At 46.9% G+C, this 143,662-nt stretch overlaps 2 protein-coding genes and 1 long non-coding RNA gene across 4 annotated transcripts; all 3 read right to left on the bottom strand.

The window, feature by feature from the left end:
- Positions 1-34,508: 34,508 nt before the first annotated feature.
- LOC116422139 lies at positions 34,509-41,023 on the bottom strand. Its single transcript, XR_004232705.1, has 4 exons — positions 40,870-41,023; positions 40,485-40,613; positions 40,255-40,383; positions 34,509-34,769 (listed from the first exon to the last, which is right to left on the bottom strand). It is a non-coding gene; the product is annotated as an uncharacterized LOC116422139 (long non-coding RNA).
- A 43,479-nt stretch (positions 41,024-84,502) lies between these two features.
- Positions 84,503-90,383, bottom strand: C1QTNF12 (C1q and TNF related 12). The gene is made up of 7 exons (XM_031963070.1): positions 89,732-90,383; positions 89,494-89,605; positions 89,211-89,380; positions 87,663-87,771; positions 86,525-86,615; positions 85,204-85,282; positions 84,503-85,014 (listed from the first exon to the last, which is right to left on the bottom strand). Exons 1-7 carry the CDS (start codon positions 90,062-90,064, stop codon positions 84,916-84,918), a joined length of 993 nt encoding a protein of 330 aa, XP_031818930.1. The 5' UTR covers positions 90,065-90,383; the 3' UTR covers positions 84,503-84,915.
- A 17,374-nt stretch (positions 90,384-107,757) lies between these two features.
- UBE2J2 (ubiquitin conjugating enzyme E2 J2) lies at positions 107,758-123,947 on the bottom strand. 2 transcript variants are annotated; one of them, XM_031963068.1, is made up of 7 exons: positions 123,879-123,947; positions 116,568-116,698; positions 114,907-114,947; positions 113,186-113,288; positions 112,934-113,072; positions 111,571-111,651; positions 107,758-110,911 (listed from the first exon to the last, which is right to left on the bottom strand). In XM_031963068.1, the coding sequence occupies exons 2-7, from the start codon at positions 116,696-116,698 to the stop codon at positions 110,627-110,629; spliced, it is 780 nt and encodes a 259-aa protein (XP_031818928.1). In that variant the 5' UTR covers positions 123,879-123,947; the 3' UTR covers positions 107,758-110,626. The 2 variants fall into 2 exon arrangements, with proteins under 2 accessions (XP_031818928.1, XP_031818929.1); XM_031963069.1 differs by lacking the exon at positions 123,879-123,947 and adding an exon at positions 123,686-123,851.
- Between the last annotated feature and the right edge of the window lie 19,715 nt (positions 123,948-143,662).

Raw genomic sequence — 143,662 nt, 5'->3', positions numbered from 1 at the left:
AGAATTATTCAGTTGCAGACTGTCTAGAAGCACTAATTTAGCTTTAGGTACTCTGAGTGTAAGATCTTGGTCCAGTGTAATTTTGGAAAGATTCAGACGCACAAATATTTATATTCTTGTGATAAATGAAAGCAGAAGACGAAAGAGATTTGCAGCCTCAAAGCAGGCTAGCTCCCAGGTTCTCCTTGGAGAGTCAGATCAGCATTTGGCAGAATTGGTTTCAACACACTGTCATTTCATGGGACCTTAATCATCTCACGTTGCACGGTTCGTGATGATCACAATAACAAGAACAAAAAGCGACCACCCTGAAGGTAATTGCCACGTAAGCGCCGATATCTGTTGCAGGTGATGAAGAGATGGAGAAATTCTCTCATCTTGGGTGCACAGTGCAAAGGTGATTAAAGGGATGTGGAGAAAACAGGACCAAGTGGTTCAAGTGCTGGGCTTGGAAGCAGGAAGCCCCTGACACTTACTGTGTGATCCTAGGCAAGTCCCTTGGCCTTCTGGGCCTCGCTTTCCCAATCTAGCTGCTTTTTAGCTCTCAGTCCTCAAAGGCTTGTAGACTCCTTAGCAGTCCCACAAATCCAAACCACATACACTTTCTTCAAAACTGAGTTGGAAGGCCGTAGACACAGCAGATACCTCAAACTGACTGGACAAATTGATTACATACATGAGAGCTGCAGTCTCTTACAGGTAGGACATCTGAACTGGAAGGGACTTGAGAAGTCAGCTAGTCCCACAAATGAGGAAACTGAAGAACCCAGGCAAAAAACCAGAAGACCCAGATTCAAACCCAGGTTAGCATGAGTTGTTTGAGTAACCATACCATTAACCAGATCAGAAAATGTAGAAAAGATGAAAGGAAAAGGACAACAAAACCTAATTGCATCAGCTTCAGTCTTCCCTGGCTGTTCGAATGCCATGGATAGTCTCTGGTCCCGTACATCAACCTCTGGACTCTCTTAGAGCCATTAGACGAGGCGCCGTCTTCTGCCTCTTTTGTACCCCCAGAGCTTAGCACAGTACCTGGCACATAGTAGGTGCTAAATAATGTTACAATTAACAATTAAGTTATAATTGATTGATTTCTTTGCTCAAAAATTCTCTTCTTGATAGATCCCTCAACTCTCAGACTTGGGGTTGCCTATCAGGCAACTCTAGTCCTGCCAAAGAAACTAGATTCTGGAGTTCATTGCTCACAAAACTCCCCTTCTCTGGCTACGAGATTGGATTCTGACACCCTCAAACTAGGGGCTGCTAAAGAGGAAACTCTGAAACCACAACATCACTCTCATGAAATCTCCTCTCCCTGCCCTACCAACCTGTGATGTGGATCCCATGATTCAGGGTTCTGCTAATTACTTAGAAAAGGGCAAAAAAAAAAGTTAGAGTTAAGCTGTAGAACTGAAGTACTCTGTGTTTGGGGCAGAGACAAATTGTATTAATCAATATGACTGTAATTCCAAGTATTTTTGCTTAGAAACAAAATCTGAAATCCAAAGGAACAGAAATTCATCTGCCTTCGAAAATCTCTCTGGCAAGAGCCATTTTTAAGTTATAATTTATAATATTCTCAAGCAAATATAAATAAATAAAATAATTACAGAGCTCAGATGAATATTTTGAATTCATAATTTTTATTCATCAATAGAACAGTAACTTTTTTAAAATGGCAAGGATGGATCCCAAAGAATAACTTTCCTAAACCATTCAGTTGGGAGAAGTTGTTGCCGAGTTATGTCTGACTCTTTGTGACCCCATTTGGGGTTTTTATAGCAGAGATGCTGGGATGGTTCACCACTTCCTTCTGCTCATTTTACAGATGAGGAAAACTGAGGTCAACAGTTTTAAGTGACCTGCCCAGGTCACGTAGCTAGGAAGTGTCTGAGGTAAGATTGAATCCAGGAAGATGAGTCTTCTGACTCCAGGACCAGCACTCTATTTACTAAAGTGCCCCCTAGCTGCTCTGGAGGTGGGTAATAACCTTAATTAGATAAAGATATTCTCTTCTAAAGTCAGATGATCACCTGTAATCCATTTTCTAGGAATTTTATCTCCTACTTAATTTTTTTTCCCAGTTTCCTCACCAAGAGGAGTTAGACCTTTGAAGACGGACAAAAGATTTGGTGAAGGACGTTGTCATCCTAGCAGCTGAGTAAAATGCTGATAGAGTTTTCCTCATTTACTTAAATCTGGAAAGGATTTCAGCCCAGAGAAATATTTATGTCTTAATATTTCTAAAAGAAAGGGCAAGAGGAGAGCTTTTTTGTACTTCCAAGAACTGAGAAATATATACAATGACTACAATAATGTAAATAGAAAGAATAGCAACAATAAAACAATAGACATATAATGTTGTGAATTATAACGATCAAGCTTAACCAGGAGGTGAGAAGAAACAAGCATTTATTGAGTACTGTATTAAGTAGTGCTTCACAAATAGATTCCATTTGATCTTGCAATAACCTTAAAAAGTAGGTACTATTATTCCATTTTATAGTTGAGGAAACTGAGGCTACATATAATGTTGGATTTGATGGATTCATTTGTTGGTTTTGTTTAAAACTTTTTTCTTCTCTCTTTTAAAATACTTTGTTTTAGAGGGAAGTGAGGTGGCGCAGTGGATAGAGCACCAGTCCTGAAGTCAGGAGGACCTGAGTTCAAATCTGGTCTCAGACACTTAATACTTCCCAGCTGTGTGACCCTGGGCAAGTCATTTAACCCCAATTGCCTCAGCTAAAAAAATAAAATAAAAACTTTGTTTTAAAAGATGGCTGGGGAAAGAGGAGAAGGAAATATTGGGATATGGACTTGATATCAAAACAAAAAATATTAGTAAAAGTTTTAAAAAGAAAACAAACCATCCCTTTATTCTAACTTGTATTCACAAAGCGGGGCAGCTTTATGACCCTGGGCTAGGCACTTCATCCTGTTTGCCTGTTTCCTCATCTGCAAAATAAGCTGGAAAAGGAAATAAAAAACTACTCCAGTATCTCTTCCAAGAATACCAAGTGGGGTCATGAAGAGTCTGATAGGACTGAATAAAAACATTCATAAAGATGGTCCTTGATGCAAATAGGGGAAGGTAACATCCAGGTTTGGGAAAACTACCCTCTAGAGCAAATACCTTTTATTTATGCAGTTGACTGACAGGTGGAGAGAAGATAAGATCCTGTTGAATTTATTGACTGAAAAAAAAAACCCCAACAAATTCCATGAAGCAAAAAAAGTTGGGGGACTTTACTTACTTTAAGTAAAGGCTCTTAGCCACCAGGATCATGGGTGATTTCTTGAGAAATACCAGCCACAGAGAAGACTATTCTGCCATCCTCTCATTATTAAGGTCACCTGAGCCATAAACATTGGAAAATTCTACTCCCCAAAAGACTTTGTGTCGGGAAAGATGTGCCATTTGTATATCTGGGTATAAAGAAGGTAGAAAGTTGGCAAGTGCCTCTGGATCCTCTGTGAATAATGGCATTTTACTGAGCCCCAGCTTTCTTGCATGAGATCTATGATCACTTCAAATGAAGGGGAGGAGGGCTGGGGGAAGGATCTTTTTTTTCCTTGTGATCTGGACCCCTTTGATAAAGCCTATAGATCCCATTTCAGAATCAAGAGACTGCAAGATCAGCTTTATATACACTCTACTATTTGGCCCGTCTCATCTTTATAGATCTCTTTCTTCTTGATATCACTTTATTAGTGATCATATAGTTGTTAATTGCTTGCATATCTTTAGAGAATACTTTTAAGAAATATCCTTTAGCTATATAATCATTGGAGATGAAATAGCTTGGATTTGACCACGGGTCTCCTGAAGACAAATTAGTCCTTTCTCCACTATTCCACACTGTAAACATCTCTGTTTCATATGAAGAGATTAAGATAAAGGCAGCAAATAGAGCGATTCCCTATTGACAAACTTCTCTAGTGCCTGGAATTCTCTCTCTCCTCATCCCTCCCCCCTGGCTTTGCTGGCTTCCTTCAAATCCAAGCTAAAATCTCACCTACTCCAGTAAACCTGTCTCAGTCCCCCTTACTGCAAGTATCTTTCCTCTGCTGATTATTTCCAGGTTTTCCTGCCTATAACTTATAACTTACTCATACATAATCGTTTACATGTTGTTTCCCACATTAGGCTGTAAGCTCTTTGAGAGCAGGTACTGTCCTTTACCTTTCTTTGTATCCCCAACACTTAGTACGTGTACCCAGCATGTAGTAGGCACTTAACAAATATTTATTGATTGACTAAAGATTTTACCTTGTCCCCTTGCTGTGTAATTTGGATCCCTAATTTTTTCCTCCCCTTATCCTGGCCTGTGATTTAATTGAACTATCTAGTGGAGAAACCCCTTCCCCCTCTGTAACTTGGGCAGATGTCTAGCTTTTTGTAATCTTGCCCATTAAATAAGCGACAGAGAGCTTGAGGGACTTGCCTGCAGTCACAGGGCCGGGGAGAGTCAGCTCAAACCGCCCTACACCACTTCCCATAATCTAAGGAATTCCATCTCTGAGCCCACAGCAAAAGCACAGTCCCATCATCATCAGTACTGATGGTTCATTTTTTCTTGGCCCCACTTAATTTGAAGAAGCTGGAGAGAACTGCCTGGTGGGTTTCTCAGTTGAGCTTGTCTGTAGGAAAGGGCCCTCCCTGTCTGGTAGTGAAGTCCCTGTCCTCTCCAGCCCTTGCCTGGATCTTACTTCTCCACAGTGGGTGGGAGCTCGAGGCTGCCGTGGAATCCTAGAATAAGTTGGTTTTCTCAGCCCCAGGTAACTGGCTGTTCTAGCAGCGTCCAGTGTTTAAGGGAAATGGAATGTCCCCTGGCTGACTGAATTCCTGACCTCTCATCGAACCCAAGCCCAAGGCCCATCTAGGGAATCTGGGAAAAGAAATCAAATTGCTCAGAAACTATCCATTTAAACAAAGTCAGAAATAACTCCAATATGGAAATAACATTCCCGTTTGATCCAGACTTAGTGAAGAGAAACCCACCCTTGGCATGTGTGGAAGAATACAGTCATCACACGTACAGGGATGACACAGAAAGTCCCATCCAAAGGCTAGTTTTTTCCTACATTTTCCCCCCATACTTAATTCAGCAAACATTTATTAGTATCTACTGTGCAATTAATTATCTCATATCTATGCCCAAGGCTTGTACTATATGAAACGATTCCTGCCCTCAAGAAACATATTCTAAAGGGGATGTACAACATGAACACATGTAAATTATATACAAAAACTTGAATCTGTTGCTTACAGGCTCTGGGTTTACTCTTCAACCCACACTAACAGATCAGATGACTTCTCCAGATTCGAAGGGTATGGAGAGATCTGGAAGATCGACTTCTTTAGTACTATTGCCCATGAGTTCCCATCTGTGCTCTTCTCAATCACGTGGGATTATTGCCGCAGTATAATTTTTGACCCATTGCTGTCCCCTTCATATTGTATGTCAGTTAAGTAGTTAACAAGTTAACTAGTTAAGGTCAATCACTGTTTAGAGTGGGATATGAACTGAAAAGTTAAAGCAAGAACTGAAGTAGAAAAATCTTCCACACTTCCCTCTTTATCCCATTAGTGAGTGGGCTCAAATTTACCCAGTGATAGCTATCATTTTCCTCACCAACTTCAAGTTGGGGTGTGGCCAAGCCAGTAAATGAGGACATTCTTTGCTTGCAGGACACAGTGTTTCAGCCAATGGTTTGATTCATTAGTGAGCTGAATTGATCATCAGAGCTGCCTCCTAGCATTTAGGACAGTGCCTGTCACAGAATAAAACTTAAAAAATATTTGTGCATTGACTGACTGCTGCAGCTACTGAAAGGATCAACCTTTTGAACTTCACAGACTCATAACCTGCTTTGTTCTATCTCCGATACGAATTTACCGAAGTTAGGAAAGAAGAGTGTCAGAGAGACAAAAGGCAATGATCTTTTATGGGCCCATGGTGACCCAAGTGGGGAGAGAGAGAAGGCAGTCACATCAAGCTGCCGTTAAGCGCACTGTTAGCCCACTCTCCTTTTCTCACAGATCTTGTCACTAGTGAAGAGTATTGTTCCATTCCTTTGTAGGTAAAGTCAGTTCTGACTTTTTTGTCGTCATGCAGTAAGCCAACAGGAAACACTCCTGGGTGTGCTCTATATCGGGGAGATTGGGGGCTGTTCTATCCCATCTCACATTTCTGGAAGCAAGATCATCAAACCTTCCTCCGGATATGCAAGGGGCAGAGAATATTGGGGATGCTTGGAGGATTGGGCTCTTGTGGGGCAGTCTCTACTTCCCACCTCCTTGTTGCAAGTCAATTCAACAACAGACATTATTCAGGACATAGCACATGCCAAACAAAAAATTTATTTGGAAATTTATTGGAAACAAAATTTATTGGAAATAGTCCCTGCCTTCAAGGTGCTTACATTTCACTGCGTGTGAGGGGAATATAACATGTGTACCAATAAATAAAATACAACTTCAAAAGGAAGTGAGCAACTTCTGCTATTCAGCAAATGTTTTAAGAACCGGCCTCAGACATGAAACATTTAGTAGGATGCTGTTGACCATTCACCCTAACCTCAGCTCTGTACTGTTGGTTCCCTCAAGATCCATATCTTCTGATAATAGAGGCTCTTCTCCAGGGAGTACTGTGCTAGTGCAGACAGTACTTCCCACAGTGCAGGCAGCCATCACCCAGAAGCTTACTTTGCCTCCCAGGCTGAAAATACCCATCTCAACACCTCTGGCCACCCATGCTCATGGAAAGAAATGCAAAACACAACAGATGGCCCACAGCCTTGAAATCTAGACTCAGGTGCACCTAGGCAGACACGAGCGATTGACATTGCTGCCAGCATGGGGGACGAGGAAGAAGAAATTTTTCCTTTCTCCTGATGGCGAATCCCAGAGAGTTCCAAGTCACATTCAGGAGAGAGAAAGCACAGAGCAAGAACAGAAATTGTCCCAAGCAACTGCTGCATAGGCAGCTCTTCAGTGACCAGACCTATTCTGATGCATCCCCTTCCTTGGCTTCCATCAAGGCATCCCTGTGCCATCCCTCAGTGCCAAGTCCTTTGGAGCTGAAATTGGCTGGTTATCAGCCTTCGTTCTTGAAGAGGACCGAATGACATCACTGCAATGAAGGTACGATGCTGGAAGAGCCTGCTAGGGAGTTCTGCGCCAGCGTCTCCCAGGTCTCACAGCCAATTCCAGAGTTCTTCAGAGAGACCTTGAGAGTGTCCTCATGTCATTTCTTCTCACTCCATGGGAGCTCTTGCCCTGTAAGTTCTCTGCAAAGTAATCATTTGGCATCCTTACAACCCATCAGAGCTGCGTTCTCTGCACTAGACTTGGAACGCTTGACAATTTAGTTCTAGAAAGGAGCTCGGTGTCTGGTACCTGACCCTGCCAGGTGATCTTCAGAATCTTCCCTTATAGAGATGGACCATGAAAGATCCTTGAACTCTTAGGAGATAACATCCACTTGCCAGAAAGTTTCCATCCACTTTTATATGCGGTGGATACTGTCCCTTGTAAATCTCAGGTGGAATAGAATCAGCCCCGGGTGTTTTGCCACATGAGAGGAGCCGAGTAACCTCAAAACCTCTTCAGTTAGAAGTTCATCTGAGAGGTCTATGATCATGGCTTCAGCATTGAGTGATGACAGTCTGTTGAGAACACTATGGAAGTGTCCAGTCCATCTCTCCAGGATCATGTCCTTATGGTTCCATCCATGTGATTCCATCAACATTGAATAATTGAAATGCATCCTAAGTCTTTGGCCCATAAATAGCCTTTAGGGCATCTTAAAAGCTCTTTGGATTGTTACTATCAGTGTAAACCCAAATTTTCTCTGCCTTCTTACTGAACCAAGACTCTTGCATCTCTCTAAACTTCTCGCACTATTCTTTTCATGTAGTTAGATGCTGCTTTCTTAGAGATGGATGAACTAACCTACTGGGAAATCCTATAGAGATCTTATTTTTTTGTTTAGTAGCTTCTCAATTTCCCCACTGCTGCCAGCATGGGGGTGAGGAAGAAAAAAAAATTGTTCCCTTCATCTCATGGGAAGTCCCAGAGAGTTCCAAGACTTACATTCAGAAGGGAGAAAGGAGAGCAAGAACAGAGTTTTGAATGGGCAGCTCTTCAATGACTGAACCTATTCCAATACATCTCCTACTGTTACCATCAAGGGCTCTCTGTGCCATCTCTCAGTGCCAAGTCCTTCAGAGCTGAAGTAGAGCTCTTATTCTGTTTGGCCCAAGAGGGCAAAACCAGGAGCAGTGGGAGGAAGTTACAAAGTCACTTTTTCAGTCATGTCAGACTCTTTGCGACCCCTTTGGGGGTTTTCTTGGCAGAGATACTGGAATGTTTTGCCATTTCCTTCTCCAACTCATTTTACAGATAAGGAAACTGAGGCAAACAGGGTTAAGTGATTTGCCCAGGATTACACAGCTAGTGTCTGAGATAGGATTTGAACTCAGCTCTTCCTGACTCCAGACTCAGCATTCTATCTTCTGTTCCACCTAATTGCCCCAAAGATTTACATGTGATTAAAAGATGAAATTTTTTCATGAAATCATGAAAGATGAAAGGGCAGTCAGCTCTGGAGTTAGGGAGACTCATCTTTCTGAATTCAAATCTGGCCTTAGATACTTATTAGCATTATTAATGTATTGTGCATTAATAATATTATTTTCTGTATGACCCTGGGCAAGTCACCGAATCCTGGTTAACTCAGTTTCCCCCAAATGAGCTGGAAGAGACCTCAGAAGTCACCAAATCCAGCTCATACCTGAGTAGGGAATCCATTCTTCAACACCTGCACAAATTTTCCTCCAACCTCTGTTAAAAGACCAGTGATGAGTGACTCCCTACCTCTGAGTTTCTGAGGTTCTGTGGTTTTTCTATCACAGAAGGAATTAGAATCCAGACATTTTGGTTTCCGATTCCATGCCCTTTCCTCTCACCCCCACCCCATTGGTTCAAATGGGCACTGATTATCTGACAAGAACCAATATTGTATTAAAAACAAATTAATGATTCGCTTTGCTAAGCTAGATTTAATTAATTGTCAAATCTGCTGAAGGTCCTTTACTATTCCACAGCTGAACTCATTCTAGGCACAGACCTTGAAAGGAACTGGTAGATTAGCTTCTACCCAGATCCCCTGACCTGTTTCCCAAGAGCAGAATCTTCCGTGGAGATTCTGATCATTCTCCACAAACTCCTTAGCCGTTCTCATGCTTGAGATTTGCTTCTGGGGCCTCTGTGACTCTCTTAGCCAGCCCCTGGGAGCCCTGGGATTCCCAAAGAATCACCATTGAAGCTTTGCCCCCTATGCAGTCAGTTGGGCATCCTCTGCCAAGGAGCTCTGTCAGAGCTGTGACCTGGGCCTTTTGCCTCAAGGAGCTGATAGCAGTTAGAGTGCCTGCCCATTGCCATGGGCCAGTGTCTCACATCAGCCTCCCTTTGTCCCCTAGTTTGCCGCCTCCTACATGACTTATCTGAAGGTATTTTATGTTTACCCTTTTAGTATTTTGTGAACTTGCCTCAGACTTGGAAAAACCCTGATTGTGGACCTTGGTCCAAGCTCTGAGAGTCAGGAGAAGAGATACATAGGCGGGTGCTATTTTCTAGCCCCCAGGGACAGCCATCCGATTTCCCCAGTACAGACCATCCCCTGGAGAGGACTTGAACTTCCTGCATGGGAGAGAGCCTCATCTTGGGGCCAGCAACCCATCTTCCCTTCTCCCATGGCTTCAGAGCCCTAACCACTGGGCTGGGATGCGAGACTACCCACTCACCCACTAAGAATCCTATTAGGACCAGACGGGCAGAGCCTTGGGCCCCAGTACAGGCGGAAGGGTGAATTCCTTCCAATACCCTGTGCCCCTCAGCCGGGGTCAGAATCTGGAGGAAGCAGCTTGTCTGTTCTCTTCCTTCCCCCTTTTTTCTTCTTCTTTTGGTCAAGTTTGCTGGAAGGCACCATGAATTATGCACAAGCTTGCTCCTCTGGCAGCCTCACATCTGGATTTATTGTCTCCTCAGGAGACGGCCTGTCGTGTTCAACAGCAGACTGCCCCCATTTGAATTGGATGATTGAGTTTAAATTACTGAGAAATGATTCTGGGGCCAGACGATCCAACATAAATAGACAGCTTCGGCCCTAGCCAGGCCTGAGTGATGGAAGTTTCCCCACGACTGAGCTGCATTTGGGGCTGGATGTCTGGCAGACCCCAGGGACTTGATATATTCAATTCAATGAAGGACGGGAAGGAGGAAGAGAAAGAAAGGAAAAATGAACACAGATAGTAAACTATTCAACAACAGAAAAGGGAATAATTCATAACAGGTTAGGCCAATTGTCAACAGTCAGAGTGTATTTCAGGACATTCGTGAAGAAGGAAAAAAGGGGCCCAAGCTCTTTGGAGGAAAAACTTAAAGGGGGTGGTATAGAGATAAAAATCATGATTTCTTTGTGTTGTTCATGTCACGGGAGATAATAAGAATGGAATTTTCTGAGTAAATCTAATTTGCTGTTCAGTATTTATGCTCTGGTTCATGATTTTTTTTTTTTCATTAAAAAAAAAAAAAATGTGTCCCGGAGGCCTGCAAGCTTGTGTTTCACTTGCTTCCGATGACAAGATGAAGCTGAGGAAATTTCTTTTCCCCTTCCTGGCCGGTTCCCTCTGAGGACCACTAAGACCCCCATACCCATTCAGATAATTATAACTGATGACCCCAAACTAAAGTTCTAGGTTTACAAAAACAGTTCAGTCTTGGGGACCCGTCCCAGATGATCTATCTTTTGGGTTTCTTCCACGTGAACATCAGAATTTACCTCCACTTGCACTCTACCCAAGGATTCCTCTGAGGAAATCAAAATCTGACTCATGTATCAAAAATAGAAAAAAGTCCCCCCAGCTTTCATATGAATATTCAGGTTATTAATACATCTAGTAGAGAATGGGCCTTCCTTCTGAATGAAAATACTAAAGTTGTGTGCCTGAGATAGAGTTATGGAACTGCTAACTGTTCCAGGCTGGATTCAAACTTGACTGACAAGGTCCAGGGCTTTATATATCACAGACATTACTCCACAGTATCAGGTCTGATTGCCCCCAACCAGGCTCTCATTTGGCCTTGATCTCAGATATTCCCCACCTCATGCCAGGAAGTGTATGGGGGCCTAGGGTTGGGTGGAATAGAAAGGAACCAAAAGTTGCTTCATTGGATAGTTTTAAATCCAACAATCTTGAGTTGGTTCAGGGCATTTTAACAGGTTATAGATTCCCAGAATCCACCTCGTCCAAACCAGGCTTGACTAAGAATCCTCACTGTAACATCCCTAATAAGTAGCTGCCCCCAGCCTGGCTCCTGAGTACTGGATTTCCTCTAATAATAAAGAATTCACTACTTTGGTTTAGAGTTTGAGAGTTAGATTTCAGCTTAATGGAAGGAAAAGCTTCTGGCAATTAGAGACATTCAAAATTGCATTTATTACAAAGTAAAAAATTTGCCTATTCTTATTCCTTTAATCTCCTTCTCAGCTCTTATTGCCAAAGCTAGCGTTTCTAATACAATATTAAATAGTAACGGTGATAGTGGGCAGCCTTGTTTCACTCCAGATCTTATTGGGAATGGTTGCAGTTTGTCTCCATTACATATGATGCTTACTGCTGGTTTTAAATAGATGCTGCTGATTATTTTAAGGAAAAGTCCATTTATTCCTATACTCTCAAGTGTTTTTAATAGGAATGGATGTTGGATTTTGTCAAATGCTTTTTCTGCATCTATTGAGATGATCATATGGTTTTTGTTAATTTAGTTGTTAATATGGCCAATTATATTGATAGTTTTCCTAATATTGAACCAGCCCTGCATTCCTGGTATAAATCCTACTTGATCATAGTGTATTATCCTGGAGATGATTTTCTGTAGTCTTTTTGCTAATATCTTATTTAAGATTTTAGCATCAATATTCATTAGGGAGATTGGTCTATAATTTTCTTTCTCTGTTTTCAACCTACCTGGTTTAGGTATCAGTACCATGTCTGTGTCATAGAAGGAATTTGGTAGGACTCCATTCCCTATTTTATCAAATAATTTATATAGCATTGGGGCCAATTGTTCTTTAAATGTTTGGTAAAATTCACATGTAAATCCATCTGGTCCTGGGGATTTTTTCTTAGGGAGTTGTTTAATTGCCTGTTCTATTTCTTTTTCTGAAATGGGACTATTGCCGACGACATGATGGTATATTTAGAGAACCCCAGAGATTCTACTAAAAAGTTATTAGAAATAATCCACAACTTTAGCAAAGTTGCTGATTATAAAATAAACCCACATAAGTCATCAGCATTCTTATATATCACTAACAAAATCCAACAGTCAGAGTTACAAAGAGAAATTCCATTTAAAGTAACTACTGATAATATAAAACATTTAGGAATCTATCTGCCAAGGGAAAATCAGAAACTTTATGAGCAAAATTACAGACCACTTTTCACACAAATTAAGTCTGATCTAACCAATTGGAAAAATATTAAATGCTCTTGGATAGGGCGAGCAAATATAATAAAGATGACAATATTACCTAAACTAATCTATTTATTTAGCGCTATACCAATCAGACTCCCAAAAAACTATTTTAATGACCTAGAAAAAATAACAAAATTCATATGGAAAAACAAAAGGTCAAGAATTTCAAGGGAATTAATGAAAAAAAATCAAATGAAGGTGGCTTAGCTGTACCAGATCTAAAACTATATTATAGAGCAGCAGTTACCAAAACCATTTGGTATTGGCTAAGGAATAGATTAGTTGATCAGTGGAATAGGTTAGGTTCAAGAGATAAAACAGTCAACAAATATAGCAACCTAATCTTTGACAAACCCAAAGACCCCAGCTTTTGGGATAAGAACTTACTGTTTGATAAAAATTGCTGGGAAAATTGGAAACTAATATGGCAGAAACTAGGCATTGATCCACACTTAACACCGTACACCAAGATAAGGTCAAAATGGGTTCATGACCTAGGCATAAAGAATAAAATTATTAATAAATTAGAGGAACACAGGATAGTTTACCTCTCAGACCTGTGGAAGGGGAAGGACTTTATGACCAAAGCAGAACTAGAGATCATTACTGATCACAAAATAGAAAATTTCGATTATACCAAACTGAAAAGTTTTTGTACAAACAAAACTAATGCAGACAAGATTAGAAGGGAAGCAATAAACTGGGAAAATATTTTTACAGTCAAAGGTTCTGATAAAGGCCTCATTTCCAAAATATATAGAGAATTAACTCTAATTTATAAAAATCAAGCCATTCTCCAATTGAAAATGGTCAAAGGATATGAACAGACAATTCTCAGATGAAGAAATTGAAACTATTTCTAGTCATATGAAAAGATGCTCCAAGTCATTATTAATCAGAGAAATGCAAATTAAGACAACTCTAAGATACCACTACACACCTGTCAGATTGGCTAAGATGACAGGAAAAATAATGATGATTGTTGGAGGGGATGTGGGAAAACTGGGACATTGATGCATTGTTGGTGGAGTTGTGAACGAATCCAACCATTTTGGAGAGTAGTTTGGAACTGTGCTCAAAAAGTTATCAAACTGTGCATACCCTTTGATCCAGCAGTGTTACTACTGGGATTATATCCCAAAGAGATTATAAAGAAGGGAAAGGGACCTGTATGTGCACGAATGTTTGTGGCAGCCCTTTTTGTAGTGGCCAGAAACTGGAAACTGAATGGATGTCCATCAATTGGAGAATGGCTGAATAAATTGTGGTATATAAATATTATGGAATATTACTGTTCTGTAAGAAATGACCAACAGGATGATTTCAGAAAGGCCTGGAGAGACTTACACGAACTGATGCTGAGTGAAATGAGCAGGACCAGGAGATCATTATATACTTCAACAACAATACTATATGATGACCAGTTCTGATGGACCTGGCCATCTTCAGCAACGAGATCAACCAAATCATTTCCAATGGAGCAGTAATGAACTGAACCAACTATGCCCAGAGAAAGAACTTTGGAGATAACTAAAACCATTACATTGAATTCCCAATCCCTATATTTATGCCCACCTGCATTTTGATTTCCTTCACAAGCTAATTGTACAATATTTCAGAGTCTGATTCTTTTTATACAGCAAAATAATGTTTTGGTCATGTATACTTATTGTGTATCTAATTTATATTTTAAAGTATTTAACATCTACTGGCCATCCTGCCATCTAGCGGAGGGGGTGGGGGGGGTAAGAGGTGAAAAATTGGAACAAGAGGTTTGGCAATTGTTAACGCTGTAAAGTTATCCATGCATATATCCTGTAAATAAAAGGCTATTAAATAAAAAAAAAAAAAGAAGTAAAAAATTTGGTATAAAACTTTCTCCCCAAAATGGGGATGCGCTGTTGACTCTTAGATATACAATGTCCCTGGGAGCATGAGCTCAGACTCACCACAGGTATAGACAACACACATGGCAAAGGGTCATTCCAAACTTAACACTGGAAATCCACTTTTCTTCTTTTGTGGAGACGTCTCCACAGTTACTTCTTTGTCAAGTGGACATCCCCTCTGGGCCTCTGCTGAACCCACAGACAGCCCTTCTCTCTCCTGAGAGGGTTCTATTTCCCTGAAGCCATCACCTCCCTATAAGACCATACCCACACCCATCTCTGGGGTTTTCTCTATCCTTAGCCATGACTGCTCTGGGAGCCCCTGTGACTGCATCTGGTCCCTTCTGAGACCTCAGAATCTGCAGACCTCATCATGTCACATGAAGAATGCTAATTTGTCTAAAAACAGGAAAAAAATTGCATAAAAAAATAAAACAGTGGGATCTCGCGGTCTTAGACAAGCAGGATAATTCAGCCAGCTGCCCTTCCCATACTTGGGAGATCAAAATAGTCTCCTCGTAGCCACAAAGGAAGGATAACTATCATTTATCTAGTGGCTATCATATGCCAGGCAGGGTGCTAGGTACTTTACAAATGGGATCTCATATAATTCTCACAATAATCCTGGGAAGCAGGGAGTATGTCCCTTTCAAAAAAATCCCCATTATACAATTGGGAAAACTGAGGTAAATAGGTTTACTTAATTTGCCCAAAGACACATACTTGTAAATGGCAGAACTGTGATTCCACCTTAGGTCCATTGTCTCCAAGTCTACATTTTTTCCATTGAATGATACCTTTCAATATCATTCAACGTGCTCCAAGCACCTGTGTCAATCCGGTGAGAAGCAGACAAGCATGAAATCATTCCTGCCCTCAAAGCATTTACCATCTCAAACTCAACATATCCAAGATAAAGCCAAAATTAAAAAAAAATCTGTTTTTCCACAACCCATTCCTCTTACAAATGTCTCTCACTTCCATTCTTCCAGGCAGCTAGGTGCCCAAAGGAGCCATCTTCTCCCTCAGCTCACATCATTTAAGTATGGCATCTGAACAGCCCCAGTGGTCCAAAGGAAGCCCTTCCTTATACCTAACTGCATTTTGGTAAGAGTCCATTCCCCTGTAATGGAATATTATTATTCTATAAGAAATGATGAGCAGGATGATGATTTCAGAAAAACCTGGAAAAAGTGAGTGATATGAGCAGAAGCAGGAGAACATTGTATACAGCAACAGCAAGATTATGTGATAATCGACTATCTTAAATCTTCTCAGCAAACCAATAATCCAAGATAATTCTAACAGACTTGGGATAGAAAATGCCATTCATATCCAGAGAAAGAACTATGGAGACAAATAAAGATTGAAGCATGCTATTTTCACCTTGTTTTGTTTTGTTATTTATTTCTTGTAGTTTTTCCTTTTTGTTTTCATTTTCCTCTCACAATATGACTAATATGGAAATAGGTTTAAAATGATTGCATATATATAACCGATATCAGATTGCTTGCTGTTTGAGAGGAGGGGAGGAAAAGGAGGGAGGGAGAAAAATTAGAACTCAAAAATTTTACAAAAATGAATGTTGAAAATTATTGTTACACGTAATTGGAAAAATAAAATTCTCAAGTTGGAGAGGGAGGGATGAAGAAGGGAAATAGGTCAATTGCCTCTGTCCACTCACCCTCTCTCTCTTTTTTGTAAATAGTATTTTATTTACAGATCTGATATAGAGTATACATGTACTCACCCCTTTTCACTTGCTTCTTCCTCAGGTTCCTTCCTTTATCCTCACCTTCTCTCCTGCTGCATCAGAAAGAAACTGAGTGGTTATCTAGTCTGATTTTCCCCCACTGCATCCCCTTAATATGAACATCCACTTGAGGAATCTCTCTATAATAGCTCCTTGATAGATAGGCATCCAGTCAGTCAATAAGTTAAACATTTATTAAATGCCTACCATGTGCCAGGCACTATGCTAAACACTAGTATACAAGGAAAGGCAAAGGATGATCCATGCCCTCAAGAAGCTTACTTCTATACCAAAGTCAACAAATAGAACAGAATCAAGAGAACATTGTACACAGTAACAAGATTATGTGATGATCAACTGTGATGGACTTGGCTCTTCTCATCAATGCAGTGATTCAAGGTAATTCCTTCTTTTTCTTCCTTCCTTCCTTCCTTCCCTCCTTCCTTCCTTCCCTCCTTTCTTCTTTCTTTCTCTCTCTCTCTCTCCCTCCTTCTTTCTTTCTTTCTTTCTTTCTTTCTTTCTTTCTTTCTTTCTTTCTTTCTTTCTTTCTTTCTTTCTTTCTTTCTTTCTTTCTTTCTTTCTTTCTTTCTTTCTACAATTGGCTAAATGATTTGCCTAGAATTACACAACTAGTTAGTGTTAAATGTCTGAGGCTGAATTTAACTCAGGTCCTCCTGACTCCAGGGTCCATCGTTTATTCACTGTGCCATCTAGCTGCCCCTACGAGGCATTTCCAATAGACTTGGGATGGAAAATGCCATCTGCATCCAGAGAGAAAACTATGAGACTGAACATGGATCAAAGCATGGTATTTTCACCCTTTTTTGTTTATTTTTTCTTTCTCGTGTTTTTTTCCCTTTTGGTCTCATTTTTCTTGCACAACATGACAGATATGGAAATATGTTTAAAAGAATTGCACGTGTTTAACCTATATCAGATTGCTTGCTGTCTTGGGGAGGGGGGAAGTAAGGGAAGGGAGAAAAAAATTTGGAGCACAAAGTCGTACAAAGATGAATGTTGAAAACTATCTTTACATGTATTGGGAAATTAAAAATAAAAAATAAAATGAAATAATTAAATTTTAAAAAAGGAATAGCCACAGTAGCACGAACACCATACCCAGCCATTCCCAGACCAATGTCACCAATGCCAAAAGCCAGCACAGCCATCCAGCCCCACAAGGCCACAATCTGACATGCAGAGGTGTGTAAGGGAAGTCACCCTCTCTTGCCCTGGGCTTTCTGAGGCCCCACTTGAGTGAATAGAGTTCAACAGCCCAAGTCCAGTTCTTTGCCCAGTCCGGTAACTGAGCCCTGAATCACAGCAGATTCCTTCCCTTGTAGTTGTCTTCAGAGAAACTCGCTTTGAAGCGAGAGTTGGGGGGATTACAGATTCAATTAAACACCCATCTGTGCTTTATGGCAGAAAGAATGGGAACGGCTTGTCCTGTCCTAATTACCCAAAGATCCGAGAGTGATAAAGGCTGAAACTGGAGCCAGGGAAAAATGAAAGGCCAGCCTCTTCTGTGTGATCCCTACACAGCCTAGATCATCTTGAGTTTATCCCCAGTTCAAGGACCTTAGAGCAAAGGGTTCACTGAAGGATTCACATTCACTTGGAAGCTTCAGGGGCCCCATTGCTCCCCTAGCAGGAAATACCCCTTCAACACCAGTTTGTTTCCCCAAACTGCCCTATTCCCTTCACCCCAAAGTGTGAGTGATTCATTTCAGGAAAGGTGGGATGGCGGAGAGAGCCCCAGATTTAAAGTCAGAATACTCTCCACTTTCAGAGTCTTCCAGATTCTGAAGCTATAATCCTAGACCCTCATACCACATTGTTATTTGTTCTCTTTTTCCTCTGAAAGTTACCCAAATAGCATTATTCCCAGAATTGGTTATAGTCTCTGAGGGCATTTCCCACTCTACTCTCATGAAATCCTATGCAGGCCTGACGGAGGTTTTTCCGAAGACTTGTCATGTGTGACTCTTTTGTCCTAGGCAGGGACCTTGGCAAGCAATGGGATCAGGAGGGGCAGCGGAGCTCTGCTCTTCTTCAGCCTTGTTGGAGTGGATGGGGAGGAAGTTATCTCTTCCTAATGCCCAGAGGACTTAATGAAGAAAAACATAACTTAGAGAATACTTTCTTTTATTTCCCCCCCAAACTTATTTTATTTGAAGAAACAGAATAAGAAAAAAAAAGCAATACAAAACAAAATGAAACAAAAGAAAAGAGAATATTAATATGGGCCCGCAGAACATCAGGGGGGATTCAAAATATATAACAGCAAATACCAATTTAAGAAAAAAATATATATGTATATATATATATATATCAGTAGAAGAAATTATATTTATGAGTGTCCTTTTCTTTACTTCCTAGTAAATTGTTCTTTTGTTCTCTTCTGGACACCTTTTTTACTTTATCCTTTTTTTCCCCTTTCATCCCTCTCCACTACCCCTATGTAGGCCTAAGAAAGGATATATATATATATATATATGTAGATATATACATGCACATACATACACACACATAGACACACACATATCTCCCTTTCATCCCATCCCCACCCCCAAACAAACTACAATTAAGAAATAATATATTTATGTATACATATGTAGATATATATTTATGTACATACACTCACACAGACATACCTCACATACACTTCTTTCCTATCTCTGCGCTTTCATTAAATTCTGCTCCATAACTTAGCTTACTATTACTTAATTTCCCCCCACCCAGTCTCTCCAGGCCTCTTTGAAATCATCCTACTTTTCATTTCCTATACAATAATATTCCATAACATTCATATACCATGACTTATTTAGCCATTCCCCAACTGATGGGCATCCACTCAGTTTCCAGTTTCTTGCCACTATAAAAAGGGCTGCCACAAACATTTTTGCATATGTGGGTCCCTTTCCCTCCTTTAAGATCTCTCTTACACCGTTCCCCCCTCCCCCAGGCAATTGAGGTTAAGTGACTTGTCCAGGATCATAAAGCTAGGAAGTATTAAGTATCTGAGGCCAGATTTGAACTCGGGTCTTCCTGATTTCCGGGCTGGTGCTCTATCCACTGCACTACCTAACTGCCACCTAGCTGCTCCCTCCCCGCCCTTTAAGATCTCTTTGGGATATAAACCCAGTTGGATCAAAAAGCATGCACAGTTTGATAACCTTTTGAGCATAATTCCAAACTGCTCTCCAGAATGGTTGGATCTGTTCACAGTTCCACCAACAATGTATTTGCGTCCCAGTTTTCCCACCTCCCTTCCAACATTCATCATTATCTTTTCCTGTCATCTTAACCAATCTGAGAGTTGTGTAGTGATATCTCAGAGTTGTCTTAATTTGCATTTCTCTGATCAATAGTGATTTAGACACCTTTTTATATGACTAGAGATGGTTTCAATTTCTTCATCTGAAAATTGTCTATTCATATCCTTTGACCATTTATCAATTGGAGAATGGCTTGAATTCTTATAAATTTGAGTCGATTTTCTGTGTATTTTAGAAATGAGGCCTTTACATGATTACTATTTTTACCTTTACTCTGTCAATCTTTCTTTTGAGCTTAACCTATTGTTGATATAAATCTTAAGTTTCTCATGTTAAAAAAACAATTTGTCCATGTTTAAACAGTTTGTCCATATTAAGTTCCTTAAAATTGATCTTTCATATTGGCTATTCTATGTTGAATTTTCTGTAAGAGTTCGTTTGATTGATAGAAAATCCTGAAAATCTTTGAGTTTGCTGAATGTCTGTTTTTCCTCATTGAAAATTATAGATTTATTTTGTTGGACATATTTTTGGCTGCAGGCTTAGTTCTTTTGCTTGTCTGTAGATATGATTCCAAGACCTGTGATCTATTATTGTAACTGCTGATAAGTCTTGTACAATTCTAAGTGTAGCTCCAGAATATTTGAATTGTTTTTTTCTTGTTTCTTGCAAAATTTTCTCTTTGATCTAGGGGTTTCAAAATTTGGTAATAATATTCCTTTGTGTTTTCCACAAAGGATCTTTTGAGGTAGTGATTGGTGGATTTTTCTATTTCTACTTATTTTTCCCTCATGTTCTATCACTCCAGGACAATTTTCTAGAATAATTTTCTGCATTATTGTGTCAGGGTTCTCTCTTTGGTCACAGCTTTCCAGCAGTCCAATCATTCTTACATTTTCTCTTGATCTGTTTTCCAGATCTGTTGTTTTTTTATGAGATGCTTCACATTCTATTTTACTTTCTCATTCTTTATAATCTGTTTTATTATTTCTTGGTCTCTCTCTCTCATAGCTTCACTGGCTTCCCCTTTCCCAATTCTAATTTTCAAAGAGTTATTTTGATCTTTGAGACTCTGTACCTCCTTTTCTAATTAGTTAACTTTGTTTTCAAAATCTTGTTTTTCTTGGATGGTTTTAAATTTTTTCTTTAGTTTTTCCTCAATGTGTCTAATTTGATTTTTGAATTTTTTTTTGAGTTGTTCTATAAATTTTCTCTGAGCGAGGAGCCATTTCGCATCGTTACCCTTTGGGGTGGAAGCTTTAGTGTCCTCCTCTGAAGATGAATCCTGGTCTTCCCTGTTCCCACAATATGTTTCAAGGTGGGGTTCTTTCTTCTTTGCAGTTTCACTTAACTTTTAATAAGAGGTATTAGTACAAGCACCTCTAATCATGTGTATATATGGAGGGGGTACCTCAAGCTTCCCTTTACCTGTCCACTCTGACCAGAAACTCCAAACCAAAAGCTCCCTTCTCCTGCAAGTGTCCACAGGCAGCAGCATCTCTGCCCCACTGCTTCTGCACTCACCGGATGCTGGTTCCTTCTCACCCAGGGCAGTGTCCCTGCACCACAGTTGGGCTAGGGCCAGGGGTTCCCAATCAGCCAAGGTTCACTCAGTCTTCAAGGACACAAACCCCAACTCTACAAACATTCTGGGAGGTGAAAGTCTCTGGTTCCTTCTGAAGCCTCAGCCACACCCTGCTGGCCTGAAGATTTCTGTGGAGCTAGCAGGTGTTCTTCATTTCAGACAGGTTAATCCTGTTCCCCGGGGTCTTTCTTCAGATCTTCTCAGGTTGTATCAGGAGGACCCCTGTTCTGCCCCAAGTCTTCTTGGTTTTTCACCTGTGTTCTTCCTGAGGCACAAATTTGTTTTATTTGTGAGGGAAATTGGGAAAGCTAAAATTTACCAAGCTATTTTGCCATCTTCCTAGAATCCGCATCTGAAAACTTTCAAATAGACTGAATAACAGAATTTCAGAGATGGGAGGGACCTCAATAACCATTTCATCCAACCCTTAGCCAAAAAGAATTCCCTTCTTCAAGGCAACCAACATGTCCCCCTTGAATCTTCTCTAAATTAAACATCCCCACTTTTTTCAATCAATCTTCACTTGACGTTAACTCTAACTCTTTGCCATCCTAGTTATCAATATCTTTATTGATTTATTTTCATTTCTCCAGGTTATCAATATCTTCATTAAACTGATGTACTTTGATGTTGTTGAATACTTAATTAGGGATTTTTTGGGGGCAAAGATACTGGAGTGGTTTGCCATTTCCTTCTCCAGACGATTTTATAGATGATGAACCAAAACAAACAGAGTTAAAGGACTTGCTCAGTGTCACAGAGTAAGTGTCTGAGGCCAAATTTGAACCTAGATATTCCTGACTCCAAGCCAGGCATTTTATCCATCATCTAGGTGCCCAACCAAAGTGTAACAATGATGTTTAAAGGAACAATATCAGGCCCAGATCCCTGGGGCACTCTACTGGAGACTTCTTTCCATATTGATATTAAACCATTAACAATCATGCTCTGAATCTGGTCTTCCATGAAATCTGGAAACCATTATATTATTGCCTAATCTATATCTCTCTCCACAAAGATAGAATGAAACAATTTATCAAAATATTTACAAAAATCTAGATAAATTCTATTTACAACATTACCCTCATCTGCTAATTAGCAATCCTTTCAAAAAAGTTGTTGCATTTAGTCTGGTGTGACTTGGCTGGCTCTTAGCAATTCCTGCTTCCTTTTCTACATGGTCGCCAGTCATCTCTTTTATGTTCTTAATGCGAATTTTTCCAAGAATCCAAGCCAAACTCATTGGCCTATTGTTGCTACTCTATTCTCTTCCCTTTGGGGGGAGAAATTGGGACATATTTTGCCCTTCTCCTTGAGGTACTTCTCTTGTTCTCCATGATCTTTCAAATATCAAATACAAATGAACTGGTTTAATTTCAGAATCAAAGAAGGTTAACATCACTGGCCATGGTGCTGAGAAAGGACCATTACCAAATCCCCTACCAGGGAGACTTAAATTTTGGTAGACCAAAAAGGAAAAGAAACAAACATTTATAAAGTACCTATTACCTGTCAGGCACTGTGCTAAGATGCTTTAAAAAATATTACCTCATTTAATTTTCACAATAACCTTGAAAGGAAAGTGCTATTATCTCCACATTTATATTTGAGGAAACTGAGACAGGCAGAAGTGACTTGCCCAGAATCACACAGGAAAGGTCTAAGGCCAGATTTGAACTTAGCTCTTCCTGAATCCAATCCCAGCACTCTACCTACTGGACAATCTAGTCCACAACATAGTCAATATGAAACAATATGAATCAAATTAACACAAAATAGGCACATTAATAAACACCACTCACATCATTGTAGTCTTTGTGTCTGTTGGCTCTGCTCACTTTTCTCTCCATGATTTCATACAAATCTTCCCAGACTTCTCTGAATCCTCCATGTTTATCGTTTCTAATAAAAAGAGGCTACTATAAATATTCTGAGGTACATGGAACTTTCTTTCTGTCTTTGAGCTCCTTCGGCTATATGTTTGGCAATAGAATTTCTGGATTAAAAGGCATGGACATTCTCGTGACTTTTTTAAAAAACATAATTCCAGAATGACTTTCCAGAATGATTAGACTAATTTTCAGCTCCATTAACCATATATTAGTGTGTCTGTATTTAACCACCCCACTGTTGACTCTGCAACGAGCCAGTCTTAGTTCCTTCCAGCAGTATGTGTGAATCTCTTTTTTTTTATTATAGCTTTTTATTTACAAGTTATATGTATGGGTAATTTTTCAGCATTGACATTTGTAAAACCTTTTGTTCCAATTTTTCCCCTCCTTCCCCCCATCCCCTCCCCTAAATGGCACATAGACCAATACATGTTAAATATATTAAAGTATATGTTAAATACAATATATATGTCCATATATATACATATATATATATATACGTCTAGTATGTGAATTTCTTGAAGGCAAGAACCATTTCATTTAAAAAACAAAAACAATTTCATATCTTTACAACTGCTAGAACTTAATAAGTGCTTGTGGATAGGATTATGCATGCAAATTTTGTTGACTAGTGTGCTTTTCCCCAAAGATTAATTTTTATCTAAGCTGTATATCTCTTATATGCATTTAGTTATTTTTGTAATTGGAATCTGGAACTCTGCAAAGACCCCATCCTCTTCCATGAGTAACGCAATCTCTCCACATGGAGACCTTGAGAAGCTTACTCCTGGGACAATGGTGAGGATGCATAAGAAAGCAGGCTTCAGACTTTCTGAAACGGTGATAAAAGGGAAGTTTGGGGGTATTCAAAAAAGCTTGTCAACTTTTTCCCTTTTCCTTTTTTTTTTTTTTTTTTTTTTTTTTTTGCTCCATGGACACACTAGAGAACTCAGTGATTCTTTTGTGACATCCAGTAAAAGACTACACATGGATCCTAGGAAATAGGATCTCTGGGGGCAGCTAGATAGAGCACCAGCCCTGAAGTCAGGAGGACCTGACTTCAAATCCCATCTCAGACATTTAACACTTCCTAGCTGTGTGATCTTGGGCAAGTAACAACCCCAATTGCCTCAGAAGAAAAAGAAAGAAAGAAAGAAAGAAAGAAAGAAAGAAAGAAAGAAAGAAAGAAAGAAAGAAAGAAAGAAAGAAAGAAAGAAAGAAAGAAAAAGAAAAGAGAGAGAGAGAAAGGAAGGAAGGAAGAAAACAAACAAACAAACAAGGAAAGAAACAAAGAAAGAAACGAACCTCTGGGGAAGCCAGGTGGTACAATGGATAGAACACTGATCCTGGAATCAGGAAGAATTGAGTTCAAATCTGCCCTCAGACACTTGACACTTAATGCTAGTAAGTGACTTAACTCAAAAATTAACTCAAAAATACATGAATAAAAGGAAAAGGGGCCTCTTTGAACTTTTCATTCTTTTTTTTTTTTTTTGCATTCTAAATGAAGGGCATTTTAACCACGAGGAGAGAGCACTCCAGGAATTTAGGAGTTGGAATCCAGGCTGGGCTTTGAAGCGCACACAGCATTGATTCCCCAAGGAGCCAGGATTGACCTTTGGGGATGACCTTCAGGACTGCTGCACGGAGGGAGAATTTATCCAGCGGTCATGCACATCTGGAATGCACGTGAATTTGGTAGGACCATTGGGATGGAGAAACTGAGCGAAGTTTTGAACTGACTCCCCCTGAGCCTGAGGCGGTATAAAGTACAATATGCCCCAGTCATACGGAGAGAAATGTTTGTACAGTACTTTGTTCTTGCTGTCTTTGAAGTAAATATCCCTTTATAAAAGTTACCCAGGGTTAAGTGGACAGTTAATTAGAGCTGGGATTCTAGTCATGGGCCCATCTCAATGGGAAGAAATCGATTCAATCTGACTCACTATATATTGATGAATCAGAGTCTGGAGGCCATCTGGTTGACTCCCTCATTTGGCAGGTGAGGAAACTGAGTGACCCCGTGAGTGCTGAGTCCTAGCTTGACCTTGTCCCATGAGCAAGCTGCTCGTGGTCATGTCGGGACTGAGAAGAGCGGACAGGTCCACGTAAGGTGTGAAACTTGGTGCACAAGGGACAGTTTGGGGACTGTGTGACCCAAGTAAGTCACTTAACTCAAGTACCTGGCAAAAATACTAGAATAAAGTCAAGATCCACATTTAGGTCTTAGGAGGATACAAAGCTTAGACAAAACAGCTCAAGCATCACAAGTCCAGGCTTTCTTCCAGCCCCTTCCAAAAGTGCCTCTTCTGCATTTCCCAGTGCCTAAAGGCACTTGGAGTCGGGAAGACCTGAATTCAAATGCAGCCTCAGATACTTCCTAGCTGGGTTACCCTGGGCAAGTCACTTTACTCTATTTACCTCAGTTTTCTCATCTGTAAAATGAGCTGGAGAAGGAAATGGCCAAGTCTCCAGTATCTCTGTCGAGAACCCACCAAATAGGGTCATGAAGAGACAGAAAGATCGAAATGACTAAACAACAATAAATCAATCGTATATCTCTTTATATATGTTCACGCTGTCTCCTCTATTAGCATTAAAGCTCTTGGGAGACAGGGATGGGGTCTGTTCTGTGTCCCCAGGGCTGAACAGAGGCCGAATCCATGCTTAGACATAGTGCATCAAGTTTAACCCCTCATTTTACAAATAAAGAAACTGAGGCACTGAGACACAGAGAAATGTCTCAGGGTCACTCAGCGAGGCAGTTCCTTTTCCTGACTCTAAGCCTGAGGCTGCTTCTCGACTATCGGCTGATTGATGGTGAAATGAAGGCCAATCCCTGCCCTCATGGAGCTTGCAGTCAGGATGTTGCACACTTATGGGGATCTGCCCGCTCTGGTCAGTCCCGACAGGAGCATCACGTCATGGAGGAGCAGGGCCCCGAGGCTCGGGCCTGCCGATGACACATATGTCCAAACACACTCACGCTCGCACATCAAAGGTCTGGAGAAGGCCCCTGGCCCCCACCCTCCGTGCGTGAGGAGCCCGCTGTCTCATGCAGGCCCTGACAGGCTGTTTATTTTTGTCTCCTTCGGTTCCAGAGACTTGGGAGGGACCGGTGGAGATCAAAGTCAGGCTCTCTGACCGGCTCCCTGCCCCTACCCCATCCCTGACCCTTGGAGCCTCCTGGCCAGACAGATGTGGCCTGGGCAGGCAGAGAAGGGCCGGTCTCACGGCCTGTGTTCTGACCTTCTCTGTCCTGACGGCCCTTCTCAGCTCAGGCTGGGACCCTCTGGGGTCTCCTCCTCCAGGGAATTCAGAACCCCAGGGAGGAGTGAGGGAGAAAGAGGGGGCTGTCTGGTGAGAGCACAGGAGGAGGGAGAGTTGCCTAAATGACCGATCACACATGATCAGGACCTACAGTGTACACGGCAGTCATGGTGCTAAGCTCTGTGGAAATACAGACAGCTCAGCTGTCCTCTGCAGACCTCAGTTTCCTCATTTGTCCAAGGCCAGGGGCCTCTAGGTTCCCTTCTATTGATAAAGGGAAGATACTGGGACCCAGTGAAGACATCGGCCTTGCTCTCAAAGAGATCTTAGTCTAATAATAGGAAAAGAGGAAGATACTTGGGAAGTGAGCTGGATCAAGCAGTGGTGGAGGACTCAGAAATCTGAAGAAGAAAGGACTATGGTCACAGACACTGGGGATGGGATGGAGGCAGGTCAGGGAAGGCTTTCTGGAAGACAGACTTGGGCCTTTAAGAGGGAGACTTCATCAGGGGAATTGACAGCTTAGAAAGGGCTCAGAGCTTTGCCTGAGCAAGGGTGGGGGGCAGCAAAGGCAGGGGCAGAGAGCCCTGTCTTTTAGGAAAGGGGCCATCCTGGAGCTCCCTGATGTCCTCTCCCTCTGACCTCAAGCTGGCTTCTGCCATTGCTGAATTTTAATTCCAGTCCTCTGGATTCCAGATCGGGGCACTCTATCCACCTTCAGGGATAGGAAGGCTAGGGAAGAAATCGTCTGAGGCTACAACAGGAGGTCTCTGGGTGAGACTCCAGGCAGGGTCCCGTTCAGAGGGCAAAGGGAGCAAAAGCAGAGGAGCAGAGAAAAGTACGTGGCATCATCCTGCTCTGATTTTGGGGGGGGTTACTTAAAATAATATCTTTTTATTGACAATTTTCATTGTTGTTGTTTAGTATCCACAACGTTGTGTCCAACTCTTTGTGACCCTATTTGGGGTTTTCTTGGCAGAGACCTTGAAGTGGTTTGCCATTTCCTTCTCCGACTCATTTTACAGATAAGGAAACTGAGGCAAACAGGGTTAAGTGGCTGGCCTAGGGTCACATGGCTGGGAAGTATCTAAGGCCAGATTTGAATACTCCTCCTAACTCTAAGACTGGCACTTTATTCACAGTTCCATCTAGTTTTTCTAACTTTTGCTTTTTCAACTCTTTTAATTTCTAAGTAACTCTCTCTCCTAGTCCCTACCTAATGTTCCTCATAGAAAATGTAAAAAGAGGCAAAAAGGCAGTCTGCCAAATATAAGCACGCCACCGGCTGAGTCTGCCCATGCTATGGCCCCCCGCCATCCTCCCCCCCTCTATAAAAATCACTCAGGAGTTTTTAAGAAAAAAGGGACATTCTTACCTTTCTGAGGGTTGCAGCTGAAGTCTGGTAGGGAAGAAGAGGCAAGGAGACTTTGCTGGCACTGGGATGCTCCAATCCTAGCCTGGTTAATACGGTGTCTCCGAAGACCCAAATCAGGAAGGGAGGGAAAGTGGAGCTGGAGTGCTGCCTCCTGAATTGCCTGCTGTGATACCACCCTAACAATCCCAGAACTAAAGCTGGAAGGGACCTTGGAGACCACCAAAATCTAGTCTCCTCCTTACAAATGAGGAAATTGAGGTATAGAGGAGGTAAGTGACTTACCTACAGTCTCATAGCTATTAAAGGTCTGATGAGGATTTGAACTTGGATCTTCCTGGCTCCAACCTTTATCCCCTCAACTCCTCTTCCTCTCAAAAGCACTAGCAGAGTGGTTTAACTGAATAGAGAACTGGCCTAGAAGCCAAGAAAATGGGAGTTTCAAACCCTATCTCAGATACTTACTAGCTTTATACAAGTCTAGATGAAACATTTAAATTCTCTATAAAACTCCCTATCTATAAAATGAGACTCAATGACCTCTAAGGTCCCCTTCAGATCTGACTGCCATCCTGTGATTTATAGAACTTTAACTCCCCGTCAAGGACCAACAAGAAGCCTCTCTCATGTCTCCAATGTCTTCCCCTACCTCCAGCCAATTACTGTCTATTTCTGCTATTTTGTTTTTAACTGTGGGTAATCCCCATGTGGAAAGGCGTGAAGTATTATTTACTCCCCTATTTAGAGCACAGGCAGAGATGGGCTACCAACTGGCACATAGCCAGAACTGGGGTCTATTCACAAGGCAGAAACCAGAGAAAATAGAGGCTTGCTGTTGTTTTCTTTCTCTACCCAAGGAAAGAGACCCGCTATCAGCCTCCGGATGAAGGGAGACCTCTCCCCAGAGCCAACTTTCCATCATGAATATGGCCCTCCGCTTCTTCCTTTTTGTGTGTTTGCTCTATCCTGCTTTATATGAAGGAGGCCAGAGGTGAAGAGGGAATCACCAGAAGTCTGGAAACTGGATCCATGCTGAGAGTCAGACCGTGAATCTCAGTCAGCCTTCCGGATCCAGACACCCATTGGGAATCCATTAAGTCAAATGCGAAAGAGAAACTGTATTGAGTTTGAGCCCACTCTCCCTGGAAATAAATGTGGCAGAGGGAAGAGTGCTTGTACTTTTGTTCTTGCGGTAATTTCTCAGTAAATATCCTTGTGGAAAATCTAATCGATGAAAATCGGTTAAATGGAACTGGAAGACTAATATACTGATGGCCAGCTGGGAAGAGAACGCCTGGAATGGGGGCTTGAGCTGATAGCCATTGAACAAGTGGTCCAAAGCACTGGGGGATTGCTAGAATTCTGAGGGGTGATGATCGGCTGGCTGTGCTGGAAGAGGGAGTCTAGAATTTTGCTACATTTTTGTGTCTTGTATTTACTCTCACCCCCTAGGCCCAGTAGAATCGAAGTGCCTTGAGGGTAGACTTTTGCACCAGCATCCTCGGACTCTGGGATAGTATCTGAACCATACAGTGGACCTCGTCCAACCCCAAATCTGCTAAGGTCTCCCACCTTCACACTCCCTCTCCAAACCACTTGACAAAGGACATAGGTAGCCCCAGCACCCCAAGCTCAGCTGGACAAGCTCTCCTTCCTCATCCTCCAGAACCGCCCTTTCCCAAGGGAGTCCATTCAGGCCTGGCTCCCTCACACTGTCCGGCCCAAACTCATGACTCATTGCCCTCTGCCCAGAGCACGCAAGGCCGCACCCCTGCTAATCCAGGGCTGGCGGGCAGGCGGCCGCCTCTCTGTGCAACTCCCGACCCATCAAACCCGCTTTGCCTTTTGCCAGGGAAATGAGGCAGAACAGATGCATGTAAACATAAAAATTGGGAACATCCTCCTGCTCCACAGAGTAAGAGAGGGGGACTTTCTGACCCCACCAGAGCTGCTTTTCATCTTGCCTGACTAGGCCAAGTCTCCCAAAGCCCGAGAGGAAAATTCAGAGCTCCTTGGACACCTTGGGGATCCTAGGGAAGAAAGGAAGCCCCGGGTGTCTGCCCTAGATCCAGAAGGGAGAGGCTAACAGCACTACCTGGGCCTGATCCCTGAGAGGGTACCTCCCCTACCCCCCTAGCTTCATCATTCAAGGCTCAGCTTCCATGCTGCCTCCTACACCAGGCTTTTCCTGATCCTCTCTTCCCCAGCAATTCTCTCTAGAGAAGTACCTTCTCTCTAGACCCCCAATTAGTTTATATTTACAGTGTATTTACTTGGTGTTCATTATCTGCAAATATGCCACTTCCTTCCAATAAAATAGAAACTCCTTGAAGGCAGGGACTGATTAATTTTTTTTCATCTTTGTGTCTATAGTGCCTAGCACAATGCATGGCAAGCAGTCAGGGTTTGATAAATGCTTGGAGAATGAATGGTCCAAGGTCTTGATACTGTGGCACTGAATAATTCAGTCAGAGAGAGAAAGAGACAGAGAAACAAAGATAGAGAAAAAGAGAAAGAGATAGAGACAAAGAGACAAAGATAGAGACAGAAACAGAGATATAGACAAAGAGACCGAGAAACAGAGAGATCAAGACAGAGACAGAAAGACAGACAGACAGACAGAGATAGAGACAGAGAGAGACAAAGAGGCAAAGATAGAGAGATCAAGACAGAGACAGAAAGACGGACAGAGATAGAGACAGAGAGAGACAGAGGCAAAGATAGAGAGATAAAGACAGAGACAAAAGACATACAGAGAGACATAAATATAGACAGAGAAACAAAGATAGACAGATAGACAAAGAGACAAAGATAGAGATAAAAACAGAGACAGAAACAGAAATAGAAGGGCAGAGAGACATAGATAGAGACAGAGACAAAAGACATACAGAGAGACATAAATATAGACAGAGAAACAAAGATAGAGACAGAGGCAAAAGACATACAGAGAGACAGAGATAGAGACAGAGAAAGAGATAGAGACAAAGACAGAAACAGAAAGACATACAGACAGACAGAGATAGAAGAGCAGAGAGACATAGATAGAGGCAGAGAAACAGACAGAGGAAGGGAGGGAGGGAGGGGGAGAGACATAGAGAGAGAAAAGGAGAAAGAGAGATGGATCTCTAGGTAGGGCATTTATTAAGTACTTATCTAATTATCTACATGGTGGATTATCTGTGGCACATTCTTAATTCTGGATCTCTTTCCTGACTGTTCAGCACAATGAACTCAAGAAACATAAACTCTTCCTAATTTCAACTCATGGAAACTATAATAATGCCTAATAAGGAAGGAAAAATTTAAACAAAAAGAAAACATATATACATGCGTGTGTGATAATTTCCAAAGCTGAGAACACTGATTGGATTAACTGCTGTTTGGGGTTATCGGTGTCACAGGTCCCTTCCACTGGAGTGAATGACAGGAAATTGGAAAAAGAAGGGGGCCAGTCATGCTTGGAGAGTGAGACGCAGCCTGCTGACAGAAAGCCTTTCACCGAGAGCCACAAAATGCTCGAAGACTCAGACAGGGGCCCTCCAAACGAGGCCTTCCTCCAAGCTCAGCCCCAGCTCTTGACTTACTCAAGCCTCTATCTTTTTTTTTTCTTTCTGCACAGAAGGGACTTGGAAGGCAGCAGGTCTCTCAGATTTTTATCTGAGGTAAAGGATTTTTATTTTACACTCTACTTGGGAATATGAGGTGTCGTGTTTGGCTCCCAAGATGGCCAGAAGGGACTTTCTAGTGTTTCTTCCCTTCGCTTTCCCCCAAGGGAGCTGTTTTTTTCTTCCAGAAGAGGAAGCAAGAGACTGGGAAAGGGTCTGACCACTCTATTCTCTTCAAAGACAAGGGAAACTGGACTACAATAATTTTTAATTATTCTAATTCTAAAAAAAAATAATTTTTTAGGTTCAAGCTATCCTCCTAATCACCAGTCCTTAAAGGGGAAGGAGGGCCCCAAACTATACCCCCAAGATTTAGCTTCCTTCCCAACAAATATTGGTTCCACAATGAACGCATATAGCAAATAGCAAAGAAATCCATTTACCCAAGTTGAGAGTAAAACAGAAATTAAAGAAAGTATTCTTATGGTAATGATGTGCTAGACAATACAGAGTGAAGGAGCTCTCCTCCTGGGAGTGAAGTGATCCATTTCAACCAAGAGGAAGAATCCCAAGTCTCATCCAATTCCCCAAAGTCTCTAGTGTATAATCTGGGAATAGAGACGTAACTGAAATTCTCCATGTTGCTTCTTCCCAGAATCTTCCCTCTTTCAGTGACCTGAAGAGAAGCTTATCTTTTCTCTCAAAACTACTGAAGAGACCAGATCTCTCTTCCCTCTTGCTTTGGCCAACTTCCCCCCATTCTGCATGTGGGTGCTGGGCATTGATCTCCCAGCAATGAGGAAAGTCTTATCACAATGGGCTTTGGGGTTTGGTTGACATAAAAAAGCCAAATAATCTCCACCCTTGAGGAGCTTACATTCTCATAGGGAAGAACAACACATTAAGGGGGACTGGAAAGTTTGGTGGGGAAAAAGAGAGTGTGGGAGAAGGGGAAAAGGCTACTGTTAAAGAGGCAAAGAAGTTGAGAGTTGAGCTTAATGAAGAGACTCCTTATAAAATGGCATTCTTCCCTTCCTAGTTTCATGTACAAACCCAATTTCTATCTTTTTCCTACTCAAATCTTCACACAATCTTTTTAAAATCGTTTTCTTTTTTCTGGTTATTCATGTATATTAACTTTTAAAGATACATTTCTTTGTGAATCATTTTGAGAGAGAAAAGTCAGAACAAAAGGGAAAAACCATGAGAGAGAGAGAAAAAAAAAAACAGGAGGAAAAAAAGGTAAACATAGCATGTGTTGATTTACCTCCAGTCTCTAGTCCTCTTTTCTGCATGCAGATGGTGTTTTCTGTTCAAAGTTTATTGGGATTGCCTTAGATCGTTGAATCTCTGAAAAGAACCAAGCCATTCACAGTTGATCTTCACATAAGCTTATTACTGTATACAATGTATTCCTGGTCTACTTGTTTTGCTCAGCATCAGTTCGGGTAACTCTTTCCGGGTCAAATCTTCAGCAAAATGTTTTATTTTTCTTCTGTAAGCTCAATGCCATAAATGTCAAAGAAAGAGCTCAGTTCTGGAGAACTCTGGGAGGATTTTGCACAAACTGATGCAGAGTGAAGTGGCCAGAACCAGAAATAGGACATCTCTTTCTGCCCTTTCTTATAGACAGTTATTTTGCTAAGAGTAGAATCTTACCTGCTTTGTAAGCAACATTTATTTTTAACCTAAAGGCAGGAAATCAATCCCCAAGTTGTGAATGGTTCAGGGCTTCCTAGACACTAGGGACATAAAAAACCTGGCCTGTGAGCAATCTAGGCCTGTGATATCTGAAAAAGGTCCCACTGCAATAAAAACCTCTCTCTGTCTCTGTCTCTCTGTTTTTCTCTGTGTGTCTCTGTGTGTTTCTGTCTGTCTCTCTCTCTCTCTTTCCTTTCTCTGTCTCTGTCTCTCTCAGAGTGTGACTCTCCTCTCCCCCCTCTATCTTTCTGTCACTTTGTGTCTGTCTCTGTGTTTGCCTGTCTGTCTGTTTCTGGCTCTGTGTGTATGTGTCTCTGTCTCTCATGTCTATCTCTCTGACTCTTTTTCTGCCTCTGTCTCTCTCTCTCTCTTTCTGTGTCTGTCTTTGTCTCTCTCTGTGTCTGTTTTTTCTCTGTCTCCCTGTGTGTGTCTGTTTTTTTCTCTGTCTGTCTTTCTCTGTGTGTCTGTCTGTCTCTGTCTCTCTTTGTGTCTGTCTTTGTCTCTCTCTTTCTCTGTGTGTCTGTCTGTTTCTTTCTCTGTCTGTCTGTCCTTTTCAAATAAAGGAAAGGAAAACATATATACCAGAATAGGATAAAGGCAGAGAGGTCAAAGGATGGAGGGAGGGAGTACAGGATGACAGAATGGAGGAGAGGGGATGGAGAGTCACCTCCCACCTAACCTCCTACTTTCACTAGAAGTGTGACCTTGGATCAGATGATTCACTGCCCTGAACCTTTGTTTCCTCTTCTGTAAAATAGGAGTAAAAATAGCCCCACCCTCAAAGTGTGCTTTGTCATCCTTAAGGCAATGTAAAAGACCAGCTGTTACTGTCCCTTCGTAAGCAGAGGGAATGCTGGGATCGCAGAAGCTGGGGCTCCCCAGGTGGGCGGGTATCTGAAGGGTGAAGGTCTTGCCCTCCTAGGGCGGCAGAGGCAGGACCGAGTAATGCCGTCTTTGGACAAAAGAGGGCGCTGCTGGGCTTCTAACTGCTCTCACGTGGGGACACTGGTTCATTGCAACAGAAAGTGAATCATTAAATGTCAAGAAATAGAAAGTGCTGGAATTGAGAATTGACCCCCATAAGTGACCCTGGCCCCAGGCAGCCCAGATCCCAGACCCCTGCCTGGAAGAGAGGTCAAGCTTAGGGGATGAGGGGGGGAGGAGGGAGAGGGGAGGGAGATGCAGGGAAGGCCCACTCTTTCCTCTCTGAGACTGAAACCGAACTGGACTCCTTAAGCGCTGATCTTCCATTAGGCAGGAGCACCCAGATTGTTGGGGCACAGACCCCCCCCCGGGAGAGTTCTGCACTCGGATCTTAGACTCAGAGATCCTTCAGAGAGGAAGGGTCTCTGTAGAGATCACAGAATACTCGATCTGCACCTGAAAGAGACCTTAAAGATCTCATTTGCTGAAGAGAACAGACACCCAGAGAATTGACTTAGCCAATGTTCCCAAAAAGTCGTGGTGATCGACCTGATCTCCCCGATCTTAGGATCTGTTAAAGGAAGGAACCACCTAGGATTTCCTTAGCATCCCACCCCAAGGACCTAGCTCTGATCATGGAAATTTTACTCATCCATTAATTACTTTACCCAGCATCCATTTGTCCACAAACATTTATTAAGTGCTTATCTTGTTCCCTTGTGTAGGCCTTCATGTAAAAGCCAACCTGCCCACCTGACCGGATGTAGTAAAAGAGCCATTCGTTTTTTCGGCCCTGAGGATGACTTGACGGGGAGCTCTAAGCTCCCTCCTGGTCCTGTGATTCTGTCATGTGGCAATTCTCGGAGTTTGGTCTCTGGTCTCACAATCAATGATCTTATTGTACTCAGACGGTTGATTCAGAGATTACTCGCACCTCAACATCCAGTCATCACCTGCTGGGAAAATTTAGTCACTTCACTCGTTGTTACTGTGATACGGGGCCTTCTGAATCAATCGAGAATTTTTTGTGCACTTCCTGTGTACCAGACGTTGTGGGAGAGGAGAGACAGAGAGATAGAGACAGAGACAGAGAAACAAAGAGAGAGAGACAGAGACAGATCGAGAGAGAAAGAGAGAGAGAGACAGAGACAGAGACTGAGAGACAGAGACAGAGAGAGTGGCAGAGAAAGACACAGAGAAAGACAGAGACGGGGGGGGGGGGGAGTGACAGAGACAGAGACAGTCTCTCTGACACAGAGAAAGACAGAGATACAGAGAGAGAGAGAGACAAAGAGACAGAGGGGGTGCAGAGACAGAGAGAAAGAGATAAAGACATGGACAAAGACTGGCAAACAGAGACAGTCAGAAAGAGACAGAGATTGAGAGACACAGAGCTAGAGAGACACAGAGGGAGAAAGACAGAGACAGACAGATTGCCTCTCATTCTATCCATTGGCAAACGAAACTCCAAAAGACTTAGGAACTCTGATGGACATGACCCGCCATACTTTCAGAAGACCAGTGACGAACGTTTCCCACCTGTCGGTTAGAACTCTGGGTGCAGAAGAAGACAGATATTGGACTTTTCTGGGAGCGGCCCTTGGGAACATTTGTTTTGCCCAACAGTGCATTTTATTACATGGGTTTTGTTTGTCTTTTGTTGTCAGTGGAGAGACAGGCGGGAGGGAGAGGAAATAGATGTTTGTTCATTAAAAAAATTTAATTATCGATTTAAGATGAATAAATATTGAGGCCGTGGTACTTTCCTTGATCTTGCTGGAGGTAGGAGACCCTGGGGAGGAGGGGTGACTTTTAGGTAAGCTGGGGAGAGGAGAGTTCTCAGCACTGATCTCCGCACCAGGACAGAGAAAGGGGATTGACAGGGGTTTTCCCCCACTTGAAAAGTTCCCCTCCCCAAGATCTACCATAAGGACAGGCCTTGGATGGTCCAGGCAGTCAGTCGATGAATATATTTCAACCGATGTGAGATTTCTGTATCTTCAGGCTACAGGAACTTCAATCTCAAACTGGGCAGAGTGCAAGGGTCAAGCGAGAAATGCATTGGGAAGATGGGAGCACAGATTTAAAGGCAGAGGGAACTGGTCTAGCTCAATGAAACTGGAAACCAAATGTGGTGAAAGGGCTTGTCCAAGAGAAGGACTGGCACGTTCAGGAACCCAACTCAGAGTCTCTGGCTTCAGAGGAAGCCCTGTAAGTTCTGGACCACAATGCTTTTCAGCACTCGCAGGCACTAGCAAAGGGCCAGCTTACCCAGGCTATTGACAGTTCAGACTCTTAAGTTCTAGAGCTCATATCCAGAGTAAGATTCTGTGGGCCACATTTTAGACACAGAACTCTAGGTCTAGAACAACAGGAATACCAGCTTTATTGGGATTGATTACACCAACACTACTTAGTCACCTTGGATTTGACCTTTCCTAAAGTTCCCCTTCAGAAATTCTGTGTGGAACCATTCTCTTCCCCATGGAGATGCTGGATTTCACAGTCAGAAGGTCTGAGTTTAAATCCAAAGATTTAAAGCTGGAAGTGTCTTGTTCAAAGTCATACAGTTGGTCTACCTGGAAGGTAGTATTTGAACCCAGACTTGCTAATTCCAAAGTCAATGGTCTTTCCAAGATAAGTCAACAACACTTATTAAGTGCCTCCAAAATATCAGGTACTTTGTATACAAACAGAAAGCTCTATGACCCCCAGTTTCCTCATCTGTAAAATGGGAGCAATAATAACACCTCATTCAGTTGTGACAATTGTGCTAAAATAGAACCGTTCACAAGCCTTACAGAATCATATCAATTTTTTAAATACTTTTTTTTTTTTTTTGGCTGAGGCAATTGGGGTTAAGTGACTTGCCCAGGGTCACACAGCTAGGAAGTATTAAGTGTCTGAGGCCTGACTTCAGGGCTGGTGCTCTATTCACTAGGCCACCTAGCTGCCCCAACCATATCAGTGTTAATCCTTTATTATTATTAGTTATATCCATAAACGTACTTGTCTGCTCTATTAGAACTCCTTGTTGTTTCTTTGTGTCCCCAACTCCTAGCACAGTGCCCTGTACACAGTAGGGGCTTACTAAATACTTGTCAACTGACTGGTGCTCTTTCATTCCACAAGCATTTTAGGCTCCTACTGTGTGACAGGCAGAGACCGTGCTAAGTACTGAGCAACAAACTAAGCTGCAGCTGCCCCTGCCTTCTAAGGGCTTACTTTTTTCTGGTTCCCAGACCCTATTGTTGACTGTTATTAAGTTACACAGTTTCTGATGCTTTTTAAAAAATCTGATTTGTTGCCTTGATACAATTATTCTCTTAATCTGTAGAAACCACATTTCCACAAAATAGAGAATACAAAATAGTTACAAAGTAAAGGAGAAAATAGTTACAAGTAGATAACAAAATAATTTCCCAGAACTAAAGCTCTTGAGAAAGTCCCTTCATCTTTCTTGGTCTGTTTCCTCCCTTCTAAAATGAACAAACTGTTCTGGTGGCCTCCAAGGTCCCTTCCAGCTCAGATTCAAGAGCCCGTGACCATCAGGCTGGCCATCCAGTGCCATTAGATCCATCCCCCTGCTTCCAGGCAGACTCCAACCCAGCCCAGACACCCGATCTGAGTGAAAAGAATTCACGGCCTCTCGCTGAGCCTTCCCGGAGTTTAGAAGCCTTTGCTTCTGGGAAGGTCTTCAGCCGGCTCCCGCTCAATGCTGGGAAACCTGTCGGGCTCAGGACCTCTGAGAGGGCTGGACAGACGGCTAGAACCCGAGAAGGCCCGGAGCCCCTGGGCTGAGCCGGCTGTGGCAAGAAATATTCTGGTTCCAAACAGAGGGATTTGTGCGGCACCATTTGGAGGCGATTCCTGTCAGAAATAGCTTTCTCTTCTCTCCTCTGACGTCCACTTTCCTGTTTATTCCTCTGCCCTGACTTCTCCCTCCCTGGCGCGGGGCCCCGGCCTAAGCCGCTGCCACTCAGAAAGCATTCCAAGCAGCAACTCCTCCAGCGCCTTCCCAGCAGGGAGAGCCTTCACTTCACCCCTGAACCCGGCGAGCCACGTGGCCCTCTGCCTGGGCTCCGTGGCCCTTGGCTGAGCTCACCTAAAGGGGCCACTGGGGGTTCAAGCCCGGGTTGGAGGTGGGAGCCAGGCTCAAGGCTCAGTCTGCAGCCAGACTTAGGGCTCCGGCTAGGGCTGGGGTCAGCAGGGAAAGTCACGGCTCCCACTGGGACCAGGGACTGGACTCAGTCTACAATCTGGGCCAGGGCCAGAAAGGATCCAGGGTAGGGCTCAGGGTGGATCTGGGGTGAGCGTGGAAAGGAGTGAAATCAACCAGTCAATGTGGGATTAAATCTGTGCTCTTGCTCTTTCCTTAAACACTGACCCACTGGGTATACACAGAGCTAAAAGGCTGGTTCAAGAGTATATTGGGGGAGAGAGAGAGGAGCTGAGGGGAACCAGAGATGCATAACTAGGACAGGGAACTGGGGCTTTGCCCCAGGGGCACTGAATTTAGAGGGTGCTAATAATCCTGGTCGTCTTTCTACAAGTAAAAACCACAGAGTTTAGCACCTACTTAGCAAGAATAAATACTTAAAATAAAAGCTACCACATGACAAGCCTGGGTGGGCTCCTGCCCCAATCCTCTTCCCTCTTTCCTCAGCAGAAGGCACTAACCTGGTGTCTGGTATTTTCAAGGGTTGTGGTAACTGTGCTGAGCTCTCATTTCTAGCCATGACTCTGGGTAGCCCCATAGTCTATTGGGAAGGAAAAGTTAGAAGACCTGAGTTCCGATCCCAGCCATTCATTACATTGGGCAAATTAACCACTCTGGGGCAATAATGAAATTGAACCAAGCAATCTTTTGGAATCCTTCCAGTTCCAAATTTATGATCCTAGACTCAGAAGTAAAGAAGAAAAAAGGTGGCGGAGAGGGAGAAAGAGAGACAGAAAGAGACAGAGAGAGAGAAGAGAGAGAGAGAGAGAGAGAGAGAGAGAGAGAGAGAGAGAGAGAGAAGGAAGAGGAGGAGGAAGAGGAGGAGGAGGAGGAGGAAGAAGAGGAGGAGGAGGAAGAGGAAGGAGAAAGAAGAGGAAGGAGAAAGAGAGATCCATCAGTTGACATTACCTAAGTATCTAAAGGCCTTGTTTCTGGACTATTCTCAGAAACCAGTAATAAACATTAAGCATCTACCATGTTCCCTGGAAAGGCAAAAATTAGTCCCTAGCTTCAAGCTCAACTATTAAGAGAGATAACAGGCAGACAAAAAGAACAAACAAGCCATAAACAGGATAAATAGGAAAGGATTGATGGGGAGGGGGAGAGGCTATAGAATTAAGAGGGAGTACAGAATGCTTCCTGTAGAAGAAGAGATTTTAGTTGAGTCTCAAAGGAGCCGGGGAAGCCAGGAGGTGGAGAGGAGGAGGGAGAGGTGGAGGGAGCTAGGGGAAGGGGGCAGCCAGAGAAAATGCCCAGAGCAGAGAGCGGGAACCAGAAGGTCAGTGTAACTGGATCAGAGAGGACATGGCAGAGAATAAGGTATAAGAAAACCGGAAAGGGAGGAGGAGGATAGGCTATGAAGGGCTTTATGTCCATTCTATGCTTGATTCTGGAGCAATAGGGAGCCACTGGAGTTGATTGGGATGGAGGAGTGGGGGACATGATCAGACCTGCACTTAACAAAAAAATCACTTTAGTGACTGAATAAAAAATGTATTGGAATGAGGAGACTGAGGCACCCCCAGCAACAGTTGCAAAAGTTCAGTGTGAGGCGATGAGGTGATGGGCAGCGAGGTAAGGCAGTGGTTAGAGCTGGGAAAACTCTTTTTCATAAGTTCAAATCCGTCCTCAGACATTTCTTAACTGTGTGATCCTGGACAAGTCACTTCGTCCTGCTTGCCTCAGTTTCCTCATCTGTAAAATGGACAGAAGGAAATGGCTTTACCAAAGAAACCTCAAATGGGTTCACAAAAAGCCAGATGCCACCGAACAATAACAATGAGGTGATGGAGCCTGTCCCAGAGGGGTTGGCAGTCAAAGGAGAGAAGGGGGCCCATTGGATAGATGTAGAAAAAGTGAAATCGGAAGACCTTGGCAACGGATTGAATATGGGAGGTGAGAGACAATGAGGAATTGCAGATAGTATCTAGGTGGTGAGCCTGAGGGACTGGGAGGCTGGGGCTGCCCTGAATCATGGGAGACAAGTTGGGGGGGGGGTAAAGTCAGGAAGAGAGAGAATAGGTTCAGTTTTACACATGTTAAATTTCAGCTCTCCACTGGACTTGCAATGGGAGGTATCTGAAAGACATTTTGAGAGGCAGGGCCCAGTGCCAGGGAAGAAGAGCCGGGGGTTCTCTGTCTCCCCCCTGTCGCCCTCTGCCTAGTTCACAATGGCTCCCTCTTTAAGCCCAGGCTACGACCACAGCCCTCACACTTACTCCATCCTTGGGCAGTCGTAGGCTTTCAATTGGGCAATCATGGACTGTCCCTGTTCAGTTCCCAGAGTTTAATGTCAGAACCTTGCTGGCCCGCAGTCCTGGAACTTCCAGCCACATAAGGTGCTCCAGCTGGAAAGAAGCAAAGAGATCATCTAGTCTAATTGTGCTCATTTTACAGAAGTGGAAACTGAGGCACGGTAGAGACTTGCCCAAAGTCTCACAGCCATTACCTGGATTCAAGTCCAGCTTCTCCAGCTTTCTATCCCGCACAGACTCACTCAGCTCCAAAAAGCACCTCATCCTTTTATTCTTTCCATGTGTGCGAGTGGGTTGAGTGCCAGCCTTGGAACCAGAAAGACCTGAATTCAAATGGGAAGTCACTTGCCCCCACTGGGTATCAGTTTTATCCCATTAAAAAAAATGCTAGCGTTGGACTCAATGATCTCTCGTTCTGTGTGACTGGGGAGCCCAGCTCTAAGATGGAGACTCTGAGACCTGTAATACCGCCCTCCCCTGTAGCACCAGCCCTCTCCAAACCTCTCTGAGCAGCAGCTGTTCTCCCCTCTCCCCCACTGCTTGTAGCTCCTATTGTCCCTTCCCCACAGCCATGCTCACGTGTTAACTCTTGTCACTGTTGTGTAGTCTTTCCCCGGGCTATCTTCTGGCCATCTCTGGGTTTCCCAGAAAGCACAGAGTAGCTCCTGCCTGAGCTTCCCTCCAAGTCTTGCTTTTGCACGTTCCAAGAGCTTCTGGGAGCACGGGCCTGGTGACATCCTGAGGCGACATGGAAGGCGAGCGGGGCTACTGGGGACAGCAGCCTTTGTGCCTCTCTCCCCCCCAACCCCTCCCAGCCCAGTTTACCCAAGTAAAAACAGTCAGAGCCACGAGCCCCGGGGCAGGTGGGATAGACAGACACGCCTGCTGTTGCAAAACCGATGTTATCTCTCCTTCTGCCTCAAAACGGAGTGAAATCCATCCCCAACCTGGGAGGGGAGGCTCTGTGACTCATTGCCCCACAGCACCAGGTTCTCCCCCAAATCCACCCGCAACAAAGGCCCATTGTCACTGCCGAGCCTCTCCCAAGCCCGGGTCTGCTCACCTGTGTGTGGCAATGCCAGCCGAGGCTGGGCCAACATGCGCCTCGCTGTGCCATGGGCATGCCCCACATCCACGGCTAAGGAAGAAGGAGGGTTTGGGGCCCCAGCAGATAAACATCCGCATTTGCCAAGCCACCAGCTTCTCCTCTCCTCATCCCAACCCAGCTCCAAGCCAGCCCTCAGATGCAGGGAAAGTGGGGGAAAGCACCAGGTGGGGCTATCGATGGGTACAGGCTGCCCAAGAGGAGCCTTCGGCATCCTGCATCCTGCATCCCTCTGGGCTGTTATTTACAGTGAAGAACTGAGGATGATACCCGGCCTTCGAGCAATGCTCTCAGGGATCAGCAGCTTGTAGAGAAGGCCCCAAAAGGGAAGTCATCCTCTCAGCCTTCTCATCAGAAAGAAGAGGAAACTGAGGGCTAAGGAGCAAAAATAAATGGCCCAAAGCCACACATCTAGGGGCCTCTCATAACTTCGTGCCCTTCTAGAGCCAGATGCCCAACGAATTCATCACAGAGAACAAACTGGACATTAGAACAGTTTCCGTGCTGCTTCCCACACCAAGTCGCTGGCCCTATCTACCATAGAACATGTTCTCTCCACCCTTAAATCTTCCTAGAGCACTTTGTCTCAAGCATTTCTTAGTCTTCATCACTCTCTATCATATATTGTAGTACCCAGGTCTTAATATGGAACTCTTCCAGTCAAGATATCCCAGTGGCTCCCTAGTGCCTTGCTCATCTAAAGCTCATCTAAAGGATTTTAAATGTCAAAATCCTTTACTATCCTTTACTAAAGGTTTGCCGGCCTTTCCAGAACTGGTGGCTACTGTTTCCCATCTTATGCACTAAGGCCCAATGAAAGTGGTTTACTTCACTATCTCTGGTGTGACATTCCATCTCCCACCTTCAAAGCTTTGCCCAGACTATCTCCCTCATTCACTGTTTCCTCACACACACCCTCTTGGAATCATTAGCTCCCTTCAAGGCTCAATTTCTACAAAGACTTTTCCTGACTCTTGTTTGGTCCCCCATAGTGCTTTGTGTTTATTCTGTATGACTTGTTTCCCTCAGGAGAATGTATGCTCTTCAAGGTCTGGGGTTGATTTTATTTCTCTCCAGAGCTTAACCTATGTCTGACACGTAATAGACATTTATTAAATGCCTGCTGAATTAACAGGTGTACTATTTTCTCTTCCCAGGATCCTTCAAGTAGAATGACTTGGGGTCAGGGACTGTCATTTCCTTCCAGGTCTTGTGGCCTAGTGTCATGTCCTGTTTATTAGGGGCAATATTGGATACTGAAAAGAGCAGAGATTTAGGAAAAATTTAATTTTTTTTTTAAATTTAGGAAAAATGTAGGTTCATAACCCAACTAACACTTACGAGTTATGTGGTTCTAAACAAGCCTTTTCACCTTTTTCAACCCCACTTTCTTTATTTGTAAAATAGGGATAATTATCTATTTGATAATAAGTTCCTTGAGGGCAGAGCTATCTTTTTCTTCTTTTTGTATCCCCAGAGCTGTGCCAGTTCCTGGTGTAATAGATGCTTATTAAAAGTTAATTGATTGATACATTAAAAGGCTCAAATGAGTTACCATAAATAAAGGGCTTTTGTAAAAACCACAGAAATACCCATTAGTATCTAGGACCAGAGCTAGAGAGCTGGAGGACACCTTAGAGATCATCCAGACCAGTTCTTTTATTTTATAGATGAGTAAGAAGAGATGCAGAAATGACCTTTGAGTTGCAAGAGACCTCGGTGGCCATCTGATCCGACTCATGTGAAAGGAATCCCCATCTGACAGACACAAGTGGTCATTTTGCGTCTGCCTAAGGACCTCTCTGGAAGAGCAGTGAGTGGTGGAACTGGGGTTCGAGCCTTCCGTCAGAGTCAGTAGGCTTTCCTTTGCAAACTGAATGATTGGATAGATTGTTGGATGAGTGGGTGGATGGATGGTTAGATGAGTAGATGGATGGATGGATGAGGGGATGAGTGGTTAGAAGAATGGATGAGTAGATGAGTTGGAGGGTGGATGGATGAGTAGATGGATGTATGTATGGATAAATAGAAAAATGAGTTGGATGGGTGAATGGATGAATGGATGGATGGGTGGGTGGGTGAGTAGATAAGTGGATGGATGGATAGATGAATGGGTGAGTGAGTGGATGGGTAGTAGGATGGATGGCCAGATGAGTAGATGGATGGGTGGGTGAGTGGGTAGTTGGATGAATGGATGAGCGTGTGAGTAGGTAAGTGGATAGATAGCTAGGTGATACCTGGGATAATTAAATGAGTAAATGGATGCATTTATGGATAAGTAGATAAACGAGTAGATCGGTGAATGAATGAATGGATGAATGGATAGATAAGTGGACGAGTACTGACAAAAGGGAGCCTGAAGATCTCCTCTCCCCAAATGTTATCCAGGCTAACCTGTCTCCATATGTCCAGGCGTCTCCAGTTCTCGTTTCCTTGCTCTCCCCTCCCATATAGGAACTCCAGTTTGTCAGTAATCTCCCCAAGCTCTCCCCCTCTTCTCCTCAAAACCAGATACAACAATTCAGCTGTGGCTGCCCAGCCACAGCAGAGGAGAGCACAGCAGGATCATCATTGTCCCGGTGTTGGGCTCCGTGCCTACCTTAATGAAGCCTCAGCCCATGAATTAAACCTTGTGGAGTCCAGAGGGATCCAAGAAAAGCAAATGGAGCTTATTATCACTTATCCCTGACCTGGGCAGGGAAATAGAGAAACCATTTTATAAGGTTCCTTACAGCTAGAAATCATACCGGGGATCACGAAACCGTCCTCCTCCTCACTGCAAAGGGTTGCCATGACCTTTTAATGAGACACTGACTTGCAGCCTACCTAAAACTCAGTAGTCAAATCTTAAGAAATTAGCTGAGGCTCAGAGGTTACCAAACCAGTAAGTGTCCAATGCAGGATGATCCAGAAGTGCCTCATTACACACTGAGCACTTCATCCACTGTTACAAAGCTTCTCGTTTAGAACTGAGAAAAATAACGAACCAAATCTGCTCTAGCTGGTCAAAAATGAGGAATAATGGAGAGAAATTAGTGGAGGGGCAGTTTTGAGCTTCATCAATCAATTGTCCGATCCACAAGCAAAGGCAGCTGGGTGATGCAATGGATAGAGCAATAAATGTGGAGTGAAGAAGACCTGAGTTCAAATCATGACTTAGACACTCATAAGCTGTGTGCTCCTGGGCAAGTTGTTGACCCTCCGAGCTTCATTTTCCTTATTTGTAAAATGGGGGTAATATCTCTCTCACAGAATTGTATCAAATAAGATAAGAACATATACAATGCTTTGCAAACCTTAGTGCTTTATATAAACCCTTTTGTTGTATTACAGTCCAGCTATTCAAGCACATTGTCTGTGAGGTTTTCTTGGCAAAGATACCCGAGGGTTTACCATTTCCTTCTCCACTCTTAAGTGACTTGTCCAGGGTCACACAGCTATTAAGTGTCTGAAACTGGATTTAAACTCAGCCCTATACAAGTCTTCGATATTAATATTTATTTAGTGATTCCCAGTACTCCAGTTGCCCCCTGAGGATACAAAGACAGAAAGAAAAAGAAGAAATGGTTCCTACCATCAAGAAGCTTGCAATCTATCAGGAAGATGACACGTACATAAATAAAGTAAAAGAGAAAATTTTGGTGAGGAATTGAATAGAAGCAAGGGATTAGGATAGGTGGGAATCAGGAAAACTTTTTTATGGAAGGTGCTACTGGGCCAGTTAACATAAGCAGAGCCAGACAGAAGCAGGCACTAAGCTGGGCTGCCTGTAATTCATTTATCAGAATCCAGTTTCTACCTGACATTGACTTTGGCCTCTAGATGGCAGCCTGAGTGTGTAATGCACTTGATGCCCATTGGCATCAGTTGTGGGGTGTGCTGTGGTCTTGAGGTCTTTCGAGACAAGGATCTACACCGGAATAGAATTCCTGCTTAATCCTTGGGATAAGAATTGTCTCTTCTTTCAGGGCCTTGGGCCCTTTCTTGTAGGTTCACTAAATTACCTGCTGATGGATTGATGGATTTCATCTCCTACCTCCCAGGCTCAATGTCTGAGGGAGCCGAGCTGGGCCAGGAGGAGATGAATGACATCATCTCAGAGTGGAAGGGACCTCAGCAGCCCTCTAGACCAATCATCTCCTGAATTAAAATGCCCTCTACATCATCCCAGTTGGTCATCCAACTTTCTCTTGAAGGAATTAATAGAGGAGATGGTGGTGTACTCTATAGATGTCATCTCCTAATGCTTCCCATTGATATTATACATCACGGGAACATATGCCTTAGGTTTTGGGAGTTGAAATTATGCTTATTGTGACTTCTCAGTAAATACCTTTTTAGCTAGTTATGTCTCCTGGCTGACTATTAAAGGCAAACGCACTGATGGAGGCCAGTGAACTATTTTTTAAGGAGTGAAGACTCTGAATATCTTGAACTTTGGAGACGCTACCTTTTTTAGGGATCTAACCTGTGAGTGCTAAATTGGGAGTGGGGATGGCACTCCAACTTAGAGAGGGCACAGCCAATTACATTTTGTGATATAAAACTCACTAGGAAAAGGCAGAGTACAATGGTGAAAAATTCATCAGAAAAATTGATCAGAGTCATCAGAGTTTGAACTTCAAATTTTAGCTCTTCCAATTACCCATAGGTAAATTATTTCACCTAATACTCCTTTTTTCATTGGTAAAACAAGAGGATTGTATTGATAATCTCTTAGTTTCCTTTCAGTTCTAAATCTGGGACCCAATTGAAGGGAAGGGAATAATTATTTATTAAATGCCTACTATGTGCTAAACATTGTGGTAAATGCTTTACAAATATTATCTTATTTGCGCTTCACACAACCCTATGAGGTAGATATTATTATTGCCCCCATGTTAAAGATGAAGAAATTGAGGCAGACAGAGGTAAAGTGACTTGTCCAGAGTCATAATGTGGCTGAATGTCTAAGGCAGGATTTAAACTCAGGCTTTCCAGATTCTGGGCCTAGCACTCTCCGGAGTGAGTCATTATGATTTTCCAAGGCAGCTCCTTCCACGATTAGGAAATATTTCCTTACATTAAGCCTGAATCTGCCTCTTCACAACTTCGATCTAGTTCTATCTCTGGGGCCAAGCAAAATTAAGCTAATCATCTTTCTATATGATCGCCTTTCCAGCAGTTGAAGACAACTATCATATTCCACTAAGTCTTCTCTTCTCCAGTTGCTTCAACTCACACTCATATGGCATGAATATCAGTCACCATCCTGGTGACCTTCCCCTGAGAGCTTTTTCCAAAGTAGCAGGTCTCAAGGAACTAAAAACGGAGTGGATGTGTTGGAGAATGGCTGAATGAGTTATGGCATATGGCTATTATGGAATATTATTGTTCTGTAAGAAATGACCAGCAGGATGACTTCAGAAAGGCCTGGAGAGACTTACATGAACTGATGCCGAGTGAAGTGAGCAGAACCAGGAGATCATTGTACACAGAAACAACTAGATTATGTGATGATCAATTCTGATGAGAAGATTCAGGCCAATTCCAATTGATTTGTGATGGGAATGAGCCATCTGCATCCACAGAGAGTTCTGTGGGGACTGAATATGAATCGCAACATAGTATTTTCACCTTTTTTATTGGTGTTTTGTTTTCTTTCTCATTTTTTTTCTTTTTTGATCTGATTTTTCCTGTGCAATGTGATAATTGTGGAAATATGTGTGGAAGAAATGGACCTGTTTAACATATATTGGATTACTTGCTATCTAGGGGAGGGGGCAGGAGGAAGAGAGGAAGGAAAAAATTGGAACACAAGGTTTTGCAAGGATGAATGTTGAAAATTATCTTTGCATATATTTTGAAAATAAAAATCTCTTATTAAAACAAAACAACAAAGTATCAGGTCTCAGTCTGGATGCTTACCCCTCCCCTTCTCTTGTACCTTTCCCTCCCTTTTCAATTCTTTCTCCCATCTCATTGACAACTCTTAGACCTCCACTTCTGCTCCAAAGCTTAGCTCCAGTCCTACCTAATACACCTGGTCTAACCTTATCCCACCAGCTGCTAGGGCTCCTTCCTATTCCCAGAATTACTTCATACCTCCTCTCCATGTATTTTGTATATAATTATGTAACCCCCCCCTCCCCCCCGCATCCCACATAGAGCATACTCCATTGTAGCACAAATGGAACTTTCATTTCTTTCAGGCCATTTCTGGTGACTCAATCTCAGCACTGAAGGCTTTAGTAAACCCTGTGATGGTAGGAGAAGGGGGATGCCTCCAAGACTGAACACTAAAAGAGCTGCCCATTGAGAAGAATTTAAAAAGAGAGCCAGCTCCCACTCTCCCTCCTTTCTTCCTGTCTCTGGAATGTGTCATAGAACCTTCTGTCTGGGGCTTCCTGTGGAGAGAAGAGGGTAGCCTTTCTTCGTGTCCACATACAGCCAGTCCCTGCTCAAACGTGGCATCTAGAGCCTAGGCCCTGACCTTGGCTCCCTGGCCAATTTTCTGCTTTGGGTTTCTTTCTCTGAGCACAGGTGATCAAATAGTAATCGTGGGAGTTAAAAACTTTGAAAGTGGCTACCTTTGGAGTTTCCTTCTGGGTTCCTCATGAAGTCTCTGCTGTGTGCCCAAGGGTTACCTACAATGCTTCTTGGAAGAGAAGCCATCCACCAACAGGGATGAGCCCAAGCCCTGATCTGGCTTGCCAAATGACATGGAGTTGGTTGGACAGTATAGAGTCTAGTGAAGGTGAATCAGATTAATCAGATTAATCTGATTCTTGGTCTCACTATGTGCTCCATATTTCAGGCAGTAACCTCCTAAGTGAAGGTGTTAATCTAATTCTTGGTCTCACTATGTGCTCCATATTTTAGGTAGTAACCTCCCAAGTGAAGGTGATTATATCTAATTCTTGGTCTCACTATGTGCTCCATATTTCAGGCAGTAACCCCCCTATGAGGGTGATTATATCTAATTCTTGGTCTCACTATGTGCTCCATAATCCCAAGAGAGTATCATGGCAGTTATAAATTACTGTTTCATGTTACAAATCTTTTCAATAAATCTTTATGTGTTCTAAGCATTTCTTTTGTAATGGAGGCAAAAAAGAGCTGTCCCACAACTAATCTATGTGGTGCACAGTAGTTTTCTACTTTCTTTGGGAGAGACCCTAGACTTGAGGCAAACCTAAGCTTTTAGTGACTTTCCTTGAGCTTCTGAATGGGGAAATCAGAGAGTTAAAGACAGAGAAAATAAAAAGAGCCAGACTCATTTCTTTAGAAGCCAGGATCTCCCAGAAATGAATTTGCTTATTCATGAGCTTAGAACTGAACCCTTACTGGGAGAGGACCAGAGCCCTAGACATGGCCTCAGGTTCAGAATGGATGTTGTTATTTAGTTTGGTTATTTTTGCCTCCTCTATTAACTATAAACTCCTTGAAGGCAGGAACTGATTTTGTCTTTTTTGTATCCACAGTACTTAGCATTGTGCCTGGCACAGAGTAGGTGCTTAATAAGTGCTTATTGATTGATTGATTCTAACTCAAAATCCAGGGCTTTCTCAGTTCCACTTCTGAAGGGCCAAGGACCTTATTATCTTTGGGATCATAAAATCATAGACAGAGTTAAATGGAGTATTAGAAGACCAATTCTTTCATTTTACAGAAAAAGAAACTGGGACCCTCGGCCTGATCTGAAATCTGTCCTCGGTGCAGTGGGGACTTATTTGGCAAAGGAAGGATGAGCCATTTTTAGTTAGCCGATGATTATGAGTGAGAACTGACTGGCCAATCTTTGGCAAAGAAACGGGACCTCTGGCCCCAACTTCCCTTGACCTGGATGGAGAAAGAGGCAGGGAACTATGGGGCCCAGGTTTCTCTGGCATGGAGAACTGTACCAGATGCTAGAAATGCTGGAACTGGGAAAGGAACAACACTGGGGCTAGAGGGAGGGAAGCTTCCCAGTGGGAAAAGACAGAGCCAGCAAGCTGGAAGACTTGGCCAAGATGTTCATACCACAGTTACCAGAAAATGCTCCGGAGGTGAGTTCACATCACCTGTTTGTTAAGCCTCGACCCCAGGGCCCAGGATCTAGGACTCAGGCCCATGGACGGTCAGGGTCATCTCTGGTACATGTCTACTCCATGGTTGTGATTCAAGTGAAGACCTCTGGGCTGGATCTGGCCAGGAGGAGTGGGCCATGTATTTAGGTGGCAGTCCTCCCAGAGTCACTGACACTTACGGAAAGTGGGGCACTTGTCCTCTACCTCCCCCCAGCCCTGAAAAGCCCCTGGTGGCTTCTGGATGCCTGTTTTGAGCTTGATGAACGAGACTGAAAGCCCAGCTGTCCAAGTTGGAAGGGTAACTGAGATGCTGTTCCCAGATGTTGGGCAGGTGTGAGTACAGGGGCTGGCTGCCTGCTCCTAATGTTGGAGCAGGAGCTGGAATGCCAGCCTCCCTACCTTCGCTGCTGCCAACATCGGCAGGCATGGGGCCTCCTTCCTGGGGCCGGGGTAGCTGAGCTCCTCTTCACTTCATCCCAAACCAGGGCACACTCGTAGGTGCAGCTGGATGGAGACATGCCCTGGAGAGACTGGGTCCAGGTCTGTCACGAGATCTCAGAAGAGCCACATCTCATCCAGTTCTTTTGTCCCTTCCTGACCTAGATCCCTCTTTCTCTGGGCTCTCAAGAAATCTGGCTTTTCCTCCTCCCACACAATTCGAACCTGGCAGCACACTGCCAGAACACTGCCCCCTTCGCCATCATCATGATGCCGTCTCTACCATCTTCACCCTGTTTCCACCACTTTCATCATCATCATCTTCACCATCAGCAATAGTATTATTGTTATTACTGCCGTAATCACCATTGTTCTCACTGTCTTCATCACCATCATTATCACCATCATTCCAATCACCGTGGCCATTTTCATTGCCGCCATCGACTTCCCACCGCCATGATAATTGCCGTCGGCCCCATCCTCACCAACACCCTTGTCACCATTTTCAGTACCGCCACCATTATCATCACCCTCAGAGCCAGCTTCATTACTGTCTCCATCATCATCAGTGCCATCTCCATCACTCTCCATTCCATCATGGTCACCCCTATCAGGAGAAACCCTCTAAGGGGTGTGAAATCCCTTAAGCCTTCCCACTCAGGACTTCCATTAATCAAGGGGGTGGGGGGAAGAATACTCTACTCTGTATTTTTCATATGAACTAATTATAGACTGGAGGCCTTGCAGGCACAAGGGATGCCCTTCCCCCAGAAGAGCCTACAAATCCTTGATTTGGAGGACCCCTAGCTTGAATAAGTCCAAGATGAGAGACCTTTTGGTTCTGAGATTCCCTTTTCCCAGTATTCTAGAGGCACCATGATAGACCTGTTAGATTTCTGTCTGTCTGTCTACCCATCCATCCACCTATCTCTTATCTAGCCAACTATCTATCTATCTATTCTTCTACCCATTCATCTAAAACCCAAGTAGCCATCCTTCCATCCATCTATTTATCCAACCATCAACCCATGGAGGCACACTTTGGCCTCCAGAATCTGAGACAAAGTCATTTGTTTGTCATTTAAAGCCCTTCCCTTACTGACTCCTGCTCCCCCTTCCTCAGCAGTTTATTAGACACATCAGCTCCCCTGACTCAAAAGTTGTAGAAAAGGTGCTGATCCCCACTTGGGAGCTCCCTATCTCCACAGAACCTCTTCTGGGATCCCACCCATCCCCAAACTCATTCCTCTCAGACTTGGGTGGGGGGAATTTGCAGTGTGAGACTCAGTCTCCCTTTTTCACCCAGGCTGGAAGTACAATGGTCACTCACAGCCTGACTTTACCTCTAATAGCTTGGGGACTTTGACCTGCCCCCAAACTGACTTAGCCTAAGACAACCCTGATTCCAGGTAACTCACCATACTCATGTCCCCTATGGCTTTGAGCTTCTGAACTCAAGTTGTCAAGAGAGCCCCAGCCTCCCCAGGAGCTGAACACAATTTTTGAAATGAATACCTCTCATACACATACTTCTTTCTTCTCTAGCCCAAGCATCTTCTCCAAGAGCCTTTCTCTTTTCCCCCTCCCTCTCCCTCCTCTCTGTCTCAGTCTTGCCTTCCTTCCTTCTTGTTCCTCTTCCTCTTTCTCCTCCTCCTCCTCTACTTCTTCCTTCTCTTTCTCTTCTTTCTCCTCCTCATCTTCTTTTTCTTCCTCTTCCTCCTCCTCTTCCTCCTTCTCCTCTTCTTCCTCCTCTCTGTCTGTCTCTGCTTTCTCTCTGCCTCTCTGTCAGTCTCTGTCTCTATCTCTCTGTCCCCTCATCTCCCCTTTTCCTCTCTCCTTTACATCTGTCTCTCTTCTCCCTCTTTCCCCCACCCTCTCTTCCTCTGCACCTCCCCTCCTCCACTCATTTACCTCTTCCAGGTTCACAAACAAAGGTTGTTGTTCTTTGGGTTGGGGCTGGCAGGTAGAGGGGGGAGGAACACTTAGTGCTCCGTTTCTCCTGACTCATCCTGTGCCCACATTCCTACCCCACCCATCCCCTATCCCCCACCCACCCTCTGCCCATTGATCTCTGAGAGGCCTTTGGGGACTGAGGAAGTCCCAGATTCCAAAACAGTTTCCAGTGGTCCAGATGGTGGGCTCTCCCGATCTGTTACCCTGACCAGAAGCTCTCTGAAGTGTCGTGTTCCATCCTGGGCACCACGTTTTAGGGCTGTTGCCAACAATCTAGAGAGCGCCCAGGGCAAGGCAACCAGGATGTGGAAAGGCCTCTGTGTATCTTGCCATAGAAAACAGGGGGAGAATTAGGTCGTGAGATTTCACTTGAGGAAAAGACTCCTCAGGAGAGATGCGAGCAGTGTCTTCCAATATCAGAAGGACTGCTGTGTGGAAAAAACATTTGATTCGCTCTGCTTAGCCCCCCTAGGAGCAGTGAAGGGATGCTGCTGAGATGCAGGTCTCGGCTCTATGTAAGCCAAACTTCTCAGAGTGACGAGAGCAGGGGTGGCTCTCCACAGCCGGAGAGGATCTCAAGCAAGGACCACAGATCGGGATGTTGGGCACTGGGGCGGGTGCTGATCAGGTTGGGGAACGGATTGGACAGATCTCTGCCGAGAAGCCCAGGTTCCTTCCAACTCTGCCATTCTGGGGTTCTGTGACTTATCTCCTCAGACCACAGCTGAGGAGAAAAGGAAAGAGACCAAAAAAGACAGGAATATTAGGTAATGGGAAGGCATGTGTGTGGTGGGAGGGGAGAGGTGTTGGATCACTTCTAGTGGTCTCTGCGCTGGGAAGAGTCACCATGCATCAGAATCCTACAAAGGCAGAGCAAGAAGAGAAGGAAAAAGAGAAGAGGAAGAGGAGGATGAAAGAAGAGACTATAGACTCACAGACAATGACCCAGAACTGACCTCAAAGGTCATCTATCCAACCTCCTCATCGTACAGATAAGGAAAGGAATTCCCAGGCAGGCCCAAAGGCCAAGGGGTGGATGAGCCATTCCCTTCCATAGGAAGATGGAGTTGGGAACAGATCCTATTGGCAAGCAGATATCCCTAGAAAAGGGTCTTCTTCCTTGCAAGGGCAGGGGGGCTGCCTCTGGCTCTCCCTCTATGAAAGAAAAACTTGTAAAACATAGAAATACAAGCAAATATCTTATTTTCCCAATTCATCAATAGTCCGTATGGTCAGATGAGAAGAGGAAGCAGAACCCACTCTGGCTGTGAGGGGATACTTAAAAAACAGATTTCACATAAGCCCACCCTTGATGTGCACCCAAGACATAAATAGCATGATTATGAGGGCACGAGTGCTGAATCTGGACACAAAGGGTCAGAATTTCAATCTAAGTGCTGCCAAGTATGACTTTAAGCAAGTGATCTAACTTCTCTCTTGGTCTCAGTTTCCTCATCTCTAAAATGGGGATGATATTAGCAGCTACCTAGCAGAGCTATTATTAAGCTAGAATAAAGCCATAACTATTAAGTGCTTTGTAAACCTCAAAGCATTGTGTAAATGTCAGTTATTACTATAGAGGGTGGAGGATGTTGCTCCCTGACCAACCTCCCAGGCCAAGATATGATTACAGGAAAAAACAGGCGAGGAGCAATCTCAAGGATCCAATCGAATCAATTCCAATAGTGGAGGCAGGAACAGCATGAGACGACAAGGGAAACTGGGGCCTTACTATCAGTGTGCTCTGAGTTTGGGCCCACTCTTGCCATGGAACCTCAGATTCATGGGAGGAGAAGCTAGTTTTGTACTATATTATTTTAGTCAATGCCTTTGCTTTGAGCAAAATAATCAACCGGCAGACTATTAAAGGTAAGTTTACTGGTGGGGGCTCTTGAACTATAGTTTTAGGAATAAAGAGCCACAGATTATACTTTTGCAACCTATGAGAGTGGGGACCCAACCCTCCAGTGCCAGCTGGGAAAATATATTGCTGCACCCCATCAACATCTCTGTTTCTTTCATAAGGATTTTCCCCGGAAAGTTCCTATCCATAAGTGTCCGATTCTGTGTTCTTTCTGTTAACAGAAGGAAAGTCTCCTCATCTATAAAATGGGGATATTAATAGCATCTACCATCCAAAGTTGTTGAGAGACTAGAATGAGATCACATATATAGAGCATCTTGCAGCCCTTCACTCACTGTATGACCGAGACCCCGGACCTTTTCCAAAGTCACATGGGTAGAATTGTAGCATTAGAGCTGGACTTGAGAAAAATACCTGGAAAGACTTCCGCGAATCGATGCAAAGTTAAGTGAGCAGAACCAGGGGAACATGGCACGCAGCAACAGCAGATTAAATAATGACTTAATTCTCCAGCAAAACAGTAATCCAAGACAGTCCCAAAGGACTCATGGTAAAAAAAAAAAAAAAAAAAATTGCTATCCACCTCCAGGAAAAAAAAAAAAAAAAAACACAACAGATGATGCACTTTGAATGCAGATCAAAGGATACTATTTTTCACTTTCTGTATTTTTTCTGTTTTTTTTTCCTTTGTGTCTGTCTTCTTTCACAACATGACTAATATGGTAATATGTTTTGCATGATTGAACATGTATAACCTATATCAAATTGCTTAGTGTCTCAGGAATGGAGGAGGTGAGAGAGGGACAGAGAAAATCTGCAACTCACAATTTTTGGAAAATGAATGTTGGAGATTGTCTTTACATGTAACTGGAGGGAAAACAAATTAACTTTTTTACGTCTCAGCCAAAATTCACCTCTTGGGAAGATACCTTTGCCAGTCCCTCCATAATGAACGCCTTCCCTTTATTGCTCCACTTTAGCCTGCGTATGTATCTTTTTTTCATTATAGCTTTTTATTGAGAGAACAGATGCCTGGGTAATTTTTCAGCATTGACCCTTGCCAAACCTTCTGTTCCAACTTTTCCCCTCCTTCCCCCACCCCCTCCCCTAGATGGCAGGTCGTCCCATACATGTTAAATATGTTAAAGTATACATTAAATCCAATATATGTATACATATACAGTTGTCTTGCTCTGTGTGTATATCTTACATGTACGTTATTTGCTTTATCTCCCCTTAAAATGGCAGTTCCTTAAAGGTAGGAATTGGATTTTTTTCCCCCTTTCTTTGTATCCTTAAAGGCTTCACACAGTGCCTACCACTTGATAAATACTGGCTGATTGCTTCAGAATTTCTGCCATTTTCAATCACCAAGCATTTATTAAGCCCTTGTTGTATACCAGGAAGGGTGCTGGGAATATGACAAAGCCCTCAAGAAGCCTGCATTCAAACAGGGAGTGAAAACCTAGAAACATCAGGATATACAGTCTAGATGAGAATCTGAATTCAAGATGGTTTGGGGAGGGAGGGAGTAGCTGGGGAGGGGAGCAGGAAGACTTTATGGAGGAAGTGGTACCTGAATTTGGAAGGAGACAAGGGGATTCCAGGAGGCAGAGGTCATGGGGAGGAACATCTCAGGACAGAGACTAAGGGATTGGTGAAATCTATGACACCATGGAGTTTTTAAGAGGGTAGAACCGAGGGAAGGGGAAGATGGGAATAAGCATTTATTAAGCACCAATTATATACACCATATGCTATGCTAAGTACTTTACAAATATCTTATTTGATCCTGACAAAAATCCTGGGAGTTACTTGCTATTACTATTTCTATTTATCAGTTGATGAAACTGAGGTACTGTTACTTGCCCAGGGTCACCCAGCTAGTAAGTGACTGAAGCAGCATTTGAACTCAGTTCTTCCTGAAGCCAGGTCCAGGGCCCTATCCAAAAGCACAACTTTGAAGGAGGAGATTCCTAGGCAGAATGGAGGGTTTGGGAGAAATCCAGGTGGAAGAAGATGTCTTTGTCCATGCTCTGACTGTTCTCTGAGCCTGAGAGAGTCTAAACCACATGGAATTCGCAGAAACCTTGACTTTACTCAAGCAATTAAGCAACAGATATTTTTTAAAGCATCTACTAGGTAGTACAATGGACAACGTGATGGACTATAGTCAAATCCTACCTCACACCTTAGGTGGGAAAGTCACCGAAACTCTGTGCCTCAGTTTCCTCATCTGTAACATGACGGGTTTGAACTGAGGTCTCTGGGCAAGGGGTAAGGTCCATTTCAGCTCTAAGTCTACAATCCATTCTATGATGTCGTCACAAGAAACCACCGAGCGGATGGACCAGTGGAGGCAAGGGTGACACGGAGATAGGGGACTGGCCCTCCGGGTCCCTCCCACCTGATGCTGCTCCCCCGGCATTGCTAAGACTTCTTGCTGACCCTGCCGGGGTCATTCTGGCCGGTCTTCCTATTTAATGCAGAACAGACATGGAGGCCGGGCTGCTGGGAGCCTCGGGTCCTGTCTGGGGGGCCATCTCTCTGAAGTAGAGAAAAGGGGGGTGAGGGGAGCTGGACCTCCTGCCTTCCCTCCTAACAAACAGGATCCCATCTTAAGTCAATATTAGCACAGTCCCCCTGTGTAAATACCCACTGCAGGCCTCAGCACCGACTTTCAAAGCTCCCACAGAAATTATTTTTCCAGAAAGAAGGGTGAAGGTCAAGAGGGGAATGTAATTGGGTCTTTGCAATTAATTAGAGAAGAATTCTGCTCTGGGACAGGGAAACCAGGCGTTTCCTCTGCTCTGGTGGGAAATGAGAAAGCCAGAGGCTGATGGGAAAAATATAGGGATGCGAGTTGGGGGTCTGGCTGTAAGCGCCCCCCTCCCCCTCACCTCCTACCTACCCTGGCTAATACACAGTGGGCTCTCTCTGGCTGCCAACCAGCCGCCCGGGCTACTGGCATCTGGTCTATGGCCCCCTCTGGGGCCGATTGAGGGCTCCCCATCCTCGAGGGACTGAATGCCCTGAGCCCGTCCAAGCCCGGGCCACTGTCTTAGCTGCTTACAAGTTGTCATGGAGACAGCAAGTGCCTTATTATGTCATGTGATGTTGTCATTGCCCCATGATGTCAGCAACACTAAATCATCACCATGACATCATTACCCCAGTGCTGTTGCCATGGTGACATCTTTCCCAAACGGACATCCTTAGGGAAACATTACCGCTATTGTAATAGCCTTGCATCAGACAGCTAGGCGGCAGCATAGTGCACATTCTCAGGGAGATCTGAGTTCAAATCTAACTTCAGACACTTACTGTATGACCCTGGGAAAATGACCTACCTCACTTCTGTGTACCTCAGTTTCCTCAACTGTAAAATGGGGATAATAATAGCACCTACTCCCAGAATTACTGCGGGGATCAAATGAAATAATGCTCAGAAAGTACTTAGCACAATGCCTGGCACACAGTAGGCACTTAATAAATGCTCACTCCATTCTCTCTCATCTCAAGTTCTCTCATAGCCACATAATACATTGGGTAGCCTTCATGCTAGTCTACATATGGCACTGAGTTTGCAGATGAGGAAACTCCCCAAGTTCTGAGCTTTAACTTTCTTTTTTCACTCTTTTGTTTACTTCTGGACTGCCTCAGCTCTCTGATAGACATGAACGGGGTCTGACCAGGGGCTTCCAGAGACCCCAGACCATGTCCTCCATGTTCAGACCCACAATCAAGCATACTTTGCTACATACACAGAAATGTACCTGGCCATTGGCAGCTACAGCCGCTCACCCAGAGACACATGCACAGACGTACCACATGTGGACAGTCACAAGGAAATAGTGACGAGGCAGTGACCCATAGTAGTGAATACAGCCGGCCTGCCGATCCCAGTGACACACACACACACACACACACACACACACACACGGGCACAGGGGCAGACCCAGCTCACACTGACGCAAGAGCGTGCACGGAAATGCTCACCGAACAAACCCAAATGTCTCTGACCCACGTGAGTGAGACGAGCAGATGGGGTCCACAAGAGACACCCAGACTCTCACCCATAATACCTACCCACAGATAGATAATGTGCTGAGGACACAGACAGGAGAGTACCAAATCTCAGAAAATAAGGGGGCCCAGAAAGGAACTCTTAAAGCTCCCTTGGGGGGCTGTACCCCCACTCAGGACACAAGCTGAGCACAGGAGGAGGATCAGCAGGCTCACCTCCCTGCCTCCCACCCCGTCTCCTGTCCAGCTGGCCCAGCTAACATGGGACCCGGTGACCCCTAACCCACGTGTCCAGCAGCTAAAAGGCCTGGCTCCCCACAGGCAGACAGACTCAGAACTCTCTCTGCTCCCCCTCCACAGATAGTGTTTACTCTGTAAACATGGCTCAGTTCCAGGCAATGGCTCCTGATCTGCCAGACCAGAGTCCCATATGTATGGATAAAGACACAGCCACAGTCTCATCCTAGAGCCGGGAGACTTTGGGGGCCCTCCACTCATTTTACAGATGAGGATCCCAATACTGAGAATTGGAGCCCCAAATCCAGGGCCCCCCAGGATTAGAATTCTGCCTCCCTGATGCAGCTTTACACATAAATCAGACACAAAGATGAAAGTTCCAGTTCCCTAAAGGTTCCAGTTTTCTCAACAAGCCAGTCCGGGTCTTCTATAGCAGATACATACAGGGCAGCCTGGGCATCCCCTGTCCTTCCAGGGGCAGGTCTGGGCAGACTCTAGCCCAGAGTCATTGGCTACTCTCTCCAAACACCATGGCCCTGATCCCTTGTCCCTGGCCCATGGGACCAGACAGAAAAGAAAGTCCCCTCTATCCCAGCACGCACAGCAGGCTGGGCTGCTTCCCTGAGGCCTTGGGGTCCAGGTTTCAGGGAGAGGCTGCTTCTTGACTAAGAAAGGGAACGAGCATCAGGCTCCCTAAGTCTGGAGCACACTTTAAAACTTCAGAGGTCCTCCCAGAACCCAGGGCTGTCTACTCTGACCCGCAGCGGGAGCGGAAGTCCACGGGCCTCCATAGACAGGATGAAGGCCCAAGGAGAAGGGCAGGGCTGCCCAGTCACTGAGCCAAGATGCCCCCAGTTGGGGAAGGGGCTAGAAAGGAGAAGGCCCCTTTCCGGGCCAGGGGCCAGACAGAGTTCTGATTTCTTTTTTCCCCCCAGCCCTCCCTTCTCCCTACCAGCTTCCCTGCCCCCTTCCTCGGTTCCTCTCTTTCCTCCCAGGCTGTTCTCAGGATGCCCTTCCCCTTCCCCTTCCCGCACTCTTGGGACCAGACCTGGTCACAGCTGGAGGCTAGGCCCAGCTGTGTGCAGAGGTTTGAGAGATCCTTATCCCTCACCTGCTGCCTTCCCCCCGGGAGAATGCATTCCTCCAAGAAAGTCTTATTATTCTGGTCTCGTTCCATCCCCCATCCCCCATCCGCCCACCCATGTGTCCCTTCCACCAATACCCCTGCCCCACCCCCATCTTGTCTGTGCCCGTTTGGGCTGGTAACCATCGATGCCCTTGTCCTTAGACCCGAGACAGGACTGTTGGCTCCCAGTGGCGCCCCAAAGGGCCCAGTTCCCCCGAGCTGCAGCCTGCCGAGCCCACCGAGTCAGACCGCAGCCTCAGTAAGCGGCTGAAGGGCCCTGAGCATCCCCAAGCCTCTGCCCCATCTCCCAGACCCAGCAAGCTAAGCTGAGGACTCAGCCCTGATGAGAAACCCAGAGGGCTCAGGAAAGAGCAAAGGAAAGCTCACCTCTGGGGGACACTGAGGCAGGAAACATCCTACAGAACAAGCCATGAGGAGAGGAAGTGTTCAGATGCCTCCTCCCCAAGCTCTGCAAGGCTCCCTCCAGCTGCCTGACTCCACCACCCAGCTCCCCTCTGCCCAAGCTGGCCCCCAAGCCTCAGGTCAGGGAGGGGGGCAGGGCCAGCCCCTCTGTCACCCACCCTAAGGCCAAAGGGCCCAAGCCTCAGGTCAGGGAGGGAGGCAGGGCCAGCCCCTCTGTCACCCACCCTAAGGCCAGAGGGCCTTTGCTCGGGGCTGCTCCCAAGGGAAGTTTCCTATTGGACTGGAGTCACATCCTTCAATCTGAATTCAGATCATGATCCTCAGAATAAACTGGCTCAGAGAGACTAATGAGTCTGGGCTACCTTCCTGACCAGCCCTGACTGAGGGTAAAGGTCAGGGCCGTTACCCTCCCCACCAGACCAGGGAGGCGACTGTCCCAAGGCAGCACCCCCAACTCAGCTCAGACCCCTTTCCCAGCCTCGGGCACTTGCCTGTCTGAGGGGAGATTATGGTCCTGACCTTGGGGGAAAGGGGAGATCTGGCCCGGCCCTAGTCAGACCCCTCTTCTAGAGGGGAGCCCCTAGGAGCCGGGGGAGATGTACTGCTCCCCTCCAGAGGTCACATCCCTGAAGCCTGAGAGTACCTGGAAAAGGGGGGTGGAGCCTGTCCTGGGGACCCCCAGGGGGTCGGCAAGACTAGTCCTTCCTTTGGGGAACATCTGGGCTGTTGTCCCGAGAAGCAGAGGGAAAGACAGGCCTTGTCCAGGAAGGAGCTTCTGCCTAGAGGGGGCTGGCCCAAGGCTCAGGGAACCATTTCTCCCCAGCTTCAAGCCCCTGCCCTTCCCACGGGGCAGTTTTCATTCATTCCTGGTTAATATTTTCCTCCTCCTCTCCTCTTTTTCCTCCTCTTCCTCCTCCTCCTATCCCTCTTCTTCCTCCTCCTCTTCTCCCTCTTCTTCCTCCTCCTCTTCTCCCTCTTCTTCTTCCTCCTCCTCCTCTCCCTCTTCTTCTTCTTCCTCCTCCTCTTCCTCTCCCTCCTTCTCCTCCTCTTCCTCTTCCTCTTCTTCCTCCTCCTCCTCCTCCTCTCCCACCGGTCCTCCTGCTCTCCCTTTCCCCCTCAGCACATCTCTCAGTGTGTGGCCCTTGGGTCCCTCTCCAGGACTGCCTGAGGGGTTTGGGGTCGGAGGGGCCGCCCCCTTTCAGCCCCAGCTCTAGGCCCCTCCCGTGTCCCCTTTCTTCCCGGCCTCTCAGAGCGCCTGGTCCCCAGGCAGGCTGCAGGTGAGGAGGAGGAGCTCAGGATGGGGGGGGATGGGGGGATGGGGGGATGGGGAGAGGGGAGCTCCGGCCCGGGCCTGTGGGGAGCAGGCGCCGTTCCTGTGCGCGCCGGGAGCCCGTAAATCAGCCTCCACTCCGGCGGAGGGCCCGGGGTCATCCTGGGAGCATCCAAGGGGAAAGGTTTTCCCTTTCAGCACGGCGGCCTCCTGCCGCTGGGGGAGGGCGGGGGCAGGGGGGCCGGAGGCCTCGGAGAGGTCGGCCATCGCCGCTTCCCTCCCGGCCCCCAGTTTCTCTCCGGGCCCCAGAGCCGGAGCCCCAGTCAGATCCCCGGGGTCCGGCGGCCCAGGACCAAAAGCCAGGTCTGCGTCGGGCCGGGGAAGGGCAAGGCAGGGCAGGGCTGCCGCCCCTCCCAGGCGGTCCATCAGCGGCCGTTCAGCCCGGCCTCCGGCCTGGCTTTGAATCCCCACTCCCAGCGTGCTCGCTGTGTGACCCTGGGCCGGTCAGGCTGCCTCTCTGGGCCAGCATGGAAAGGCGAGGAGTCCCGGCAGCCCCTCGGAAGGGCTCAGCAGAAGGGGAGAGGGGGGAGTGCCCGGCTGTAAGGCGGGGCTTGGAGGCAGTCACCATTCCTGATGGTTATTATTATCCGCCCGACTTCCCTCCACACACTGGACCCCAGCGCCCCCGCCGCCCCTCCCCCCCCTCTCCGCCCTCCTGCACTTCCCGGAACAAGTACTTCTTTAAAAAATAAAAAAAATCAATGTTAGGAGACTGTTTTTCCAAGCGTCCTTGCCCTCCTCTGGAAGGCCTTCCCATGCCCCTTCACCCAGTGCCTCCCTCTGCTGCTCTGCTCCCCGTTGTCCTGTGTCCAGCTCGTCGGTACTTCATTGTTCACTAGGGGTCTCCCCATTAGACTGGAGGCTTCCTGAGGGCAGCCACCGGACGTTGCCCTTTTATAGCTCCGATACCCAGCCCGGCGCCTGACACACAGTAGGTCCTCAAATGTCGAGGACCAACAGTTCCAGAAAAGCGGCCCCTCCTCACAACAGAGCTTCAAAAAGAACAACAAATTCAACAAAAACAGTCAATACCTTGGGAAAAAAATCTGCCATTCTAGGCAATGACCCCTTCCTTGAACCCGCCACTTCTGCAAAGGATTAAGGGACGGATGCCTTCTCAAATTTCTCCCAGACGCCAAAACAACAATTTGCTTATGATTTTGCAACCTTCCCTCCCTGAATTTGTTGGGGTCGGTTTTTTCCATTTCTATTTCCACGGTTGTGTGCTCTGATACTGGATTTATCAAGCGAAGGGCAAGAGAGCGGGCGGACTTCTCAAGGAGAAAGGGCAGCAACCAGACCTTCAAGTGGCTTAGGAGCTGTGTGACTCTCAGCAAGTCACATCTGTTCCTCTGCGCCTCAGTTTCCCCATAATATTTGTGAGGTACTCCCTATAGGTGATATGTGTGTATACATATATATACACACACATATATACATAGATATATATACACATATATATACACACAGATATATATATATATACACATATATACACACACATATATATATGCAAACATTAGCTTATTAATATTCTTAGGGACTCCTGGAGTTTACTGAGGAAGGAGTGACACGGTCAGGCCTGTGCTTCGGGAATATAATTATTTGGGGAGCTATGGGGAGGGTAGATAGGAGAGGGTGGGCACCAGAGGCAAGAAGACCAAATGGTCCATTTGAGGGGTGATGTGGCCCTGAATGAGAAGAGGGCAGATGGGAAAGGTGTTGAGGAGGCAGAAATGACCAGGCTTGGCAGCTGTTTGGATGTGAGGGGGTAAGGCAGAAGTGTGCAGAACCAGCCCCGCAACCGGATTATTAGTGCAGATGGTTCGAGGAAGGAAAGAGGAAGCAAGGATGCAAGGAAGGAAGCAGTATCTGCACATGTATTATTATATTATATTACTATATATTTCTATAATAGCTAGTGTTTTCCTATGATTTCAAAGTTTGCAAAGCCCTTTCCGGGCCTTGGGGTGCAGTGGAAATAGCCCAAAATTTGAAACAGTCTCTAACGTTGCCTGTGTGATCCTGGACAAGCTGTTTGGCCTCTTGCCTTGGTTTCCTCCTCTGTCATATGAAGGGGATAGACTGATGCCCCTCAGGCTGCTTCCAGTTCTAAGCTTATGCATCTGGTACTAGCTGATTCTCACAACAGCCCAGGGAGGCAGGCACTTTTATTATCCCATTTTACAGAAGAAAAAAACTGAAGTCAAGGTATATTTAAAAATACAACTAATATAAGTCAGAGACAGCATTCAAATCTGGGGCTTCTTGACTCCAAGGCCAGGATTCGAGCCACTATCCCAAGCTACCTTTCTATCTGTATCATCCGTCTTGCCCACTTTCTGCCCTTGCAAAAACAAAATAACAGACAAATAACAATATTAGCTCCCACTTACATAGCGCCTACTATGTGCTGAGGGCTTTCCACATGTCCCCTCATTCATCCCCAATCACAGATTTGAAACTAAAAGGACCTCGAAGGTTTTCCAGTCCAACACCATCATTTATTAGATAAAGAAGGGAACGTCTGGAATTGTATGATGAGAAATCTAGAACTTGGAGGTCTCACAGCACCCAGAGTTCCCTCTACCCTCTCCCCGGCTCGGCTAATTTCTCTTTGACCTTCAAACCCAGAGTTCCAAGTGTAGGGGCCACAGATAGTGGGGGAATTCTGGGTGAGGTATAAGACCCTTCAGCCCAGAGGGAACCTGCTGACAAGGTCTGGTTTGGCCCCCATCCCCTTTGGGGCTCTCCCCTTCCTAAAAAGCGTGGGAGGGTGTGACCACCTGTGCTCTACTTGAAGCAAGGGATACTTACAGTAAGGAGGCATTTACATATCAATAGCAGGATGCTTAGAGTTAGCACATGCTCAGTGTGTGTGGTGATGTAATGGTTCTCTAGTTGGCACATGCTCAGTGTGCTGTAGTGATGTAATTATACTAAGGTATGTAGGGGCTGAGAGGACTTGAGATAAAGGGACTCCGTCCTTGACTAGCCTCATAGTCTCCTCCTTCTTCATTCCTCCAAGACCAGGGACTGGCTGGTCCCGAGATCCTCCAGGGAGCTGGTCCAGATGGTACATTTTGGCACCCAGTTTCAGGGCTTTAGAAAGCCTAGTACACCCCAGTGTAGGGGCTCTAGAAAGCACAGTACATTTTGGCACCCCAGCGTGGGGGCTCTAGAAAGCCTAGTACATTTTGGCACCTCAGTTTGGGGGCTCTGGAAAGCCCGCTGCATCCAGGGAGGGGGCTGTGAGGGCCTCTGGCTGCTGGGGGTAGAAGCGAGTGCTCGGGGTACAGGCGAGTGTCTCTGTGAGTGTGTGTGCACACGCGGATGCTGGGAAATGGTTGTTTTTCCCTCCCAGTTGCGGTCAGCCCCTTGTTGGAATCACATCACACCTTGCATTCCCTGTAATGTCAGGGCTCCAACCCTCTCTGCCCCAGGGCGGACCCAGAGTGCCGCAGGAGGGCTGAACACCAAGCTCTCTGGGCCCTTTGCCCTCTTGTCCGGGGCCTCTGGCAGCCCTGGTCCGGAGGCCTGCCAAGCTCCAGCCGGCTCTGGACACGGCAGCATCCTTCCCCACTTCTGCTCAGGACTATGAAATGAGGCTCTGGAGGCCCTTTCGGTCTTGGATGGAGCTCAGGATCCCATGGCCTTTCCTGCTCAGCCTGCTCCCACAGAGCTCCTTCCATCACCAGGTATATAACCTCCCTCCACATATGTGTGTGTCAATGGTTGTGGGTGTGATTGCTGGGGTTGGTCATTTCAGCCATGTCTGACTTTTAGTGACTCAATTTGGGGTTTTCTTGGTGGTTTGCCATTCCCTTCTCCAGCTCATTTTATGTTTGGGGAAACTGAGGCCAGATAAGGGAAACATGTGACTTGTCTAAGGTCACATAGCTAGTAAATGTCTGAGGACAAATTAATATATTATGTATGTATTTACACATATATATATTAAACACACACACACACACAAACACCACAGGCACCTATATCTATATACAATCATTCTCAGCTATGCTCAATTATCCATGCCAGAATCTCTGCCATTTCCTTCTCCAGTTCATTTTATAGATGGGGAAACAGAGGCAGACAGGGTGAAGGGACTTGCCTAGAGCCAGTCAGCTAAGAAGTGTCTGGATTTGAATTCAGGAAGATGCCCCTTCCTCCTTCCAGACCCAGTGCTCTGTGCTAAGGGCCCTTAGCGGCCCCCAAACTCATATGCATAGGTGTAGTTCTATAGGTTTAGTACGTGGCTTTGGGTGGGACCCTCTGGTCTGAGGAGTGAGACCCACGGCCCCTGCCCTGGCCTGTAAGAGACCCCCAGGTTGGAGGAGAAGGAGACATAAAGGGAGTGAGCTCAGCCCTTGCCCCTGGAGAAACCAAACCTGCCTCTGCAGAGCCCCCAATCCTATTTAGTCAGCACTAAGTCCCTTTTTCTCTCTTTGCTCCAGTCTCAATAAAAGTGGTAAGAGCACAAAAAATGGAACCAAAAGATGATGTTAAAGAAGAGACTTATAAAGCTTTAGTTTGTCCCTGGGATCACTTTTCAGTCTCTGAATCAGGCATCCCCCTGTCTTTTTTTTTTTTTTTTTTTTTTTTTTTTTTAAATTAATAGCCTTTTATTTACAGGATATACATGGGTAACTTTACAGCATTAACAATTGCCAAACCTCTTGTTCCAATTTTCACCTTACCCTCCACCCCTCCCTAGATGGCAGGATGACCAGTAGATGTTAAATATATTAAAATATAACTTAGATACACAATAAGGATACATGACCAAATGTTATTTTGCTGTACAAAAGAATCAGACTCTGAAATATTGTACAATTAGCTTGTGAAGGAAATCAAAATGCAGGTGGGCATAAATATAGGGATTGGAATTCAATGTAATGGTTTTAGTCATCTCCCAGAGTTCTTTTCTGGGCATAGCTAGTTCAGTTCATTACTGCTCCATTAGAAATGATTTGGTTGATCTTGTTGCTGAGGATGGCCTGATCCATCAGGACTAGTCATCATCTAGTATTGTTGTTGAAGTATATAATGATCTCCTGGTCCTGCTCATTTCACTTAGCATCAGTTCGTTAAGTCTCTCCAGGCCTTCTGAAATCATCCTGTTGGTCATTTCTACAGAACAGTAATATTCCATAATATTCATATCCACAATTTATTCAGCCATTCTCCAACTGATGGACATCCATTCAGTTTCAGTTTTAGCCACTACAAAGGGCTGCACAAACATTCGTGCACATCAGGTCCCTTCCTCTTTATAATCTCTTTGGGATATAATCCCAGTAGTAACACTGTGCTGGATCAAGGGTATGCACAGTTTGATAACTTTTTGACACAGTTCCAAACTACTCTCCAAAATGGTTGGATTCGTTCACAACTCCACCAACAATGCATCAATGTCCCAGTTTTCCCACATCCCCTCCAACAATCATCATTATTTTTCCTGTCATCTTAGCCAGTCTGACAGGTGTGTAGTGGTATCTTAGAGTTGTCTTACTTGCATTTCTCTGATTAATAATGACTTGGAGCATCTTTTCATATGACTAGAAATAGTTTCAATTTCTTCATCTGAGAATTGTCTGTTCATATCCTTTGACCATTTTTCAATTGGAGAATGGCTTGATTTTTATAAATTAGAGTTAATTCTCTATATATTTTGGAAATGAGGCCTTTATCAGAACCTTTGACTGTAAAATATTTTCCCAATTTATTGCTTCCTTCTAATCTTGTCTGCATTAATTTTGTTTGTACAAAAACTTTTCAGTTTGGTATAATCGAAATTTTGTATTTTGTGATCAGTAATGATCTCTAGTTCTGCTTTGGTCATAAAGACCTTCCTTCCTACAGGTCTGAGAGGTAAACTATCCTGTGTTCCTCTAATTTATTAATATTCATTCTTTATGCCTAGGTCATGAACCCATTTTGACCTTATCTTGGTGTACGATGCTAAGTATGGATCAATGCCTAGTTTCTGCCATATTAGTTTCCAATTTTCCCAGCAATTTTATCAAACAGTAAGTTCTTATCCCAAAGCTGGGATCTATGGGTTTGTCAAAGACTAGTTGCTATATTTGTTGACTGTTTTATCCCTTGAACCTAATCTATTCCACTGATCAACTAATCTATTCCTTAGCCAATACCAAATAGTTTTGGTAACTGCTGCTCTATAATATAATTTTAGATCTGGTACAGCTAAGCCACCTTCATTTGATTTTTTCATTAATTCCTTGAAATTTTGGACCTTTTGTTTTTCATATGAACTTTGTTGTTATTTTTCTAGGTCATTAAAATAGTTTTTGGGAGTCTGATTGGTATAGCTAAATAAATAGATTAGTTTAGGTAATATTGTCATCTTTATTATATTTGCTCGCCCTATCCAAGAGCATTTAATATTTTTCCAATTGGTTAGATCAGACTTAATTTGTGTGAAAAGTGGTCTGTAATTTTGCTCATAAAGTTTCTGATTTTCCCTTGGCAGATAGATTCCTAAATATTTTATATTATCAGTAGTTACTTTAAATGGAATTTCTCTTTGTAACTCTGACTGTTGGATTTTGTTAATGATATATAAGAATGCTGATGACTTATGTGGGTTTATTTTATAACCAGCAACTTTCTAGTTGGATTATTTCTAATAACTTTTTGGCAGAATCTCTGGGGTTCTCTAAGTATACCATCATGTCATCGGCAAAGAGTGATATTTGGTTTCCTCATTGCCTATTCTTATTCCTTTAATCTCTTTCTCAGCTCTTATTGCTATAGCTAGCGTTTCTAACACAATATTAAAGTAACGGTGATAGTGGGCAACCTTGTTTCACTCCAGATCTTATTGGGAATGGTTGCAGTTTGTCTCCATTACATATGATGCTTACTGATGGTTAACCATCAGTTAACCATCAGATGGTTAAACCATCAATAAGCATCATATGTAATGGAGACAAACTATCAAACTATCAGTAAGCATCATATGTAATGGAGACAAACTGCAACCATTCCCATCCCCCTGTCTTAAGACCAAACCACTGGGATTTTCCTTGGCCACCAATAAGTCCCAGGCCAAGCCCTTCTGGGTGGTTGTGGGGGTCCGGATTGGCTCAGATCGAATGCAAATAGCAGGCCTTTTTGCTTGGGGTCTTCCCCACCCAGGTTCATTCCTTTATTTGTTGTTTAAACTTTCTTGATTATGTCTTTGTCCCAGTTCTCACCTCGCCTTAAACACTGAATGGGTGTTGCCTCGGTCACACTGAGGTCTGAGGAAGGTCTTACCTTAAAAAGGCCCAGGTCTCCCAGTGCATCCTGGGCCATCCCTAGTCCTCCTGATCTATCTGTGGCCACTGGCCCCAGATGGTTCTGGAGGGGAAAATGAGGCAGGTGACCTGGCATACCCTCCCTCCCTTCAATCCAATTCATTAGCAAGTCATGGGATCCCCTCCCGGTGCCCGATCCTCTTAGTGATAAACAAACAACAACCACCTTGTCTTCGGTACTTCCTGCCCAGCCCCTCCCCCCGCAGCTCCTCCACACCCCCCTGAAGTCCTGAACGCCATCAAATGCCTGTTCTCAGCCACAGAACTGGGCCCGGGCCCCTGCCAGTCTGAGATGGGACATCTCTGGGGAATTACCAGCCATCCCTCTTTGATAAGGAGCATGTAAAGACTCAGGGTAACTGCCCTCCAGGCCAGAGGAATTCCTGTGTGACCAAGAGGTCTTCCCCAGTACTTGGGAGGAATAGAGGGGCAAAGACAATGGGGATTGAGAGAATCAACCAATAAAACCTCCATGAAGGCCTGGAGGGCCAGAGAGCTCATAAATTCAGAGCTAGGAGGGACACAGAATAAGAAGCTGTTGAGGCATTTTTCAGTCCTATCTGTCTCATGACCTCAGTTGGGTTTTTTGTTTTTGTTTTTGTTTTTTTTGGCAGAAATACTGGAATAGGTGGCCATTTCTTTCTCCAGCTTATTTTACAGATAGGGAAACAGAGGCAGACAGGGGAAATAACTTGCCCAGAGTCACACAGCCAATTAGTGTCTGAGGCCAGATTTGAACTCAGAACTTCCTGATTCCAGCCTGGCGTTCTGCCCACTGCACCACCAGCTGGCTCAGATTCTGCCTCTGATAACTACTTGTGTGAACCTGGGCAGGCAGATGTCAGCATCCTCATCTGTAAAATAAGAAAGGAGAGAGAGCTTGATGTGATGGCTTTGAGGGGCCCTTCTCTTCCTTGATCCTTGTCCAAGGCCCTTGCTGTACAGAAGAGGAAACTGGGATCCAGAAGAAAATGGGTGTCACCCAGGTGGACTCAGGAAGAGGATTTGAACCCAGGATCTCTGACCCCAGAGTCAGGACTCTTTGCTCTGTATCCCAGCATCTCCAGGTTCTCCTGGCCTCACCACCTCGGCCCCGGTCCCTTCCACATTCTCTCTAGTTCTCCCAGGCTTCCCCATCCCTTCACCCTAAACTGAGTCAGAAAGGCTGGCAGAAGGCTACCAGAGAGCCATGTGATTGCTTTGGTCCTTGAGTTAGGAATCAAAAAGGGGGAAGGGAAGAGGGGAGAAGAGGAAAAAAGAGGGGGGAAAAGGAAAGGAGGGAGGAGGGGAAGAAAGGAGGAGGAGACGGGAAGGGGAAGAAGAATAGAAGAGGAGGGGGAGGGGAAGAGAGGAAAGGAGAGGGAAGGGGAAGGACAAGAAAGGAAAGAAGGCAGGGGAGGGGAGAGAGGCCTGCTGGGAGAATCCTGAGCCCTAGGGATTGTCTGCTCCAAGCACAATCCCTCATCTGGAGGCATTCCCACCTCCCGACATTTCCATGCTGTTGCCTCCCTGGCCAGGGCTCCCCTTCCCTCTGGGCTGCTCTCATTGACCCAGAGACAGACAGGGTGGAACAGAGAACCAGCTACTGCTCCCCGGTACCCTCTGGAGAGGCTCCTGCTCTGGGATCTTGGTCCTCCTCCCCACCCCCACCTCCTCACCCACCCCCTCACTCCCCTCCTCCCAGCCCCTCAGGGCCTAACAGTGACACAGAGCTCAGGCACCCAGGGGAGATGTCAACGTACACCTTCCATTAGACTCAGTCTAATTCCTCAAGGCTGGAGTGACTACTGACCCCCAAATCCTCCAGGACCTCCAAGGAGAGGTCTTGAAGATGTCCCCCCGCTAGGGGACGAACCCCCCCCCCCAGACTCCTGCCATTCGATGGCCATGGCTGGATGGAGGCAGGAGGGGCCCTAAGGAGGAGGCAAAACTGCTCCCACCTCCCCACACATTACACGGACCAGCGGCTGGCACCAGCCTTAGTCTGGGGGCAAGACCGAGGCTCCCAGACAGGAGGGGGGCCCTTAGACAAGGGACTGGGAAGCTCCTCTCTGGTCTGCCTCTAAACACTTCCCCTCCCAATGCTGCCGAGGTCAAGGGGCAGAGGGGCTGGCCCTACCCCAGTCTCGGGGCCCCAAAATTCCCGGGCTGAGGTGGTGGGCGAGGGAGGGCACTGACTGGGATATGGAGGAAGGAGGATGTTCTCACTGTGCAGTTATTACAGGCAATTGTGGGTGAGCCCCTGAATGGTGTTTTGGACCAAGAGAAAGCAAAGAATTGATCCCTGAGGCAAGCAGGCAGAAAGCTCTGGGGGAGATCAGTTTAGCTCCAAGGTGGGACCCCACCCTTGGGGAGATGGTCCAGTCTGAAACCCTGAGACCCTCCCCACCTCTGCAAAGTCTGGAGCGGCCTCGCCTTGCCAGGTCCTGTCAGAAACCCCAGTCATGTCCCTGAGGTTAAATTTTCCCCATAAAATCTCCTTATGGGCCATCCCATGGCTGTTTCCTTCCTTCGGATCAGTCCACCATGAACTGTCTAGTCTTTCCCCTTCCCCTTCCCCATGACTGGTGGTATCTCCCCCATCTCCAGTGTGCTTCCAGCCCCACTTTTCCTCCTCACACTAACTAACCCTTTCAAGGTGCTAAGTCCCTTCCAGGATCCAGCAGGCCCACTAAGGGCATGTCCCAGCCTCATGGGGTGCCCCCTTTTCAACTAATTGTGAGTTCCCCTGGAGCTTGTCTGTCATGTTCTCTCTCACTGTTTCATATTCCCCATTCCCGGTGTCTATCACATCCCCCCATTTTGTCGGTAACTTATTGTCCTTTCGCCAAAGAGAACGGCCACTGGGAATTCTTCACACGCCCATACCCCAACTTCTGTCCCAAACCCCCATCACAGACCACAAATCCCTGCTCTAGGCTCTGCCAATCCGCCATCTTGGGCCCCAGACCTAAGGAACCTCCTGATTCCACCTGACCCTGCTTCTTGGAAGGGTCTAGGAATGGTCCCTCATTGGGGACACCCCAACCCCTTCTCCCTGAGAAAAGAGCCTCAAACGCTCCATCAGCAGCTTCCCTGAGCCACTATTTCACTCCTCACCTCCTCCTTCCAATTCCCTCCCACCATCCTGGGGGACCCTGGAGGCCCTGGCCCCCAGCCAGAGCTGTCCTTCAGCACTCTCCTCCCGGTTCCCAGCCCTGTCAGTGAGCTCATTAGCAAGTCCAGAGTGGCTGGTCCTGCCTGGCGCCTAGCTGCCACCTCCAGGGAAGGAGCTGCCTGGGTCCCCAGACAAGGATCCTACCCCTGGCTGGCTCCTTGCTCCCATTCAGGGACTATTGCTTCACATATTCCTTCCCATTCAAGGCTCAACCCACCAGCAGGTGCTCCCCAATCAGGAGATGGCTGAGCACAGATTAGCAGGTGAATGTCAAGTCGTATTACAGCATGGGGAGACTCGCGAGGAAGGGATGCAGAGCAAGCTAAAAAAGAACTAACAAAATAACACATACAATAACTGCAACAATGCAAAAGAACAAAGAAAGGGAAGACAAACAGTGTGAGAATAATAGGGCAGGCGCAGAGCAAGTTATAAAAGAACTAACAAAATAAAACATACAACGACTGTAACAATGTAAAAGAACAAAGAAAGGGAAGACAAACAGTGTATAATCGAGAAATAATATAGCAGGGGCAGAGCAAGCTAAAAAAGAACTAACAAAGTAACACATACAACTGCAACAATGTAAAAGAACAAAGAAAGGGAAAACTGTATAATGGAGAAATAATATGGCAGGGGCAGCTAGGTAGTTTGGTGGGTAAGGCGCCAGTCCTGAAATCAGGAGGGCCCGAATTCAAATTCAGATTCATACACCTAACACCTACTCGCTGTGGGATTCTGGGCAACTCAACCCCAATTGCCTCGGCAAAAAAGAAAGAATATGTCACAATTGAAAGAGCTCTGAGATTTGGAGTCTCAGGCTCCAAATTCAAATCCAGTTTCCTAGCCGCATAACCTGTAAAAGTCATTTAACTATTTAATGCCTCCAACTCCTCATCTACAACATGAGGATCATAGTAGTAACCATCTCCCAGCATTGTTGTGAGGATGAAATGGGATAATATTTGTAAAACATTCAGCACAGTGCCTGGCACTTAGTAGGCATTTAACAAATGCCTCTTTCCTTCCCTCCGACTCTTCTCTTCTCCAGGGTAAACACCCTTAAGTTTCTCATCTGATCTTCATATGACATGGAGGGAGGCCCTTTACTATCTCAGGGATCTAGTGGCGAATGTTTAACAACTGGTTCTCCAGGAGGGACAAAATTGCGTGGACCACTATTAAATTTAATCTGCATTATTAAAATTTTCTCTCTTACTTTTTCCCCCCAAGGAGAATCAAAGTATTTATTATTATTTATTAATTACTTTTATAAATTTTTATCATTTTACAAATTATTTATTACTTTTTTTTTTTTTTTTTTGCACTGAGGCTTGCCCAGACTCACATAGTCTTTTTGCCAAAGGCAAATGGAGCAAAAGGCTGATGGAGCGCTTGAGGCTCTTTTCTCAGGGAGAAGGGGTTGGGGTGTCCCCAATGAGGGGCCATTCCTAGACCCTTCCGAGAAGCAGGGTCAGGCGGAATCAGGAGGTTCCTTAGGTCTGGGGCCCAAGATGGCGGATTGGCAGAGCCTAGAGCAGGGATTTGTGGTCTGTGATGGGGGTTTGGGACAGAAGTTGGGGTTCGGGCATGTGAAGAATTCCCAATGTCGTTCTCTTTGGCAAAAGGACTGCCTGCAAGTGACTTGCCCAGAGTCACACAACTTGAAGTATTAAGTGAGGCATTTGAACCCAGGTCCTCCTGACTTCAGGGCTAGAGCTCTATCCACTGTGCCACCTCACTGCCCCTATACCTTTTTTTAAAAAAATCTAAACAAGGGGCAGCTAGTTGGTGTAATAAATACCAGTACCAGGCCTGAAATCAGGAGGACCTGAGTTCAAATGTGGTCTCAGATACTTAACACTTCCTAGCTGTGTGACCCTGGGCAAGTCACTTAACCCTAATTGCCCCAGAAAAAAAAAATCTAAATAATTAGCAAAACATCAATTGAAGCCAGGTTTGTATCTTTGGCCTATTTTTGAGGTGCAAATACACTGAAAATTGCACAGTGAACTTGGTTGGCCCAGCCTCGGCGCTCCCCTGGAACTTGCCCTTCTCTGAATGTTATAAAGCCCTTATAATGCCCTTCTCAAACTGGGTTGCCCAGAACCACCCCGTACGCGGTCAGACCGGGGCGGAGGAGGGCGTACCCACGGCGACCCAAGAGAAAGTGAGCTTCTCGTGGCAGCCGCCTCCCGGGACCGAGCTTGCAGTCCAGTAACAGTCCAGAGTGTTCTCAGCACAAACCTCTGCCCAAACACACCTTTGCCATGTTGTGCTTGTAAAAGTGATTTCTGGAGCCCAAGGAGGATACTTGCTATTGCAGCCTATTAAATTTCATCTCATTAGATCCAGTCCAATGTTCTAGCCTGTTAAGATGTTTGGATCAAAAGGGGTAGTGTGCGTAAAACTCTAAGTGCCATATAAATGTCAGCTCTGATTATGATGGATGTGTGGGGGCAGCCACGGAGGGAAGGGTGCAGACAGGGGGGCTGAGGCAGGAGCTGGCCGGCGACTCCAGGGGGCCTGCCCTCATTCGTCACCCGAGCTCACCTCCTGCAGAAGGGGGAGTGAACTGGGGTGAGTGAGGGCCGCCCGGGGACGTGCAGCTCCTCTCCCGCCGTGGGGGAGTGCCCGGCACCTCTCTATTCCGCACACCGCTGCTGCTGGCACCCTGACGCCCAGGCCTTGCCGAGAATCTCCAGGATCGGGGCAATGAAAGCAGGATGCTCGCAGAGATAAAAGCCCTCCCAGAGGATGGCATGTGCTTCCCGGATGCTGGGCACTGGGGCAAGAGGCAAGAGAGGGAACAGTCATCTCAGAGCACTTACACTTGTCTGGGATGCCATGAAGAATAAACGGAGAAGTGCAGATGGGATCATGTGAGGAAGGAGAGAGGGAGAGACAGGGACAGAGGGGAGGAGATGGGGCAGAAAGGTAGAGAAAGAGAGAGGCGAGGGGGAGACACAAAGAGAGAGACAGAGAAAGGAGAGAGAGAGGCAGAGAGACAGAGACAGAGAAAGAGAGAAAGAGAGGAGGAGGAGGAAGAGGAAGAGAAAGAGGGGGGAGATGGAGAGAGACAGCAAAATATAGAGAGACACAAAAAGACAGGTAGAGAGACAAAGAGATGGGAGAGAGAGAGAGAAAGACAGAGAAGGATAAAAAGAAGAGAGGGAGAAGAAGAAGAGAGGAGGGGAGGGAGAAGAAGAGGAAGAGAGAGTCAGAAACAAAGAGGAAGAAGGGAGAGAGAGAGAGATAGAAAAGAAAGAGAGGAGAGAAAAGAGGAGGGGGCAGGGGGAGAGAGAGGGAAGGGTGGAAGGGAGAAGACAAAGAGAGAGCTAACTCCTGGGGGAATTGGGAAATGCTCTCTTCTCTGTACATTAAGTACATAAGATGAGCCTTACAACAAGCCAAGAGGCTTCTCTGAGAGGCAGAGGTGAGGAGGGAGGACATGACAGGCATGGAGACCAGCTTGTGCAAAGACAGGGAGGTGAGAAATGGATGGCAGGCTGAGTTGGGAAACAGTGAGCAGGCCCATTTGGCTGGAGCATAAAATATGTGAAAGGGAATATATGAAGTCAGTCTGGAAAGGGAGACGAGTCAGCTCGTGGAGAGCTCGGATGCCAAGCTCAGCTCCTATTTTAGCCTAGAGACGACACATTTTAGTTTGCTGGCCACTGATAAGAAGCACCCGTCCTGCACCCTTGGTAAGGAACACCCATGTGCCCATTCTGTGTCCTTGGTAAGGAGTGCCCGTTCTGCGCCCTTGGTAAGGAGCGCCCATTCTCTGCCCTTGGTAAGGAGCTCCCGTCCGGCACCCTTGGTAAGGAACACCCATGTGCTCATTCTGCGCCCTTGGTAAGGAATGGCCCATCCTGTGTCCTTGGTAAGGAGCTTCCCATTCTGTGCTCCTGGTCACCTTTGGGCCTGAGCTGTCCCTTGGCTAGAGGCTGGCACTGGATGGATCTGTGGGCAGAAGCTGCCAGCTCTCTGAGAAGGTGACCGGGAGACTCGGACACGGCTGCCAAAACCATCTCTCAAAGCACAAGCCTGACCCTGTCGCTCCCTCCTTGAGATTCGCTCTGCCCGGGGCTGCCAAAGTACAGACGGGTTTGTACCTGGCCATTGCCGTGTTGTTGGCAACCTCGCCCCCATTAGACTGGGAACTCCTCAAGGACAGGGACCATTTCTGGCCTTTCCTCACAGCCCCAGGATGTAACACGGTGACTGGCACAACATAATGCTTATCGACTGCTGGGCAAGGCCTAGAATGGCATCATTGGAGTGGAATCCGGAAGGGAGCAGTGGGGAAGCCTAGGGGTTAGGAAGATAGTTTCTGTGGGCCCGGGGCAGAGCTGGGGGCAGCTGTGGCCAAGACCGAGGTCCCAAGGAGGCCTCTGAGTGCCTCTGGGTGTGCCTCCGGCCCTGGTGCTCGGGGTGGGGGCAGGAGTGGCCGAGGGGCCGACCCAGGCTTCCCGAGAGCCCGGCCGAGCAGGTCTCATTCAGAGCCCAATTGGGGGTGCCAGTGTCAAATATCAGTGCTGCCCATCCCCAGCCCCGGCACTGGCCTGAGGAAGACCTATAACTCTGGTGCCAGACAGAGATGGTATCAACTATTATCCTGCCACTGGAACCTTGGACTTCTGCCTGGCCAACCTACATTCTTGGTCTGGGTTTCTAAAGCCAAGATATCATGGGGGGAGGAGGGGAGATGGGGAGAGAGGGATTCTGGGAGGGAGCTAATTAGGCAATTTCCTTTGGGTTCCATCTGGAGGTCTCAGAAGAAAGGGTCGGGCAGAGGCCCTGCTAATAACATTGTACCTGTCTTCTTCCCAAAGGGCCTTCCTGGGCCCAGACATTCTCAGGGAGAACATAACAGCTCCAAGGGGCCCTCGTTTAGCCTGTCTGCACCTAGCACACATGCACATGCACACGCAACACGCACCCCAGGGCAGGAGGTCACTGAGGTTTCCTGGATCTTCTTTCCCAAAGGATCTACCCTCTCTGATGACCCTCAGAATCTGAGAGCCCCAAGAGTCTCTAGTGTCAGGCCATTCAGTTAATCAGCAAGCATTTATTAAGCACCTACTAGGCATTTGCATTAGGCACTATGTTTTGTTGGTACAAGAACAAAGGTTGAACTTACATTTTAAAGGAAGGAAGAAAGGAAGGAAAGAAGGAAGGAAGGAAGGAAGGGAGGGAGGGAGAGAAGAAGAAAGGGAGGGAGAGAGAGAGGGAGGGAGGGAGAGGAAAAAGAAGGGAAGAAGGAAGGGAGGAAATAAGGGAGGCAGGAAATAAGAGAGAAAGGAAAGGAAGGAAAAGAAAGAAAATGAGAGAGAAAAAGAGAGAAAAGAAAGAAATAAAGAAAAAGAAAATAAAGAAAGAGGAAGAGAAGGAGGGAGGGAGGGAGAAAGAAAGGAAGGGAGAGAGAAGCAGGCAGGAAATAAGGAAAGAAGGAAGGAAGGAGGGAAAAAAGGAAGGAAGTTTTAAGGAAGAGAGGGAGGGAAGAAGGAAGGGAGAGAGGAAAGGGAAGGAAGGAGAGAGGGAAGGAAGAAGGAAGGAAGGAAGATAAGAAGCATTTATTAAATACTTGCTATGTATCTGGCACTGTGCTAAGCACTGTGGGAACAAAGAAAGGCAAAAACATAGTCTCTAGCCTCAAAGAGTTCACTGTCTAAGGGAGAAGACTATTATGCAATATCCATAATAAATTGAGTGTAATCTCGGGGGAAAGACATCAAGACCTGGGAGGACCAGAAAAGGTCTCCTGAAAACAGTAGGAAGCAAAGGGGTGAAGATGAGGCTGGGGAGCAGCCCAAGCGTGGGGAATGACAAGTTACAAGCCCTCGTTGTCAGGTTTGAAGAACAGCCTCTGAGGGTGGCCCCTCTATTGCCTGTGCTCCCCGAAGCAGCTGGCGGTGGATCCATTATCTATTACATTGTTCCCGCATGTACACGTGTGTGAGTGCACATGTCTACATGCGTCTGTGTTAACGCTGACTCTGCTCTGTGGGCCGAGGCTCTGGACAATCTCGTGACGTGGACCTCGTCGCCCCCTTTCCCAGTCCATGGGTCCCCTGGTCCATCTGAAGCTAGACGGGACCTCGGAGTTAACTCCAATTTTCTGGCAGGGCCAGGATCGACACCCAGATCCTGGGACTTCAGCACCAAGTGCTTTCCACTGCAACAGCTCAGACTCAGGGCCAATCCCAGTCAGAATTTGAATCCAGCTCTTTCCCACTCTAAATCTAGCTCCCTACCCACAATGCTGATCTCTGGTGACCCGGAGCATCATTCACCTCAGGATCAGGCAGAGGCCAAATCAGAGAGCTCCAGGGATGGGAGCCTGGAACAGCTATTTTCTATCTAGCCCCAGCAATCACTAACTCACCAGATGACCATGGACAACTGACTCTCTGGACCTCGATTTCCTCTTCTATAAATGGGAATAACTGCCCCTGCTCTGCCCACATCACAGGGGTTTTATGAGACTCTAATGAGAAGACAGAAGGGAAAGTATTTGAAAAGAATGAAGTCTGTCCTTGTGGGGAGTATTACTAAACCCCAAGGCCCAAGATGACGCAGGGTGGGTGGAGTTAATAGGTTGGAGGCCTTTCACACTCTGCATCAGTAAAAAAAAAAAAAAAAAAAAATTGCCCCTTCACACTCACCAACTACCTCTGCCACCCAAGCCAATCCAGCACCCTCCACGTGTGACAGAGGAAGCGCCACCTGAGCCACAAGACCTCGATGGGTCTGTGGCACTCTGGGCAAATCACTGCATCCCTGAGGGCCCTGGGCAGTCTTTAAAGCTAGAGGGAGAGGAGAAGTCCAGCCTTGGGACATGTCCATACCGAGGGGCCGGGAGAGAAACCCAGGAAGGAGACGAGAAATAAACAGTCTGAAGGGGAACTGGTGTCTCGGAGGCTAAAGGAAAAGAGATCATGAAGAAGAAGGGGAAGGAAACCAGTGGTATAAAACACAGCAGAAAGGTTGGGGAAGATGAGGAATATGAAAAAGTCAAGGGATCCCACAGGGTCACCTCAAAGGAAACAGTTTTGTTGACGTGGTACAGACTGCAAGGGGCGGGGGAGAGAAGAAAGTCAGTGTAGGCGATGGAGGGAAAGGAAGGTCAAGTGTAAACTAGATTAGCGCTCAGAGGGAGAAAAAATCAGGAACCATATTTTAAAATGAAAGGATTAGAGAGAGAGAGGAGCCCTGATTCTAAAGGTGGGAGGGAAAGAGTGAAGATGAAAGAGAAAAGAGTGATTAAAGGGAGGGCCATCAAGGGCCCTCAACCTTGGCGAGGTGGGCAGAGGAGCTTCTTACTCTAAGACAGAAGTGGAAGAAAAGAGAAGGAATAAAGATAGAGAAATAATAGAGAGGGGAGATGAGACAAAGAAAGAGAGATCTGAATAGATAGATAGATGGACAGATGGATAGATAGATAGATGAGTATGACACAGAGAAAAAGCACCTACTATGTGCCAGGCACTCACCTACTATGAGACATTCAGCACTGGAAAATTTGCAATTTAATCAGAGAGAAAACATGCAAAAAACTATGTACAAAAAAGATATAAGCCAGAATAAGTAAAGATTAGTGAACCAGAGATAAGTAAAGGATTATGAACAGGTAGCAAGCGTCCACTTGAGCTTAAATGTCTCTAAATCTAGTACAGAGTCTGAATAAAAGTTTGATGGTTGGGGGAATGGATAGATGGAATGGTGGATGGGTGATTAGAAAGATGGATGGATGGATAGAAAGATAAATGATAGATAGATAGATAGATAGATAGATTAGATAGATGGATGATTGGTAGATGCTAGATGGATGGATGGATGGATGGGTTGATGGGTTGATGGGCGGATTATAAAGGTACAAATGTGAAGACGTTGGTAGATATGTGATTGAGTGAGTAGATGGATTAGTGGATAAAGGGTGTGTGAATGGCTGGGAGATGGATAAGTGGATGGGTAGATGGACGAGTGAATGAGAACATAATCAGTGGATGGATGGATAGGAAGGCGAATGAATCCATTGGCAGAAAGATAGATAAGTGAATCGGTAAATGGCCTGGATAGGGAATGGTAGGGAGCAGGTCTTAGGATCAGGCTTAAGAGTTAAATAGGGAAAGGAGTAGATAGTGCCAGAGGGGGCTGTTCTGCCCACCCTTGGAGCCATGTCTCTTGTTCATTAAAGAAGAGCAGTGGTACCGTCTCCACCTGTTCCTCTGCCAGCCTAGCCCAGCCCCGCTTGCTCACCAGCGCCAACCCGCTCTCACAGCCCTTGCTGGAAGGCAGTGCTAAACCCCAGGACCCACAGACAAAGTGTCGCCCATTATCCTCCAGGAATTCCCCGCCTCTTTATCTCCTCGCTGGCCTCCCTCTACCAGACTCTGTCTGCACCTGCCCCCGCTGATTCTGGCCCTGGCCCAAGCCAAGGTTCCCTCGGGCTCTGTCCAGCTTCCTTCCCCTTTTCTTTTACTCCCTGACTATGACGACAGTAACTGAGCTTCAAGATTCAGGCGTTTCCCATCTAGGTTTGCCCCCTGGCTTGTGGCACGTTATCTAACAAGTCATCAAATGTCACTGGGTCTCAGTTTCCCCGTCTGTACAATGGAGCAAGAGCTTTAGCAGAAATATACTCAGTCCACTGGTAACCAGGGACTCCTCAATTATCCGTAATAAATGTTTGATTCCATAGTTTCTGAAAGATCTAGGAAGACTTGGATGAACCGAGGAGAACTGAAGTGAGCAGAACCGGGAGAACGTTGTACACAGTAACAGCAACATTGCAAAGATGATCAACTGTGAGAGCTTCAGGCTACCCTGCTCGATACAGTGATGCCGGACAAGCCCGGAGGATTCATGAGGAAAAGTGCTACCCACTTCCAGAGAGAGAACTGGTGGATTCTGGGTACAGAGCGAAGTGTAATTTTCTCACTTCCTTTTCTTGCTTTTTTGAGATCTGGATGGTATGGAAACGTTTTGTACAATTTAAATGTATAACCGACCTGTTGCTAAACATTTCAGGGGACGGGGAAGGGACTAGAGAAAAAAGAGAAGGTTCAACTGGAAAACTTTTTTAAAATGGATGTTAAAAAATTGTAAAGTTTCAGCCTCAACTCTCCTTCCCCCCAATCCTTTCAGGAGTCTGGGCTGGGACTGGGGTGGGGGAAAGGGACTCACTTGAGGGATTCAGGGGTTCGGGATGTCAAGGCGGGCGTCTCCCCCGGGTGACACTGAGCTTCTTCAGTGACAGGGCCTGAACCCAGCTCCTCCATAGGGAAGGGGCAATGAGGAGCCAAGGAGCCTCGTTCAGGCAACCTGGCTAAACGAAAATGGAGGTTGGGGGGAAGCTCCCTTCTCTGGGCATAGCAGCATCTGAGAGAGATGGACAGAGAGGGAGGCAAAAGGGCAGAGAGAAATAAGAGGCAGAGCAGGATGGGGGGGGGGAGACAGGGTCCCACAGAGAAAAAGAGGCAAAAACTAATAGGAGAGATGGACCAGACATCCCTAGGAGACACACAGGGAAACAGAGACAGAGACGGAGAGACAGAGACAGAGAGAAACTGAGACAGAGACAGAGAGAAACCGAGAAGGAGAAGTTGCCTTTGTGCCCGGGGGAGAGCTCCCTTCCCTGACCTTTCTTAGGGCCCCAGTGAGTCAGACCCTTCTGGGCCTGGCCCCACTCCATATTCCCTCTTTGACCCAGAGCTCTTAAAACGCTTCTAAGAGCCCGCCCGGTGCAGGCGGGCGCCTCCCCCAGCCGGAGTCTGGGTTTTCCATTATTGGCCAACGGCTCCACGCGGCTACCGGCCGTCCAGCTGAGATTCCTTTAGAAAAATCTCTTGCTATAAAGTAGTTTTTATTAGACTCCAAATGTAAAATACACACACTCAACCCCCTCTCCCCCTCTTTCTCTCTGTCTTTCTCTTCTCTTCTCTCTGTGTCTCTCTGTCTCCCAATGTCTCTCTCATTCTATGTGTCCCTTCTGTCTCTCTCTCTCTCTCTGTGTCTCTGTCTCTCTGTCTCTGTCTCTCCCTCTCTGTCTGTCTCAGTTTCTGTCTCTGTCTGTCTCTGTCTCTCTGTCTCTGTCTCTCTCTCTTTCTGTCTGTCCCTGTATCTGTCTCTGACTGTCTCTGTCTGTCTCTGTCTCTCCCTCTCTGTCTGTCTCTATTTCTCTCTGTCTCTCTGTCTCTCTCTCTCACACATACTTCCCCCCCGTCTCTCCCTCTCTGTCTGTCTCTCTTTCTCTCTGTCTCTCTGTCTCTCTCTCTCACACATACTTCCCCCCCAGGCCTTCTCCTCCCCCAGCCTCCTCTTTCTGGCCCCAGCCCTTCCCCTTGGCCCTCCTCTGTCTTCAGCTCCAACCTTTCTTTTCCTTCCCCTCCCCTCCAACTCCCATCCTCTCCTGAGCCCCAGCTCTCCTTCCCTAGTCCCTGCCCCACCCCCTCCTTCATTCTGCTCTGCCCCAGCATCCTCAGCCATCCCATCCTCCTCCTCTCATCCTGAGCCCAGGCCTTTCCCCACTGCCCGCCGGTCTCTGAGGCCCGCTCCCAGGGACCCTTGAGCAACCAGGCAGCTGGTGCCTACAACAAGAGAATCCAGGACTATGAAGTAGCTTTGCCCCTTAGGTCTCAGTGTCCTCATCTGTAAAATGGGCATTTTGGTCTCTAACTTTTCTTCCAGCTCTAGGCAGAGAGCTTCCTGCCCAAGGATGCTCCCTTGGCCTCGTGTCCCCCGGTCCCAGCCTCAGCCTAAGTGCACAGGAGTGCCTTTAGCTCACCCCTCCCTCCCTACAGGTTAAGTGGTGCAATGGGTCTGCAACCTCAAAGACCCGAGTTCAAACTCAGCTCCCCCACTTACTGTGTGAGCCTTAACCCTGTTTGCCTCATCTGTAAAATGGGCATAATAACAGCCCCTACTTTCCAGGGCTGCTTTGAGGATCTGAGATATTTGTAAAGGGGCTGGGCACAGTGCTTGACATACATTAGGTGCTTCATAAATGCTTGTTTCCTTCTCTCTGACTCTTCTGAAACAACAGTTTGGCCACAGCCTGTCGGGCCCTGGTGCAGGGGCCTAACGGTCCAGGAAGGGCCACTTTCTCCATAGCCTGAGCCCCAGTGAAGACCCCAGGGGTTTCCTTGCTATTTCCAGAAGAATGTAAAAGCTGGCGCTGCCGGGCACGGGCCTAGGGAGATGCCTCTGTCTTTGGCCCCGACCGGGCCTTCCTTTGGAGGCAGGAGGATGGGCCCTCCCTGACTCCATTGGCCTTTGGTGTTCCCGGGGTGGCCTGATCCCTGATCTCGTCGACGCCCCCTCCCTCCCTCAGAAACAGACTAGGCTGGGGGGGGGGCTGCAGGGGAAGAAGGGAGCCTCAGCCTCTGTTATATGGAAGAGAAAAGAAACTCCTACAATTCCGCCTCAGAGGGTGGAGCTGAGGACCCAGGCAGGAGGTGCAAAGGGCCTGCCCCCTCCAGAGGGGGTGAGCTCCCCATCTAAGGAGGTCTCAGAATAAACATGGACCAAATGGGGATCTGTTAATTTGGGGTTAAGCGACTAGCCCAGGGTCACGCAGCTGGGAAGTGTTAAGTATCCCAGGCTGGATTTGAACTCAGGTCCTCCTGACTTCAAGGCCAGTGCTCTACCCACTGAGCTCCCTGGCTGCCCCGAAGCTGAGCTTCTGAGGGTTGATCACATGATATCTACTCATCCTTTTTGCTTGCTTTCTTTTAAAAGCCCCGTGCCCCATCAGCCACGGCTTTTCACTGAATTTATATGGGACAGACTAGGTTGAATCCCCCCCGACCCTCAGGGCAGACCTGGGTACAATCCCCTCCCCGAGGGAGCAGGAGAAAGAGAAACCTCTGCACTCTCCATTAGGCCCCCTCTCCCTCCTCCGTGCCCAAGGGGCAGCTCGGCTCTGGCCTTGAATCAGAGTCCGCTTTTAGTTTATCTTGCCCAGCTGACCGCCCCATTCAAGCTTTATATCATGGCCCCTCTTCTTTCCCGGCCTCCGGGCCTTTGCCTAGGCTGTGCCCCGTCTGAAACTCTCTCCCTCGCCGATTCCCCTTCTTGGAAGAAGCTCCCCCCCACCCAGTCTCTAAGTACCATAACAGGCCTTTCTCGACCCACACCCCTAGTCATCACTGCCCCCAATCACTCTGTGATGTGTGCACACGGGTGTTTACCTGGGACCCTGTTTTACCCCCTCCCCAATAATACGAACTCCGGAGGGCAGGGATTTACTCTGATTTCCTTCCATATTGCTTTAGCTCCCAGCACTGGCCCATAGAGACACTGAGTGAAAACTTGCTGACTGGGGACTTTACCATCCAACAGAAGGGGAAACTGAGGCTGGAGCTCGGCCAGAAGGAGTCCCCCACTCTTGCTCAGGCCCTCCCGTCACACCGTTAATGTCTGTCCTCAGAGGCCCCCGTGCTTCCCCCCGGGGATCCACAGACTCATTTCTGGTCCACGTGCCAGGGACACACGTGGATGTCGGTGTCACTCGCTCATGGGCCTGTGTGTGCCCTGGCATGGGGGAGAACGGGCTTGGGGGATGGGGAGGAGAAGGAGGGAGGAGGCAGGATTCCACTGCAGGAGGCAGGGAGGAGCCTTTCACACAGACCGAGTTGGGGCGGGGACGGCCTCTTCCTCGCCCAGCTGGGACTCCGGAGTTCCCCCTCCTGGGCTCCCCGAAGAACCCAGGGCTGCACGGGACCAGGAATCAGAGCCAGGCGGTGCCCACAGGGAACCCACATCCCGCACTCGGCGACCCGGCCCAGCCCAAGGGGGAGTCACAGCTAAACAATCCGACCCCAGCTCCATCCAAAAACATGGAGAAGGGAAGCTTGGAGGCCAAGGACAGGGCTGGGACCTTTGGGGAGGGCAGCCATCCCGCATGGCAGCCCAGCACCAGGCCACGGGCCTCCCTTCCCTGAAGTCCTGGGGCCAGGGGCCCAGATTCAAGCCCCGATCTCTGTTTGCTACACGTGGAACTTTAGGAAATCCCTTAACCTTCTGGAGAGCAGTTTCCTGTCAGCGAAATCCGGAGGCCGGACTGAGACCCCTCCCAGCTCTCCCTCTGTGGCCCGAGGATCCCAAGGCTTCGCTCCTCCTTCCAGCCCCACCCCCGGCCCCCAGCCTCTCCCCCAGCAACAGGAGCCAGGACTCTTAACCACACGCGGCTGGAGGTCAAGTCCCTCCTGCCATTTTATTCTCTATTATCATAGTTTTCATAATAATAATTATCAGTAACGTATATAATAAGAATAGACAGGAATAAAAAAACAAGCAGCCGCCTCTGACCCACAAGGTGTGTGTGTGAGTGTGTGTGAGTGTGTGTGTGTGAGTGTGAGTGTGTGTGAGTGTTGGGGGGATGCACAGGGCACGTGGGAGTCCGTGGTGTGTGTGTTTGGGGGAACAGGGAGGGAAGGCAGGGCAGCGGGCCCCGGCTGGGCTTCCAGATCCCAGAGAAGGGGGGGGGTCCCAGGGTCCTTTCTCCTCCTGCCCCCAGCCCTGCCCCTCCCCGACCTGAGGCCCCCCGCCGGCCCTGGCCCTGAGCTGCTCGGGCTTCCCTCCAGGTCACAGCCCCACGAGCATCCCCATGAAGTCCGAGCCACTCTGGATGGTGAGGGCAGCCCCGGCGCTGTTGTCCACAAAGATGGAGGTGTACTGGCCGGCCTAGGAGAGGAGCACAGGCAGCCTGGCCTGAGGGGGGGCTGGGCCGGCAGCTGCCCTCCCCCACCCCAGGGCCTCCTCCCCGGAGGACCCCCACCCCCACAAGCAGCTGGGCCCAGAGGCCCTGGCGGCCCTCGAGGCTGGGGACGCTCTCCGTGGGGGCCCTCGAACCCTCCCTACCCCCCTCACTACCTGAAGCTGCAGAAGCCCCTGGATGTGCACCGTGAAGATCTTGCTGTTGCTCTCGAGGCCCGTGATCACCTCTAGGGACCTATGGCCAAAGCCAGCAGAGGGCATCAGGGGCAGGGGGCACCAGGGGAGGGGGCCATTGCTTGGTCTGGCCCTGTCCGTCCTCCCCTGGGTGCTCCCACAGGGCACGTCCCCACTTCAGACCCCAGGACTCGGCTCTCCTGACTAAGGAGTGAGCACTTCTCTCTGGGGGTCTCATTCTCTGAGAGGAGCTCCTGGCTAGGAGGCCGCAGGAGGGCCGGGGCCTTCTCTGCCACAAGCCTTGAGTTCCCCCTCCCTCCCTGCCTCCCCCAAACTGCTCATGACCTTCCCTGCCCCTCACCCCTGCTCCCCTGAAGCCTCCCAAGTAGCAACAAAAGCTTCCTCAGGAACAAGTCCCTCCTTGTTCTGAACACCCGGAGAAGGGGCAAAGCGCCACAGAAGGGGATGCTCGGAAGGAGGGGGGCGACTGCAAGGGGGGGGGTGAGACTCCTTCACTGTGACTCTGCCATTCTCCCCAGTGCTCCTGCCGGCCTCCCCTTAAGAGTGGGACTGAGAAGGTAGAGACAGGATCGAGGGGTCCCACAGATCCCTGGTCGTCCAATGGGAGCTGAAGAAAATCCCCTCTGATACATAAGTCCATGTATGTTCACTGTACCCAAGGTGACATTATTTTTGGCCGTCCTAAATCATCCTGACTCATACTGAGCTTGCCTCCAAACCCCAATGTTTTTTTCAGACCTTTACTGCCCAGCACACCTTCCCCATCTTGTGCTTGTGCAATTGATTGCTTGAGCCCAAATTTTACATTTATAACTATTGCATTGCATTAGAAGCCAAGGCTTACTGGGATACATATATGTATATGTTATGATAAACGTTATGATATATATATACACACACACACACACACAAATTATATTCACTCTCTTTGTTTACCCCCTACCAGCCATGAGATAGAGGAAGAGCCATTGGGACTTATGTTATGATAAACATTATGATATATATATATACACACACACACACAAATTATATTCACTCTCTTTGTTTACCCCCTACCAGCCATGAGATAGAGGAAGAGCCATTGGGACTTATTTTTCCCTTCCACTTTCTCCCAAACAAATCAGGAGGGTTTCCCTCGGGGGACCATCCCCTGCATGGGATCCCTGCCCTTCTTCCCTCTTGGGTGCAGACGGCCCCAGCTGAGCCGTCCCGGAGTCCGCAGGGCCAAGGAAGTGGGAGTCCAGGAGTCCAGGAGCCACCCAAGTATAAAGCAGTTACTTACGTGTGTTGATGACATAAGGATTCAATGCAGATCAGCACCCGGACATTGTCCCGGGCCCTCAGCTGGGCTCGGCTCTTCAGCTCACTGTGGTCTGGGAGAAAAGCATCGGGCTAGGACCCAGCCTTAGCGGCTCCCTTTCACCACTTGGGGGTCTCAAAAATACACCCCCCTCTCCATTCCCCACAGTCTGGGAGAAGAGAAACATGGATACAGAAACCATCTCTTTAGGAGATGCATGTGGAACACAGAGAGCTGAATCAAGTTCAGAACCTGTCTGTGATCCTGGGAAAATCCCGCCAGAACCACAGGATGGACCGGCCAGCCCGTGTCCGTGGAGGGAATTCCCACTGAGGAGTTCCTCACGGCACATCGGCCTTAGATCTCCCCTTCCTGTCACCCCATTACAAGGGCACTGCCCCAACCCAAACCCCTTCATTTCTCTGGACACAGCACCCGAGAGCGAGAGTAAGAAGGAACCCCAGAAGATCCAGGCCATCCCCTGTGTTGTAAAATCTGCTCTAAAAAAATTGCCCGAAGATAATTGTACAAATATGTTTATACACGTTAGTTTTAACATATATGTTAACATGGATAATGTATATTGGATTCCCTGCCATCTAGGGGAGGGGTGAGGGGAAGGAGAGGAAATTTGGAACACAAGGTTTGGCAGGGGTCAGTGTTGAATAATTATCTGTGCATGTGTTTTGAAAATAAAAAGCTGTAATAATAATAATAATAATAAATGTATCAGTCTGCTTCAAATAAAAAAAAATTCCCCAGGGACCCTGAAAGGTTAGGATTTGGCTAGGGTGGACGGTCAGGATGGATCCAAGGCAAGCCTCCTGCCTCTAAGGCCTCACAGCCGCCGCTCTGCTTCTTGTCTGGCACATAGTAGGTGCTTTATAAGTGTGCCCACAGCCACCCATCTGCTCTCTCCATCCCCCATCCTCCAAGAAAAATTTCCCACCCCAGATGACCCCCAGATTTGTATTTCTTCATCTTTGGGGACACAGCACCATTTGATCTCTGTACACAGCTCCAATTCCTCAGACTCCAGCCCACAGGGCACTGCCCGGTGTCTTCCCCCATCTGAGCCCAGAGGGCTCCCCCTCCGCTCTGCCTCCCCCCCCCCACTCACCAATGTGCACGTTGGCCGAGAACTGGTAGATGCCGGACACCGGGGCTGTGAAGCGGCCGGTTGATAGGTTCAGGCCCGAGCCCCGCAGGAAGGCCCCCTTGGCCAGGGGCTGCAAGAGAGGAACCCCGAATTAGCACGACTGAGCCCCCCGAGCTTTTGCTTCCTCCCCAAGTCCAGGGAACGTGCAGGACTGGTCACAAATGGGAAACTGAGGCACCCAGCGGAGCGGAGGCTCCTCCAAGTCAGGACTCACACAAACTCCCTCATTCCAGATCCCTGGGGGAAGGGGGGGGGGCGGGAGGGAGGAGCAGGGGAGGAAAATCTCTCCTAGTCGGGCTCCCTCCCAGAAGCAGCATCTTTTCTCCCTCCTCTGGCATCCCGGCTGCCTAAACCCAACAGAAAAGGGCTCCCTCCCTCCCTCCCTCCCCCATTAAAGCAATTACACTAATAGAAGCCGGGACGTAATTCCAAACCACTGGCGGGAGCCGAGGGAAACTGTGGCACCAGGACGCAGGCCCCAGAAAGCACCCCTGTCTCCTCGTGCCCCGGGCGCTGGCTTCCTGGCTTTGGGGCTGGGTGAGTGTGAGAGTGTGTGAGTGTGTGTGAATGTGAGAGACTGTGAGTGTGTGTGATTGTATGTGTGTGTGTGTGTGATCGTGAGTGTGATTGTGTGTGTGATTGTATGTGTGTATGAATGTGTGACTGTGATTGTGTGTGATCGTGAGTGTGACTGTGTGTGTGATTATATGTGTGTATGAGTGTGTGTGTGACTGTATATGATTGTGTGTGATCGTATGATTGTGTGTGATTGTATGTGTGTATGAGTGTGTGACTGTGTGTGATTGTATGTGTAAGTGTGATTGTGTGTGTGTAAGAGTGTGATTGTGTGTGTGATTGTATCTGTGTATGAGTGTGTGACTGTGTGTGATTGTATGTGTGTGTAAGTGTGTGATTGTGTAACTGTGTGTGATAGTATGTGTAAGTGTGATTGTGTGTGTGTAAGAGTATGATTGTGTGTGTGTGACTGTGTGTGATGCCTCTGGATATGGCTGATCTCACAGACAAAATCATTTTATATACTTCTGGGGAGGGGGGGCGGAGAATGACTCTAAATCACCTTCAGAGAGCTCCCTGGAGGCAACAAGAGTTTCAGTGATTTAGTTAGTGACACAAAGTTTAAGGCAGGATTTGAACTCAGACCCCCTGACTCGGGGCTTTACTCCTTGACCTTCCCCTCAATTATATGTGAGTAGCATTTACCACTATCAGTGGGGGTTGGAAAAACCCTTCTTCCCACACACTACCTCAGCTGACCTCCACAATACTTCTGGGAAGTCGATCTCTAGACACTATGAACCCATTTTACAGATGGGGAAACTGAAGCTGGGAGAGAGTAAATGACTTAGCCAGGATCCCCCAGCTAGGAAAGGACAAAGTCAGATTTGAAGGGAGCTCCTAGCTCCAGTTATCTCTGCCTCAGCCACAGAGCGGGCACCCCCGGACTCGGTGTCCTGGGCCAGACCTGGGGAGGGAAGGGTCCCCACTCACCGCCTGGAAGCTGTGCAGCTCCATCAGGGTCTTCTTGTCAATGACCAGTTGGGCTTTCAGCTTGCAGTGGAAAGCTTCTTCCACGCGCCTGTAGGGGGCCACGATGGCATCCAGGGGCCTCTGGCTGGGCTGGGCCAAGGCCTCCATGGCCGCCCGGCGCTCTGTGGCCTCTGTGGGGAACACTGGTCATAGAGACCCCAGATTCACCCCCCCTGACCCCCAGGGGCTTCCATTCCCAGCGGGTCCTGCTCCCTTCCCGCTGGGACTCAGGGCCCAGTCTCACCTTTCAGCATGTACTTGAACTCCTGCAACAGAGCTTCCTGGGTGACTTCGGCCCCTGGGGGACCTGGGGGGCCAGCAGGCCCGGGGGGGCCCGGAGGGCCCGTGAGGCCGCGCTTAAAGCAGACAAAGGGACTGGTGAGAACCCAAGTGGGCAGAAGTGGGCCCCACCCCAGAACCAGGGCCCCCCCCTGCCTTCCCCCTCCCCCCAGCTCCTCTCAGCCTTGGCCCAGAGCACTCACTAATCTCTTATCTTTTCCTTTGCATTTCTTCCTGGGGGCACCCTCATCCGGCCTCCGGACAAAGTTCAGCCAAGTCTTGTGGGCGTCTGAGAGCTCAGGACCGGGACCCTCCGGTGGCTGAAGAGAGAGCAACCATAGAGACTCAGCCTCCACTAGGGACCCCTTAGGGGGCTCCTCCCAGGGGAGGGGGAGCAGTGAGTCATCCCTCTCCTCCTCCCCCACTGTCCCCCAGTCCTCCCCAGGGATCACTCCTAACAGTGGGCCACAAACAGACACAATGCACCCAGCAGAGGGCGGATTAACAGTGACAAGAAATCCACAGCACGCCGGCATGGGGCAGACACAAGAAGGAACATCCCACTGAGGGGGGAGTGGCAGGAAACAGAAAGGGGCACCAGCATCTCTGCTTTCTGTGGCCCAACTCTCCTCCGCCTCTGTCACTTATTAAGGTCTAAAACTCCCCAGGAAACCCAGGAGTCCTGGCTCCCAGCTGGCCAAGGCTAAACTTCTGGGGTTCCCAGAGAAGGGGATGTATGTAGGAATGGTCCAGGCAAAGGTGGGTACCAAATGGCTCCCATCCATCTCCCTCAGGAAATCTGGCTCTCTAGTAAAGGGAAGTAAGTACTAAGCAAGGAGATGGAAACGGGGAGAGAATTTAAAACTCAAAATCTTTTTTAAAAAGTATAAAAAAATAAAAATTAAAGTAAAAAATAATTAAGTAAGTAAGTGAATAAATAGACACTCTTTAGCACATTGTTAAACTTCTCAGTGGTCTGGGGAAGAGACAGGGAGGTCAGGGAGAGAATTTAAAATGCAAAATCTTCTAAAAAAAGTATAAAAAATAAAAATTAAAGTTAAAAATAATTAATTAAATAAATAAATGTCCATTATTAATTACATTGTTAGAGTTCTCAGTGGGCTGGGGAAGAGATGGGGAAGTCAGGGAGAGAATTTAAAATGCAAAATCTTCTAAAAAAAGTATAAAAAATAAAAATTAAAGTTAAAAATAATTAATTAAATAAATAAATGTCCATTATTAATTACATTGTTAGAGTTCTCAGTGGGCTGGGGAAGAGATGGGGAAGTCAGGGAGAGAATTTAAAATGCAAAATGTTTTTTTTAAAAGTATAAAAAATAAAAATAAAAGTTTAAAAGTTAGTTTAAAATTAAAGTTTAACAAATTGAGACAAATAACTAAATAATAAGTTCAAGGTTAAAGTCCAAAACTATGACACATGCCCACTAAGACATGGAGAGGGCACAGAGAAATGTATTCTGCAACCTCGGGGGGCACAGAGACTCCTGCATGTTTGGGGTCTTCCCCTTTTGGTCCAGGCCCTGATATAGACTCTGTTCCTTCAGGAGTGGCCTGGCAGCAAGGAGGAGCAGGGGGGCTGGGCCAGAGTCAGCCAGTCAGGACAGGTCAGAGGTCGGAGGTCCTCCGGCCTCCCCCACGTGCGGATGTGCAGGTGGGGCCATTGCCCGCCCAGGGGAGCTGGCCAAGAGAGCAAAAACAGATGCCCATCCAGGTCTGGGCCGGGATCCATGCTCCGCTCTTTGGCGGGAGCGGGCAAGGGGAGCGGGGCAGGCAGACCAGCAATGACCAGAAAGGACTTTTTTCCAGGTGCTTTTCTGTGATTTCCCAAAGCCACAGGGAGTCAAGGGGAGGGTGGGATGGGAGAAGGGTCGGGGGGGGGGGGCTGTTTCACAATCGTTTCCGAGGCCCTGGTGAGGGCCAAGACCCAGCCGGGCCTGGCCTGTGGGCAGGGGGAGGCCCGAGGGGCCAGATGTTTCAAAGGCAGACAAATGGCTCCCACTTGGCACGGAGCCGGGCACTGCTGACGCCTCACTCCCTCTGCGATGACTGAGGGGGCTGGCAGGCTCCCAGCCTCACACCCAGGCTGGGCCAAGCTGCTGCTCCCGGGCAGCCAAGGCCCATCCTCCCGGCTCATGGATGGAGAGGGAGAAGGGATGGCCATTTGACTTTATGCCCCAGGCTTCTTCTCCCTCAGCAGGCTGCCTGGGGGAGAGGGTCCCAGCACTTCCCAACCCCGTATTGGGCCAGGCGGGGCCCAGAGGTCCCCAGAGGGACCATCTGGTGCCTTGGTACAGACAGGTGACTTGCCCCTCTTGGGCCCACGTACAAGGTCCCCGGGGACCTCGGGGGCTGGGGGGGGGCAGCAGGCTTAAGGTTCTGGCTGTCTGGGGCCCTCCGTGCCCTCGTCCTTCCTCTCCCCGACCCCTTATCCATCTACCCACAACATAGGTTGGCCAGATTCCTGTCAGATCCAGTCAAGCCTGAGACTTTTGTTCCAGGGGAGGGACGAAGTGTCAGGGCTGGGGAAGAAGGCCCCCCCGTGAGCCCCCCCCCCCACCCCGGCCGCCTCCTGCCCCTCTGGCCTCTCGGGGGAAGGTGATGGGTGTGGAGGAGGAATTCGGTCCTCCTGCCTGGAACAGGAAGCCCATAAAACAGGGCCATGAGCTTAGCAGACGCTGGCCGGGAGCTCAGAGCCACTGAGCAGCGAGTCTGCTTCCCGCCAGCGCTGGCTCCAGCCTCTCCACTTCCAGCTCCGGCTCCTGGCCCCGGGTCCATGGGAACTGGGGCTGGTGAAAGGTGCAGAGGAGCATTTTTTCCCCATCAATCACCCATCACCATCAGAATCCCTCAGCGCCATCCCCGCTCATTATCCCGTCACCCCCGTCCCTGCTCCCCTCGATGCCCTCGGCCCGATAATGACCTTCATTATCCCCTCCCTCCCTCCCTCCCATGGCCACTTCTGCTCTCCTTCCCCATCACCTCCCTCTTTCCTGCCTTCATTCAGACTGGCCCCCACTCCCAGAATGCCCTTCTCCCCAACCTCTGCCCCCAGGAACCCCCAGCTCCCTTCAAGACTCAGCTTGAGCACCTCCCTCGAGAAGTCCTTCCCATTCAGACCCCATGCTCTCCCTCCACTCGCAGAATTCCTTTGCCTTTATTTCTTTTGCCTCTTTTTTAAAAAAAATATCTACTCAGGCTCATCAATTACAAGCAGGAAGGGAGCTTGGAGGCCATAAAAGTCCTTTCATTCTTGCAGAAGGGGAAACTGAGCCCCAATGTAGCACAGGCAGTAGGTCTCCAAGTGCAGTTGTTCTGGCACCAAACCCAGCACTCCCTGGAGCACTGGGCTGCTGGGTATTTCATGGGGCTGCCTGATCACCCCGAGCCCCCAGTCGGATATAACCCCACCTGGAAGACAGGGACTATTTCCTTGGCTTTTAGCCAGACGCGTGTCCTGAAGCTTCACTGAACAGAATAACACCCCCCCCCCAACTCTGCCTCTTTACTGCCCCCGAGCCCCCGACTCCCAGCACCCCCATTACCCCTGGCTCCCATCGCCCCCTCCCTTCTCCGTCTCACTCCTGGCTTTAGGCCCAACACCCCTGGCATCCCATAAACCACCGCATAAATGAGTTATCGTGACCTCAGCTGATCCTGACCCCTCCTCATTTTCTCAAAACCAGGCCCCAAGCCTGGGACTGGGGGCGGGGGAAGGTTCGGGAGCCCAGCGTCCCGTCAGTGAGGGCCTGACCCAGCCCCGGCCCCACCGAGGGCCCCAAGTCCCGGTCCCTGGAAAACCTCCCGCCTTTGGGCACCGCACTCGGGCCCAGCAGGCAGCAGGGAGCCAGCAGCCCGAGTCAGGCCTAATTAAGTAATTAGTGCTAAAGTGAAAGCTGTCAAGGGAGAGCTCCCAGGCCCGGAGTCAGGGCTGAGGAATCTCAGGGAGCTCTGCTCAATGGCTCCATTCTTCTGGGGGCTGGAGGGGCCTGGGAGCTCCCGAGGGGCGGGGGCCCAGCAGCCCCTGACCTTGCCCACAGTTCCTCTGGCCAGCGCCTCCCAAGGAAAGGGGGTGCGGGGCCCGGAGCCTCAGCGTCCCAGTGCCAGGGGAGCGCCCTTCTCTGGGAAAACGGGCCCCGGCTCCTGCTTTCCCTCCTCCCCCCCTTGGGATCCCAGGCCACCGTCCCAGAGAGGCAGTCTGCTCTAAACCCCTTTGACAGATGAGGAAACTGAGGTCCACAGAGGGGAAGTGATGGTCTAAAATTCATACAAGTAGCAAAGGGTCAGAAGCAGGATCTGAAACCAGAGTCTTTCCCTCTGCAATCAGTGCTCCTTCCAGTCTCCCAAGTAAACAAAGGCACTTGTGACATGTGGATTGGAAAGGGAGGCCCCGAGACCTGGGGACAACAGCCTTGGCCAGAGTGGGATCCTGTGGCATAAGGAATGTCTCAGACTGGAGGCGGAGGCTCTGGGTGCAGATCCTGACTCTGATAAGTCATCTTCCTTGTGAGCCTCAGTTTCCCCTTCTGAAAAATCTCTAAGGTATCTTCTGTAGCAAAAATGATGTTCTCCTGGTAAAACTACACTGAGAACGCAGCGGTTTAAGGGGGCGTGTGGTGGGTTAGGGTCTCCTACTCCTGTGGGCCTTGGGGGCCGTCACTCAGCCAAATGTGAGGGGCGGGACCTCTCTCCCTGGGAGCCGAAGGTGGGCCCTTCCTTGGCCAGACCGCGTCGTTCTGCTTCCCACCATGTTGGGAAGGGGATGGGGGACCAACTGTGGCCTGGTCACGTGCCCAAAGAGAATCCATGCGGCCCAGGGAGGCAGAGCCATTTCGCAGAGGGGTAAGTCGAGGTACCCAGACCCAGGGGGCTGATGACCTCAGGCCTCAGACAAGAATTCATGGTCTCTCTGAGATAAAGATAAAGACCACGGGGCTGGGTCAGGGTCCCAGCTGCAGCCAAGAGACCAGAATTAGTCCTGCCTTGGGAACAAGGAGTCGGGGGCCTGGGGGAGGCCGTCACAGGCCCACCCTTCCCGAGGCAACCCCGAGGAGGGGGCCCTAGGGCCAGGAGGGAGAGGCTGCCTGGGGGGCCAGGCTCACTGCCCAGCCCCTGCTTCCACAAGCATCCTTCCCTGGCCTGGTCCCGTGCCGCCCTGTGCCCGGGTATGTGGGACCACAGATGTCATACCACGGTCCCCCCCATTCCCCTGGCCACACCAGAACACCGGGTGCCCTCTGACACTGCTCAGACCCTCCCCCCAGCTCCAAACCGCCTCGCCCCCCTGCACGGGACTCGGGGTGTCCTTGGGCGGGCGAGGGGCTGGTTTAATCCTCCAGCAACCGGCCCATGACTGGCACGATCAGGACCTACGGCATCCCCAGGCCGGCCTCCCCCGTCTCCCTGGCAGAGCCAGGGCATCCATGCCAGGGCACACCCAGCCCCACATGGGCCCTGGGGGCTGGGAGATGGAAGGGCAGATAGCAAGGGGATGTACGGCAGATGAAAAGGCCCGCGGGGGCGAGCTGGGACAGCCTGTCTCGAGTGTGTGAGCATGCGCACGGCCAGATACACGCTCTGGGCCCCGGGAAGCCCCTCAGCCAGCCAGCCTGGGCCGGGGGGCTGGGACAAGATGTTCTGCACCCGGCCTGAGCCCCCCGGACAAGGAAGCCCACCCAGCCTGCCAGGAGGCAGAAGCACTGAACCCTGAGTCACGGGGCCCCTCGGGGAGTCGGTTTTCTCATCTGCAAAATGGGGATCTCATAGCCCTTCCCTCCCAAGATTGACTGAAGCCCAGGGGAGATCCAGGAATGATGGCTGCTCTGCAGATGGTGGGCGGGCAAAGCCCCAGAAACCTCAACCATCCTCGTTTTATTTGAACCTCACAAGCCCCTCTGAGGGAGGTGCTGGGACCATCAAGAGCTGAGGGTCAGCAAGAGGGAAAGCACTTGCCCGGTATCACTGGAAGGGGGAGGGGTGTCTGAGGCAGGATTCGAACTCAGGGCTTCCTACCTACCCACGGTACCTCAGTGACTCTGAATGTCAGGCATGTGTCAACTGATGTTATTAAGGAAGGGAGAAAAAGGAGAACAGAGGGAGGAGGGAGAGAGGGAGGGGAGGAAGGAGAAAGAGAGGGAAAGGGAGGGATAGTGAAAGGAAAGGATGGAGAGGAGCAAGGAGGAAGGAAAAAGGAGGGAGGAAGAGAGGGAGGAGATAGAAGGAGGGGGAGGGAGAAAGCAGGGAGAGAGGGAGGGAAAGAGGAAAGGGGAGGAGGGAGGGGAAAAGAGGGGGAGGAGAGAGGGAGGGGGAAAGGAAGAAAAGTGAAGGGAGAGGAGGAGGGAGGGGAAGGCAGGGAAGGGGAAGGGGAGAAGAGGGAGAGGGGAGGAGGAGGAAATGAAGGGAAGGGAGGGGGAGAAGGAAAAGAGGGAGGGGGAAGAGGAAAGAAAGTGGAAGGAAGGGGAGGAGGAAAGAAAAAGGAGGAAGAAGGAGGAGGAGGAAGGGAAAAAGGAGAGGGAGGAAGAGGAGGATTGAGGAGGAAACAAATCTAGGCTGAACATCTTCCTTTCTTTTAAGGTCCAGCTCAGGACAGCCTCCTCCAGGGAACCTTCCCTGATCTCCCCAGCACAAAGTTCCCCTGGACAGACTTGGCTGCATCTCTGTCTGCAAGTCTCCTTTGTCCCCTTGCTTCCTCCCTCAGTAATGGAGGAGAGAACCAGAGCGGGGCAGCCTTGGAGGACAGAACCCCACCTCAGGCACTTCCTGCTTGTGACAACCAGGACAGGACATTCAAAGGTCCTTCCTCTGTTCAGTTCAGGGGTTAGGTCTGATGACCTCTAAGGTCCCACCCAAATCTAAAGCTATCACTGTGTGACCCCTGTGGGTCTCAGTTTCTTCCTCTTCTGTAAATTGGGGGGGGGGGAGGTAGACTGGATAATCTGTAAAGTACCTGCCAAGTCTGAAGTTGTCTCTGTACATCACACATACATACACACACACTCACACATACACTCACACTCACACACACTCACTCTCTCTCACACACACACACACACACACACACACACACACACACACACACACTTCCCAATTAATAGCTCCCAGGGGAGGGCCGTTGTTCCATTCTGCCCCTCTAATCAGGTTCTGGCCTTTTGGGAACGTTTGGGGAATTGAATAAGCGCTCCTTCTCATCCAGCTCTCCATGGGCTCGCCCTCCCCAGGGCGGCCCCTGGACACCCCCCCCCCCCAGGCCTTGGTCAGACAGCATCGGGTGCCCTTCGGGTGGAGAGTCTCCCAGGGCCCCTGGGTTGCCCCTTTCCCACAGAGCTGGAGATCAGACGCTGGTCAGAAGCCCAGGCCCCTGAGCTGGCCCGGCCCAGGGTAAGAGAGAGCCATGATGCTGGGTTCCCGGTGCCAGCTGGGACTTTGCATCAGTGGGTACCACTGGAAGGAGGGGAGCTCTGCCCGGGCATCCCTAGGGATGGGGTCTGAGCCCTGGGTATCCAGACTGGCGCTTCCTCCCTGCTGGCGTCTGGCTCCTGAAGGAACCTCTTCTGACTCTCCTGTTCAAGCCGGGGGTTGTTACCAGGGGGAGCTGCTCACCTGGGCCGCCCCCTTGGGGAGCCGGGAAGCCAATTAAACTTAATGGGCCTCAACCCCACCAAGGAGCTCATCCAAATGATCTGGACTTCAAAGCACTAATTGATGTGCCGTTGGGAACCCCCGAGTTCTGGCTGGGGCCCAGACCCCACCTCCCCTTTCATCGAGACCTAGCTCCGTCGGGTGGCTGGCACCCCTACGCCCCACGGCCCCTTCTCTGGCCAGCTGCTGCCCCTTGGGCCTCGCCGGAGGAGGCTCAGAGGGCTAGGGACGAGAGGGGTTCCCCTTTGCGGAGCCAGACGCCCTCCCCTCCCTTGCCCACAGGCAACCCGCTTTAGGGTGAATGAGGAATGGGTGATTGGAAGATAGGGGCAGCTTCTCCCTGGTACAGGGATCAGTTCTCACTCCCCCAAACTCCTCCACCGTCCCCCCATCTTCAGTGACCAAAGCCAAGCCACGGGCTCCATCAAAGACCGCCGTGTGCTCACCAACGTTCCCTCAAGAAACACACTGCCTTTGAGCAGGGGGAGACAGACAGCTGGGAGAAAGACTCAGAGACAGGCACTGACAAGCCTCGGAGACAGAGAGACAGAGACAAAGTCAGAGAGACAGAGACAGAAAGACAGAGACAGAGACAAAAAGGCAGAGAGAGACAGAAAGGCAGAGACAGAGACGGAAAGACAGAGACAGACAGAAAGAGACAGAGAGACAGAAAGAGACAAAGTCAGAGAGACAGAGACAGAGACACAGAGAGACAGACAGAGAGACAGCCAGACAGACTGAGAGGCACAGTCCCCCACAGTCACAGAGAATGACAGACATATGGGGAGCAGCAAGGAGGCAGGCAGAGGCGGAGAGATGGGTACAGGGCAGCAGCCAGGTGGTGAGAGGCTCGGAGGGGCTCGTGGGGGAGCTCTAGGGGCTGAGCTGCGTCCTTCCCCAGCATCCCCCGCTCTCAGCCCCACATGGGGCGGCGGCCTCAGCTGGGAGCAGCCGCTACCGGCTGACGAGTTTGTCAGTGGGCCAGGAGCATCCCGCCGGGACCCAGGTTGGGGCACAAGAGAACGGGTTCCCTGGGGGTGAGGCCCTTGTCCACGTGGGGGAGGCCTCTGCCCCCCAAGGCGCCCGTGCCTCCTTGGCCAGCCTGCCCGCGGGGCCCCAGCTGGCCCGGGCGGAGGGAGCCCTGGGGCCGGCCCTCCCTGGCCCCTCCCGCCCCTAGGGGGTGCCGGGCGCTCCCGTGGGGCGTGGCTTGAAGGGCTCGTGTATGCTCGGCTCCCCTTCTTGCGCTCCCTCTTGGCGCCGGCGCCCCTGAGCAGGGCGGTGTGCCACAGGGTGCCTGGCCCAGCCCAGACCACAGCCTTGGGCGGGCGGGGGCGGGCTGGGCCCCGGGGCTCCGGGGGGGGGCGGCGGGGGGTCTCTGGGGCCCGGGCAGGCCTGGGGACTCTGGGCTCCGGGGAGGTGAGGGGAGGTGAGGGGAGCCGAGAGCGCCGGCCGCGGGCAGTGAGCTGAAGGATGCAGGCTGGGGCGCCGAGTTCGAGGTCACGCGGCGTTCGAGGCCGCCGAGCGCTGAGGCCGCGGAGCGCTGAGCCCGGCTTGCCGCTTGGAGCCTCAGCGTGCCTTGCCCCAAAGCCCCTGGGTTCTCATGGGGATGGGGAAGTGGAGGCGCCGGAGCCTGGCAGAGGCGGCGCTCCCCGTGCTGGGGAAGGAGGCCGGGGGCCGGGGGCCGGGGCTTCCCGTCGGAGGGACGGCTCTCACGGACGGCAGGAGCCAAAGCGGGGGGCGGCCGGGCACCTGCCTCGGGAAGGCTCCCCGGCTGGCGGGGCTGCGCTGGGTGGCCTCTGTGTCTCCTTCATAGGGCCCCCGGGAGACCCCCAGCGCCCTCCCGACGCTGCGGCCCCATCGTCACCATCTGCACCCCAGCACTCGAGGGCCGGAAGAGCTCCTGCCCCCCTTGGCCTCCCAGGAGCGGGAGGGTCCCCAGCCGCCGCGGGAGCGGCTGGGCCCGTCAGGACGCGGGCGCTCCCCGGTATTTCGGACCCGGGGCGGAAGGGGCGGCCTTTCCCCCGGCGGGTGGGCCCAGGGGCCCCTCCTCCTCCCCCTTTCCCGCAGGCGGTGCCCCTCTGGCCGGGGCGTGGTCCTTCCCTCTCCCTCTCCTTCCCTTCCCCTTCCCTCTCCTTTCCCTGTTCTCCCCCCGTCTTCCGGAAATAAATACTCCTTTTCCTGAGAGCCCTTTCCATCAAGGGAGGGCAAGGCCCTCGGGCTGGGGGCCCCGGCCCCGCCCTGGCGGGCCCGGGCGCCCGGCCCCCTTGGTGCCGGCGCTTTGATTAACAGGAGGAGGGCCCGGCCGGGGCCGTGGGGAGCGGCTTTGGGGTCCCCGCGCCGGGCCCGCTCCCCGGGCCCCGTCCCTGCCCCCCGGGCCGGGCTCCGGGCGGGACCGCCGGGCCTTAAAGGTTCCCCCCCTCCCCCTCCCTTCCAGCCAAGTCCGGGCTGTTTTTTTGGAATAAATTTAACCTCCGGCCCCTTCGGGAGGCCCCCGCCCCCTCGCCTCCCGGTCGGTGGCAGACAAGCCGGGTTTGTCGAATGCACCGTGACATGTTAATAGCCCCCCGTCAAAGGGACTAGGGTGACGGGGCAACCGGGCCAGCGCCTTGGGCCAAAGGGGTTTCCGCCCTCCCGCCCATGGGGGGGGGGCCCCCATCCCCCAGAGCCCCGTGTGCCCCCCAAGGTGGGGGAGACCGGGGAGCCCCAAAAGAAACCAGTGGGGACGAAAATTTAGTTTTCCGTGAGGGAAAGAAGAAAGAAACACATGGAGACGAGACGGGAGAGGAGACAAAGGGGGAGAAGAGACAGAAAACTGAGACAGGGAGACAGAGAGAGGCGGGAACGAGAAAGGGGGCAAGAGAGAGAAAAACAAAGAGACAGGAGATGGAGACAGAGAAGAAGAAGAGAAGAGAAATGAGAAGGGAGAAATAGGACAGAGGACAGGAATAAGAGAGAAGAGAAGAAAGACAGAGAAGAGGAGAAGAAATAGAGAGAGAAGGGAGAGAGAGACAGGGAGAGAGAGACAGGAAAAAACAACAGACAGGAGACAGAAGAGAGAAAAAAAACAAGAGATGGAGAAAAAAGAGAGGGACAGAGACAGGGAGAGAGAGAAAAAGAGAGAAAGACAGAAATAGAGGAGAGAAAAAAACATACAAGAGAAGACAAAAGACAAAGAAAGAGACAGAAAGAAAGGAGAGAAAGGAGACAAGAAGAGAAGAAACAGACACAGAGATACAGAGAAAAAGAGACAAAGAGACAGAAATACACACAGAAAGAGACAGACAGAGGAGAGACACAAAGAGAGAGAAGAGATAGAAACACACAGAGACAGAGAGACAGACAGTCAGAGACAGAGACAGGCAGAAAGACAGAGAGACAAACAGACAGAGGAGAGGCAGAAACAGAGATAATGAGAAAAAGCGAGACAGAGACAGAGACAGAAACACACAGAGAAAGAGAGAAGAGAGACACAAAGATAGAGAAGAGACAGAAAAACAGAGACAGACAGACAGACAGACAAGAGACAGAGACAGAGACAGAGATTCATTCATTTACAACTGCTCATTAGATACTCATACTGTGGGAAGAGGGCTGGGTCTGGAGGTCAATGTGATTTGCTTTTAGACTACTTGTGTGAGCATGGGTGAGTCTCTAGGCCTCAGTTTACTTTTCTGTAACAATGAGAGGGCTGGACTCAGACACCTGGACAGTCACTTGCAGACCTAACTCGGTGGTCCTACTGCGTGCCAGGCTGTGTGTGTACCATGAATCTGTGGCTAATGGCCCAGGCTAGCTGCAGGGGCTTCTGTCTTGGGGCTGCCTGGGCCTGGAGAGTTCTGAGGCAAAGTGGCTCTGCCTGGATGGGGCTTCCTGGGGCCCAGATGGCCCTCTGGCCAGAAGGTCTCTGCCCTTGGGGGAGGGGAGGAGCAGCAGGAAGACTCACAGACAGGAAATGTCCGGCCTGGGCTAGGCATGAAGGCTCTGGTTCACCTCCTGAGCAGCCGGGCTGGGAAGTGGGGGCAAGTCAGAGGAAGGGTGGCCCCCAGAGGATGGAAGCTGAGGTGGAGGCTGAGTGGGGATGGGAGCTTCATTTGGGGTAAAGTAGAGAGCAACTACACACTCACACTCACACACACATTAATGTTGACACTGTCACTGTCACTGACACACACACATTGACAATGACACATCACTGACACACACACATTGACATTGACACACATTGTCACTGACACACACATTGACATTGACACGCATTGTCTGACACACATTGACATTGACACACATTGTCACTGACACACACACATTGACATTGACACACATTGTCACTGACATATTGTCACTGACACACACACACTGACATTGACATGCATTGTCACTGACACACACACATTGACATTGACACACACATTGTCACTGACACACACACATTGACATTGACACATTGTCACTGACACACACACACTGACATTGACATGCATTGTCTGACACATATTGACATTGACACACATTGTCACTGACACACACACATTGACATTGACACACATTGTCACTGACATATTGTCACTGACACACACACACTGACATTGACATGCATTGTCACTGACACACACACATTGACATTGACACACACATTGTCACTGACACACACATTGACATTGACACGCATTATCGCTGACACACACACATTGTCACTGACACACATTGACATGACACACATTGTCACTGACATACACACATTGTCACTGACACACACATTGACATTGACACGCATTGTCATTGACACACACACTGACACTGACACATTCACACTCACATTGACATTGTCATTGACTCACACACGCATTGACATTGACACACTCATTCACACTCACACAAGCTCCACTTGGGAGTGGGAGCAGGGACGGCGCCAGCACCGAGACAGACAGAGCGTGGGGCTGGGGCAGGGGGAGGGCTCTGGGTTCCCAAAGCCAGGGCCCGTCTAATCTAGGTAGATTTTTTTTTTTATAGCTAGGGATAGGGGAGTCCCGGGAGGACCACAGCTCCCACCCTTGACTTTAGCTCCTGACCCTTCCTGTGGGAGAGGAAAGGTGGGGAGGAGGGGGGGAAGAGGGGGAACCAGGCACAGGGATGTTGAGGGAGGGCATCCTGCCCCCGCGGCTCGCCAGCCTTCAGGAAAATCCCTCTAGCGTCACGAAAGCCTTCATGGTCCCCCAGCCCAGCCTGTGGACAAGCCACAAGCCAGAGAAAGCCGGGGGGAGGTGGGGGAGGGGTGGCCTCCTGACTCCGCGGCCCCCTCTGGCTCCTGGCAGCAAGTCAGCATGTGGCCAGAATCGCTTCCCACCGGCCTGGGTGCCCTCTGTGAGCCCACAGCGCCACCCTGTGGCCATGGTTCCTGAGTCACTCAGGCTGTTGGGGTTTCCCCTCATTTCTCTGGGGGAAGCTGGCGGAGGGGCAGGAGCATCCCGAGCCTCACGGCTGCAGAAGGGGGGGGGGGCTCTGGGCTCAGCAGAAAGGCCTCCTCAGTTCCAAGGCAGTTTGATTCAACCAAGCAATCACAAGGATAAACTGGATTCCATTGAAGTGACTAGGGGCAGACTAGGGGCAGATCTTCCCTGGAGCCTGGAGGACTGAGCTCAAAAGCAACCTCGCACTCCAGCTGTGTGACCCTGGACAAGTCACTTATACAGAGGGGCCTATTCATAAAAGCGTCTGAACGGGCAGTCCAGCCTAAAGAGGGCTAGAGAGACACGTGAGTACAGATGCTGAGCTCGGACCCCTCGGAGGTTTTGCTGGTGACCACAAGGAGCAGCAGAAGCCTCCGGAGTCTGGAGGGGACCGAGCGGTCACCTCGAGGTGGACCAGCCAGTCTGCCCGCACCCAGATGGCAGCGGACTCTCCTGGGGCATCTGGATAGAATTGTAAAGGAGGGAGCCCTGGCAGAGAGAGGCCTGTAAGGGAGGGAGCACTATTGACTCAGGACCTATAAGGAAGGGAGCACCAGCAGAGACGGGCCCTGTAAGGGAGGGAGCACTGACAGAGACAGGACCTGTAAGGGAGGGAGCACCAGCAGAGATGGGCCCTGTAAGGGAGGCAGGATTAGCAGGGACCAGACCAGCTCAGTGAAGCCACCTGCCCATGGGTCCCAGCACAAGGCCCACAGCAGGGGATTCCATGAGGACTCCACAAATGGGGCCTTTTTCTCCCAGTGCCAGGCCTGGATCCTCCCGCCCCTTTCGTGGGCCCGGATGGGGCCTGTTTCCGTCTACAGAGTAAGTGCTGCTGTGGCTAGAGCACAGGACTGGACGCAGTTCCTGGATCTAAGGCTGAGATCCAAGCTCCAAAGCCCCGTCAGACGCATGCAAAGACATGCTCAGCACCCGTAGGTGCTTAATAAAAGTTTGTTTCATTGAATTGCTCCTTTGCCATCCTTCCATCCCACTTCTAGCCTGGACGAGGTCCCCAACTCCCTCCTTTCATTCCCCCCACCCCACCATGGCCTGTTTCCAGCCAGCCTGTCTTCCTGCTCTCAGTCCCCAAATGTTCCTTTCTGCCTCCGTGCCACCTCCCTCCTCCCTCTCCCATTCACAAGCTTCTTTGAGCTTCAGCTTAGAGTATAAACTCCTACGAGGAAAGGGAGCTAGCATGTATTAAACACCTACTGTGTGCAAAAGCATTCAACAAATATTCTCACTCCACCCTCACAACAGTCCTGGGAAGCAGTGGCTATCAGGAGCCCCATTTTACAGATGTGAAAACAGAGGCAAACTTGAAGTGACCGGGCTGGGAACAATCCGAGATTGGACTTGACCTCTAGCCTTCCTTTCTAACCTGGAGCTCTCCATCCCCTTCAGCAGAGCTGCCTTTTTCCCAGCTCTCCCCTGGCAGTGTGCGTGTGTCCCTCGCCGCCCTGACCCCATTCTTGTGTATCTTTTACATTTACTGAGCTGGGTTTATGTCAAACAGGTTTATCCCTCAGAGAGAATGGGGACTCATGCAGGACAAAGGCCCTCTTCCCTCTGTCTTTGTCCCCCCTGTACGGGCTCTAACTCAGCCAATGGAGCAGCCGCACCCTGACGGCACAGACCCGAGGAGGAGCCTGGAAGCCTGGCCTGAGACGGAGCCCCCGGGACCTCCAAAGGCCAAAGGGATCAGGATTCACGTCTGAGGATGGGTTAAAAGAGCCTCATTATAAAAATAAGGGAAACCTTCCTTCTTTCCTTCTCTCCCTTCCTTCCCTGAAAAAATGAAGGAAAAGAAGGCAGAAGGGAGAGAAGGGAGAAGGAAGGAAAGAGGGAAGGAAAAGAAAGGAGGAAAGGAAGGAAGGAAGGAAGGAATGGAGGAAGGGAAAGAGGGAGCGAGGGAGGAAAAGGAGGGAAGAGAAAGAAGGAAGGAAGGAAGGAAGGAAGGAAGGAAGGAAGGAAGGAAGGAAGGAATGGAGGGAGAGAACGATTACTTCCATTGCAGGCAGGGGCTAAGCCCTTGACAGTTATCTTATTTGATCCTCACAAACCCCCTGGGAGCCTCATTTTCCAGAGGAGGAGACTGAGGCAGGCAGAGGTCAGGTTAGGTGACTTGCCCAGGATCACTCAGGTGATGGCTGAGGTTGGAGTGGCCCTCAGGCTTTCCCAGCTCCGGGCCTAGGGCTCGCCCCCCTGCCTCCCAGGGTCTCAGGGTTTGAATCTTCCCCACAGCCCAGGTGGCACAAGGCTTAGCCAGTCATGGCTCTAGGGCAGAAGCGGGCACCTGGAGGCCCATAAGCCTCGCAGATGGAAAGTGTTTTCCAGAGCAGCAGCGGCTCCTGAGCTCATCTGCTTGTGACACTCAGTACAGATGGCTGAGGTGACCTGTGTGAGGGGAGGGGGCTCCTTTCCTTGGGAAGCCCGCTCAGCCTCACACCAAGATGAAACATGGCCCCGAGAGGAGGGGACTCCTTGTGTGGAAGGCCTCTTTCTCAGGACAGATGGCTGTACAAGTTGGCTGGGCCCTGTGAGGGGAGGGAAATCTGGAGCGGAGAGCAGCCGGGGTATGGATCCCGGCTCTGGGGAGCATGACTGCCGCGGTGTGCAGGTCACTTAGAAGCATTCGGGGGTTGCAGCTATAAAGGGAGGGACTCGGAGGTCTCAGAATTTTGGGGTGCTGGGTTTGACCCCAGGAGCCCCCTCCCCCCAGCTTTATGGGATGGGCGAGAATGCGCCCGCTGGGTTGTCCAGGAGCAGGCGCTGGGGTGGAGTTCTTGTGGAAGTGGAAGGCCCCCCCATCCCCACCCCATCACTCAGTTCCAATAACATGATGCTTCCCGGTCAGCCCCCTCCCAGACCTTCCGGCCACACACCAAGAGCTGGACATCAGGGGACCCTTCACCACAGAATCAGCCAATCAGCATTCATCACGGGCCTTCCATGTGCAGCCCTGAGAAACTCGGGTCCTGTTCCAGGGGGACTAATGAAGTCAGAGTGGCCCCCGGGGAGCACAGACACCAGGGCATGAGGGGGGAGGCAGGGAGAGCTGGATGCCGGCTTCCCAATGGGCCTGGCTGGATGAGCACAAAGCCGTATTCTTTTGGTCACAGCCTGGAAGAAGCCTCAAGCCTCAAGATGGCTCAGTTCATTCACTCTGGGCCTCCTGGGCAGTAGTTATGGGAGCCATTCAGACCAGGGACAAATAGTCCAGACTAATAACCATTGTCTCTCCTCAATGGGCTATTTAAACCCTCCAATCGTGGGGCCAAGGCTTTCAGCAATTATGTTGCTCGGTCACCGAGCTCTCTTCCAATTTCCGGGTCAAAGGCCTTTCTTGGAAAGGCCTGCAGGATCACAGATGCTTTTTCCTAGGATGCTACATAGCCCTCAGTCACTGGGGACTCCTGGGGCCCTGGGTGTGGCCTGTAACTGCCTATAGAATCCACCCATAAAGGATAGAAGCCAACGGAGGCCTCGGGGGCCAGGGCAGCCATGAGAGCCAGAGCCCTGGGGCCCCTCAGCTAGGACACAGACCCCAGCATCTAGTCTCTTAACGCAGCAGTCACCGCTGGGCACATGGAGAATTTAAAGCTCAATAGAAACGTCCAGGAATTAGGCCCAGAAATGAGCAGAGGGAACGAATAAGCATTTATTAAGCACTTACTCTGTGCCCAGCACTGGGTGAAGTTCTACGGATGCCAGTACAAAAAGCAATTCAGTTCTTGCCCCCAGGACGTCTCTACCCTAATGGGGTTTGATGGTGAGGATGGAAGTCATGGGGAGTCACAGGACAATGAAGGGATCCTTTCAGGGAAGCGGGCACTAACTCGATGACCATTAAGGGCCGCCGGCACGCCCTGGCCAGAGATGGAGAAGATGGGCTGTGCCGGTCCGATCGGCCAGTCCGACACGCTGCAGCCCGACTCTAAGTGATATCATCCTGGCCCTCTGTGAGGAGGGAAGGCAACACCCAGAAACTGTGTTAAATCCTCATCAATCAGAAACTTTCCACTTCCCCCCCCCACCCTACCCTGGGTCCTCTGGACCCAAAGATAACAGACACTGTGAAAGGAGACAGAAAACCATCTGGCCCTTAAGGGGCCAACGGAATGGGGACTGGAGACTTTGGGGTGACCCTCATCCTCAGCTCAGACCTGTTTCTTTAGCCCTCAGTAAAGCACCAAGCTCTAATCACAAAGGCTTATGTTTATGGCTATAAGGATGGATCTATCTACAGTCCTAAAATAAAGCAAAATCCCTACTAAACCTGCCTTAAAGTCACTGAAGAGTTACGTGGTGTAAGTGAAAACAGAAACTTTATTAAATTTCTCTCACAAAACAATCTTTCCCAGGATACTTGCCCTCTCCCTCTTCCAACAGGCCCCATGGGGGCCTACCCCAGCCACTCCAACCCCAAGTCTTTCTCCTCCTTCTCTCCTACTCCACAGCAGGCCCAAGTGGAGATTCCTTCTGGCCCTCCCCTCTGTGGTTGCTGAACACCGGACACCCCCAGCCCAGCTCCTGACTGCCTCTTCCTGACCACGTGGGACGGAGCCCGTGGCCTCGTCTCTCCCTCTGCCTCCTGCTGTGACATGAGACGTTAACCCCAGGTCTCCACTGGGTCCCCTTGTTCTAACGGGCGGTGAATATCTAAGGCCATCCCAACGTCACATCCTTTCCCGTGCTCCTTTCTGGCAGGCAGCGGGATTGCACAAGCAACCCCAATGTAGAGCTCTCCTCTCTGTCTACACGCAGGTTCCAGGTCAATGAATAACCATGATCTGCTGGCCCAACTACAACCTGAAGAGACTGTAGAGACCTGGAGCCTCAGACAGTCACAGAAAGAATCGCCAGCGTGCCCAGGTCTGAGGCGGGATAGCCCCAAACTTGTCCTAGCTCATCCACCAACCGGGCGATGCCCCGAGACCTTAGAACTCCAAGGGAAACCAGGGAGTGATACGCTTGTGTTCCAATTCGCTCACCTCCGAATGGTCCAGGGACACAGGCCAAAGGCCACGTGCTCGGTTCTAGGGCAGAGGAGAACCGGCACCGTGCCAGAGTAAGCAGGCGTGCACCCACACGTACACACAGGCATGGAGCCCCACGCAATCTGATTTTCTGTAAGAGATTTTCCTTCTTTTATTTAAACAGACTTTACAATGTGGTCACTTCTAATCTGCGTAACAAAGAGTCTCAACTTTTCCAGCAATAAGACACAACATTTTCATGAAGAGATTGAGGGAAAAAAAAAAACAAACAAAACTATATCACAGCTCAAAACTTGTGATTTAAAAAAATTAACTAAGACTGAGCAGAGTCATGGGACTTAAAAAAGAGGGGGAAAACATTTCTGCCCATTTCCACAAGTGGTCAGGAGTCTGACCCAAACCTTTTCCAAGGAAATCAAGACAGAACAAGGGTCAGAACCATCAGTTCCATCAGCAGAAAAAGGAAGTTTGCTTTGCTGCTACCATTTGGATCATTTAGGGCCCTAGCATCATAGACCACATTTCAGCCTGGAAGACAAGAAGCTGCCTTCGGTTTGAGAAGAGAAAAAAGGTCAAGGTTGCAGACTGGCCTCGAGGGGCTCCCTGTGTGCACAAGCCCAGCTGTGTAGGTAGCCATGGCTGCACAATTAGGCCTCTTCCCTCATCTCCTAGGTAATGGAGGGCAGCTTAGGGGGAAGGCACCACTGTGGGGGATGGGAACAGAGAGCAAAGATGGGAGGCTGCAGACCAGCCGCGTGGCAGGGCAGCGAGGAGAAGGGGTTTCGGCATTTCCCAGGGAGGCTGGTTCCACGCTACCTCTTTCCATCCCCCTTCCTGCCAGAAGGTCCGCGGCCACCAACAATTCGATTTCGGTGCTCTTTCCACCTCTGCCACCTCCATTTACTGAGGATGGGACAACTGGACGTTGCCTTCCCAGTGGGGCATTCCATCGGCACATCTGGAACCAAAGGTGGGAGGGCTGGGGAGACCCGGGGGCAAGCTCACTCCGGGACGGGCAAAATGGGCTTGCCCATTACAGACTGCCCAGCTCCCCACCTCGGCACAGCAGGACACATAACGAGACATCTCTTCCCCTAATTCTCAGATCAAAACAACTAGCTCTAGAAAGACAGACAGAAACATACAAAGTGGTAGATTTTAAAACAATTCTAAGAAAGGCAAAGGCTTAGAAATCAGGGATGGTTCTGGTTTTTGCTGTAATGAGATCTCTTCCCTCCTGCACCATCCCTAGAAGAAGGGGAGCAATGCAACTGCCTCCCTCGAGTGCTGGCCTATTAGCCTAGTTGGTCACCCGCTGCAGAGAAAACTGGTCCCAGAAACGGCTGATGGGCTACATGCTAATGTTTTGAAGGAACACCGCACTTCCTTGCCAGGGAAGCAGAGACCACACCTCCAAGGTGCATCTCCAAGCACGCGGAAAGTCTGCTCTCGCAAACCCTCACTGGGCACACAGGACAGACAGTTCCCCGCCAGCCGCCGTGGAGCGGATTTTTCTCTGCGGACCATTCCACTCCTTCTGGACTCGTCTTCCCAGCTGGGAATCTGTCATCGTGTGGAGTGGGACCCACCACACCCTACTGCACTAGGCGGAAAACCTGCCTCCAGACCAAGTCAAAATAAGAGTCAAACAAGTCTGCAGCATGAGAAAAGAAGTCTCCAACTCTATCGGAATCCCTTTGGGGCAAAGGCCATGTACACAGAACGGGATTTCATGTCTTCCACGGGGGACCAAAAGTCAAACCTGAACTAAGGAACCAGGGACAAAGCCAGAGGCCCCAGGCCAGCCGGTGGATGTCTGAGGGGCACCTGCATCAAGGGGAGAGACCTGCAGGGATCGATGTGGTCACAGGTGGGCTCTACCAATTGGCTTTAGAAAGAGAGCAGCTCAACAGTGATGGACAAGAGAGCTGAGGCCAGAGGAGATCCTTGTGTGGGTAGGAGAATGTCTCCTCCGCCCCTCCCTAGAGTGCCCGCCACCAGACAGCATCTATTGCTCTCTCCACTACAAGGCCTCCAGGGGAATCTGCAACAAATGCAACACATTCTGAGCAGCCTGTCAGTTTCTCTGCAGATTTATTTAAGTAAACAATGACATCTTGCGATCAGAAAGCAAAACAGAATCTTAATTTCATGTTTTTTTTGGGGGGGGGAGGGGGAGAGGGTGGTATAGAAGGAAAAAACCCTTTCCTAAAAGTCATTTCTTTTGTCATTCTAAATGAACATAAACACACTAAAAATGCTGAGATAAATCGAGGCTGGCCCCGGATAAGTCTAAGAGTTTGTCACTGGCCAGCAGAAGCATCTAACAGTTGACTGGCTACCTGAACTCCTAAGAGTTCGCCCTAAGCCTTATTAAGACATCCATTTTGACGAAAACCAAAAACCAAAACAGCGAGGAGCCAACACCGAGCCTGGCTGAAGCTCAGCCCTCTGCCGGGGGGTGGTCAGGCTGCCGCAGGGCAGCCCCGCGAGCCCCCCGGCCGCCTCCCGACCGGGATACTGGCCACTTCCGTCTCACTCCAGACCAGAGTCCTTCACCTAAACTAAAAACAGTACATACAACGAGGGCTAGGCATTGAGTTTCAGGTTTTCTGAACAACCGAATTATGTAAAATGAAAAACGTGTTTACTTCAAACAGGTCCAACAAAGTGGATTGGGGGCCCGCGCTAAGAGAGCGAGCGTCACAAGCGCCGGCTTCTCATCCACAGCGCAGAGGTGCTCTACGGCCACAGACACACAGGGAGGTTAAGAAGACAGGAATTCAAGACTCTCACATATTTCTCGGATCCCAGCCGTGCCCGCTCTGGGGTCTGGCTTTGTTTGTGTTTTGTAAAGGCTTCCAAAACTAAACCCCAGGAGCCCAGCAGGACCAGACCCAGCTTGTTTGTCATCCGTCCCAGGGTCACGCTCCGCTGCCCAGAGTCTCACTCGTTCCGCTCCGACCAAGGTCTTGGAATCCCGGCGTGAGCCTCATTCCTGAGCTATGCTTCTCAGGACATACTTGACTGTGTAGGCAAAGGCAGCGAAGCCGACTATGACAAAGAGGTTGGCCAGAGCGCCCCCCAAGAGTCCGTGGTTGCGGTTGGCCTGCTGCAGGCCCGCGTGGTTGGGGCCGGCCATCGGCACGTGCCCGTTTAGCAGCTGGAGCCCGTTCTGAGCGTGGTGAGTGTCCCCGTCGGGGACCACGTCTGGCAGCGGGAGGGGCTGGGGTCGGCTACTGAGTTCATCTTGTGCTTTCTGTTTTTGCTTTATCTCCTAAGAAAAGAAGTCACAAAGAAAGAACCATCACCAGCAGGGAAAGCGTCGCAAGGCCACTAAAGCAGCGCTTCCCGAGGAGGAGGAGGGTTCCCCCAGCCTCCCATCCCCGGGGACATGCTGAGGAAGAGGGTTCCCTCGGCCTCCCATCCCCGGGCACAGGCACGCTCTGCTTCCACAGGCCCAGGAGCGGGCTCTCCCTCATGCCCAGCCCACCTCTCCACTCTCCCGGGGGGCACAACCCCTCGCTTGTGCTTTATGGACCCCCTCCTCCTTTTCGGGTCCTGTTATGAGGTGTAAGCTCTTTGAGGGCAGGCACTGTCCTTCCATTTTTAAATTTGCATGCCCAGCACTTAACACAGCGCCTGGCGCCTATAGACACTTAAATGCTTCCCGACTTTCCTGATTGGGGGCATTTTAGAACAAGCCACCATATAGAGACTCTGCAGGAGATGTCTGTGTGTACCCTGCAGCTACACCCCCTGAACCAAAGGAGACAACATCAAATGAAATAATGAAGGGAGCACAGAGCCAAGCAGTACTAAAAGGGGGTGCACAGGACACACCTGTTTCCTCCCAGCCTGCCTATTAAATACCTTTTTTCCTATGGAAGGAGAACCAATTTTCAACCTTCTCATTCCTTTTTAAGGCGTACTCACCTCCACCAAATCAGGAAAGAGTTCACAAAATACTTTGTCTTTTAAGTTAAATGCCAAACTCTGTGCAGCAAGTTGTTTTTTCTGCCAAGAAAGAAAAGGATCACCTTGAGAATAAAATGTCACCCACATGATAACTTTAAAATTATTAGAGAAGAAATTATTTTTTGGCCTGGCGTTACCATATCGATGCTGGAAAAGCAGGGAGATGGGGGCTCTCGCTAACATCTAGGTAATTTGTTTCTCGGAACTAACTCGATTTCTCCATCTCCTATCTCATACTTTAAACTCATTCCTTTTATTCCCTTTACAAATGTTACACATTCTCACGTTTATCATTTTGGCCCAGTTCATCAGCAGCAGAAATGAAGGCAGGCACTATTACACACAACAGGAAAGAGATCTTCAACAGAGACAAAATAGCCATAAGATTTCAGCGTCCCTCATTTCCTAACACACAGATAGAGCAGCCCCAGGCCAGAACCTACCATTTCTTAGCTCATTCCAATCAAAGTCCTCAAGGACTCCCGGGGTGCTCATCTCCCATTCACAAGCCATCAGAAGTGGCAAAAGATGAGGGCAACCCAGTTTTTGCCACCCCCAAAGAGCAAAGAATAAGGAGAAATATGCTAAGCCAAAGCAGACAGGCCTTAATGTAGAAATGAGAAGGTTCTTCATGGCTAAGGAGGGAAACATGGCACTAATTAGGCTGGAGAACTTTCCCTTAATGAAAGAAAGGAAGAGACAATTTTAGCAGGGGTTATTACCTATGTTCTTTGGTGCAGTTTTATCTAGGGACAGGGGAATGGGGAGTATGATCTCGTGGTTTCTGTCAGGAACATTGATCTCTGAGGGGCACAGAAACAGGGTGCCATGAAAGGGAAGAGAACGACGAAGGATTCCCTGGGGATGAGCCAGGGCTCTGGCTTTGGTAACACAGAACCACCTCTCACAATCTAATTCCACTCCCTGGCTTCATTCCAAGGTATTCCCTTTCTAACATTCTCTGCTCCCAACAAAGGGAGCAGTTCTGTTCTTCTCCAGCCCTGGGTCATTGCACACACCACTGCAGGGCCTCAGGCCCAGCTCAAGTGGCAAGCTTTCCCTAACCCCACAGCTAGATCCAAGTCTCCACCAGGGGCTGCAGACTATGATGCTGTGGAGGGGAGAACTCCAGAGAGCGGAGAAGGTGGGGTGAAAGGTCGGTCACCCTCAGATTCTATGGTTAAATTAAGCCAAATGAAGGGACTTGTTTTCTTTGTATCCTCAGATCTAGCACATTGCCGACACTTAAAACCCTGCTGGCCCACAACCCCCATTTTCCAGCTAGAATCCCCCCACCTGTGAGATGTTCCTAAGGACTCACTGTGTAGTCTGAAGTTTCTATGCTGCCCAATGTGGGGCCCTTTTCCACCATAAAGCTGAGCAGACCCGTCAAGATTGTTGAGACTGACCAAGCTGGATTCCATGTATCAGGGTGGAAATCAGTGATTGAAAGGCATAACCTGCCAAAAAAGGGAAAGGAAAGGCTCCAATTTATTGAATATGCGCGATGCCCCTTGCATGGACCCCAAAGATAACCGCAGAAACAAGAGCAGGGACAAGGGAAACGTCTTACCTTGTATTACATTTAAATCTTCCATTGGGAGTTATCATATAAATACTAGGAGGTTTAAAAGGAAATTCTCTGGGGAAAATTAGTTTTCCATGATAATAGCCACCTATATTAAAACAGAAGAAGGCCAAAAATAACTTCTTTAGTACTCTGGGAAATTTCCTTGTAGCATTTACAAAGACAGACCTGTTGCAAATAAAATGTTAAAAAAAAAAAAAAAAGAATCATCATTTATGCCTTCCCTAATTGCAGACTGAGTCCACTGGTCAGGCACTCAATCTAACTACAAAGAAATGTCTACTTCACAATTCAGACAAATCCAGAGCAACTAAATGACATCAGGCCTGGAGTCAAGAAGACTTCAATTCAAATCCAGCCTCAGACACTTGCTAGCTGTGGGACCCTGGGCAAATCACTTTACTCTATTTGCCTCAGTTTCCTCTTCAGTCAAATGAGATAATAAAAGTCACTGTCTCATAAGATTGTTGTAAAGATCACACTTTAAAACACTGAGCACAGTGCCTGGCATACGGTAAGTACTCTAGGAAAATTAGCTATGATTGTTTTAATTATTGAAGCATTCTGGAATAAGCGCCTCCACAGACCAAACAAAGCTGGTGAAGAAGACACCTGGGAAGATATCCACTTCACCCCCATCACATCTGCCTACAAAAGTCAAACTATACTGAACTCCTTTGGCTGGACTTGGGCAGTGCAGTCCCTGATAGTGAAGTGCATCCTCTCCCCACCCCATGGGTTTCACCTCCACTTCTTCGGTCTCCTCCCCTCCACCCACCCAATCCAATCCCCCCTCCTCCACTGAAGGAAGCTCCCAGTGTCACCCTAAACCTCACCATCTCTTGTGCCCTTGAGCTTTGACAAGCTTTCAATGGGTATAACCAATGTAACAAGCAAATGTTCCCTGGGAGAGCCTTCTCTTCATCCAAGAATTGCCCTTCCCCTAATCCCCCGATAGAAGGAAAACTCTCTGAGGGCAGGATGTGGGAGGCCGGGACTGAGAAGACGTGGCAGAGACCTTGGAGACCAGGCTTCCCTTCTAAGCAAACCTCTTCATTCATTCATTCCTCCAGCTTCTGCTTACAGTTCCCAGTGAGAAGAAGCCCATCACCTTCCGAGGCAACCATGAGATGGCTCCAATTGTCAAGACAGTTTTCCAGCCAGCCAAAAGCAGAGGCTGGTCCTCCCCCAGGTTCTAACTTGCTCACAAAAAGGCTAGCTGATTCCATCTAAGCTTTTATCCCATTCACTGAAGCAAACTCAGGAGACAAGATAAAACTAACCAAAGTTCAATCAAAGAACATGTGGTCTTCCTTTATAAGACACTGAGCTCCCCTCCCTGGGTATTCCAGCAGAGAGGGTCCACGTCATGGATGCTGCTGACTCTCAAGAGTGTGAAGCTGGACAACAGCTGGCCTCCAAGGTCTCTTACAGCTCCATGATTCTAATACCCTTACTTAAATTTCAAATATTGTAAAAAGTTGAATAAAAGTACATCTAATGAAAAACACAGAACTTTAGGAATCTTCAGAACATGGAAGTATTAGGAGTCAATGAAAAACTGTACCATGTTTCCTTAAGCTGCTACCCAACAGGGGACACAGTCTTGCCACAGAAAGGACACACGACAGTGCGTCCTCCTTGGGAGCACGAAGGAGGAAAGCCTGAGAGCTGACTCTTCCTTCCTGCGGCCTTGGCTCGCTTACCTTCATAAGGAGTCATCTCAGGTCCTCGGACAACATAGTGCCTAAGGGAGACGAAAGACAAAGATCAGAGTGCGCCCAGGTCAAGGCTGCCCAAAGCAGCTGCATCCTCAGCCATCAGATAGCCCTGGACAAATCCTGCAGCACAACTGGGCGTGCACCGAACAAGGAGCAGAATATCCAAGCACTCAAACAACATAATGTCTAATTAAAGCTCTCTGTATAGTACTGCATTTCTTTACGTGATTTACTCTGAACTTAACAATCCTTTTACAAGAAGTAAGTTTTATACATAAAAAGTTTTAACAACTCTTCAGTCATTTCCTCTATGTCTCCATGGAAGTGCTGATATTTTTAAAATTTGGTCTTGGATGACTCATAGTTATCAAATCCAATTCCAATAAACACTTCAAACTACAAACTCCTCAAAGCATGATGGCAGACGCTGAAATCACTTTCAGATGATACACTTTGAAAAGATGAAACAAAAGTGTGGTCAGAATGTTTACACTTTTTTCCTTTAATGTAGCCACAGCCACTTGCTTTTCCCATTAGTCAATAACTGGTTAGTATGTCTCTACAGTATACAAAAAGTCTGAAAAATACTAGAACCATCTCATCCTCATTGATTCTGTACAATCAAATGGTCCCCAGCCACATTTCAGCCAATCTGATAAATTAGACGAGGACTAGTTATCACCCACAAATAATCCAGAAGTAATATGGCTATCTTGGGAGAGGGGGAAAAAATCAGTTATCAACCCATACAGTAAAGGAGGATAAAGTCAATTAGAGCAAAAATGTTGTGAAAAGGGGAACAAATTGCCCCCTTGGAGCAAAACATATAGGGACATGTTCAACCCATGTGACATTCCACATATAGAATAAGAAGTAACAGAAAAAAAGGATGTAGGAGGGCTGATGTTGGAAGGCTCAGGCCTCAGCTGAGCAGTCAGTTCCTACAAATGGCTTCTCTGGAGACACTGGTTTCATGGGCTCCTCTAAACAGACTCACTTGAGAGGCAGCAGGGAATGATAGGAAAGGAGTCAGTTCCAGCTCGGTCACCATGAGCTGTACTATTGCGACCGGGTCCCATTAGTTCTATAAGCTGCCCATTTATTCATCTATAAAATGAGGCTGAACACAAGGATCGGCGCCCTATGATTCTTTCCTCCATTTCCATCCTGTTGGAATGGAAACCGGGGCAAAAAAATTGCTGACTCCCCAAGAATGCCACGAGCAGTAACAAACTTGAGATATTTCTTTCAAAGCAGATAATTCTAATGATCATTCTGAAAATTTTTTTCATCTACAGTTTTGCCTAGGTATCTCAAATCTAAAATTTGCTATTTTTAAACTAAGATAAGGATTTATACAAGGGTCTTAAGCTGTAAGACCATAGTTCAGAACTTCATAAACTGTATTTGTGGTCATCTCTCTGTCTCTGTGTCTCACACACACACTCACACACACACACACACTCTTCTCTCTCTGTCTCTCTCTGAAGTGTTCAATACCTGGATGCATTCATCCACTAGGGGTCTTCAGACATTAAAAGGAAAAAAGCTAAAGACATGAATAGCTACAAAAGAAGGGAGCCCAGCTTTCTAGAGACCCACAAGTTTTTATATGCTGATGAAAGTGAACCAATCCGGAGCCTTACCATTCCAGAATATTCGAAGGGAGGGGTTCAGCACAAATATAAGGCACTGGGTCTTTTTTAATTCGAAGGTAGTCTTGTTTAAGCCTCTGGGTTGCTGTTGTTGGTGCTCTCTTATTACTGTTGTTGCTCATCTATTAAAAACAGACATGAATTATGAATGAGCTCCAGACCTCAATAGCAAGTCATTTAATATCAACATTTCACTTCCTAAGTCTGTTACTCTGGCACATCCATTCAGGCCAGTCCCCTCTCCCAAACCTCTCTCCACATTCACTGGCCCCGCCACTTCCCATGTGTCCATACACTGTGGACTCTTCTCTTCCTCTGTAGCTCATCAGCCATAAACTCCTACTCCTCCTTCCTTCAAAGTGCCGCCTCCCCTTCTTTCTGACACCCACACGGTCCAGTTCCTCCTCCTCTCTAACCCTCTGAGAACAACAGTATCCTAATTGCTCTCCCACTTCCTGGCTCTCCTGGGGACCCAAAGTCGTCACCGGTTAATTCTCCTAAAATACCAATTCTACATTGCCATTACTTAACCAAAATCTCCCCCAGCCCCCCATCTCACATGCCTGCTCAACACCCATCCCCAAACTCTCTCAGACTTGGGCCCGCTCTAGCGCTCTCCCTGCTCCTCCCCCAGCTCCACCTGTCCAAAACTGAAATCATCTTCCCAGGCAGCTTGTGGTTCTCCCTGGCTTTCCTATTTTTATTATGCTCCCATTCATTTGCTGGGATCAAACTCCCAAACCAAAAGCAGTCCTTGCCCTCCCAGATCAGTAAATACTGGGGAGGGAAGCCTAAGTAAAAAGGAATCAAGAAAGGCTTTCAAGAAGAGATAACACACCCAATCCCTGTGGATTCCCTCTCCCTCTTTCAAGTTCAAGGGTGGAAGCCAAAGGAGATATTGCCATAGAGTAGAAGTCAGATCTGGATTCCAGCCTTGGAACATTGACTCCCTACAGGTCCCCTGATTCCAGGCACTGTGGGGGGGAGGGGGAGAGGGAGGGGAGTATTTTGTCCTCCAAAATGCCTTCAGCTGCTTTTCTTCCTAGTCTAAGCCTTGTTACCTTGGACTAAGGGATGGCAGTCACCTCCTGCCTAGTCTCCTCACCTTCAGCCCTCCCCCTCTAATGCAACTCATAGGAGGCTAGTGACATGAACCTTCTCAAGGTGATCAGTGATTGGGGCCTTCTATTGGGGAAAAATCATTCAATGGCTCCCTGATATCTATTCAAACTGGTATTGCAAACTCCTAAAACAGACCCAAACTAACTTTTTTGGCCTTTCCCTCCCCCTCCCACGCTCCATCATACAACCCCCAGCTTCAGCCAAATGTGACTACTCACCATTCCTCAAGCCCTGGTCCTTTTCCACTCTGTGCTTCTGCTCAGGAGAGTTCCTCTAGGCCTTGTGGGTTGAAATCCCACCCACCCTCTACAAGCCAAGATCTCACAAAAGCTGTCCCTGTTCCAGAGGGCTGCTTGCCTCTTTGGACTCTCACGGTGCTTTATTCTTGCCTAGATCACACACATCATCTCCCACCTCCGGCTACGGTCCTGCTTCTCTCCTCTATTAATCTCAGGAGGGCTCAAACTCCCAGGGACCAGCACCTGGAAACACTATGTAGGTACCAGTTTCCTCACTGCATCCAATGATCCTGAACTCTGGATTTTCAAATGAGGTGAGTTTATTCTTATATGATTTTTACCATCACGGTTAGAAAACACAGGAACACTTAAAAGGCTCCAGCCCTGACTCTGTTATATTCTCCTTACCTTACCTTGGAGAAGCTGCTTTTCCTCCCCAGGATTCAGTTTTCTTATCTTTAAAAGGAAACCATTAGACAACTTGATCTCCAAGTTACCTTTCTTTTCCTTAAAGCTAAGACTCTTAGACTAGCCTGCCTCCAACAAGGACTCAAGAGAGCAGAAAGGCCTCATAGGGGAACTCCACAGTATCAGTTCTACTTCCAGTTTCTCCCAGATCACCTCCAACAAGACCACCCTTCAGCAACAACCACATTCTAGGGAGTGTGCTCCCAGAATGCTACTGGGCAGTCCTGGAAGCTGATTGTACCTGCCGTGTCACCTGAGCAACCAGAAGGGCTCGGGAGCTCTTGCAATGCCAACACTGACAAACACCTGTTCTAACTGAAGAAGGAAGACTGCTAAGCCTACCATAAAAATACACCTGCCTCATACTCTGGAAATGAAAGCAACAGCCTGTCACACAAGCAAAAGTGAAATCTGGATAACACAGAGGCCATTCTGTTCCAGGGCATGAATACTGAAAACTCATTTCTAGTGGCCTGAATTGTATGCTCAATTTTTTCCAAAGGATGTCAAAAGTGAACCGACATGAACACAAACCAAAGAACAAACAAACCAAGGGCATGATGTGATCTTCAGCAGCACAGTCTGTACAGATCAAAATTTCAATCCATGAAAAAGAATATAACTGCAAACAATAACATGCATGTATGTATATGTGCATGTTTTTGTGTTATGTGTGTTTATGCATGATTTCTATCACCTACCAACTTCATTTCCCTTCCTACATGCCAAGCTTATAGGACATTCATCCCAGGGTCAGTTTAGGGGAAAGAGTTTGCCTCTTCCAAGTCATTCTGTCCAAGTATCAAGCTCTCTGAGCTTTTTAGGGCAAAACCAAAGGCACCAGGGGAAAAAATTAATACAAGATGATACCTATGATCCATGCTGCCTTAAGACAGGATTCCTAAAGGGCAGGGATAACACAATGTACTGTGTGTGAGTGTGTGCACACAAACCTACACACAGGATAGAAACCAGAAGAGAAATAATTTGAACATCTAGAAATTCAAGAAAAATGGTATAAATGATCAACTCATCTGATCTACATAGCCTGGCTAAGTTCAAAGAGATTCATGAGCAGAAAGTTAGCCCCCAACACTTTACAAACACATCCTGCTCAGGTTCAGGTGTGCACGCGCATGCACATGCACACACACACAAACACACAGGACTTGTGACAAGGTAGTATCAGTCAAGGTAGTGCCCAAGCCAATGAGATCACAGTTTCTTGAATATTTTATATATATCTATATATATATATATATATATATATATACACACATACATACACACACACACACACACACACACACACATAACTAAATCTAGTATGGAAGACTTTTCTGAAGTCTCAAATATAATGTTAAGCCCAGTCTCTGAACATTTATTAAGTCCTTACTATGCTTGAGACACTGTACTTTACAGAGAAAGGCACAATTAATTCCCTCCCCACCCCCAAATCCCTGTCCTAGAGTATACATTCTAATGAGAAAGGCAAATGTAAATAATTAGTTATACATAAGACAGAAACAGTGTAAAGGAAGATATTCTGAAAGCATCTGGCGGGGAGGGGAGGAGACCCTGAGAAAGGGCTTCTATCATACAAGGTAACATTTGAACTGAGTCTTGAAGGAAGCCAAAGGATTTCAGATATTGAGAAGACAGCCGATGTAAAGGCAGCAAAGGGAGATGAAGTATGACTGTGGTAGGAAATGCAAGAAGGCCAATATGGCCGACTTATGGAATACTTGGAGAGGAATAAAGTTCAAGGAGGCTGGAAAGGTAAGAAGGAGCCACAGGATGCGTGTGTGTCTGTGAGAAGGGGTCACGAAGACTTTTAATGCCAAACAAAGGAGTTCGTGTTCTGTTTGAATCTGGAGGTAACAGTCACTGGTTGATATGGCCACACGAAGGCTCCAGTCATATCTCAGCAGCTGAGTGGGGAGAAACTGGAAATGATTACAATAATGACAACAGCCCAAATGAGAGGGGTAAAGGGCCTGGATGAGTGAAAAGACCAAGACTGAACAAGGGACTGGATATATGGAAGGGAAGAATAGAGGAGGATGCTGAGGTTTAAGCCTGGGTGGCCGGGAGGATGGTGCTGCTCCTGCCAGTAATAGCAAGTAGAAGATGAGTTCTGTTTTAGACAAGTCACATTTGAGATTTGCAAAGAACATCTAGTTCAAGATGTCCGAGAAGGAGTTTGCTCTGACTGTAATTCAGCAGAGGCTGGGGCTAAAGAATCACCTGCAGAGACACTGAACCCGTGGGAGCAGAGATCACCCAGAAAGACAGGACTATGACTACTGAACTGTACGTAACAAGCCTTGACGATAACAAGTCTGAAAATGAGCTTTGTCCCTAAAATGGGAACTCCGAAAGGAATCTACAGCTGTATACTAAAACAAAACAAAACTAAAAAAACAACTGATTGTGGTTTCTCAAAGTCAGGGAGGGAGGGAGAGTACAAGAAAGGAGAATGCAGCCTCCATATGGATCAATACATGCAAATACCAAGTATAGGTAAATAGAGGCAAAAAGCTACCTGCTAGAAGGTACCTTAGACAGGAACCAGGGCAGCCCAACCCCTTCATTTCACTCATGAAGTAATGGAGGCTCAGAAGTTCCTGCAGCCTGCTGGTGGCAAGTCTACGACTATAAAAACATAGACCTCCTATCAACCCTCAGCTCTTTTCCCTATCAGATTGTTCTCAGGGAAATGGCCTCAAGAAACCAAATTCATAAATAGTATTTTAATAATCATAATTTCTACAGCATATTTCCCTTTTGCTTTCTTTATGCTGATATTAAAAGTTATCGGGCTTCTCTGTGTGGGGTGGGTGACCTAAGATCTTCAGTTCCTGCACACAGAGGACCTACGTAAACAAAGCCTCTCTCAAGGGGCTGGGGGGAAGCATGTTTTTGTAGCTCAAGGACCTCTGTGAATAGCAGCTCCAGGAAAGCCCCTTGTCTCTGGGCCTGTTTCTTTGTCCACGAAATCAGAGTCAATTCAATGGCCTTGATGCATTCTTGCTCTAAGTCCCATGTCCCTGTGACACATCTAGAAACCCCATCTCACCACTGGAAATGGGATCTTCAGTCTGGACCACTGGGTAGGCTCACAAGATTCTCCAAGTTTTATTAAAGATGTACACCCACACACCACCCTCTGAAAGAATAAACCTACCCCATGGAATATAAAACAAACCCACCTCAACCCCAGCCTGCTCTCATCGACTTTCTCCTGAGGACAGGCCAACTGTCCCTAAAGTCTAAGTGCAGTGTTAAGCTTTTTAACAACCCCCCCACCCCTTGCCCCAACATTTGGCACACAACAGGTACCACTTGCTGCACTGATGGGATGCAATTGCAGAACCCTGGACCAGACCCTGAAGTCATCACCCTTTTACCTTTCTCTGAGGTTCTGAAAGCATAAGGCAGTCCAAGAGGCTTTGGGACTATACTTCTAAGGCATCTAAGAGAGAAACCAGCAGACATCCCTCCAGCTCAGGCAGGAGCAGAGAAGGGTATTGGGCTGATAGGGTTTTAGGAAGCCCCCCCCCTTTTTTTTGGGGGGGGGGGAGGGGAGAGGGTGGAACAGGGGAAGCTCCAGGAAGATGGAAGCAGAAGAGTGAAGAACAGCAAGAATCACTGGCTGCTGTGATGAACCAGTTTCCACACTACTGGATTTGTTGAAGGGAGCTCTGCTCCCAACTACCTGTGCAAAGCTCCTGCTTGACCAAGACCCTATTTCTCTAGGCCTCAGTTCCCATCTCTGTGAGACAGAGGCTGGAACAGCTAATTTCATTCCATCCACTCAGAGATCATCTCCTTGGGATGCAGTGGTGAGAGCAGTGGAACTGGATCCAGAGAATCAGAGTTCTAATCTGTCTCTGCCACTCAGTTTCTCTGAACTTCCAGCACATCCTGTCCCCTTGGGGCCTCTGCTTCCTTATCTATCCCAAGTTTCTTCCAGCTTTAAATGCAGGATTTCCTGGGCTAAGCTCTGAGATATTTCCAAATCACCCAAGGGCAGAGGTTCTCAGAGAAGGCCTACAGCCTCGGGAAAATCCTAGACAGTCTTTCAGAGGGTAAGGGAGGCCATAAGTCTTTCCTAATTAGAAGACATCATTTACCTATTAATATACTTCTCCTTTTTCCAACTACATATCTGTGAAAAGCTGGATTTTCTTCATTTGCTTCAAAGCAAAACAGATTGAATGCAAAATGTCTTCTACTCCAATTGTCTTCTATTGAGTCAGACATTAAAGAATTGCAAAAGCAAGTAAAACAATACTGTCTCTACTCTTATTAATTTTTTGTTTTTGGAAAACTTATTTTTATAAATATTACTTTAATATAGAAATGTTTACTACTTTTAAATGAATCCATAAATACCTTACAATTATTAATTTTAATTTCTAACAAAGCAAACGTTGACAGATGTAACACACATAAATAAAAGACCTTTGGGATTCTCAACTTATTATCAAGGGATACGAGATCAAAAAGTTTAGAACGACTAGTGTAGTAAACAGTCAGTGGGCAGACATTACTATGTTACTAGCTTGTGAAATTTACTAAGCAAATAACACTTTCTCTTAGTCTGTTTATTCATCAAGCGGGGACCGGGTTAAAAGCAGACTCTCTGGGGGCGTGACCTCGGGCGAATCAGTTTTTTAAGTTGAAAAAATGAGAACGAGGTGCGTCCAAGTGCGACCTCTGACCCTTCCTACTCATGACCTTGGCTAAATAAGAGGGCAGACCTCGGGTTATTTCTACTAGTCACACTCGCTCGCGGAAGCTCGGCTTCCTAACCGGACAAAAGGCCGGAGTAGGGACATCACTTGGGGCTCCCTGCATTTATTAAGCGCTTACAGAGTGCAGGCTCCATACTGAGGATGCTACCCAATCCTCCGGGGGCTTCCAGTCCCAGGGGGAGACAAGCCGGCTCCTGGAGAGGCAGAGGAAGCTCCTCGAGCCCAGAGGCTGCTCGGCTTTGCCTTTTCACACGAATGTTCGTTTTTAGCTTGTTTACAGTAATGGGCTTCCGTCTGTATTTCGCTCCGCTCCCTAACTCCCCCCCAAGTCCCATGGCGCGCACTCAGAAGGCGCTTACTAAGTGTCGCTGGGCCCGGCCCGCAGGTTAACCGCTTCCCGTCCCCTGCCTCAGTTGACCCGCCTGTCAAAGGCCGGAGGGCGTCGGAGCGCGGTCCCTCCCGCCCCGGGGGCGGGCCTGCCTGACAGCTGGGGAAACTGAGGCCCCGGGCCCCGACTTACCCAGGGCCGGGCTGCGGGACGCGTCGGGACCGGGAGCGGGGAAGCCCACCTCGGGCCTCACAGTCACGTCACCTCTCGGGGCCTCGGGGGGCTCGTCTGCGCCGCTGGGGGAGGGGAGCGCGGGCCCGGAGCCCCGCCGATTGTTACCGCGGCCCCGCCCCGGCCCCGCCCGGCCCCGCCCGGCCCCGCTCACCTCTCCCACCGCCGCCGCCGGGGTCGTTCCCGGGGCTGCCGCTGCCGCCGCCGCCGCCGCCGCGCTGGGCCCGGGCCCGGGCTCGCTCCGCCCGCCGGGAGGGCGAGGGAAGGAGGGCGGGCGGGCGGGGGAGCCGAGCTGAGGCGGAGCAGAGGCCGGGCCGGGCCGGGGAGCCGCCGCCGCCGCCGCCGCCGTCCGGGAGCGGGCCCGTCACACCCTCAGTCGCCGCCGCCGCCGCCGCTCCGGCTTCCAAGATGGCCGCCCTCCCGGCCGAGCCGGGAGCCACTTCCGCTTCCGGGAGCGAGCGGGGCACCTCCCTCCCTCATTCCCTCCCTCCTGGTCTCCCTCGACGCTCTAGGCCGCGCGGGCGCCAAGGACACCGTCGTCTCGCTGCTCCTTGGGAGGGGGCGGAGCCGATGAGGGGGCGGGGCAAGAGACGGCTATGGGGCTGGCAGTCCTCCCTGGCCACAGCCAGACTCCTGTGTCTCCCAAATGCCCCCGCCGCAGGGTCCAGCATAGCCCTGGGCTCGCCCTTTTCCTCGGCAGTCTATTCAGCCGAACCAGCTCAAGCATTTAAAGGGTTGGCCGTGCTCCGGGCCCTCTGCGACAAGGGGGAGTACTGAGGCACTGCCCAGGAGGAGCTTACAGTGGGGGAGGTGCACGGGAAAGGACCCACATACATGTATACACACATGTACATACGCAAACATACATGCTGTGTGTGCATCTGCATACACACTTATGGCACATAGAGCGCTGGCCAGGAGCAGCTTACAGTGGGGGAGGTGCACGGGAAAGGACCCACATACATGTATACACACATGTACATACGCAAACATACATGCTGTGTGTGCATCTGCATACACACATGCCGCATAGAGCGCTGCCCAGGAGGAGCTTACAGTGGGGGAGGTGCATGTATATGAACCAACATACATGTATTCACATATGTACACACGTAAACATACATGCACATCTAGGTATATATGTATTGTGCATTATGTATAATGTATGGGCATCTACATACACACATATGCTGCATATAGCGCTGCCCAGGAGGAGCTTACAGTGGGGGAGATGCACATATATGGATCTACATACATGTAAACTATCTACATGTATGTAAACTGCATAAACATACATGCACATCTAGATATGTATAATGTATGTGCATCTACATACACTGTCCACATGCCGCATATAGCGCTGCCCAGGAGGAGCTTACATTGGGGGGGATGCACATATATGGACCCACATGCATGTATACACACATATACATATGCAAACATACATGCACATCTAGGTGTATGTGTGTGAATAATGTATGTGCACTTACATACACACAGGCTGCATACAGCACTGCCCAGGAGGAGCTTACAAAGGGGGAGATGCATGGATATGGACCTACATACGTGCGTACTACACAAACATATATGCATATCTAGGTATATATGTATTATATATACACAGCTACATATACACAACATGCCACATATAAATAAATGTGCACATCGATAGAATGCTGGAAGAAAACCAAAATGACTTCTGGTTGGAGTCAAGGGGCAGTGGGTCCGACCAGCTGTGGCTGCTCAGAGCGCCGATGAGCTTGGAAGGCTCTCCCACAGGTCACACATAAATAGTTCATATGAACATTTGGGGGTGGCTTTTCTCACATTTCTTTGGAGCGACTGCAGTTCTGTTTTGTTCAGGCAGCCGGCAGCCCCTTCTCTGCTGATGAGGGCGCGCCACGGTGGGCGATGCCGTGCTAGCGTCTTTTGTGTCACACAATTAATTCCAGATTTCTTCAGAGAGACCTTGACAATGAACTTGTATGTCTTCTTCGGACCTGCATGTGAGCGTTTGCCTCAGGTGAACTCTCATAACATCAGTTTTTAGGTAAATGTGTTTGGCATCCTTCCAGTGCCCGCGGTCCGGTGGAGAGTAGTGCTCTCTGCAGCAGAGTTGGAATGCTTGGTAGTTCGGCTTGAGAAAGGCCCTCAGTTTCCCCAGCACCTTATCCTGCCAGGTGATCTTCAGAAGTGTCCTAAATCCACTCAAATGGAAGCGACTCAGTTTCCCTTGGCACAACGCTGGTACGCTGCCCGGGTTTCACAGGCATGAGAGGTCAGCACAAGGCTCTGTAGCTGTTCAGTTGGTAGGCAGCCTTCTCTCCCACACTTTGCTTCGGCCAAACACTGAGCTAGCTCTGGCAAAGCGTGTGTCAACTTCATCATCTTCGTGGACATCCCTGGAACGCAGACTGCCGAAGTGACCTTAACCATTTGCCATAACTGATAGTTCCACATAAAGAATGGTGTGGGGCTGACTGATGGAGTATATATTTTTTCCTTAGTATTAAAGACTAGGCCAAAATTAGCCCAACTAGCAGAGAATTAATCTATACTTTGTTGTATCTTAGCCTCCGAGGCCACTTTGAGAGCTCTTCTGAGAGCAAAAAGTCACACGCCTACTCTCCCTCCACTTTAGTCTTGGTTTTTAGCCTTTTCGTGATAAATAATTTACCATCAGTACAGTCGCTGACCTTGGTGCTGTTTTCATTCTCATTGAAGGTGACCAACAACATTGCTAAAAACTTCTTGCTTGCTCTAATGGAAGGGGATAACGAGAACATATGTACAAACAAGCTATAGGAAAATAATTAACAGAGAGAAGGTACCAGAATTAAGAAAGATTGGGAAAGGCTTCTAAGAGAAGCTGGGATGTTGTCCTTCATTCTCAAAGAGGATCATGATGTCAGGGAGGCTATGCCATATCATGCAAGTGAGTTGTATTTATTTATCATTATTATTATTTTGCTGAGGCAATTGGGATTAAGTATGACTTGCCCAGAGTCACACAGTTAGGAAGTGTCTGAGGTTGGATTTGAACTCAGAGCCTCCTGACTCCAGGACTGATGCTCTATCTACTGTGCCACCTAGCTGTCCTAAGTAAGTTGTATTTAAATGAGGATGGACTGTGCAAAGTCAACAGCCTCACTCTCTCCTCCAGAGTTTTCTGGGTCAGAGGACAATTGGAGATGACCTCAGATTGCAGTCTCAGTTTGACTGAAGCTGTGCACATTCATTAATTAAGGACAGGTAACAACTGAGGCAAAGAATGTCCTCTTCTTTTCTCTCTCTTTTAAACTGAGACTATTCCTATCCCCAGACCACTCCCAGTCTTGCTCAATCTAAAACAAAGAATCTACATCCTCCACCCTTCTTGTTGTCCTTTGTTCTCAGAGGGCCAAAACCACTATGTTAGAATCGAATTACAGTGTGTCCAACTGTGGCTGATAGGAGCTCAGAACCAATAGGAGTTCAGAATGCTCTGCCACAGGTTGGACACAAATAGTCCCTATGAACATTTGGTGTGCTTCTCTGACTGCCCATCTCACGTTTCTTTTGAGCTATTTCAATTCTACTTTGTTTATAGAGCACGGCACCTTCTCTGATGGGAACATGCCATGCTGGATGATACTGTGCCAGTGTCTCCCATGTCAAACAATTATTTCTAAAGTTTGTAAGAGAAGCCTTGAGAGTGTCTCTGTATCACTTATCTTGTGATCACTTGCTCTGTGTGAGTTCTCCATAAAATAGTCTTTTTGGCAAATGTATATTTGGCACTCGAACAATGGGCCCATCCCAATGGAACAATGCTCTCTGTGGTAGAGTTTGCATGTTTGGCCGTTTAGTTTGGGAAAGGACCTCAGTGTCTGGTAACTTATCCTGCCAAGAGATCTTCAGAATCCTCCTAAGACAATTCAAATGGAAGCGATTCAGTTTCCTGGCACGGCTCTGGTACACAGCCCAGGTTTCACAGGTACAACAATGAGATCAACACCATAGCTCTATAAGTCTCCAATTTAGTCTCCTTTCTCACACTAGCCTGAGCTAGTTGGTGGCAATGCAATATTCAGAATGAGGAGAATGTTAATCCTGTGTATAAGCCCTGTTGTTGAGAGAATGGATGGGAAAATAGGACGGGGAAAAAAAAAGTTGGGTCCTCCCATTTTTAATAATTGGCTATTTATTTTGGAACTATGCTCAAAAGGCTATCAAATTGTGCATACCCCTTGACCCAGCAGTGTTTCTACTGGGCTTATATCCCAAAGAAATCTTAAAGGAGGGAAAGGGACTTCTTTGTTTGTTTGTGGCAGCCCTTTTTGTAGTGACAAGAAACTGGAAACTGAGTGGCTACCCATCAGATGGAGAATGGCTGAATAAGTTATGGGATATGGATGTTATGGAATATTATTGTTCTGTAAGAAATGACCAGCAGGAGGATTTCAGAAAGGCCTGGAGAGATTTACATGAACTGATGCTGAGTGAAATGAGCAGGATCAGGAGGTCATTGTACACGACAACAGAAAGATTATACAGTGATCAATTCTGATGGAAGTGGCTCTCTTCAACAATGAGATGATTCATGTCAGTTCCAATGATCTTGTGATGATGAGAGCCATCTGTACCCAGAGAGAGGACTGTGGGAACTGAGGGTGGACCACAACATAGAATTTTCACTTCTTTTGTTGCTTGTTTGAATTTTATTTTCTTTCTCATTTTCCTTCCTTTTTGATCAGACTTTTCTTGTGCAACAAGATAATTATATGCCTATATTCTATATACATATATTTTTACCATGTTTAACAAAAATTGGATTACTTGCCATCTAGGGGAGGAGGTTGGTGAAGGGGGAAGAAAATTTCAACACAAGGTTTTCCAAGGGTCAATGTTAAAAAATTATCCTTGCATATCTTTTGAAAATAAAAACCTTCAATTAAACAAAAAATAATTTGCTATTAATATGGAGCAAATAATATTTCTCTCACTCTTGACCTTTCCTGTCTCCCCATTTTTGCTCCATATTTGCAAAATTGATTTTTCTCCTCAATTTTATTTGTTTTTAATTTTTAGTTCCAGATTCTCTTCCTCCTGACAGTCCTTCACACATCCATTGATAAAGCAAGTGATATAATAAAAATTGATTAAACATAAAACCCAAGTTAAACTCTAAATTTGTTCTCACTGAATTTCATCTTATTATATCTGGCCCAAGCTTTTACAAGCTGAGATCTTAATATTTATTTTTACATTTCTTTTTTTTTTTAATTTTGAGTTTCAGCTTCTCTCCCTCTTTTCAGCCCCTCCCTCAATCATCGAGAAGGCAAACAATATAACAAATTCAACTTTTTTTTTTTTTAACCCAAGACTAGGACCTCAGAATTTCATTGAATTTCATATTATTAGATCTGGTCCAAAGTTCTTACCAGGTGAAAATATGGTAATTGGCTCTATCAATTTCAACTATTCCTCCTAGTTGGTTCAAATACAAATTGACTCTTTCTCCAAATCATTGATGAAATGTCAAGCAGCAAAGGACCAAGTGCTGCCCCGCCTCCATTCTTAGCCTTGTTTATTCCTATCTTTATCACAGAATACCAGAGCTGGTAAGGACCCAAAAGACCGTTTAATCAAGACTTGACTTCTAAAACATTCCTGCAAACGGTCACTTATCTCCCTTCAATGAAGGGGAATCTACAAATTTATGAAGCAGCCAGAAGCAACCCATTCCATTCAGGGGATAGTAATCATAATTAAGCAGTCTTTCTTTTTGTAAAGTCTAAATCTATCTCCCTGCAGTTTCCACACTTCTCTTGGTTTTACCTAATACCGAGCAGAATAAATCTAATCCTTGTCCAATTCAAAACAGTCATCATTCACCCCTCCTCCATTCCTAAGTTTTCTCATCTCAGGCTAAGCATCCTCTTCAACCATCCCTCCGCTATCATAAACCTTGACTTCTCAACTTCTGGTTCCTCCTCCCCCTCTTTCCTCCCTCCTCCACTTTAGATACTTTCCAGTTTATTCATATCCTCCCTAAAATGTCACAGCCAGGACTGAACACAATATTGCCGATGTTGTATGAACAGGACAGATATAAGAGAGTTACTCTTTCTCTCTAGTCCTGGACACTATGTTTCTCTTAATTCAGCCCAAGACTTCATTTGAATTTTTGGCAGCTATAAAACTTAAAACATAGGGTTTGTCACATGCCAAAAAAAACCCATGAGAATTAATAGAGGGGGGATACAAGTTTTCTAAATATTTGGCTCCAGATTTAAACCAGATTCCACTAAGAAAATTTAAAGATGAAATTGGAAGAAAAACAAGGAGGGAAATGGACTAGATCATCACCATTTCTATATTTTTATAACAAACTAGATTTTCTTATGGATGACAATGGAATCAGCAATTTGGATTCACCTTTCAGCCCCTGATATTCCATATAAGAAAGTAGAAATGAGGAAATAAGCTAAATGAAACCAAATGTAGGCAGGGACAAACACAAGGGAAGGTTTTGATTTGAATGTATACAGTTTGAAGGTACTGATTATCTGAAAGAGGAGAAGATGAGAAATTGTTAGGGGAAAATATCATGGATGTGTTTGCTACTAAAAAAAAAAAATGGACAAGAAAGCATCAGTAACTGCCGATCCTATCTGTTGTGTTCTCTCTCTCAGCTTTTCATGACAATAGTCCATTCATGGAGTGAAGGCATCCTTGATGAAAGTATGTGAAGGACTGTAATTTGGTCCAACCATTGTAGAAACAAATCTGAATTCCACAAACGGGATGACGAAAATTGTCCTTTTAACCCAGAGATTTCAGTGCTGGGAGTATACTCCAAGGAGGTCAAAGCCAAAAATTATAGTCTTAAATAAACAAAAATGTTAACAGTAGCATTCTTTGTAGCAAAGGACCAGAAACAAAGTAGATAACCATCCCCTGGGGAATGGTTAAAACAAATTGTGATATATGAATGGAATGGAATAGTACTGTTATAGAAGCAATGACCACAGAGAAGCTTGGAAAGACTTATATAAAGTGATACAAAATGAATTAAGGAAAACTATATATGTGTATGTATGTATGTATATATACATATATATATATATATATACATATTATATGTAACAACTACAACAATGTAAATAGAATAGCAACAAAATAATACAAAGTAAATACTTTGAAATTATAATAGCTAAGTTTAACACCCCCCCCCCAAAGTATTCCCAAAGTATTAGACTCTTTCTAGTCTAGTTCTAGAGGGGGCAGGCTATGGGCATGTAATACTGTATATACACTGAATGTTTTCAAAATGTTGGTTAGTTTTGTTGGAGTTTTTTTCTTTCCTCTCTTAAACATTGTATTTTAAGGGATGACTCTCTGGGAATGAAAGGAGATGGAAACATAAATAGAGGTGGCACAGCAAATAAAGTGGCTGGTCTGGAATAAGGGAGACTCATCTTGTTGAGTTCAGATAAGGCCTCAGACATTCACCAGTAATTTACTACTCTGAGCAAGTCATTGAATTCTGCTTGCCTCAGTTTCCTCACCTGTAAAATGAGCTGGAGAAGGAAACCACACCAGAATCTTTGTTAAGAGAAGCCCAAATGGGGACATGAAGAGTTGGACACAATTGGAAATACCTCAGTAACAACAAAAATCAAGAGATATCAAGATAATTTTTATTTAGAAAGGAGGAAGAGAAGGAAGAAAGAAGAAATGAAAGAGAAGAGAAGAAGAAGAAGAAGAAAGAAGAAGAAGAAAAAGAAGAAAAAGAAAGAAGAAAGAAGAAGAAGAAGAAGAAGAAGGAGGAGGGGAAGGAAAAAGAGGGGAAAGAAGAGGAAGAAGATGAAGAAAAAGAGGAAGAGGAGGAAGCAGGGGAGGAGAAAGAACAGGAGAGAGAAAGTGACTACTATGTTTCACTTGAAACATAAAGACAAAACGTAAAAAAATATTCTTAACGAATATTCTAGTGAGGGGAACAAATAGTTTGCAAATATATACAAATTATGTGCAAAATAATTTCAAGAAGAAGGGGGATAGGGTGGGAATCTCACAACTGGGTAATACTTGAGCTGAACCTTGAATTGAACTAGGGATTTTAAGAGGAAACAATGAAGAAGAAAAGAATTCAAAGCATGGGGAACAGCCTGGACAAAGACAGAGGTAGGAAAGATACAGAGAAAGCAAGATTCTGGTGTGCTTATGATGTATTGATTATTTTTAGAAAGCATTTGATTTGATGGATCAGAGTTCATACTTAAAGACTCTGCTTCTGTCTCCTGTATATATGGGAGACATTAAATACTAATGTAATATATACTTATTTAACATACAAGATTCCTTGATAAATTAACCACTGAGATAACTGTTCAAAATCTATTGGTTATCAACATCAAGTAAAGCATATAATATAGCGAGATTTAAACCTAGCCAAGGTCTTTGTCCTGTTATGGAGACTAACCAAAGCAAAATCCATATGGAAAAGGGATTGCCTATAAATGGAGAGGTCATCCAAATCACAAGTGACCCACATGTTCTCATCCTCTGCAACTTGTGTCTATATCCTTTCATAATTGCCTGAGTAGAATGTCAGCTACTCGAAGACAGGGACTTTTGTTTCCATGACAGTGCTTAATGCAGTTCCTGTCAAATTTGGTTTGCTAGTCAGTGATTTTCAGTCATAGTTAACACTCTAATAGCATTCTCCTTGTCCTGGGTGAGTGAAGGTTATAGATTCTATTAGATTTGTTTTAGATTGCTCAAGGCTGGGGGTAATGTGAACACAGGGATAGCCTCTGTCCAAAAAAAGAGGTAAAAGAGATCATTGTCTGCCTCAGTTCTTTCTTGCCTCAATCAAACAGAAACCTGTTAAAGATCTTAGCTCAAAAAAGGCCAAGGCCTACATCCAGGGCCATTTCCGATCATCCTGAACAACATCTGTCCACTCAACTAGATGCCTCCACAGGACAAAGTGAGGTTAGTGACTTTGCACAGCCCTGCCTCACTTAGATCCAATTTGCTTGCATATCTGGGTATCATCTCCATGATATCATGGCCCTCTTCAAGAACAAAGGACAAACATTTTCAGTTTGACTCTCCATGACTCCATTTGAGTTTTTTTTTAAGTGAAGATGCTGGAGTGGTCCAGCTCATTTTATAGGTAAGGAAACTGAGGCAAACAGGGTTAAGTGACTTGCCCAGGGTCACACAACTAATATGAATCTGAAGCTGGATTTGAACTCCAGTTCCATTGCTCTATGCACTATGACTCCACGTAGCTGTCCTACCCATCAAATAGGAAGCATTTAATAAATGCTTTTTAATGGATCAATTAGCATTTTATCAATCTGGTTTTCTCAAACCTAATCTTTCTTGAGACAGGCTGTCTGTACCTTAGACAGACCACCTCCTGGTAACCCAGCCTGTTCCTTCTCTGGATTCTTCCATGCTAGAAAATGCCTTGCTCCATTTGCCTGAATGGTATCTCCCTGCCTAGGACAATCAAATGAAGCTGAGTGAGGCACCGCCCCTCCCTATGTGGTCCACGGCCTGTGCTTTTGCTGAGTAGCTCTACTGTGTGTGACCACCAAGGTATACCAAACCCAAATAGGACAGTTTCTAAGAGCTTGCCATACACTGGACACTGGAAGGGGGAGGGAGCTTCTCAGCAAATCATTGATCTTTTTCTTCTTCTTCTCCACTCCATCCCCAACCAAGGTTAAGGATCAATTTTCTTCAGTCAGTTTCTTGTAATTCTTTTCTCTCTGATAACTGTGATCAGATAACCATGTCCTTGCCCCTTCATCCTTGGCCTCCCTCCAAATCCCTCCTCACTCCCTAAGATGTTTCAATCACAAGTTTCTCTTTGTGGGAGTTAAAATACCCCCCCCATCCCACCCACCCACCTACCCACGCCACTCCACAAAGGGCATATTGCTTTTAGAATCACTGGCCAGGCTGCTTCTTCCAAAGAAATCTCTGAGTCTCCAAAACTGTTGTAAAGGCATACCCTCTTAGATTTCACAAAACTGTTGGTCCTAAGTGATGTTTGAAATGTTGGGTGAGACATTTTTAAGCATAAGGGAAGCAGCCCGTACCCTTCTAAGAACAGTGGCTCCACTGACTGAAATAAGACCATGGATTTGCCTCCTGGCCATATAATCCCTCTGTCCTTTTTTCCACCAGGAAAATAATTACATAGACCCAATAGTAATGTGGGAAGTGTGCTTAATGGCTATCATAGAGTGAGGTCATTTACTGAAGGAACCCAGCTTGGGCCTTTCCCAAATTCTATGTGAGAGGTGGCAAACCACAGAACTGAAACCTCCAAGAGCTCAGTAGCACTCATTCAGCCTGGGGCAGGGGTTGGCAAACACTCTTATCTACCCATGGAAAAGGAAGCACAAGGAAACCAGCAGAGGTTCTCTATCCTATAAGTAGTCCACCTGAGCAGAGGAGAGTCATCCAGCAAAGATAATGTCTCACCTTCATGAGGATTCTGAGAGACCAAGGACATCAAAGCCTTTTCAGATTCAGTTCTAAGGTTGTGAGCTGCCTTGGCCACATATGTGCCAGGACACTTTACCCTTCCTTTGCCCATCGCTGGACTCGCTGTGGGCTGCATTAAGGAGTGTGCCCCAGATTGGGGGTGAGTGGGCGCTTTGAAACGATGATTCTTGCTATGCCATTTGATTAAATACTTTTTCTGAGAGCTCCTTGAGACTGCTAGCTGATTACGAATTAGAAGCACACCTGTGGGGGCTTGTGAGCCACCATGTTAAGAATTGTCACATATAAGGTGACCCTTTCTGGGGTCTTAAATGTGAGTCTGAGTGCTCATTGATGAAACTTTTGGACTGTGATGGCACAAACCACGTGCTGATTCTCAGGAGGGATGTTCAAAAGTTCACTTCTCTCAGACGTGCAACATGGGAATTTTAGGCAGAATTCCAAAGCAGTCACATTCATTTTAGTGACAAATTTAATTATTGTATCTGTGGTACATACATATATACAGTACATATAGTATATTGTATAAATATACAATTGATAAATCCTACAATCCACCTCATAGCTTTAGGGAGTTGGGATGAGGGCAAGGAGCTCAAAGATACACTTCTTATAGGGTGACCTGGGAAATTGAGGAGAGGAGTTTGGGACAGCATTAAACAGTACAATTTCTCAACAGAGATGAGCACATCTGCTATACTGGGCAAATGGAAGAGGCCAAGTTCTCCATTTCTAGGAAATAACAAAACAACATCTGTGGGAATCCAAGAAAGAGCGAGTCAGTGACTTTGGGTAGCTGAGAAAACAATAGATCCTTGTTCTGAGCTTCAACTGCCCTTTCTTATTCCTAACAGAGAAAACAGATTTGTACTTTGAGTTACACTACAGTCAGCATCTAGAAAGAACATAAAGTAATTAAATGGAAAAGTAGGCGAGGCAGGTTATAATAATAGGTAAATAATTCTTTTCCCACAAGTCTTAAACATTTTATGGTAGGAGCAGGCATTTCCTTTTTGAAACAAATACCTCCCAAAGTATATCAACACCTCTAGAGGGAATGAGACCATGCATGAGCATTGATCAGCAACTCCATAAATTTGTATTGCTCTTATGGACCCTGAGGACTCTTGGATCTTTGTCTTCCTTTATTGAAAAATTTATTTAAAAATTCTTTAAATGATGCTCTTTTCTCTTTTTGTACCATTGTCCCTTCTTAACGATCCTTTCGGAACCTTCCCTTCTATTAAAAAAGTACAGGCAAGCAAAACAAATCATTAACCATAACTAAAAGGGTGCCTTATTCTGTTATCATAATCTTGCCAAGGGTTCCTTATTGGGTAGTTTTTCATCGTGTTCAACTTATCACACTATTTGAGATTTTCTTAACAAAGATACTGGGTGGTTTGCCATTTAACTCTAGCTCATTGAGGAAACTGAGGCAACAGGGTTCAGTAACTTGTCTGGGATCACACAGTGAATGTTGGAGGTGAAATTTGACCCAGGGTTTTTCTGATTCCAGGTCCAGAGCCCTATGCATTATGTGATGAGAGCTATATTTCACTGGTTACTCCATTGATCTGAGTACTGTTATCTTCTTTTATATTTTTGATTATTATTATATAGATTGTTCTGATTTTACTCAATTTATTCCACACTGGTTAGTCTTTAGAGTCCTTTCACAGAAATTGTTGTCTAGCTACAAATTTCTTATTTGCATTTGGGAAGCTAATCTTTTTGAACCCAACTATGGTACCTCACAATCATTTCAGTTAATGTTCATCTCATTAGATTCAGTCATCTTGCTCTAAGAGCCTATTGGGATCTTTTGGGATCCTCCTTCAATCTAGAAAGTTAACTGTTTTTCCTAGCTTTGTTTCAACTGAGCTGTGGATAAACCCACCACCATTCCTTTCTCTAAGCTCCTGATAAAAATACATTTCTTTAGTCTGAATTTAATGAACACTAAAAAAAAGAAAATTTCCATATGCACAATAGACCAGAAGAGAGTGAAACTACAAACCTCTGTAATGTATATCATGATTTGGGGGTGGGGGTTCTTCAATGGTAATTTATTTTTCCAAATACATACAAAGATAATTTTCTTTTTTTAATAGTATTTTTTCCAAATACATGTAAAGATTGTTTTCAACATTCACCTCTGCCAAAACCTTGTGCTCCAAATTTTTCTCCTTTTCTCCTCTTCTACCTTCTTCCTAAGACAACAAACAATCCTATATAGGTTAAACATGTTCAATTCTTCTAAATGTGTTTGCATATTTGTCGTGCCGTGCAAGAAAAAACAGATCAGAAGGGGGAAAAATAAAAGAACACAAAGCAAAAAAACAAAACAAAACAAAACAAAAATGAGACTATGCTTTGATCTACATTCAGTTAGTTTTTAACGTTCATTTTTGTAAGATTTTGTGTTCCACTTTACACCAATGATGAAGAAACTAGAGCAATAATTAGGAGCTGTTTTGCCCAACTGTATGCCAAAAAAATATGATAATCTAAGTGAAATGAGTGCTTAGAAAAATATAGATTGTCCAGATTAACAGAGGAGGAGATAAATTACTTAAATAGTCCCATTTTAGAAAAGGAAATTGAACAGGCTATTAATCAACTCTCTAAAAAAAAATCTCCAGGGTCAGATGGATTTATATGTGAATTCTACCACACATTTAAAGAACAATTAATTCCAATACTGTTTGAAAAAATAGGAAAAGAATGAATGCTACCAAATTCTTTTTATAACACAGACATGGTGCTGATACTTAAACCAGATAGGGTCAAAACAGAAAAGGAAAATTATAGACCAATTTCTCTAATGAATGTTGATGCAAAATTTTTTAAATAAAATATTAGCAAAGTGATCCAAGTAGGATTTATACTAGGAATGCAGGGCTGGTTCAATGTTAGGAAAACTATTGGCATAATTGACTATATCAATAACCAAACTAATAAAAATCATATGCTTATCTCAGTAGATGCAGAAAAAGTAATAAACAAAATCCAACACTCATTCCTTTTTAATTTTATTATAACTTTTTATTTACAAAATATATGCATGGATAATTTTTCAACATTGACCCTTGCAAACCCTTCTGTTCCAACTTCTCCCTTCCTTCCGCCCACGCAGGTAGTCCAATACATGTTAAATATGTTGAAGTATATGTTAAATCCAAGATATGCTTACATATTTATGCAGTTATCTTGCTGTACAAAGAAAATTGGATCAAGAAAGAAAGAAAAAAAACCTAAATAAAAATGCAAGCAAACAATAACAGAAAGAGTGGAAATGCTCTCAAACATCCATTCCTATTAAAAGCACTAGAGAGTATAGGAATAAATGGTATAGGTTAAAATGATCAATAGCATCTATTTAAAGCTATTAGCAAGCATCCTGTATAATGGAGATAAACTAGAATCATTCCCAATAAGATCAGGGGTGGAACAAGGTTGCTCACTATCACCATTACTATTCAATACTGTATTAGAAATGTTAGCTTTGGCAATAAGAGAAGAAAAAGAGATTAAAGGAATTAGAGTAGATAATGAGGAAACCAAATTGTCATTCTTTGCAGATAATATCATGGTATACTTAGAGAATCCTAGAGAATCAACTAAAAAACTACTAGAAACAATTCACAACTTTAGCAAAGTTGCAGGATACAAAATAAATCCACATAAATCATCAGCATTTCTATATATTACCAACAAAATCCAGTAGCAAGTGATACAAAGAGGAATTCCATTTAAAATAACTGTCAATAATATAAAATATTTGGGAGTCTACCTGCCAAGGCAAAATAAGGAACTACCCCTCCAAAAAAAGCTAGAAAAATAACAAAGTTCATCTGAAGGAACAAAAGATCAAAAATTTCAAGGGAATTAACGAAAAATGCAAATGAAGGTAGTCTAGCTGTATGTACCAGACCTCAAACTATATTATAAAGCAATGGTCATCAAAACCAGTTGATACTGGTTAAGAAATAGAGTAATTGATCAGTGGAATAAGTTAGGGTCACAGGACAGAATAGTCAATGACTGTAGTATTCTAGTGTTTGAAAAATCCAAAGATCCCAGATTTTGGGATAAGAACTCACTATTTGACAAAAGCTGAAGGGAAAATTGGAAATTAGTATGGCAAAAATTAGGCATTGACCCAAACCTAACACCCTATATCAAGATAAGGTCAAAATGGGTTCATGATTTAGACAGAATGCAAATTGAAAGAATAATGGATAGTTTACTTCTCAGATCTATGGAGAAGGAAGGAATTTGTGGTCAAAGAAGAACTGGAGTACATTATTGAATACAAAATGAATAATTTTGATTATATTAAGTTTAAAAGTTTTTGTACAAACAAAACCAATACAGGCAAGATTGAAAAGGAAGCAATAAACTGGGAAACAATTTTTATATCTAAGGGCTCTGGTAAAGGCCTTATTTCTAAAATATATAGATAACTGATTCAAATTTATAAGAATTCAAGTCATTCTCCAAATGATAAATGGTCAAAGGATACGAACAGACAATTTTCAGATGAAGAAATGAAAACCATTTCTAAACATACAAAAAGATGCTCTAAATCATTATTGATCAGAGAAATGCAAATTAAGACAACTCTGAGGTACCACTACACATCTCTTAGACTGACTAAGATGACAGAAAAAGATAATGATGAATGTTGGAGGGAGTATGGGAAAACTGGGACACTAATACATTATTGGTGGAGTTGTGAACTCCATTCTGGAGAGCAATTTGGAACTATGCTCAAAGGGCTATCAAACTGTGCAGTCTCTTTGATCCAGCAGTGTTTCTACTAGACCTGTATCCCAAAGAGATCCATAAAGGAGGGAAAGGGATCCACATTGCAAAAATGTTTGTGGCAGCCCTTTTTGTAATAGCAAGAAACTGGAAACTGAATGGATGCCCATCAGCTGGAGAATGGCTGAATAAGTTATAGCATATGAATGTTATGGAATATTATTGTTCTGTAAGAAATGATCAGCAGGATGATTTTAGAGACCTGGAAAGACTTACATGAACTGATGCTAAATGAACAGAACTAGATCATCAATGTGGAACAACAAGATTATACGATGATCAATTCTGATGGACAGGGCTCTTTTCAGCAAGGAGGTGATTCAAGCCAATGATCTTGTGATGAAGAGAGCCATCTGCAGTCAGAGAGAGAACTGTGGGAACTGAGTATGGATCGTATTTTCACTCTTTTTGTTGTTGTTTGCTTGCTCTTTGTTTTCTTTCTCATTTTTTCCCTTCTTGATCTTATTTTCTTGTGCAGCATGGTAACTGTGGAAATACGTATAAAAGAATTGCACATGTTTAACCTATGTTAGATTACTTGCCATCTAGGGGAGGGAGTGGGGAGAAGGGAGGGAAAAAAATTGGAACACAAGGTTTTGCAAGGGTGAATGTTGAAAATTATCCACACATGTTTTGAAAATAAAAAGCTTTAATTAAAAAAAAAAGAATGTAAATTGGGGGGGGCAATAAAAGAAATAATAAAAAAGAAATTGATGAGGCAGTTTGACATCTTTTTTAAAAAATTAAAAATAAAAATAAAAAGATTTTGTTTTTCAATTTTTTTCTCCCTTCCTTCTTTACATCCCCCTTTCCCAAGACAGGGATCTTATATAGGTTTTAATAATAATAAAAACATTAAACCCTACAAGGCCAATGACAGATCTCTGGTGTACTTTACTCCAAACTTAGATACTGGTTCCAGAGCTAGTTCATAATTCACTTGTATGATAGTCTTCAGTTCTCCCTTTTGTCCACAAGATTGGAGCATGTAAGAGACAGATTCTTTTCAAAACAGGGAATTGGATGACAGCTAATGTTTAGTAATAAGTAATAGCTAGTACCCATATAGCACTTTAAGGTTCCAAAGTGGTTTACACTTTGGTTTACAAACATTATTTCATTTTACTCTTAGAACAACCCTTGGAAATTAAGTGTATTGTGTTCATTTTACAGATAAGGAAACAAAGGCAGACGACTTGTCCAGGATCACACAGCTATCTGTTGGGATCTTATTGGACCCCCCTGCTCTCCAGAAAGTTAACTGTCCTTCCCTACTTTGATTCAACTGCAAATAGGATAATGTGCATGTCTACAGTTGGATTTGAACTCAGGTCTTCCAAGCTCATTTCTCTATCCACTGTGGCATCTAACAGCCTCTTCTCTCAGTGCTGCAGTTTCCTTTTCTATGAAATAAGGAGGATTGATTAGATGAGATCAATGATCCCATTAGTTCTGAGGTCCTGATGTACTCTGCTATCTGGCAGGAGCTGATATCCACGTTAAACACCAGAGGGCGCCGTGTAGCCACCAAAGGGTCAAGCTGACATTGATGTCTTCAGTTTCTACATTTGACCCCCTTGTCCATTGCATGTCTGGTTCCTCCTTCCTCTTGTCTCCGCATTTCCATAAGAACCCAGACTGTCCTTGTCCCATAGGCTGGGGTGTCCTTGCCATTAGTCTCACCCTTAGAAGAGGCTCTATTTCAGGATGGGCTACATCCTCATCTCATGGAGAAAAGTCAGGTTCGGGAGTCTGGACATCAGGATTCCGGACCCAGCCTTACCACTAAGTGGATGTGGGACTTTGGTAAAAAAAATTTCTTTTCCCTGGACCTCAGTTTCTTTCTCTCTACCTTGGAACTAAAGATGTCTTTCCTACTTTCCCAAGCACCCCATGACTAAGGAAGATTAGATTCTGTCCATGTGACCTAGAAGTTTTATCTGAAGACTGGGAAATGAAGGATGCTTCATAGTAGAAAGCACATCCCCCTTAAAGAATTTTATCTAAATTCTGTGTTCTGTGGGCAATTTCACCCTTTGATTGATCCCTATTCTTGGATCCATATTGGATTGATTTCTATTCTTGGATCCATAGCTCCCAACCCATTACTCTTTCCAAATCCCTTCCTTTCTGCTCATTTTCCCTCCATCCTTTTCTTATTTTCCTTCTTCCTTCCTTCCCTTTCCTCTCCTTTTTGTTTCCATCCATCTCTCTTTTGCTTTATTCTATATCTCATTTTAAAAATAATTAACTTTTGTTCCCAAACTAATACCAAATAAACTTGAGATTTCCAGGTGCACTGGAAACATGGAATTCTTTTAAACATGAAATAATTTTAATACCAGTTTTCAAAGATATCCTGTTTGTCTAGATTTCTTCCTGGCCTTAAGAAAAAGAGCCACAATTATCTTTTCTTCCTTCCTCCTTCCCCCTCCTTTCTCTGTTTTCTTTCTCTCTCTCCCTCCTTTCTTTCCTTCCTTCTTTCCTTCCTTCCTTCCTTCCTCCCTCCCTCCTTCCTTCCCCTTCTTCCTTTTCCCTTCCTTTCTTTCTTCCTTCCTTCCTTCCTCCCTCCCTCCTTCTTTCCCCTTCTTTCTTTTTTCCTTCCTTCCTTTCTTGTTTCTGAGACTCAGTTGTACAGTGAAGACAAACAATTTCACTAATTTAGTCCACAGAGACTTCTTGAGCTCCTGCAGTTGTGGGCGTTGTGCTGGATGGTTACTGAGGATGCTGACCTCAGACTTGATACTTATTAGCTGTGTGATTCTGTGCAAGTCACTTAACCCAGATGGCCTTGTCCAAAAGAAGGGAAAAAAAGAGTTTGTGGTGGGGTGTAAGATAAGAATACTGAAAGGATATTAAGGGTGCAGGTTATGAAAGGCTTTGAATGCAAAAAAGAGAAGATGTTGCACTTGATTGTGGAGGTGATAGGAAGCCCCTGGAGTTTACCAAATAGAGGGTGACATAGACCTCGGGAGAATCACTTTGACAGCTGAGTGAAGGATGGCCTTGGAGGATGGACTTGAAGCAGAATGAGCCACCAGCAGCTATTGCATTAAGTCAGCCAAGGTGCGGGGGGTCTGCATTGGAGAGGGCAGAGAAGAGAAAGGTGTGGAGATGAGAGAAGCTACAAAAGTAAAATCTACAGGCCTTGCCCACAACTTGGATCTGGGGGGTGGGAGATGGTAAGGAGCTGAGGATTATCCTTCAACTGGGAGTCTGGTTGACTGGAAGGACAGTGGTGCCCTCAATGGAAATGAGGATGTTTAGAAGTGGAAAGGGCTTGGGGAGAAAAAGAATGACTTCAGTTTTGGATACATTGAGTTTAAAATGTCAACTGGAAACCCAATAGACTTAGCTCTTCTCTGCAATGCAATGAACTAAGACAATTCCAAAAGACTCATGATGGAAAATCTATCCACATCCAGAGAAAGAAAGATGGAGTCTGAATTTAGATCAAAGCATAGTATTTTCATTTTTTCTTTCTCTTGATTTTTCTTTTTGTTTTGATTCTTCTTTTGCACAACCAATGTGAAAATATGTTTACTATGATTGTAATGATATCAGATTACTTGCTCTCTTAGGGAGGGAGAGGGAATGGTGGAAGGGAGAAAAAATGAAAATCAAAATCTTGTAAAACTAAATGAAAATCAAAATCTTGTAAAACTAAAAAAAAATTGTGTTTGAAAAATGAGAGAACATAATTAACACTGGCAAGCGCAATGAGGGTAGGAACTGTTTTGCTTATATTTATATTCCCAGCACTTAAATTGTAGTCCCTGCAAGCATACAGTAGGCACTTAATAAATGTTCTCTCTAATCTATGTTCACACAGCCAGTTAGCATCTAGAGCCAAATCTGAATTTAAGTCTCTCCTGATCCCATAGATCTAGTCATCTTTATATCATTCCTGGTTCCTTCTCATCCCTTCCTGTTATAAAAATGGCGGTGTTAGGTCACACATACAGATGAAAAAAGAAGATCCTTCAGGACACTGTGGAGTTCATCCCCATTTCTAAAGATAAGTAGAGAAAATGGCCCAGCTGTCTAAGTAGGAAGTTGCTTCCCCAAATACCAAGATTCCCTTTCTCCTTGCTTTGGCCCGGGTTCTCTTGGACATGGAACTGGGTCAAGGTTTTATAAAATGTAAAAAAGTCCTCCTCATGTATCTCATCAACCTGTCTTAACTTGGAGTCTTATCTCTTCCCAACCAGGAAGCGTGTTATAGAGGACTCTCCAAATATTGCTTTTCTCATATCTACATTAAGGTTCTTCTCTCTCAAAGACCCAAAAGGAAACCATACATGCAACATTGTAATTTAATTTATATATAAGTGTGTATATATATATATGTGTGTGTGTGTGTGTGTGTGTGTGTGTGTATGTGTGTGTATACTATATATATAAGTATATATGCTATATATATATGTGTGTGTATATACTATATATATATATACGGATAAAAAAGTAAGATCCTTCAGGATTATATATATATATATATATATATATATATATATATATATACACTAAGATATATAAGTATATATAACTAGTATATAGTTCCCTATACAAGGAATAGAAAGATAATAGAACACA

This window comes from Sarcophilus harrisii, chromosome 3, assembly GCF_902635505.1.
Source record: "Sarcophilus harrisii chromosome 3, mSarHar1.11, whole genome shotgun sequence".
NCBI lineage: Eukaryota > Metazoa > Chordata > Mammalia > Dasyuromorphia > Dasyuridae > Sarcophilus > Sarcophilus harrisii.
This window is presented reverse-complemented; position numbering and strand designations above follow the sequence as displayed.

Bases quoted from the DNA above. Each gene is read 5' to 3' on its own strand.
- C1QTNF12 (XM_031963070.1), bottom strand. From the start codon at position 90,064: ATGCCGGCGTGCTGTGGATTTCTTGTCACTGTTAATCCGCCCTCTGCT. The intron at 87,772-89,210 runs GTGAGTGGGGAC...CCTCTCTTGCAG, and splicing joins AGCTGCACAGCTTCCAGGCG to CCCCTGGCCAAGGGGGCCTT. The intron at 86,616-87,662 runs GTGAGTGGGGGG...CTTTTCTCCCAG, and splicing joins CTCGGCCAACGTGCACATTG to ACCACAGTGAGCTGAAGAGC.
- UBE2J2 (XM_031963068.1), bottom strand. From the start codon at position 116,698: ATGAGCAACAACAGTAATAAGAGAGCACCAACAACAGCAACCCAGAGG. The intron at 113,289-114,906 runs GTAAGCGAGCCA...GTTTTAATATAG, and splicing joins TGAGATGACTCCTTATGAAG to GTGGCTATTATCATGGAAAA. The intron at 111,652-112,933 runs GTGAGTCCTTAG...CTTTCTTGGCAG, and splicing joins TAGAAACTTCAGACTACACA to AAAAAACAACTTGCTGCACA.